At 35.4% G+C, this 136,899-nt stretch overlaps 1 protein-coding gene across 4 annotated transcripts; it reads left to right on the top strand.

Moving 5' to 3' along the window:
• Positions 1-8,026: 8,026 nt before the first annotated feature.
• On the top strand, positions 8,027-120,563 carry Phip (pleckstrin homology domain interacting protein). Of its 4 annotated transcripts, none has more exons than XM_052187736.1 (41): positions 8,110-8,378; positions 8,484-8,542; positions 8,672-8,701; positions 8,893-8,952; positions 24,734-24,884; positions 24,973-25,071; positions 38,328-38,488; positions 50,575-50,796; positions 51,048-51,148; positions 53,182-53,252; positions 54,239-54,339; positions 54,431-54,471; positions 55,124-55,222; positions 56,113-56,266; positions 56,830-56,964; positions 67,631-67,759; positions 69,199-69,424; positions 72,155-72,292; positions 72,997-73,180; positions 75,672-75,789; positions 78,734-78,874; positions 81,384-81,460; positions 83,736-83,967; positions 89,630-89,749; positions 91,560-91,667; positions 92,069-92,193; positions 92,314-92,396; positions 95,383-95,494; positions 95,681-95,742; positions 98,085-98,240; positions 99,000-99,120; positions 100,947-101,072; positions 105,050-105,119; positions 105,419-105,469; positions 106,498-106,647; positions 109,483-109,635; positions 109,943-110,106; positions 110,564-110,823; positions 111,301-111,498; positions 114,849-115,478; positions 120,067-120,563. In XM_052187736.1, exons 1-41 carry the CDS (start codon positions 8,339-8,341, stop codon positions 120,108-120,110), a joined length of 5,502 nt encoding a protein of 1,833 aa, XP_052043696.1. In that variant the 5' UTR covers positions 8,110-8,338; the 3' UTR covers positions 120,111-120,563. The 4 variants fall into 4 exon arrangements, with proteins under 4 accessions (XP_052043700.1, XP_052043696.1, XP_052043698.1 ...); XM_052187738.1 differs by having other exon boundaries at positions 75,675-75,789; XM_052187739.1 differs by having other exon boundaries at positions 8,111-8,378; positions 114,849-120,563.
• Positions 120,564-136,899: the final 16,336 nt, after the last annotated feature.

Genomic DNA, 136,899 nt, shown 5'->3' on the forward strand with positions numbered 1-136,899 from the left:
TAGTAAAAAACAAGACAAAACAACAAAACCCAAAAAACAAAAAATGAATAACAAAAACATATTTTGGTATACTTGAATGCTTTGTGACTATAGAGACTTACAAAGTTTGTCTGGAAGCGCAGAGGATGGAAGCTCATCGTTTGTTTGCCAGTAGCTCTTTACTTTTTCTTTCTTTGGAAAATAAGGTTTCCCAAACAGGCAAATTGTTGTGCTACGCATCTTAAAAACTGCATAGAATTGGCCTAGTTTGGAGCTGGAGGCCCCAAAAAGAGATACTAATATTCACAAAAAGTTAATATGTCATCATTGAAGAACTAAATGTCTTTCTGGAGGGTAGTAAAGAGATCACAGTCCATAGGTTACAGTTGAGCATTGAGATTTGGGGGGCAATAAAATAAATAAAATTATTTTATTTATTTTTGAGTATTGGAAAGTTTTTCACAATGAACTATTTTTAAAATGAAATTTTTAAGACCTCTCAATTTCTAGAAGAATACATATCCTGGTTTAAGAAAGAATTAATGCTCCCCCACCCCTTCCAGGATTAGGCACTGAAGTCAGGGCCTTGCACATACTAGACAATAGTTCTTCTACTGATCTGTATTCCTCAGTTCAAGAATTAATCTTTTAAAAAGTGAGAGTATAGGTTTGCAACTTTGAAAACTAGAAGGTAAGGAAAACCCTGCATGTGATAAACATTTTTGTAGTCAATTCAACTTAAAACATTATTACATTTATATTTAATATGTACTTGTGTGTATGCGTGTTGGGGGAGGGGAATCAGTGAATAACTTGCAGGTGTCAGTTCTCTCTCTCTCTCCACCAGATAGGTCCTGGGGAAGGCAGGTGTCCTTATTTACTGAATCATCTCATCTACCTGTCAATGCAGAAGAGACATTGACTGCAGCTTATAAGTTTCAATTTCATTGTGGCTACAGGATCTTTTGACTCCAAACCTCTCCACATCCAGTTTGCATGACTAACACACTAGAAATTAGTTGTTACTTTTCAAACATGGGAACCCTACCCTCACTACCAAAAGTCTTGTAAAGCTGTCCAGGGGTCTGGGTTGTACTTAGGTGATTATTTCACAGAATTTGTCAAAAATACCTTTTCATGTATTTGTGAAAGTTATATTTTTGAAGTATTCGAAACTAGGGTAAGATGCAAAAACAGAGTCTACATGTAATAAGTACACCCATTGTTTCTATTTCAGGTTTCTGAATTCTCTAAAACTATATTGGTGAGGTATATATAGCCATCGATTCATATATCTTGCAGGCCATGCAATAAATTGAGTTATGGCTGCTAAATAAAGTCCGATTTTAATAATTGATCATTTATGGAGATGGGCCAGACCATCGATGAAACCTTTGCTTTCCAGGTCTAGCCCTCAGGAGGTGATTTTCAGGTTCACACAGCCTCTGGACCACCTGTGCTGATGTGTGCACCTTGAGTATTAGGATGAAGCCCATAAGAAAGGCCCACACTGCAAACTATCAGTTAAATAATGGTTCCTTTGCTAACACACAGACCGTAAGATTTTACAATGAGAACACTATCATATGAAGCAAGACGGATAGGAGCAAGGGCCAGATGCTAGAGATGGACTTGGGGTTTCCATGTCAACTCACTCTTGTCCAGAAAAAGAGATACAGCTTCACAGAAGGAGTATACAATACCAGAACTGCAATAGATAGTCCTATCTGTAATTTAAAAAAAATTTTTTTAAAAAGTAAAGTTCTATTGAAACAGTTTATTAGTAACATAGGCAGAGAACTAAACAAGCAACAGAAAAGGAAAAGAATTGGATGCCAAAGGAAGACACAAACTATAATAATTATTCTAAGAAAAGTAACTAGGAATCATTAATGCAGGAAGATATCTTCACTACTGACCCCGGCTCATTTCCCAAATTTGTATCACAAATTACTTAAAAAGAAAAAAAAAAGTTAGTATGGAATCTGGACCTAATAATAAAATTTTCCTAATTTAAGTCTTGTATAGAGGTGAAGTTAGGCAACATTAGTCATAAAGAAAGTCAAGCCTATGTAAGTTCTAGAAGCATCACAATCTAGGAAAGAGAGAAGCCAACACTCAGTAATTCCTCTAAGTGAAATCTAACATCGGAAGAGGCCTGGTTTGTCTTGACTTGGTCAAACACGTTGGAAAAGAAAAACAAACAAAGAAACAGACTAATATGGCAATGCACACACACTTGCATAAAAGAAAACACTGTGCTTTAGACCGTACTGGTTTATGTCTATGTAAAATCGAGAAAGTAAAAGGAAGAGGGAGAAGAGGGATGGAAGGGCAGAGGAGAAGGCCTTGCTTGCCTGATTTTATTTTTTCTTTTTGCAAAAATTGTTTCCTTTAACAACAGAACAGTTGAAAGTTAGAGATATGGAAGATTTTAATGTATGATGCCTCAGTTTTAAAACTTGGGGGTCAGATTCATCTTTATATAATTTTAGAGTTCTTCAGGTAGAAGAAGTTCTTCAGAATCTGAAGGTAGAGTTCTTCAGATCCAAACGGGTCACATCAAGTGGAAGTCAGGTCTTTGTTCTCATACTGGATTTACCATGAGAAACCAAAGACTAGGTGATGGAAGAGGAGGACAATTTAGCTACTTTGAAAATGACCGGAAGTGTAGGAGTGTCAGGGGAAGATGGAAACCGGAGGCATGAGCTTACCCAGAAACCCAAGACTGAAGGATTAGATAAAAAGCACACTGCGGGACAGCACGTGCACAGCCACAGGACAAAGGGGAAGGGGGAGAGCTTTCAAGAACAGGAATTTTCATTTTGATTTTTTTTTAAAATTATTTTTAAAACCTAAGATGTGCTGAGTCAGGATGAGGGTAGTAGAAAGAGGCAAAGTAGTTCTTCCTTCTCACATGATACTACTTTCTTAAGATTCTTAAGATAGTCCCTCAGGGACGCCCAGAGATGTGACGTGCAGTCAGGAGACAGCAAGGTTGTGCTTACAGCAACGCTCTGCTCTGCGGAAAGGCTGTTCGTCTATGAATGGTTCTCGTTCGGTATGGGTTTCCCACACCTGAATGTAAGCATGAGAATTATAGAAGGTAATAGGATTTGTAATCCCAGAATCTAATTATAAGCTTTTCATAAACTTCAGCACACATATCTCAATAGGATAATGTTGGTATTATTCTGTAAGTGCACGATGGACAGTCTGGTGCTAGCTAGCCAGGAACGTTTCAGTAGGAGAGAGCAACGAGAGTCAGGCGAGGAGGCCTTGCGAGACAGGCGCATGCGCATGCGTGAAAGCAAAAGCACTCTGCAAACACTCTATCGACGGGCCTGGTTTCTAATTCTGAAATTGGAAAGAACACTTTTGATTAACTGAATGGGTTAAATCTAATGTCATCTCTTTACACTTCACTAAAAACTAAAATTAATTCTCAATTTTAAGTTAGACTTGACTTCTACTGGCAATCTGAAAGTTTAGGTCTTATTCCTATGAATAGTTGTCTTTCCGCACCAACAGGCCGACTTTGGTGTCTTTGGCTCCTAGTATTTTTCTTATGAAGAAATTTCTCAATATTTGTTAGATAAACCTCCCTCCCTTCTCCCCAACTAAGTTGATTTCATTACTTGGGGGAGGGGGGTCTTGAAGTTTATGAATTAACTATATATAAATGCAAGAGGTGTCTTAACTCTGGTCCTGAAGTCCTGTCTTAAAAAACACTAATAGTATTATATTTTATTTAAAAGACCACCAGCAGCAACTTCCCGGAGGCTGGGCATCCTCCTCTAGATTTACCTTTCTTTTCAGGTGTTCTCTGTGAGTCCAGCCCCCTCCCTGCCCACCAAACACCTGCTAGGATAATACACACCTGTAGACTCCTTAATATGTTCTCCCCTCTAGAACAGCCTTTTTCTAAGCCATCTACTGCGCAGCTCCGAATCTTAGAGAAATATGTTCTAAAGCTGTTTTTCGTCTGTAATATCTAACTGTACTGTTAAAGTCATAAAGTGGTTTTAAAAAATGTATATGAATTTATCCATGAAGGTATGTATTTCTTTTACAAACTAACATGTAACAATTGTAAACTACAAGGATTATTTAATTTGGAGGGGGGGGGAAAGCTTGAATAAATCACTAACATTAAAATAAGGAAGGGAATATATGATTATTAGAATTTAGGTAATATTTGTTATAGGTTATAAGAAAATTTACTACAATTTATGGGACAAGCTTTCAGTGATCTGGTAAAGGGAAATCATTAAGTAAAATTAAATACCAAGACCAAACAAACCCCCCCCAAAACCAACCAAACCAACAACAAATACTTTATTAAATGATGGAGTGGTTTACTAAAGTAAATTAAGCCCATTTTTTTCTAAAGGTATCAAAACACTATAGTTGCTCATGAGATTCGGGTTTGATAGTCACAGGTTGTGGAGACAATAGAGTATGGGAAGAAACAGGTGTGGCAGAAGACACAGAGGCGGAGTGCGCAAGCCACTGCAGTGTGGATTATCAGAAAATGCCCCCAAATTGCTCTTCTAGTGCATTTTGTTCTTCAGGGCAAAGAAGTAGGGTTTTTGTTTTTGTTTTCTTTGGAGAATTTTTTTTTCATTGAGTGAAACTTTTTCCTATAAAAGCAGCATTTGGACAGAGAATATATAGCTGAATGGTGGATAGCCTGCATAGCATAGCATAGCATAGCATAGCATAGCATAGCATAGCATAGCATAGCATGGGTAAGACCCTGGGTTCACTGCCCAGCCTTATAAACAAAACAATGTAATCGCTCACCCAAACCTGACAAGGTTAATATAATACCAGTACAGAGACATGACTTACATATAAGGTAAGGTGCAGAGTCCCTAAGTTTTAGTTTTGTGTCAGACACCATACTATAGGAGACAAATCGAATTTCATAAAGGTAGGAGAACTTTAAAGTTTGTAATTAGTGTCCATCTTATTCTAGAGAAGACTTAAATGGCAGAGTTTATTATTATTGGTTTTCTTTAAGAGTTATTGCAGGTGAAGACCAATACAAAATTTCTATTAAATGCTTAGCTTGTTTCATGTAATGCCAAGGATCCAGTATGGAATTTCATAGACACTCGGGAAAAGTTTATAATTCTTCTAAAGAGACCGGCAGGTAAAAATTAGTTTTTGCTTCCAAAGAGTTCTTTTATTTTGTTTGTTTGTTTTTCTGGTTTTTTTTTTTTTTTTACCTTCTTAATTAAAATGCACTGAGAGGTATTTTTTTAATGGTATTTTTAGAAGTACATAGAAAACATAGAGGGCTGGGGGTATGGAGTGAATTTAAACCACCTTGTGGAAACAAATCTCCTGTGGAAAGAACGGTGCACACCTCTGCTTTGGGAACGAAACACAAGATTTCTAAACAGAACTTGTGTTTGATAAGCACAGACATTTTGCATCCATATGCACAATAAATGACTTAGCAATCTCCAGTTAGCTGAAATGTTTTATGCTTGATGCTAAAGGATGTGAAGTGATCTTGGTTTTGTTTTTTTCAAAAGAACATTTGATGGACTTAGAAAGATGCAATTTAACAACTAGAACTAAAAACAATGCTTTTTTGGACTGAAAGAATGAGAGAAATCCTAATTTTTCTCAAGCACTCTGTATATTTTACACAAAATATTGATAGGAATTATTTTAAAAGCCAGCTTACAACTGTTTCCAAACTAAGCATTTCCAAAAGAAACTAAAAACATTGTCAAAGTTAGCCGAAATGTTAGCAATTACATGTTTAGAAGGAAGCAGGCTTTCCTTAAACAGATTTTTATTTTTGTTTTTCAGTCTCACATAAAAGCTTCCATGGTTTCTGCATGGAAAACATACATGACATCATGTTAGCTTTGCATGGAAAACATATATGATATCATGCTAGCTTTGCATGTCTCCTAACACCTACAAAACTTGATCCAGATAAATTTTACATTACATGACAAAATTTGATTTTACCTCACAAGGACAAAACATCTAAGAGGAAGAATTAGATTAATGCTACGTGCAGAATTAGCAAACCTCAAGTAGAATTTTTAGTTCTCAAAATCTGTTCATTTAAAGATCTTCTCAATGAAATACCTAGTTTATTTGAAGGACATAATGCATTTTAAAAAGATAAAACAACATCAGTCATATAAATAAATATAATCGCAAAGGCATATAAAATGTTTTATATCTAATTATTCAGAAACAGGCTACTTTACCTATCATTGTAAGAATAGGATTACATGTTTTAAAAATGCAAACATGTCCACATTCTGAGGCTAGCCACGCCAGTTTAGGGGCAGTTCTGATAATACGGTAGCAATAGGACCAATCAGGGTAGCCTCTTATTTTTATTTTATTGAGTTACAAAAGGCAATTTTACATTCATTATTCCAAAAGGGGTTGAGATAGTTTCCTCTTGCTTATATGTGTGAGGATTTCTGGTGTTTTAGTACCTTTGTAGATCAGCCCAAGGCGGCTGCAGCATTTCCCACTAGGAAGGCAAGGAGCTAGGAGGGTGCGAGGCTTGGGGAAACAATCCCGGAAAACCACAATACAGCTTCTTGGTCCTTACCTCACAAATTACCTTTTAAAATCAGACCCATAAAATGCAGCTTATTATCTAAAAAATTCAAAGAGGATCTTTTGTTAAGGATTAACAAAAGAATGACTATTCTAATTCTCTTTAAAATGCCAACCTTTAAAAAAATTGAACTCTCAAAGTCTTTTTGGAAAGTGCTTAATTCATCTGGAGATAAATATCACTCGGTGTCCTTGTTTTCTAACAAACGGCCTTTTCCATTGTTTCCATTAATTTCACCCATATTCGTTTTAAAAATAACAAGGCCCCTATCCTCATCAGCAAGACACAGATGAACGATGTATCATATAAAACCAGTAATTACATTAGGATTTACGAAAGATTTTTGTTTCTGCTTTTCGCCAGTTTTTAAGAAGTCCTCCCGTGATTAACTGTAAACAGGAATGGTTTACACTGTAAATTAGAAGCCATTAATTAGCATGACGAAGTCAACTGCAAGATACACAGATAATTTAAATTATTTAATCACTAATCACCTTTGCTAAACTGTAATATACTCTTCCAATAACCTTCCGTAGGTTATCGACCGGTCAGTAATTTACCTCCATATCAGTTAGAGATAAGTATTAGCTAGCGCCCTTTCCTTTCCTTCAGGTTTATATTATCCCTTCTTGTAAACACTTTAAAAAGCTTTAAGGTTCTTCACTTCCAAATCCCTAATTAGCCATCACTAGCCTTTTTGTAATAAGGAGGGGAAAGGATGGCTGAAGTACAAATCTGGAGTTCCTCTTGCCCGTTTATCAAAACAAAACCATTTTTTAAAAAACAAAAAACAAAAAACGAACGCTTCAGGCGATGGTAGTAATAAAAGAAATATGCAGAGGTGGCTTTGGGGAATAACGGGTTTGCAGAACGTAAGTGGCTCACAAAAAAAAGCAGCCCGAACCTCTATTGCAACCCACGGCACTCCAATAAATTACACAACACTTGCCCAGGCTGCAGAAATATCGCAGGACCAGACTTACACGGATGCCAATCCGCAGCATTTATACACATGCACATGGCAAGGCAGAAAGCAAACACTAGCGTTCAAGTCGGGCAGGGCAGCGCGATCCCGACTTGGCCCAGCTTGAGAGTGCTCCCTGAGTGTCTCTGTGCGTGCGTGAGAGTGAGCCCGGTCCTCCCGGCATTTCCCCTCTTTGGGCAGTTTTGCTTCATTTGTTTCCTATTTCTGCTACATAGAAACTAACTTCCATCTCAACCCAGCCAGCGCCGCTGAATAGAGCCTGTGCTGCGGCTCCGTGTGCGTCAGATCCCTCCGCGCAGCCGTGCCGGCCCCCTCCTTCCCTCCCTCCCTTTCTCCCTCCCGCGGGCGGCCTCCTTAGTGAAAGCGCCTGCCAGGCGGCCCGCCGCTCCGGCTCCGGCATTTTCTCGGGCTGGAAATAAATAAATAAGTCGCGGCCCGGGCCACGCGGAGCGACGACCGCGCGGGCGCAGGCCTAGGCCGAGGCACTCCTTTTCCCGCGGGGGGCGGGGGCGGCGAGTGCGGGCCGCGAAGGCGCGGACTCCTTTCTGTGGCGGAGGGATCCCGGCGGAGGCGGCCGCAGCCGGGGCCGCTGCCTGAGAGTTGTTGTTTCCTCCTCCTCCTCCGCCTCCGCCGCCGTTGCTTGAATGGTGGAGCCGAGGCTCGGCTCGTGAGCACACACTGACAGCTACAGGGCAGGCGGCGGCACCGTCCCCGCTTCCCCTCGGCGGCGGGGTGTCCCGCCAGCGGCCCCGAAGTGACCCGCAAACATGTCTCGTGAGAGGAAAGGCCTCTCGGAGCTGCGATCGGGTAAGTCGGGCGCTGCGGGGCCGCCGCGCCGGGCGGACTCGCCCGCGGGCCCCCGCCCCCCGCGGCCGCTCAGCCCGTGTCTCCCCGTCCTTCTCTCCCGCGCAGAGCTCTACTTCCTCATCGCCCGGTTCCTAGAAGATGGACCCTGTCAGCAGGCGGCTCAGGTAGGCGGCGCGCGGCGCGGGCCGGGCGGGCGCTCGCGGTGGCCGCCCGCGGGCGTGGGGGAGGGCGGCGGCGGCGGCGGGGCCGCGGCCCGGGGCGCGGGGCTCAGCGTCCCCGCTTTGTTGTTGCAGGTGCTGATCCGCGAAGTGGCCGAGAAGGAGGTAAGGGCGCGGCGGCCGGGCGCCGTCCCGCCGCCGCACGGCCTCCCCGGGCCGCTGTGCGAGCTCGGGCGTCCGGCGGGGCGCGGGACGCGGGGCGCGGGGGTCCCCGGAGGGGCGCGGGGCGGGCTGGGGAGGGGAGCGGCGGCGGTCCGGGCCGGGGGCCGCGCTCACCGGGCGTCCTGTCCCCGCAGCTGCTGCCCCGGCGCACCGACTGGACCGGGAAGGAGCACCCCAGGACCTACCAGAATCTGGTGAGACATTCACAGCGCACTGCAAAGAAACTTTTCCCTGAGTCGAATAAAAATTGAATTTCCCGCAATTTTTTACCGAGACAAAAACTTGGCCCCAGAATGGGAAAGCTGCAAAGGCCACGGGGAGGGTTGGGAGGCCGGAGCGGGGGCTGCGGGGGGCGGCGGCCGGGGGTGCGCACGTCCCGGGGCCGCAGGGGCCGCGGACAATTTATTTGTGATATTTTGTTAATGTGCTAGAAATAAAGATACGTCATGAGTGGTGTGCAGTGCAAGGCCAGAGGAGGAGGGGCCGGCGCGCGTGTCCGCGCAGGCGCGGGCGCGCGCGCGAGGCGGCGGCAGCGGGAGCGGCGTAAGCCTGGAGAGCGCGCTCGCCAGCTCTTTGCTCGCTCTGCACGCGGGGCCGGCTCAGCTTTCTCCAGACACACACAATAGCTGGTGACTAACTGCTCCGAAGTGGCATTAGCATTTCACAAGAAGGCCTTTGAGCCACGGAGGAACCTTGGCAAGATTTTTTTTTTTCCCTTTTTCTGTTTTCCACCCCCCATTCTCCTCTGTCTTTTGTTTTCTGTAGAATCAGGCCTTGATTTTTAATTTTTTTATTTTATCTTTTTTCACTTGGAGGCCTTCAGATAGATATGTGTGATGGTAGTCACCCAGCGGCACACTGTGCGCTGTACAAACCGATCTGCCCAAGTAGAAACCTGAAAGTTTTAATTGGCGTTTTCTAATTTTGCTGATTCTTGGGGTATATTACCTTTTTTTATTAAAAGCCATTTATAGAGGCCATTGAAGAGTTGTGCTTTTTATCTGCATAGTTGCCGTGGCTTTTAAGTTTTTGTTTATATTGAGATGTTTTTGTTTAATTGATGGAAAAATAACGTTTTATAGTTGGTGAGTTTTCAAAGGCACTAATTTACAAACAGTTGCTTTCCAAAAATGGAGCTATCACAAGAATTGTGAATGGTAAGGTACTGTTAGTTTACTTCAGTGAAGGAGCTGCAGTTTCTGCAGCCTCTTCTTTGCCTAAGATGTAGGTTGATTTAGTTGTATGAATGTGCTGAATAGTCAGTCATACCAGGGCCCATTGAGCAGTCGAAAATGCATTGAAAAAAATTTTTTGAGAGGTTTGTGACTCTTAGAGGTAGTTGTAATTACTAATGCTATTAGGGCTGTAGTGATTAGGCAGTTTTAGTAGTTGAGAATGAATGTCTCTGAAGTGACAGCATGGCATGATTTTGATAGCTTTTGCTTGGTTTTGGGTAAGAATCATCTAGCTTTTGTGTGTATGTCTTATAATTTAATATAAACTACTTGTTATGGTGTGGTTGTTTAGGCTTTAGAAACCTAGTGGAGAATGTTTTCATTTCCATGCTTCAAAGTTAATTTTCAAATACTAGTTCAGTTACTTGGTCCAAAGTGATTGAGATTTGAAGTAAACTCCTGACTTTTCTATTTGCAATATTGAAAATTTTATATTTATGATTTTTACAAAAATCTTAAGTGTATTCCATGCCTTCTGACTGTTTAAGAAAAAACAACTATAAAAATTACAATGATACAGCATTTTTTTTAAACCAAACTCTTAACAATTTTTCTTTAATAATCCCACAAATTCCAAGTCATTGAAAATGGCTGTCTTATTAACTTAGGAGTCTTTAAGTAATGCTATATGTTTTGAACTAAGCAACTAATAGTGTTTTTGACCAAATGCTGTGAATGGTTAATCTATGTAGAAATAACACTTTGTTTACTGAAATGTAATTTCAGATGTAATTCTTAGGCTCAAATAGTAGTAAAATGAAATATTTGTAGCCAGTTTTTCAAACTTCATAAATTATTGTCAGTATGTTATTTATCAAAAGCCACCTGTTTTGCTTGAAGGTGGTTTTTCTTGCTTGAGATTTTTTTACCTCAGCAGTTAACGATGGCTTTACTCTAATTCAATCTCATGACTTAAAGTTTTTCTTTTTGTATATCAAATTTAACTAACAAGAATTGATTTAAAATTATTTGAGTAAAAATGGAGTTTCAACTTGTACTTGAAAATGGTTTGGAGTATTAACTGATAAACTAAATACTAATTTAAGGAGAAAGATTCATGTGAAACTGGAATTTTCTAGAAAATCTTTAGGAAAGAGAAATATGTTTGTATTTAATGAGTTTAAAAATAAGTATTTATCAACATTGATAGCCTCTAAATAGAATTTCAGTGCCACTCAGTTTTGGCCTAGAGGAAAATGGAGTGTTAAATGTAGTTTTGAAAGTTTTGTAAGTTAGAAAAGTAAAATTGACATATTTAATATATGATTAAAAAGGGGAATCTTACAAGCTGAGAATTTTGTCTTTGGTATTAAGAATGTGGTGGATTATTAGCTATGGGAACACGTAAAACATTCTTGTAAAAGTGAATGGAATTTGATGGGATAATTGTTTTTGGCACCATTTAAGTTTATTCAGACTTTAATATTTGTTAACCTGGATTTTTTTTAAAGTAAAGGACAATTTTCAGACATTTGCCAGAGCTCTTGTAGATGAAGCCATGTATTAGGCAAAAAAAGTTTCTTGTTTTTATATATTTTATTTTTAGATAGCCTGGCCTTCAACCGTGCGTAGCTGAGATTGACCTTGATTTTTCTGGTGTTCGTGGGTCCACCCCCAGAGTGCAGGATTCCAGAATGTTTATGATGTGTTGGGATGTGAACCAAGCAGTTTTGTGCATGCTTGATAAGAACTTAACAATTGTACATGTTCAGTCCAACCCAGTTGTTACAGATTAGGAAGGTTTTGGACACTACTTTCAGTTTTTTAAAATGGGATTTCACTCATCCTGGGGTGGTCTGGAACCTGCTGCAGCCTGTGTTAGCTTTTAGTTCTCTGTCTTCCTGCCTCAGCTTCCCTAGCTGGGATTATAGACATTAGCCACTCGAATTCTTGTGTATTCGAATTGTTAGTTTTTCAGTTCCGCTTCCCAGTTGTCTCTTTAATTAGTTCTGACTGTTATTTTATTAAATCTTTAAGCAAATTATTAAAACATTTTAACCAGTCTTGGGAGGCATTGATTACATTTTTATTTATGTTATTCTTTTCAGTTGAGTTAATATTTTGCTAATTTGTTTATATGATATACTTTTGCCTTTTTAAAAATAACCGTATTTCATTTTCTTAAACTGATTGCATGTTATTAGAAATCTTCTTGTCAGAGTGAAAGAATTAGAAGTCAGGAGATGTGGACTGCTGCCTTAAAGCTGGGTGACAATTGGCTTGCAGGTGATATAGGCAAATTCTATAATTTATTACTCTTGTCTTGGTTATTTCTAACAGTATATAAAAACATGTTTGGAAAGTTATCTGGAAATATAATTTTGAGTTAGAAATAGCAGTGCATTGTTTTTTAAGTTCTCAACATTTATTTTGGAGTTTAGTTTTCCAAAATGGAAAGTTAAATCTGTAGAAATCATGCCAGTTTGGAAGTTGAATAAAATGCTTTTTATAGTACCATTCTTTGGTGGTTGTCCTACTTTGGTTTCTAGTCATGAAAAACAACTTGGGGGAGAGAGGGTTTCTTTTCACCTAGAACTCCCGAGTCACAATTGATCACTGTGGGAATTCAGAGGAACTGAAATCAGAAATTTGGAGGCAGGAACTGAATCAGAGCGGAAGCCAAGGAAGACCTCAGTTTATTGATTTACCTCCCCACCCTCTTGCTCAGCTTCTTTTCTTCTGCGGCTTAGGCTGACCACCACCCACTCTGAGCTAGACCTCATCAATCTGCAGTAAAGGTGCCTCGAATATTTAGCCACAGGCTTCTCTGGTTGAGGAAAGTTCCTTCAATGAGGTTCCCTTTTCCCAGATGTCAAGTTGACAACTGAGTTTCTATACTATTTCTTCTTGTAAAGATGAAGATATTTGAGATAGTATCCACATTGTAGAATACCTCTTTATTGCTATATTGCTATTGTATAATTGTTTTTTACTTTGTAAGTAAATGAGTTACTGGTAACTTCAAATTCAGAGATGAGTAGAGGAACCATGACTAGAATTCACTAGAGTATATGTCTTAGGTGTACATACATTTAGAGTATGCTGATTAAAGCGAAAGTCATTGAATAAAACGTAGAGGTAAGCTTAAGAAAAGTGGTAAGATATTAGATGTCTTTAAACTAGGAATTTCCAGTCTGTATGAGGGTATTTCGAAGACTTGAGTATAAGTCTTTTCCAGATTGGGAGAGAGCATTTGAGAAGGTAGTTATGTAATGTTAGCATTTTAAGGTAGGTTGGTTGGTCGGTCTTTGTTTTTTGTTTTTTTTGTGCATGTGTCTGGTTTTTTTTCTTTCGTTTCTAAATGCTTTGAAAATTTTATACATGTGCGTGATGAATTTTAGCTATTTATTGAAGTTGTAATGTAAGAGTTTCAATTAAATAGCAAGCTTGGCTTGGTAGTTTATAAAATTGAGCTTTTAAAATGACTTAGAATTATAATGAGGGATAAAATGTGTTAGTAAGTATAAAGGAAATTGTATGTGCTAAGGACTGAAACTTCATCTTTTTATGCAGTTACTCTGTTAGTGCTTAGTATTCATATTTTAAAAAATTAGATGTATTTATAAAATTTATATGTATACGTATTATGTGGTTATTCATAAATGTGTGATTGTGGTGGTCAGAACAACCTAGGGGTGTTCCTCAGGTATCATACACTTTTCTTCCCCCCAGATAATTTCACTGGCCTACAACTCTCCCAGTAGGTTTCAAGTACCAGGGATCCACCCACATGTTTGTCCTTCTAGAGCTAGAATTTATCATGCATGCTTTTAACATGAGTTCTGAGGATCAAACTCAGTTCTTTTAAAACTATGGAGTTTTTAAATGAAACAAACCACATGAGATTCTTAATCCTTACATTGCAAAATGATGTGGACATACAGGGGCAGTGGAGTTGTATCTTTACTTACTGCATGGTGATGGTTTAGATGACAGATTGACCTTGAAAGTCTGGGAGGAGTAGGTGGTATAGGGTTTGGGTTTGCTCTTGGCAACCTTAGTAACAGTAGTAAAGATAGAACTGTGTGGTAGTGTAAAGTTTTCCATAGGGAAACCAAAGTGTATCTATTTGAGATACATGTACTTAAAATTTTTTCAGTGTAGCTAGTACTTTATTTTAAAAAAAGCTACTTTGAAACTTTAGAAAGTATTGCTCATGTACTTTTTAGACTTGAAGGTGAAAAAAAATGTAAGACAAAAAAAAGGTCAGTGACTGTAAAGCAATAAATAATTTCTTAAGTGTTGTAAATAGGTCTGTAGAAATATTTTGCTGTTAATTTTGCTGACTTTATGTGAACAGCAAACTTTAAATATTTGGGTGTTTGAGTTATCTTGAACTAGCCTGGAGTTAGAGCTCCTGTGGTTAAGGACTTGCTCAGTGTGAATGAGGTCCTGGGTTCAATTCCCTGTACCAAGAGAAGGAAAAACAATAAAAAAGCAGAGGAGAGAATTACTACCCTGAACATTAGAGACCAAATGAAGCCTTTTCTTTTTCTGGTAAAGAAAGACTGAGAATTAACATTGGCTCTTTCTATTTACAAATTTGTTGCATTTAAAGCCATAGTAGTTTGGTCTTAGCCTAAAGAGAATGTGTTCCAGACAGTTTAGTAATTCAAAAATTGTATTAATTCTTAGGTTAGTTTTAGGTTAAATATTGTAAGGTTTTTACCAATTTAGAGGTTCTTTTTAAAGATAGGCTGCAGGTTTTGGTTCTTGTTGATTAAATCTGGAATTTTTTTTATCTGAGGGCGGTTTTTTTTTTTTCCTGTCTTAAATTTTGTTATTATCTATGTATTTTGTGGCACTTCAGCATATGAACAATTTATTTTGAGCAGTACCTAATCTAATGGGTAAATTCATTCTTAGGAATTGTTTTCTTATGTGTATTTCAGGATTCTCAGAACAATAGGCTTAATATTGACTCACGTGGCCTTGAATAGCAGACAATTTCCTAGTTGTTTTTTATTGGCTTCAGGAAGATATGAGCACATTGGGCATAAAAAAGTATCATTAGAGTAGGAATTTCAAGTTAACTTTTGTAATTACATCTAAAAGTGGTAAAGACTTAATTTAGGAAATCTGAAAATTACAGTGTTCTAAGTTTCATATTTTCTTTGAGAGGATATTTTGGTGACATAAGCCTTTTCGAAAAATTCTTTTGAGAAGTCATTTTAAATTAATATGTGAAAACAAAAGTTTATAAATTACTTTGTAATTAATAAGTTATTGAGCATATGGATTATAAAAGGGTGTAACTATTCTATGATATGGAGAAAATTAAACTTTTATTTGTGGAATTTGAGAATATAAGGTATTATAAGTCCAAAGTAATGATAGAGAACAGTCATTTATACAAATGTACGAAGTTTTGGCTACTGCTTAAGAGGCAGTCGTTTGTCTGTAGGCACGTTTGCCTTTAGTTACTCAGTCAGTATACATGCATGTGCAGCCTCTGAGCTCTCACAGGTGGTTGCATGAGAAGTTCTGATAGTAAGGAAATCTAAGCAGTAACATAGTCTGGTACATCCTCTGCTTAGTTTAAAATGAAATTCTAATGTGATTTGTCATAACATTTCCATTGATAGAAGCATGTTAAAGACACAGTGCCAAAGAAAGTGTGGGTTCTGTTCCACAGAAGTGTGGCATGGCATACTGGGTTTCTGTCATGGGCAGCGAGGAGAGAAAGGTTATAACAATGCAAGCAGTCACCACTGTGAGTCAAGTCAGTTTGCTTCCCTTTACTCTTGAAGTGGGGAGCTGGATTGTAAGCAGCCTGTGAATGTAAGGCTTGCCTGTCTCTGTGACTGAGACACATCTAAGAACGAAGCTGGATGCACTGTCTTTACATGGACTTTTAAGAGTAAGCAGTTGAAGGGCTTTTCCTGTCCATCAGAAAGTAACTTCATCAGACTCATAAAGTTGAGTTTTAAATTATATTCTTAACATGTTTGAGACATAATTTTTTTTTTAGCAAACACGATTTGAATTTAAAAACTCATTGTGTCATTTTGTGGTGTTTTAAATTAATTCGAATAGAGTACTCCAGCTTTGTTGTATGGAGGAACCTTTAAGACTGTTTTACTAAAACAATCAGATTTTAAATGAATTAAAGTTTGAAATATTTGTATTGTCTTATTCTTTAACTGACACTGTTACTGATAAGACCAGCTGAATTACCTAAATGTGTTCTTATGGTTGACTGATAGCTTGAAATCATTCATGTTGTGTTTCTTTCCAAGTACTTCGTAAGTAGACTTCTGAGATTGATTTTAATGTTTGGCAAGGTTCTGCATTTATTGTTAAGCATTTTATAAGGAAATCATGAAAATCTAGGAATTCTCAATACTATTTTGTAAATGGTAATCTAATTTAGGAGATTTGATTTTACTTATAGATTGTAAGTTTTTAATGCTCAAGCTTTTGTGATTAGGGGAGAGGGAGACTAAAATTTTGAGAAGGAAACAGTACTGTAAACACTACTGGAATCTGGAGACCTGAACTTGATTAGTTCATTTCCTGTTTTCTGAAGATAGATTTCTTAAAACAGGTTTGCTACTTTTTCTTTACATATGGCATAGGTGAAGTTTCCTTGCATTTCTTTGCAATTCTATAATCTTTACAGTTAAATTGTGAAAAATGACACAAAGATTTTTTTTTCCTGTGGAGAAACTGGTAAAGGTTGTTTCGGAAATGGACACCAGCTTTAAAGATAATCAATGAGATTTAACTCATTCCAACTTCAACAGCTTCTAAGTCTGGAAGTTTTGAGGCTTTTAGTTTTAAAAATTTGGGGTTTTTATGATAAAGCTTCAGGCTTATAAGCAATGATACGGTTTGTTATTTGTATTTTAAAAAACTATTATAGAATATCCAGATTTTATTTGTAATGGCTGTTCCTATTCTATTCAACTAGCCATTTATAATACAAAATAGAGAGAGCAGAAGTAACCAGCCCTTTAATCTGACAAAGTTATTGGTGTAATTACGGGAAGGAAGGAATATGAAGTGAATACTTTAATTAAAACGTTGTGTTAATGCCAGACACTGAACTTCGCTTATGTAAATACCAATTTGCTAAAGGAAAGGACATTTGTAGGCCAACATAGGCAAATGAAGTAATTGGAATGACCCTGTGTAGCTAATCTCACAATAAAACTTCACTGGAAAGATTTTTACTATTGATATGTAATATTACTCATGTATATGTATTTTGAAAGTAGAAGAGAAATTGGCAAGGGAACAAAGGGGAAAGGGCAAGTAGGGGCCTAGGGAGAAATATGCCCACTGTATATTGTAAACTTGTATGGAATTAAAAAAATAAAGAGACACAAAACAATTTCTCAGGTCAGGTAAGTTTTCTCCCCAATATGAGGGTCAATATGTAATATTTTCTTGGAGTATAATTAAAGTAGCAGTTGACTCTTCTGGTTGCAGTGCTAAGGACACCAGATGATTTAAATAAGTTAGTGATGTGTTGTGTGGTGATGAGGATCTGGATTTAACATGCTTTCTCTATTCTCATTGCAAGCAAGTCTGATGCCAGGTTGTTTGGATTTGGTGTTTTCTAAGCTACTGACCTGTTCTTTAAAAGTTGAATAAGAGTTGTCCTTTTAGCTTTTTGAGTTTGAATTTTTCTGTAGCCTTGTATGTCTCAGATTTTGCTCTGTAGACCAGGCCGGCCTCAGATATGCCTGCCTCTGTCTCCCAAGTGCAAAGGATAAAGGTACACCATATCTCAGACCCAGCTCAGTAAGAATCATAGTATGTCTAATGGAAATCTGTGGCTTTGAGTTTCCTCATAGTTACGTATTGACTGATAACATTTTTTTCCCACTACCTTCTAATAGTTGCCAACCTTTTTGTCTAGAATGGATAGCTGCTTATATTGGATAGCACGTGTCTTAGTTTAGTTTGCTTTTTTTTTGTTTTTGTTTTTGTTTTTGTTATAAACACCATGACCAAAAGCAGCTTGGGAGAGGAAAGGGTTATTTCATCTTACAAGATGAAATACTTACTTAAGATTATAGTAGTTCACTGGAAAGAAAAGAGTTAAAGCAGGAATCTGGAGGCAAGAACAAAAAAGCCGGGGAGGAACACACCTCACTGGTCTGTTCTCCATGGCTTGCTTAGACCACTTTCTTACACAACACTGGACACCTGCTCAGGGTCACACCACCCACAGTAAGCTCTTGGGACGCCCCACATCAACCATTATTTAAGAAAATGTTCTGTAGACAGTTGAGTTACTTTTCAGATACCATTAGCTTCTGTCCAGTTGACAAACTGACCAGGACAGTGTGCTGCCCAGAAAGAGATTGATTTACCCAAAGATGAGTATTAACAACCAACCAGCTTAAGTTTTTTCCTGTGTTTTTTTCTTTCTAATATACTGCAATTCACATTTTCAGATGATTGTATTCAAATTGCAGCTAATTCTAGAAGTACTTCTTATATGTGTTTTGAGAAAGAAGGGATAAGTGTGATTTTTGACTAAAGTGGAAAAGATAGAAGAGCTGCATTTCTCTCAGAAATTTTTTGATCCTGATGTGGGAAACATTGCTGGATTTTGGATCATTCTTTGGGGAAAGGGTCAGTAAATGTTGACTGCCTCGGTAAAGTTTCTGACTTAAGGATGAATGCCTATTTTTGACTGGAAGATTCGTGGTTGTGGTTGTAATTTTGCAAATGAGTTCTAATAGAGACTACTAAGATTCCTGGTATCCTGAATGACCTAGGCTAAGATTAGATGTAAATTTTTAATTAGCATAACAAAGGGAATGTAATGAGGAAATCACTAGTGGATTTGGCCTCTTGACCACTTAGGAAGGACCTTAAGGAACTTACTTTGTGGCCAGGTAGAGGAGGATAACCCTGTAATAGGGTAAATGGTTTCACAGATAGAGAAAAGCTAGAGAATAGCTTGGGAATTAAGGAGGAAGTAAGTATTGAGCTGGCCTAGTTGATGGCAGAGACATTAAGATAAAGATTAATTAAAAAGACCATCAAGTCTTTTGTTTCTCTAGTGCTTTTGTATTTACTTCAAAAATAAACTTGGGATCCTACTGTCAATATTATGTTTTTTAATAAAATTATATTAAGATTCTTGTAGGCTCTCTGGGTAAGAGAAAGCAGAGGGAGCCTATGTACACTGACGTCCACTGAGAATATTTTGCAAAATCATGGTGATGATACTGACTTTGATTGAGTGTAAGGATCTCATTTAGATCCCAGTTGTTCCCACCCTTGCTTACTTGTGTGTGTGTGTGTGTGTGTGTATGTATGTATGTTACATTCTATGTGATTAACTTTCTTTTTCCCCTAATATATGAAGTATATGTAATATGTAACTCGGAGTATAGTTCAAGTAACAGTTGACTCTTACACAACAGGTGCAGTACTAAGGACATTTCATTTATCTGAGACCATAGCCAAGTATAGGGGTCTTGTACATTATCCTTTTATAACTACTCTCACTCTAACAATGCCTTGTCTTCCTTTTATTTCTAAAATTGTATCTCAAAAAGTAATATAACTTGAATCAGATTTATGTAAATGCAGTTGTTTTAGACTGAGTCAAAGTGAGGCTAAAAATGAGAGGTAGTAAACATACACTTAAGGAGGCAAGCAGTGGAAACATCTGGATAATTAAAACTGAAAGGAAATAGAGACAGGTCAGGCAGGATTTGAGGTTTCACTAAGAAGGAACAAGAGGATGTCTAATGTAGGTATGAATAGGAAGGAGGTGGTTGAGAAGAACTTGAACTATAAGGAGGACTAGCTTATCATTTGGGGTTTCTCCGAAGTCAGGACTCAAAGCATAGGTAGAGGACTTAGATCTTATGTTTTAAAGGGAACAATTGTGCTCAGAAACAGAATAGATTCTGTTGTGGCTTTAAGGATTTGATGGGGATGACGACCTCCCCCCCTCCAGTAAGTGAGAAAGGGACTATGGAAAAGAAGAGCTTATGCCTTGGGAAATTGTCTCAAGCAAGAAGGTAGTATACACAATATAACAAAAGCTGCATTTTATTATACAAAGTTTGCACTCTATAAATTCCTAACAAAGGTCCTAAGCCTTAGTCAGGCTTCCCCAAGGCTGCTACCTGGGGCACAGATCTTAGCTGAATGTCAGGTTCAGTTTCTAATAGAAATCTGTGATTTGAGGATCAGGACCCTGGGAGACTGTCCGGCTGCAGGGCAGATGAAGATGTGCAGAACAGAGCATCGCTTATGGCCTCTGCTTATATACTCTCCAGTGGCCATCATGTAGCTCTAGGTTATCTTGAGTGAGTCATGGCATTGAATTCTGTTTCTCAGATATAGCCTTGGGTACAGTGGAGATCCTAAGCTCTTTTTATATGTGTAAAAGGCATTTTTTTTTACTATAGTCATTATAGAAACAGTTTGTCTTTATCCCACCCCTACCTCTGAATACATACTTTTTAGTGATAACAGTTTACAGACTGCTAAAGAGAAGCAGTGACAAATGAAAACACTGAGGTATGCATTCTCCAGGGTTACTTATGTAAGAAGACTTTGATAGTACTAGTACTTTACTTTTTCATTTAGAATTTGGTTTGGGGAAATCTTCTGTGACAAAAATGTTTGAAACCATTAGATAAAGCATTAAAATGTATAAAGTGAATTATTACTTTGTTTCTTCTATTTTATACATTAGGATAGGTGCTAATAAAATGTTTTCAGATTGAATAGTGGCAAAGTCAGTGATTTTTGTTGTTGTTAATCTGTTCATTTACTTAAATAATCATTTAGCCCCTTAAAGTACTGTTAGGTACCTTATAGATAGATAGTCAAACAGCTCCAATCCTGTGTCTTACGTGGGACACTGACAAGTTGGTTGATGATTCCAATGTGGTATATGGTCTTCTGGAGTTCCAGGTATGGAGATGTGCAATGGAGTTCTGATGAGGAGTATAGTTACTATTAGATTATCATTGAGGATAAAGTATCAAAATATGTACGTGCTACAAAGTGTTAAGGCCAATGAAGGGAGACTTGAAACTGAAAATGAAACTTCAAAAGAAAACATGTGCAAAGAGAAGAGGGTAGGGTGGTTTGAACAGCTCATGGAAAGCAGAGAAGTTCAGGAGGAAAGTAAGGTGTGGAAGTGGGCGGGTAAAGAAAAGATATTCAGTAGGCAAGTCAGTTTCTATATTTAATACCTCAAAGCTGGAGAAAGCATAGCATCTAAGAACTGAATATGTCTTTTCTAACTTGAAAGTGGAAGTTCAGTTTGAAAAATTAGAATATTCTATATTATCAGAGAAAGCTTTAAAAGTCCATTATAAACTAAAGTTAACAAATAATGAACTACATCTGGCTAAGATGGAAAGTTGGAACTGAATTTTGAGCAGTTTTAGAAGTCACATTAAAATGCTTAACATGTGGGCTCAGTGTTTGAGAACATTTGTAGATCTTGTTGAGGACCTGAGTTGAGATTTCAGTAACTGTGCATGCAGCTTATAACCACATGTAACTCCAGTTCTTGGGGATCAAATACTTTTCTTGCCTTTGTAGGCACACACACACACAAAATTGAAAAAAGACAATAATTATGTACTTTTGATCCAAAAGGGACCTTATAAATACTCCAGGCCTTTTCATCTAAAATTTAGTTCTTTTTGTAATTTAGGGTGGGTATGTGTGTCCGTCCATCTGTCTGTCCATCCTCTCGTCCTCTCCTTCCATGAGTGCATGCAGAGGATAAGGATTTTTGTGGGTGTTCAGCTCTAGCATCACTGTTAGTCCTTTGAAATGGTCTTTGCTGATTTGGCACTAGATTGGCCATCAGAAAGCTCCTCTTCCTATCCCTGTTCTCAGTGCTGAGATTATAGGCATGTGTGAGTGACCCCCACATTTTTATTTGGTCTCTAGGGATTTGAAGTCTGCTCCTCATCCCTTGCTTGCAGCAAGTACTATTACCTGCTGAACCAAATTCCTATGCGTAATTTTAGTTTTAGTCAACACAGTAGTTCTTTATGAGGTAAAGTGCAATGATAGATGCATATATATTATATAGTTATAAATGTTTAGGACATCTATCACCTGATACATTTATCATACAATTGTGGTAAGAACATTCAGAATCTTTTGAACTATTGAAGTAACTTTGCTAACTGTACTTGTACCTTGTATGCAGAATCCAGAATTTTCTCGGACCAAGCCAAGAAAAGTATAATTATAATTTTAAAAATCTCTTATTTTTTTGGTTTTCTTCTAAACACTAAAGATAACTCATTAGTGTTTCCTAAAGTATATTCTGAGTATGACAGATACTAGGGAGAAAATAGTGCTGCAGCTAAGCAAGTTAGGGAAATTTTGGGCTAAACAACATTAAAAACAGGTTTATCTAGTTTCTCAGAAGTGTTATCGACACTGTCCAGAAGGGTATATTGTACATAATTTGTAATGAATATTTTATTAAGGTTCTTTTTTTCTAAAGGTATTTATTCTGCCAAGCCTTTTTGAACACTATCCATCCATCCATCCATCCATCCATCCATCCATCCATCCATCCTAGATTCTGATATTCTGATGTTTTTAATTATCAGTGTGACATTACCATATTATCTTCACAGCAGGAATATTTCTAGAGTAAGATTTGTTTCTCTTAAGCATTCCAAGTTAGAAGGATCTTTATTAGCCAACATTGAAAAATATTTACACTAGTCCTCAGAGTGTAATAAAGCCTAGAGATGCATTTCAGGAGTAGTGCTTGCTGAGTGTGCTCAAGGCACTGAGTTCTATCTCCAGCATCAAGGAAGGGAATATAAAAGATAATATGAGATTTCAATAAAAAATTTATCTTTTACATTCCCCCAATATGAATTAAGAAATTCGTATTTGGATTACCCAATGGATGAAATACTTTCAGACTAGGGCGCAAGGCCTTTTCACACCATGCAAATCATGGCAGCTCATTTGTTTATGTGCATTGTACTCCACTGGTGTTTGTCACGAATTAATATGTAATATACTGGAGACCTATTAAATACCAGTAATGTTAATTTCATGTTATCACAAGTAACATCATGTTATCACAAGTAACATCATTGCAATACTCTTTCTTTCTTTCTTTCTTTCTTTCCTTCCTTCCTTCCTTCCTTCCTTCCTTCCTTCCTTCCTTCCTTCCTTCCTTCCTTCCTTCCTTCCTTCCCTTTCTTTCCTTTCTTTCCTTTCTTTCTTTCTTTCATTCCTTCTCTCTCTCTCTCTCTCTCTCTCTCTCTCTCTCTCTCTCTCTTTTGGTTTTTGGTTTTTAGTTTTTCAAGATAGGGTTTCTCTGTGTAGCCCTGGCTGTCCTGGAACTCGCTCTGTAGACCAGGCCGGCCTCGAACTCAGAAATCCGCCTGCCTCTGCCTCCCAACTGTTGGTATTACAGGCATGCGCCACCATGCCTGGCTTGCAATACTTTTTCAAAGTAAATTTGTGTGGGAAATTGCTTTTTTATTTACCTTTTTCTGTATCTTTAACAACTGGCTACTTAAGACTATTTTTTGATTCTGTTGTGAAATCGTAAATTATGTGTGTGGCTTATGGAAACCACAACCACACACTAAAGAAATGGCAGTAAAAGGCAAACTAAGTTTTACTATTAGTCACAGTTTTTATCTGAAGAATCATCATGGTTCTCAGGACATGTTCTAAGAGTACCACTTCTACAATGGGACATATTTTATAACTTTGATAGGTAAAAGCAATTGTAACATAGTATATATTTGGTCTAATTTAATTCAGTTTGGATTTTGAGACTTAATTGAAAGATGAAATAATAAAAAGTATGAGCTATTATGATTTCAAATGCTGCTGAAACATGTTACGTGATGCAACAGCTAGAACTTTACCCCCACTTTTTGAAAGGATTTTTGGTAAATTAAAAATTTAGCATGGTTGGGGCATGGTGGTGCACATCTTTAATTCCAGCACTCGGGAGGCAAAGGCAAATGATCTCTTTAAGGCCAACATGGTCTACATAGTAAGTTCTAGAACAGCTGGGCATAAGTGGAGAAACCTGGCTCCAAAAACAACAACAAAAGTTAGCATAGATAGCATATTAAAAAATCCCCCAAATTTGTATAACGAGAACCTAAAAATATTAATTGTCTTTAATTTTTAATTAATTTAGAGATATAATAGTTTTAAAGCATTGACTTTTTTTGAGTTTTGTTGTTGCTGCTTAAGTTTATATATTTTCTTTTTTGTTCTTTTTCTTTTCTTTCTTTTTTTTTTTTTGTTTTTTTGTTTTTTTGTTTTTTTTTGTTCTTGGGGGTTATTCCAAGTTTCCATCCCAGGCTGGCCTTAACTTTACACAGTAAAGGATCTGCATGTCCATACTACTGGGGTTATAGGTGTGAACTACTAGATCCCAGGTATATGTTAGAGATAAAAACCCAGCGCCTCCTGCATCCTAAGCAAGCTCTGTCAACCAGTGTATATCCTCAGCCCTGAAACTGTACATTTACCATTGCTTTGTATTGGGCATCATGTTAATTTTTGGAATCTTTTACATTAGTTTACATTAATTTATAGTACCTTTTTTTTTCTTGGTGTACTAAATGATACTGTGAAATAAGTAGTTTAACAAAATCTGAACAGTGTCTTAGAGTGTTGACTGACCTAAACAGATTGTAATTTTAAAAACTGTTTTACTTAACATTACAGAGCAAATATTTTTGTTTGTGTGGGACATAATAGGTACCTGTGTCTGTTTTTAACAAAATAGGTGAAGTATTATAGACACCTTGCACCTGATCACTTGCTGCAAATCTGTCATCGACTAGGACCTCTTCTTGAACAAGAAATTCCTCAGAGTGTTCCTGGAGTACAAACTTTATTAGGAGCTGGAAGACAGTCTTTGCTACGTACAAATAAAAGTATGAGTGTTTTCTATTACAGTTGGATCTTCTTTTTCTCACTTTTTTGTGTTTTGTCTTTATATTCATGGAATGTATGTTTTAATAGGCTGCAAGCATGTGGTATGGAAAGGATCTGCTCTGGCTGCACTGCACTGTGGGAGGCCACCAGAGTCTCCAGTTAACTATGGTAGCCCACCTAGCATTGGTGAGTTGAATTTACTATGTTGTCATATCCTCTGGGTAAAGAATTCTTGAAAATAATGTTTTTAGTGACTGTGCTGTCAGAGAACTTTTTATCTGTACATTATATATATTATATATATGTATGTATCAGTATTCAACGATGAAAACCTCTCAGATTTTCTTAGGTAAATAGTTTTAATAATAAAGTCTTGATGTATAATTGTAAATTATCTTATGAAGACTGATTATCTCACTAAGGTTTTAGTTTTCCTAAAATTTCCTTACTAAAAATTAAATGTTGAGTTAATTAGTTTAAATTAAGCTATAATGTTAGCAAACAACTAGTTTGGTTTTCTTTTGATAGCAAGGCATATTTTTGTCTAAAGTTTCAAAGGAACAAATAACTTTTACTTGCAAATAACTTTTACTCTTGGGTTACTTTATAGACATGGCCTAATGCCTCTTAGAACCACATTTTGTCTTTGAGTTAACAGGGCATCCTCAGGACAGAACTTCTTGATCTTGTCACCTGCCTGTCTCTCTTCCAGTATATTGTCTAATACTGTAATATTAATTTGTATGACTTAACCTTTGCTCTTCTCAAAGAAATACACAAAGGTAAATTCTTAGGTGTTAGAGACTTCTTGTACCAGGCCTGGTGTTGGGGATTGCTGTGTCTAACCTAGCTTCTTCCCTCAGGTGCACTCGCTCTCCTGCTTGCTGTCCTTTATTGGAGGTGAAAACTGCTCAGGATTTTAAAATACTGTCTGTTTCAGTAATTTTCCTCTGTAGAACTTCAAACAAATGCAGGACTTTTTTGATGTAGTCTGTTACTCTTGTTTGTTTACTTTTTTTTTCCTGTGGTAATATCCTGATAGTTGTATGATCATAATCTAGTTGATCATATTTCATTTATCTTCCTGGTGAGATTTAACACAATTTTAATATTAATCAAAAATTTTAATATTAATCTAAAAGAATTCCATCTTGATTATATATCCTGCTTTTTCATATTCATCATTTCTCCTTCAGTTGTCTATGTTCATTGCTCCTTTCTTCCCTGCGCCTACACTGTGCACTCACGTCTCCTCAGGAAGCATGGTCACGCCAGCCTGCTTTCTCAGTGCTGCTTTCGTCCATAGTTTACTTTCTTGTGTAGTTTGTCATCGCTTTCATAGAATGGTTTACAACTTGTGTCTAGTCACTTCAAACTTAACTATTTTCTTTTTGTATTGCCATTTGTTTCTTAATTTGTTTTTCTTTAAATATATTTTCATTTGGCACAATGTTAACATTAAATTTTTTTCATTTTTCTATCTTCTGTAAGTAGGAAGGGACATTGTCCCTTTGGTTATTTCTTCTTCTCTTCTCTTCTCTTCTCTTCTCTTCTCTTCTCTTCTCTTCTCTTCTCTTCTCTTCTCTTCTCTTCTCTTCTCTTCTCTTCTCTTCTCTAAGCAGGAAGTTAGCTCTCAGACTCCTAAGATGTGTTTGCATTATAGAAAAGTTCCAATGCTTAAATTTCTATTTCAGATTCCAGGTGACAAGACATAGGGGAAATTTTTAAAAAAAATAACCATTTCATAGGCGTTCAGTGCTTTTAGAGTTGTGTTTTCATTTTTTTAAGTAAATAATTGATCAGATTTACTTGTGAGCTATAGCTACTGCGACCGACTCTCCGTCCCCGATGTATGTGGCAGGTGACTTAGATTCTGACTCTGATGCACTCAGGATCTCAGTCCCACTGCTGCTTTCCACGGCGAGTCCTGAGTTGATGTTGGGTTTTCAACTTTAGAAGTGACAAAGATCTTTCTTTTGTCATCTTTTCATAAGGTCTTAGCCTTTTTCAGTTTCTTTAAGGATCATTTGAATTTAATATTTGAACATTTCCTGAGAGAATTTTTTGGAAAGTAGGAAGTTCATAGTCAGGCTGAGTAGATTTTATATAGATAGTAGTGATTTGTTCAACTCCTCAAATATCACTCACTGAAATAAATAATCTCCTACAAAATAACTTTTATAACATATAATGCTTTGATTGCTTAGGAACAGCCAATATAAATAAATGTTAGAATAAACTAGCTTTTGAGTTTGCAGAATGCAAGTGTCCTTTGCATTCCATAGCGGCTCTGTAAGAGGAGAGAAACCAGATCGTAGATGAGTGTTAACAAAGTCAGTGCATTCTCTGGTATTGATTTGCAGCTTCTGCATTCAATTCATATCATATTATATATCACACATTTACTTTTGTGCAATTTTTTATGCATTCATGTACAATGTGTCTATTATTTGAAAATAGTAATCTTTGGATTACTTTCTCTTAGTATAGGAACTGTGGAAATAATGTAACATAGTATGTTCTTTTAAGTTAAGTACTTGAATTTGAAATCAGGTACTCAGTTTTTTTTTTTTTTTTTTAAGAAACTTACAGGAATCTGTACATTTGACTTGTGGCTAAGGATGACTTTGAACTGTGATTCTTTTCCTCTACCTCTTTGAGAGCTGAGACTGTAGGTACTTCACCACACCTGCTTTATCCTGGGCTAGTGCTCGAACTCAGTGTTGTGTATAAAGCACAAGAATTCTGCCAACTAAGCTCTATCCTCAACCTCAAGTTTTGTTGTTTGAATAGTTGGATCTGTTTCATTAAAGTAGCTTTGCTTTTAATTAGATCATTTCCAGTTTTATTATCATTGTAGCCAAGCAAGAAAGCTACAGTAAATTTTCTTAAAGAAAATCTTATATTATTTCATCCATGTCTCTATAAAGACCTCAAACCATAGTTTCACTGGAATTCAGTTAAAATGCATCCGTCACATCTAAATTTTTCTCTCTTGACAATTGTTCTTTTGTATTTTGTGTGCCAGTCATAATTATTAGACTTACTGTGTTTGGAGGTTTTTGTTCTTTCTTTTTACTTTTTTATTGAGGTAGGCTCTCACTGTGTTTCAGACTGACTTGTTAGATTTTCCCATTGTGTTTACGTTGTTTGTATTTTGCATGTGCATGCATGCTACATATTTGTATGGAGGTTCGAGAACAAGTTGTGGGAGTTGGTTTTCTCTACCATGTGGGTCCTGAGGATTGATCTTAAAGTTTTTGGCTCATGGAAAATCCTGTAACCCTCTGACCCATCTCCTGGCATTATCTTTTTAATGCTGTTTTATGGTCCCAGGCCATTGTACATGCTGTTCCCTTAACCTGGGAATATATTCCCTCCTGTCAGTATTTTTTGGCTATTTTTCAGTTTTCTCGATTTCTAGAGAAATTACTTAAAACTACTGCCCCAAATGCTTAGAACCTTTGCTATATGTTCCAAAATTTCCTTTATTTGATAATATTTTCCATTGTTGTAAGTAAGTCCTTATTTCCTGTCTTTTCTTCCTTGCTAGACTCAGTCTCCATAAGGGTAAGTACCATGTCTTCTTTTTTTCTCTGTTAACATCCAGTTGACTACACTTGCATCATACATGCTCTATAAATATTACCTGGCTCAAAGTTAAATGACTGAGATGTTTGACATGGAAAAAAAGCTACCTAAAATTTTAAGGGTAGACATTTGAGGTCCTAGGTATGATCCAAAAGTTAAAACATTTAAGGAATTCTTATTTAAATAAGCTTTTTACCAATAGTTAAAATTTAAAACTATTATTATACTACAGTATCTTCTAGAAGCAGCAGATTGATTCCTAGGAAAGAACAGGGAAAATAAATACTATTTTAATGATAGTCACTATCTTTTTGTTTCCCCTTATTCTTTAATATGTCCTTGGCTTATGAAACTTTTTGTGTAATTCTTGGGATTATCATTTCTTCCTGTCTGAAATTTCAGCTGCCTTGCTTCTCTTTTTTAGTTAATATTCATCTCTTGTAGTATTTACTAAATCTGTTGGTTTTAAGTAGAACAACTAAACACCAAAACTGTACATGTGAGGATTTCCTGGTAGCTCTTGAGTATACTAATTCTTTTACTCACATAAGTAAATCGAGAAAATCTTTCCTGCTTGTTTTGTTGCACAAGAAATTATTTCCATCTTCTAGTCCCCATTACTTCTCTTCATTATTATTAAGCTGATTATGGGATTGTCCTTCTAATACTGTTGGAGCTGCTGTTCATTATGTGATTTATCTTGTTCAGCTCTAGGTGGTGCTGTAGAAATGAACCAGGTTATGTTGAAATGTTTTCCATATGCTTTCTGGCCTTAATGTCTTTATTAACAGTAACCTTAGAATAATTTGTATGTGTATAGTGATTTAGATGTTTCCTTTTAAGTCTTCCTTAACAGAACTATCTTTGATACATTTTTTTCCTTTAAAAGTTCACTGAATTGTTTGTGTGTGGGGGGTGATCTGTGTGAATGTATGTTTGTGCAGGTACAAACCCATGCATGCACATGGAGAGTCACGTATCATAGTGCTGCTCTTCACCTCATTTTTTGAGTTAGGATCTCATTGAACTTCAGAGCTCATTGATTCCGCTGGGCTGACCGGCCAGCAGGTCCCTAGATAGTGCTGTCGCGGCCGTTCAGCACTAAGACCATCATGTCCTAGCTTTGTGTGGGTGCTGCGGTCTAAACTCAGGTCCTTCTGCATACATAGCAAACACTTTACTCACTGAGCCAGCTCCTCAGAGAGTTTTTATAACGTTGAAGGCCTGCTAGTTTATCTTCTGGCTTACAAATCAGACTCTGTGGTGGGTGAAATTCTTTTGTTGTTGATTTTCTTTTTGAGACATGGTCTCCTCATGGAATCCTATGCTAGCCTTAATGTTTGAACTCCTCTGCCTTAGTCTCATGAACACTGGAATTACAGGTATACTCCACTTTGACCAACAATTTGTGAATTCTTTATATCAGTTTTTAGTCTATTTAAAATTGGCAGTGGGCATTTTCTGTAGAATAATATACTTTCATATTCTTAAAGATGCTTATTTTTATGCTTTTTGTAATTAAATGAAGTTACATTTCTTGAGTCTAAAGTCTTACTGTCTATCAAGCTTTAAATTTAAGCTAATAAAATGAATATAATTGGTTTAGTATTGTTTCCTAATGTATACTGTTGGGCTCATTACTGGTTGATGAGCACAATACTGTTGGGATCATTAAATTTTACTTTCAATTTTCTTACTGATAAGGTATTTTGTCTCCTACGATAAAGATGACAAAAATGTATACCAAGAGCACTGCGTAGTGTCTAGATGGTGGCGAGCACTCAGTATATATTAGCCTGTGACCCATTTATTACAGATATGCTGCATTGACATTTTTCAGCATTATTGAACTTCGTCTGCTAATATTTTACTTTTTAAAAATGTATTTGTTTTTGTTTGTGTACTTGTGCTACAGTGCATATATATATGTGTGTGTGTTATATTGTGTATATATATTTTTTATTAGAACCTTTTTTGTGGTCCTTTGAAATAAATATTTTATGTAACTATGCCATTAAATACTTTGTCATATAGTATATTTGTATGATAGAAATGCTGAAATTGCTATCATCCTATAAAGACAAGCATTTGCTTAAACTTAAAATCATAAGAAATTGTTTTCTGAATATTTGGTCACAGAGAGTTATTCTACTAAAATTAAACATGGTATGCTTGATAATTTGTTTTCTTGTGCTCATTTCTTTTTATCAATTTGTCGTAAATAAAATTTAGCTTTATAGATTTCCTGAGTCTTTAATTTACAGATATTGATTCTAAGTCTTATATTTAGAAAGCCTTTTTTTACATTGAGATTAAAATGAAACCTAGTTACAGATTATTTAGTTTATTCTTTTGTGCTTTAGTTTTTGGAAACATTTTGGTAGTTATTATTCTTAATCCTACTAACATTAGCTTTTGACTCAGAGGGTACCAAGAAACTCTTTTAAGTTTGAAACTACAGTTGAAGAGTTAAATTAGAAAAGGTAGGGTAATAAAAGTAATTTAATAAACATCACTTAAAATGATTTTCTGCTAGAGTACCCCAGTGCTTCTTTTCTGAGTTACAGATTTTGCTCTTCATTTTGTCCGCATCTAATTGTCCTGTCACAGAAATTGTTGCCCTGGGTTTGGAATCTGCAGCTATATTTCTTAAGACAGACAGGCTTTGCTTTGATAAATTTGTAGTTCTGGGCCTCTCTAGTGCTAATGTTAAGGGAGAAACTGCTTTCCTACACTAGAGTAGATATTAAACCAAATGTTATGTTCATCTTAAAGGCCTTTTAAATTATGGTTAATTTTGATCTTTGAACTTGGGTAATTTATTACAGTTTTACTGGAATGCTTGTTTGTTTATTGAGTACTTTACAAATAGAGAAAACGTAAACATGGGAGGGGAAAACAGTATTTCTGCTTTGGTACTTAATTACTGATTTTTGACATATGTATTTTTACTATCCTTAAAAATGTAGTTGCCTAAATTGTTGTCGATGCTCTTCTGTGGCAACTGTAGTTGTGTGCTTATGCATGTGCATAAGTGTGTGTGCTTTCCCCCCTTCCTTAGATAAACTTGGTACAACTAATACCTGTATTATGAAAGAAACTGCCGTAACTTTGCTGAAGTTCTCTAAAATCGTCAGCCTTGAAAATTTGTCCCAGCTATAGAAACTTGATAATAAAAGATTTTGGTGTCAATTTTGACTGTCAATGTCAGTTTATCAGCAAACAATTCTAGATTTAGACTAGCAGAAAATATTTTTATTTCATACGTTCTTCAAAATTAGTTTTAAACAATCGGAGACTTCACTTGATCCTAGCCAAAAACCCAGAAATATTAAAATGCCATTAATTATGAAACTAAAATACTTAGTAATGGCATAGATTAGCCTCTCACAGTTGTTAGTTACAGTTTAATATAAAAGAGGAGTGAGTAAAATAGAAAGGCTAGATACACTGGTTGGTTATTGGGGATGAATACTCATTACAAGCTGTTTCAGTCACATTCCATTGCTGTGAAGAGATATTGTGAAAAGACCACTCTTGTAACAAGAGAAAGCATTTAATTGCGAACTCAACTGTTTCAGAAGTTCAGTCTGCTATCCTAGTGGCAGTTAGCATGGGGTATGCAGGCAGCCCTGTTGCTGGAGAAGCAGTTGAACTATATCCTGATCTACAGGCAGAGGGAGACAGAGACACAGATAGTGCCTAGCATGGGCTTTTAATACATCAGAGCCAACTACATCATCCTCCAAGGCTCCACCTACTAACCCTTTTAATCCTTGCAAAGAATTTTGTTCCCTAATAATCAGGAATTTGAATACATGCACCTATAGGGATGGGGCACAACCTTTTACTCCCTTGTGCCCGTTCATTTATGGCTCTGTCATGATGCAAAGTCCAGTTTTAAATCCCCATAGTTTTTCACAGACTCAACACTATTTAAAAGTCCAGAGTCTCTTCTGAGACTCAGGCAATCTCTTAATTGTAACACCCCCGTAAAGTCAAAATCTAAAAGCAGATCATATATTTTCAACATATAATGGCATAGAATATACATTAACATTCCAAAAGAGAGGAAGAGGAGCATAGTGAAGAAATACTGGACCAAACAAGGCCGAGAGCCAACAGGACAAACTCCACATTCTGTATCTTCATATTTAAGATAGTACTCCAGATTTCCAACTCCTTTCAGCATTGTTAACTTCAACATACTTCTCTCTTGGGCTGGTTCTGCACCTGGTCTACAGCTTTCCTCAGCAAGTATCCCACAACTCTGGCATCTCCACATCTTGGGGTATCTAATACTATCCTATCCTGGCTTTACAAGTTAGTTGGAAACTTAGTTGGGAGGAGTCTTGCACTGACCTTTATTCAACTTAGCATCAAACTTTGCTTTAGGCTTTTTATCTCCTTGAGCACAGGACTTAGCTCTGTTAAACTTACTGATGCTTCTTTTTCTCCTCAAATTGTACATTTTGTATTTTTCCTTGCTTACATAAGAGTGACCACTAATAACCACATGGCACAGTCAGTAGTAGGCTATCTTGAAATTTCTTCTGCCAACACCATTAAACCTATACTCTTAGATTTATCTTCAGGCAGATATTTAGAACAAGGGCAGAAGGCATCCATATCACAAGAATGGTCTTTAGGCTACTTTCTAATATTCTTCCCCTCTGCAACTTCTTGAGCTGGGTCCCCACACTTCAAATCACCCTCTGCAGTATCTTCTATGTTCCTGTAAAGATGGCACATTAAGCCCCATTTAAAGTATTCAACTGTTTTTCTAGTCCTCCAACTCCAGCATGGTCAGGCCTGTTACAGCAGTACCTTACTCCTGGTACCAACCTCTCTTAGGCACTGTTCTGTTACTGTTAAGAGACACCATGACATGGCAACTTAAAAGAGAAAGAATTTAATCGGAGGCAAGCTTACAGTTTCAGATGTTAGTTTATTATCATCGTGGTGGGGAACATGGCAAAGGTGTGCAGGTGCTGGAGAAGCAGTTGAGAGTTACCTCTTAAACTTCAGGCAGAGATGCAGAGACTAGGCCTGGTATGGAATCTTGATATTTCAAAGTCCACCCCCAGTGACATACTTCCTCCAACAAAGGCATACCTCCTAATCCTTTTACTGCTTTCAAAGACTTCTAGTCCCTGGTTACTAAGCATTTAACTATATGAACCTATGGGTGTACCTGTCAGAAACTCACTTTATAATGTATAATGCATATGGAAGTTAGAGGTGTATTAAAAGCCTAACTGTGGAATGTAAACCAAAAGTTAAACAAGTAGGTGACTTATTTTACTGTTGAACTAGGAGAAAGTGAGACAGGAAAATTTGATATTAGTGATTATGTTAAATATGCATTACTTAAAAGCCAAGTATGTTGTGAAAAATGAAAATTATTTCTCATACCATAACTGGAAATACTTGCTTAAGCTCATAAGAACTCACAGAGACTAAAGCAGCATGCACATGGCCCACACAGGTTCTTAGCATACATATAATGGATCGTTTCCAGGTTAGTGCTCTTACCGGAGCCCAGGATGGGCAGTGTTTCTGATTCCTGTGCCTTTTGTTAGGCTTTTTCCTTCTGTGGTTTGTCTTGTTTGTCTTGTCCAACTTCAATGTGATAGTTTTTATGTATTTTATTATATTTTATTTTGCTATATTTTTATCTGTTAGCCTTTTTTCCCCTGATGAACAGAAAGGGAATGGATCAGGATTGGATGGAGAGATGGGGAAGAACTGGAAGGAGTAAGGGAGGGGATGGATTGTAATGAGAAAAGAATCTGTCAGTAAAAGGAAAAGCAGAGTAACATGTTTATATCTCCATTGTCAGATTTGAATACAAATACAGCATAGCTGCTAAGTACTGTTTATGAAGAAAACTTGTTCAATTGATGAAATTGCTTTGGGTGGGGACTGAACATTGTACTTTTACAATTTTATGTTATTTTCTAAATTGACTGCACCAATATTGTAGCTACATAAATAAATCAATTCTTGAGAAATAACTAGAACAGATTTGTTTGAAAAGTTTTGTCATTCTGGGACAGAAATCAAAGGTTTTGAACTCTAATGTTTGATACCTTACATACTCATATTTTATATCTTACAGGTAACATTTATAATGTTGTGGCTTTTCATCTGTAGTAGTTTTATAGTGTTGTGCATACAGATTTTGATTGAAAGACTTCTGGATGATTTACTACAAAGGACTTTTTTTTTTCACTCCTTTCTCCCCCTTTATACATAATTTAAAGGGATTGATATTCCAAATAGCTAAAAATAATTTCCAAACTTTTTAGTTTATTACTGATTTATTTTCAAAAAAATGATTAAATATATTTAGTTATGCTCTTATCTGCAAATTAAGTCAATTTAGCAGAGTAGTTAAAAAATACAAAGCAGTATTTGAGAATAATTAAAATACAAAGCAGTGTTAAATACAAAACCAAATATATTACCTATGGAGTTATGCATGTTATGGGAGAAGGCTGAAGATAAATATGATACATAAAAATATGTGGTTTTATCTGAAAATTGTAAAAATAACCAAATACATGACTATATAAAGAATTACTGGTGGTGGGTTTCAATTTTCAATGGGTAAATGGGACATGATTTCATTAAAAATGTGACAGACACTGAAGGAAGGATTGAAAAAACAAACAAAACCACTTCAGCATGGCAGGCAGAACATATAGCATGTCTGATGTGTTGGAAGATGGAGCCAGATTATTAACTGGAGGTGACAAAAGAGAAAGAAGTAGCAAATGAAGTCAGTCAGGTCATGGAAGTCTCTTAGGTAGCTTCCTGTTGCTGTGATGAAATACCCTGACAGAAGCAGCTAGAGGGAAAAGGGTGTACTTGGCTCACGTTCCAGGTTACAGTACCTCACTAGAACGGAGGTCAAGGCATCAGGAATTTAAATAGCTAGTTACAATTCATTCTCAGTCTAAAGCACAGCAGTGAATTCATTCATGCATTCAGTGCACAGCTTGCCCTCTTCATTTTATAGAGTCCAGTATGACCTGCTCAGGGAATGGTCCCACCCACAATCAAAATGGGTTTTCCCACATTAATTAATCAAGATAGTCTCAGACATTCTCAGAGGTTAGCTTTAACATAGTAAATCCTTTATAGATTGTTAAGTCCGTATCAAAGGACATTTGTGAATAAAGTGAAAATATTGTAGATTTGAGTAGAGAAGGTGGTGATCATGGGACTTGAAATTGGGATACATTTGAAATTCACCAGTCTGCCTATAAGAGAAGCCACTTGCCTAGGAGGATGAGAAAGAATTCCCAAGGGAAAATGATTTAGTGTTATTTGGTAGGGTTTAGAACTATTTCTTAGCACCTTAATTAGGAAAATAAATCTACTTTTAAACCACAGTTATATTTAATTCAAAAGTTAAAGCTACAAATCAGCTCATATAAAGGAGGAGTTGCTTTGTATCCTCTTACATTTGTTCAACCATGCTCATTTAAAAATTGATATTCTACTTTAATAAAATTTTTAAAATTTCTATAATTTGAGACATTTTCTTTTTATTCAAAAACGTAATTAGCCCATTTTTAGAATGTGAATAATTGCCATTTATCTTTCTTCCCTATGTAACTAAATTACATTGAACAGCCATTTATTAACCAAGCTTCACCTATATTTCTTTTGTTTAAAATGTTCTACATTTGCTTGTGAATGAAATACACATTCTGTTTTTCAGTGAAATAGTTAAGATATAGTAAGATAGATGTTGCAGTAATAGTATAATAAAGGAAAAATGTAAGGTCACTGAGTCCTGGATTGTCTTTTCTGTTGTAGAAATGACCTACCTTGTTACAGTCTTGATACAGTCAAAAATTTTTTCAGATTTGGCTTCCTCAGCTGTATTTCAATATATTTTCTTTAATTCTCATAATTATAAGGTTTGAATCACCAACTCAATTACCTGATAGCGCTCTATATTTTTATCTTACTATTGCATATCTTTGGTGCTGATGAAATAAGTTAGTTGACAGCATACCTACAGGATAGAATGCTAAGTAGTTAATTGCTTGTTAAGTGTCATTAAGTATAGTGAAAGATAGTTTCTTGTGTTTCTAGAACGTATTAGTTGAAGACTTCACTGTTCTAGTGGGTTTCTTTTTTTTCTCCACTTGACTCAAATTTAATTCTGGCTATCTTGAAGATCGAGTAAACCCTGTTTTTAATGCAGTAACACTTTCTTATGTATAAAATGTTTTATATATTATCAAGTCTGATTTTTTTCAAGTTATGTCTCAAAATTTTGCTGCTTATCATTGTGAAATAATAGTTTTATTATTTTAGTTGTCTCTAACAATAGTGTCTTTATACTTGAACAGTGTTAAGTATTTTTATAAAAATTGAATTCCAAGAATTTTGTAAGTTTTGGATAGAAGGAATTAAAGTACATCTTAACAGCTATCATCATTTCGGTTGCATGTCATTAATTGCTTTCTTACAGTACAGGAAGGTGAGTCTGAGATGTCAGTGGTCTGTGGTATTTGAAAAAGATAGTTAGACTTTGCTTCTAAAGGATAGTTGATAACTGGTTTTGTGTGCACAAAATAAGATTGAAGCCAAGCATCAGGTGGTTTATTACCAGGTTACTTCTGTGTGAGAGGAAAGCCTGTCAGAGGGTAAACTACCATGGAAACCTAATTGAGTTTCCTATAACTGAATTATTGTGTAAATTTAACTTAAACTGCTTAAACTTAACTAAGTTAATTCATAGCTCTCAGACTTCTCAGGTGTTAGATTATTGAATAGTATTCGTAAGCTAACAGCAGCCATTTGGTGTATTCAGTTCTGTAATTCTGTAGTAGTAGGACATACAAACATAAGATTATTTTACTTTGAAATAGTATTATTTTAAAACCTGTGATGCATGCATTTTTGATTTTTTTTTTTCAGCAGGACTCACACAAATATAGTGTTAGCCAAAAACTGCATGTGAAAAAGTTGCTGAGATTCTTTACAATATATCTGAGATACTTAGGCTTCATAAACTCTAAGGTATAACTGCTAGACTCTCATCTAGTTTGCAAAAGCATATTATTGGTGCGTGTTAAGGAAATTTCCTGAATAGATTTAAGTGAGAAACTATAGTGCTAATTCTCTAATAGAGTTGGCAGTCTTTGGGGAGGATTAACCTGTTAAAATCAAACTCAGAGTTGTTGAGTACCTTCTCTGTCCATAAGTTATGTATAGAAAGTAAGTCCAGTAGTTATTTAGTTAGATCAGAATATTTTTTGTTGGAGTCAGTATATAAAGCAGAAGATCAGCCTCAGGTCATCAGGTCAGGATCCCTAAGTGCCTTCCTTCTGTTTTCACTCATGGAAAGGTTTTTGTTTTGTTTTGTTTTCTCCTTAAAAAACATTCTGTAAGACATGTTTAAAGTATTTGAATATTATTAGAAGAAAAATCACTACTATGCAAATTTAACTGCTTTTTGTAAATAAATCTTTAAAAAGAACAGAATGTGTTGTTTTTAAAACACTCTGGCTAAAGAGTAAAGAAGTTTGAGTTTTAATTCTAGTTTCATACCTTATTTTGACTTTGGACATAGCATTTAGCTGCATTTGGTTATTTATAAGAACAATGAATTATTGTTATCCAGTTATTTCAAGGAACTTAATTATTTGTATTGTTTATTTTGAAGACTTTAAAACTAGGAGCCATATAGAAGTCATCTTTTTTTTTTTTCTTCTCTTTTTTAAAACCAGCATGTGATAAATGAAATAAATGAGTTCTAGAAGTGTGAATTTAAGAAACCTATTTTGTTTCTGGAGTACATTTATATTCCCCCATTTTCTTGGTAGCGGATACTCTGTTTTCAAGGAAGCTGAATGGGAAATACAGACTTGAGCGCCTTGTTCCAACTGCAGTGTATCAGCATATGAAGATGCATAAGCGGATTCTTGGACACTTATCATCGGTGTACTGTGTAACTTTTGATCGAACTGGCAGGCGGATATTTACTGTAAGTCGTTTTTAAAGTCTTATCTTTACTGGTAGATAGAATTGAAGAAACAATGTATGAGAACTCGAAGTAAAACTTTTGTTTTTTTTTAATAACAAAATGGAAATTTGGGTAATTTTAAAAACCATGCTCTAACAAGTTTCTACTTAAATTTGAACTTTCTCTAAGTTCAGAAGTTCTTAAATTTAGTCCTGTTATAGTGTAATCACAATAGTATTATATCCTATGTTCTGTATATATGATTTCCTCAATATTATATCAAATAGGCTGGGCTTTCATAAAACATCATGTAGTATTTTTAAGTCTAGGCTGAGCATGGGCAAATTGTAGAACAATATTATATGCAGAGAGCCACTTGCTATACTGAGACAATTCTCTTTAAGTGGTGTTGGAAATTTTGTGCATATCTGACCTTCTTTGCTCAGGATTTTGTTATCCTTAACACCTAATTTTTAAAATACACTTTGGGAGGTGTTTGGAATTTGGTTTCTCCTAACCTACAGGGAAAAGGAGCAGGGCTTTTCAGCTTTAAGTGAGAAAAATATTTTGGAAGTATTTCGAGTCATTTATTCAGGTGCCTTAACTATTATACTTAGTAAGGATAATATATCAAACTACTATGGTTGTACTTATTAAACATTGTCCTTTGGACTGAAAGTATGCATTTATACAGCCCTTAATTGCCTTTGAAACAGGAAATTGGGAGCTAGAAGTTCTGATAGAAATACCGATTTCTCAGCAACCAATGGAAACAGGTGCATATACCCACAGCTAGACATGAGGGGATGCTTGGGGAATTCTGTGAAAGAGGGGAGGAAGGATTGTAGGAGAGAGAGTGGTCAAGGACACCACTAGAAAACCCACAGCATCAAGTAACTTGGGCTCATGGGGGGACTGAACTGACAACCAGGAGCCTGCATAGGACTGACCTAGTCCATCTATGTATATGCTAAGGTTGTATAACTTGGTCTTAAGGGATTCCTAACAGTGGGAGCAGGGATTGACTCTTGACCACTTCTGGGGCCCTTTTCCTTATACTGAGTTGCCTTGTCCAGCCTTATTGCAATTTGAATTGCCAAGTTTGGTTGATGTCCATGGGAAATCTACTCTTTCCTGAAGAGAAACGGAGGAGGAATGGATGGTTTAAGGCAGGAGTGGGGTGAGTGTTTAGAGGAAGAATGTGTGTATGGAGCACCACAATTGAGTTGTAAAGAAATAACAATAATGATACAAAATTTAAAAAAAAAAAAAGAAATTCCCATTTCTAACCTTGGAGAGCTGCTGCTAACTTTAAGGATTTATTTATTTATTTATTTTGTGCATAGGAGTGTGTTTTGCCTTCATGTATATGTGTATATACCATGTGCATGCCTCATACCCATGTAGTTCAGAAGAAGGCATCAGAGTTCTTGAAGTCCAGAAGGCACACACAGAAGGGAAGAGAAATAACATAGTAATGATTATATGGTCTTACCTAGACTCTAAAAGGTATTTGTAAGATGTGATGTAATTTGTTAATTTTGCCAAATTCATAGTTTCATTCATATGGTGATTTAATAATAAACTCTAAACTAGTACTTTGCAGTAGAAATGCTAAGAGAGCCTAGTTTTTGTTTTTTAAAATTCACTTTCTATTTTTATACATTTTTGTCAGGTGTTAGCTTTCCTGGAACCTAGAGTTAGAGGCAGGTGTGAATATCCTCATGGGTGATGGGAACCAACTGGGTTTTTGAGTATATGATTCTTAACCCCCTGAGCTATCTCTTTGAGACATGTTTTTACAGTTAACTTTTTTGTATTATCACTTCAGTTGGTAACAGGGTACATTTATATCTACTGCTCATATTACCTTGTAAAGTTGAACTTATGATGGGTATTTTCTCATGGAACTAGAAGCACACTACATGTTGAACTGACTGGTGCTTGCTTTAAAATTTGATCTTTAAAATTGATTAAGGATCGGTAAAGCTTATGATAGTAGTTCATGGTCAACAGGAAATTCATGTGCCAACATGTTGATATAATTTATTAGAATGGCATTTTAGTAAAGGACTAACCAATGTTTTCTTATCATGTATTTGGTATTTTAAGACTTTAAGTTTTAATACTAAGTTGCTAGTGCTAGCTTTTTCAAAGGATAAGGGCATTAGCTTTGTCATTAGAGTGCTTTTAGTCACAGCTTTACCATGTCTAGAGAGGGAAGGGATATAATAGCAGTGGTGGCTTTCTGAGGGAAACGTGCAACAGTACAGTGATTACTACCTAGCTAGGGCTATGGAAACAGCCATTACGTCTTACCTACTGCCGTTGATTTCTAGACAAACTTAAAACAAACACTCGTGTGATGTTAGAGTTTGATTCAAGTCCTAAGCCACTGAGCTATGTTCCAACCTCCAGCTAAACTCTTGTTTATAAATGCTGTGAAGGGTTTTAAAGGAGATCCTTGTAATTGGTAAGTGAAGTTTTATGTTATTTGTGCTAGTGCTTTTTAATAATTAATATTTTCCTAGTAATATTTTAAGTGGAAGGAGGTAGAACAATTACCAAGTTAGATTTTACTTTCTAATTTTCACTTAATATTGTAATCTTTTTACTTGGTTTCAGAATCACTGAAATTGTCTTTTTGAAGGAAAAGCAGACTTGATGAATTCTCATGACTAAGGCAACAATACTAACATACATTGAGCATGTTAAAAACAGATCCCAGTTGGGTGTGGTGATAGCATGCCTTTAATCCCAGTATAAGGTAGGCCTGGCTCTTTTAGGGTGTTCAGGCCAGCCAAGCACATAAAGTGAGACACATATAGTCTCTCCAAGGAAAGGGGCAGGGGAGAAGAGGGAGACAGAGAGAGCCTTTATCTCCTTTTCAGAAAGGTGAAATGTATTTCTCTTCCTTTGAGATTAAGGAAAAGGAACATAAAATACTACCTTTATTAGAAGTTATAGAAAAGAATATGGGGTAGTGTATTTCTTTAATAAATTGGAATTTTTTTACCAATCACTATTTTAAGAATTAGAAGTATAAAATTTTAAAACATCTATTTACAAATAATAAACCAACAGTTATTATACTAAATGAATTTTTTGATAGATGATACCTAAATTAATGAAGTATATTAAAATAGGTCTGTAATTCATCCTCAGCATAGAAATGGTAAGGGTATTTACTGGAGAAGCAACATCTTAGCTGAATTGAGTGGATATTGCAGAGTTAGAGGGAAGTGTTTATGTAAGGAACTATAATATATAATTTTTTTTTTATTTTTGAACATAGCACAGAATTATATATGGCTTATCATTGAGCATGAAATAGAAATACTGTTGGCAACAAATTCATCAAGTTCCTGTACAGTCTGCTAAAGAGTCAATCAGTATAAATCTTCATCAAAGGCAGGGAGAGCAAATGATGTATTTAAAGGTTTCTTGTTAAGATAGAGCTACAGAAAACAGCTCTCTGGAATTCACCATCTTTCTGTCTCATGCTCAGCCAGAATTCTGGAATTGTGGGTGTATACTACCAGGCCTGGCAGAATATCTCTTTTATGGATCCTATTGTGGTATATATGGATTAAAAAGTGATGTTGGGTGGTATAAACTGAGAAAGTTCTGGCACTTAGCCCTGAAACAAAGCAGAGCTTGGAACAGTCACAGGGAAATGAGAATTAGATCAGCACATTGAAAATAGATTTATAGGATTCAAAAGACTGATGTATATACATGAGGACAAGTATGAGAGGACATGCATTTAATTTGTTAACAGAAAGTCATCTAACTTCTGTGTCAGGCATTTCAGCAGAAAAGGCTGCCAAGGTGGAACATGCTCTCGTGTCTTTGAGAAGGGTGTGTGGGAAGCCAAGTAGACATTCTCAACAACAATGGGAATCTAAGAGTGAGATCTTGTCTACAAGATTCAACTTAAAAATAATTTATATGGAAAATAACGTTACAGATGAAGGGAGCTTAATCTTCAACTTTTGAGGCATAGCAGTTACCTCTGATTCTGGCTAGTATTGTGTAGGTAGGCAGAGTAGGAGTGTCAGTCTTAAAAACCAAGAGGTGAGATTGTCATGGAAGACACAAGAATAAGGCAAAATGAGACTGAAGCTTTCTTACCAGCTTACCAAAGTTATTAATGATTGCCTTGATTTTTATGTTTGTAGTCCCTACTCTTAAAAAGTATCCTGAAACCAAACCCCTATGTTAAGAGGTATGCCTTTTGGTAATGGTTAAGTTATGCCTTTGTGGAAAGAGACCCACGGAGACTTGTTTGCCTCCTGTCATGTCTGTTAAAAGTTGCCACCTAGGAAGTAGATAAACAGACTTTTTTACTAGACACTGAATCTCTTAGTCTCTGCATTTTAGACTCACTACCAACCTCCAGAACTCTGAGCACTGAGTGTTGTTTATAAATTACCCACCCAAAGGTATTATTACAGTAGCTCCAATAGATTAAAACAGGCAACTCTGACAAATGCTAAATGTCACCATGTCTGTGTTTTAATTACATTGTTAGTTTCCCTATATAGCAGATGCAAAACTTGCTTATTATTGTTCACAACCTTTCTCCTACTTATTCCCTTTGCTAGTGATTGTATTGTTTTCTCAAACCATTCATGTGGTTAATTTCTTTATTAGCAGATTGAGGCTGGTAGAAAGGATCTTTGTTTGAAGATATTGACATAATCTTGCAGTATGCCCCAAAAGATACCAATTGTTTAAGAGGAGAAATTGGAGGTGAGGAAAACAGGACATAAGAAATAAGATGACCAAATTAACTTTACTAGTTGTAGGATATATGAGGAAAATGTTGCATCTTTGTGATGACATCTGTGCATCTGGTCATAAAGATACATTCTGCAGAGCCAGGCTCTGAGGTATTATGTGGACCATATTTATAAACTTTGAAGACATAAATAAGAAAGGATTCTAGGTAGCAGAGTTTAAAGAAATATGACAAGTGAAATGTCTATAAGGAGTCCAGTGAAAAAAAAGAAAAGAATTCATCATGACTAGTATTGACAGATTGAATGGATCCTACAGATTGAAATAAATGCTATTTATATTATCTTACTTGCTAATTCAGAAAAGGTCCATGTCTTAGGAGGAGATAGAGTTTTAGGTCTGCAACCTGCTCTTAAATAGTTCAGAAAGACAGTTCTCTCTGTTTCTGTGTCTCTCTCTGTCTCTGTGTGTCTCTCTGTCTCTGTGTCTGTGTCTGTGTCTATCAGAGCATGTAAGTATGTAATGGTTATTGGGGAAAGAAATGGTCCTGAAGCACATGCAGGGAAAAATTTTCAGAGATTAATGGACCTGGGTAATTGAGATATGACAGGCATTTTATGATTCTTGTAGTTTATCTCAAATTGGAAAAAATATATCTCTGGGAAGCTGCAACTGAAGTGGCCTTATGTATGTCAGGCAAGTGCTTTACAGCTGAGATATATCCGTGGGGTAAAAATGCTTTATGAAGAAAGATTTAAAGGTTCTTTTATATAGACGCAATAATATTCTATTTGGTATGTTTTGTTAGTGTTGTCAAGGAAAGATGGTATGAAATTTAGGGAAATGAATGTTAATTATGAAAAAACTGTGACTGGGAAGGACCTAAAGGAGGAAACCCAAAGAGATGACTTGATACACAGAAGTTCTGAAGGAAGAAAGGTTGAAGTGCTTAAATAGGAATGTTTGGACTGGTTTGTTTGCATTGGTTAGAACAATATTGATGTAGGCCTACAATTAACAGACTACTTAAAATGTAAAGTATCTGGTTAAAATCCTGAATAGGGAATGGTACTGAGTTCTAGAGGTTAGTGATAAACCTTGGCAGCCAGAAAGACAAGAATGGAGAGTAGAAGCCACGTGAAAGGAAAACCTTGCTGAATATGCTTAGCCTTTCAAATAAATGGGGATTTTTAATTTCTAGTATTGCAAATGTAGCATGCTTATATTGGTCTAGGTTTTTAGAGCCTATTAGACCCTTTCTCAGAAAAGCATAGCCAGATGTCTTCTCGGCTATGTGTTGCCTAGACCTCTGTCTAAAAGAATGCAAGCAGTTCTCCCTGCCATAGTTTTTTTTTTTGTTGTTGTTGTTGTTTTGTTTTGTTTTAATACAGTCATTTACAGGGGGCTTCATTAATTGATGAGTTTTTAGATAGTTACCTTGCTGATAGTAAAAGACCTAGCTGCATGCTAAAAGGGAGAAATTATTAATGCCAACACTTTTATGTAATACTTAAAAGAATTAGATAAATAACAGTGATTCCAGAATAAATAAAGACCTGATTTAAAGGTATCTTTCTTTCGTATATGTGTGGTCTTTTCAAGTTTATCAGTAGAAAAAGTGAACTTACAGACTACATTAAGCCAAATCCTTTGATTTAGGCAAACCTAAATTTTGTTGAAATCTCATTTTTTTTAATCAAGTTTTTGTACTCTTGTGTATTTTAACTTCTTTGCCTCTATCCTTTGTTGACAAGATATCTTGAGATGAAATAATATCTTGAAATAATTCTTTAAAAACCCAAAGTTCGATGCCTTGTTTGTAAAGGTTAACGTAAGCTAAAGTCTGTACAAAAATTTTGTTGTACAATTATTCAGCTTATACTAGGTATAGTGACAATAGGACAAGCAAAAATATTTCAATGAGCACTTTTCACAGTAATTATGAATATATTGTTAAGTAAAATAGCTATTTATTGCTCCTACATGTTATTTTGAGATTAACACTATTTATAAAATAATTGGTTTTAAAGAGAACTCCCAAATAAAATTTCATCCTCATTCTTTTGTAGTAACATTCCCTATAATTATGAACTCCTAATGCCATCTCTTTGTAATTATGGCTGCTTCATTGCCACTTATAAATTAATAACTAAGTTTTGTGCTACCAGACCTTCTGTTGTAGTTTCAGTTCTACTCAGAAACAGCAGAAACTAGCAGTGTCACACTAAAGACAGCGACAGTCCTGTCACTTGAAATTCTCTGGCAGCTACTTACTAGGTTACTAGCCTTTAACACCCTCGCTAGTCTTCCTTAGGCTAAGCCTTTTCAGATTAGTGGTTAGATTTATAGTGTGTGGGCGTGTAATGTTCCTGTAGCTGATGGCTAGTGTTTTCTCCTAGGCATTGAGGCTTTAGTGAAGAAAACAATGCCAGTAAAGGTGTTTGTACTACCTGCTGTCTCACTGTTGATGTTGGAAAATTTTCCTTCCTAACTCCCTTTATTCCACTGTTTCTATGTTCACTTTTCACTTTTTTTTTTTTTGGTTTGTTCTTTTTTTCCTCTTTCTGGAAATAACCGTCTGTTTGTTTGCTGAGGTTAGTTACATAATATTTACAGATTTGCTTTAAAAATTGTTCCTGATGATCCTTAATGCATACATTTTAAGTGTTATTTTCTTTTAATATTTAAGTATAGTAGAGAATAGCGGAGTTTGGGTGTGGCATTTTCGTGAATACGCATCATTATGTTTTGTTCTGATTTGCCGCCCTCCCAGTGTTCTCTCCTATGTTCCCATCATTTGACTTCTTCCCTTAACTGAGACACTCTCCGCCCTCTCTATGGTCCCTCTGGGTTTTCACCTCAGAGGTATTTGTTACTCTCTCCTCCCTTCATCCTTTCTTAGGAAATAAAGGAAGGCCAGAGTATGGAGAAATGGAGAATAAAATTAAATATAAAAATGGGAAAGAATGACAAGGGAAGAATATTATTGGGAGGCGGGGGAAGAATAAGAGATTACAATTAAAAAAACAGCAAGATACTGCTCAGGAATGAAAACAGTATAAATAAATCAAGTGATACATGAAGGGGAATTAAGCAAACAAACTTTAAAAAAAGTTTAAAAGAAGTCTACCAAACAGAAATACATCTAAAAGTGTTGACAAAAAATAGAGCTTATTTGGTGGCATACACCTTGGTCTATGTATGTAGTAAGAGAAAAAGAATGAAACTTATGAAACATGTTCTTCCTACGAGTGTTGGGAGTGTTTCTTGAGCTAGCAGACTCTTGTGTTTCTTATAGTTTGTACTGCATCTATATTAGACAAGTACCTAGTGTTTACCTGCTTTGTCTTTATCTAGGCAACTTTCCTCCTTTACGTACCAGGGGCTATGCTTTGCAGTCTGAGAGCTGGCCTTGTTCCCCGACTCAGTATTGTTTTATCTGGCAAATACCTTCCAAGTCTTATCAGGATGGAAAAAGGGACAGACCTACCTTCATGCTTTTTCAAGGACCCCTGCCTGTTTGTCATCTCCCTGGAGCCATGAAACAGTTGATAGGCTCTGTAGCAGTTGGGTATAGATGAATGGATGCAGGGGTTGATCTTCACTGTCCACAGACTCAGGCCTCTTAAACTCTAGGGTTGCTCAATTGGTGAGATCTGCTTTTAGCTAAGGGCAGGATATCTTTGCTGACATACTTCTTGTCCTTTGCCCAGCCTCCTGCCATTTATACCCTTTGGTTTGTCACTGTCACCATCCTGACCTCCATATCCACTTCCTGTAGCCCTTTACTCAGTGGCTGAAGGAAACCACATTGTGACTTTCCAACTGTAGCTGAGGTTTTAGTGATAGGCTCTTTCTCAAGATGGTACCCAGTTGCTGCATAACACATCTAGGGAAACATGAGCCTTCTTTCCACTAGAGGAATCACTGTCTCACCAAAGTTGGCCGGTGAGTTTGAAGTATGTGAGGGTTGTGAGCTTGCCCTTGAATAAACTCTTGGGAAGAGTCCAGTCTTTCTTGTTCTGATTCTCCTTCATATATCTTCATATATGCCATGTTGATTCTATGCCTTTCACCATTTATTTAATATTATTCTTACTTAATACCCAGTGTGGTTTTAACATTTTTCCTTTTATAAGAGTCTAATGTCTTGCTCTGATTTATAGATAACCTCAGTATTATTTGTGGTGCTGGAATTAGGTTTAAGGAAAGAAAGTTTGTTTAAATTTTAGTCAGTTTTCAACTCAGCCTCTCACAGTCTTATAAAGCACGTATAAGGTACTGAAGCAGTGGAACACTTTTCTAGGACTTGATGCATTGGGTTTTAATTCATATCGAGCATCACTGAATGAATAACACACTATTTACAGTGCATTATTTACACTTTCATTTTGTGTGTGTGTGTTTACTGTAATTGTGTTTCTGCTTGCTTGTATGTATGTACATGGGGTGTCCAGGTACCATGGCTAAGAAGGGTGTCAGTCAAATCCCTTAGATCTGGAGTTAGAGGGAGTTGAGAGCCACCATGTGGATGCTGGGTCCCAAACCCTACCCTCTACCAAAGTTCCAACTGCTGAGTCATATCTTCAGCTCCCTGTGCTTTTTTCATCCCCCTAGTTTTCATTTTGTTTTTTCAGATAGCGTTTTGGGTAGCCTGAGCTAGCCTCAGATTTAATGTGTAGCCATACTTAATGTACCTTGAGCGCATTTTCTGTCTTCCACATGTTGAGAAGTGTCATCACACAGTTTATTGTTCTATAAAAAATATCTGGGAGCCAGAGAGATGATTCAGTGGTTAAAAGCATTGGTTGCTCTTCTAGAGGATCTCAGTTTGATTTGCAGCACCCACGTGGTGTCTAGCAGCTGCCAGCTCCGGGAAAATGGGTGTCGTTTTCTAGCCTCTGTTGACACTGCATGGATATGGTGCACAGCCATACATATTGCAGCACCAGCACATGCTCAACAAAAGTTTTCTCAATATTCTTTGTTCTTTTCTGGTTAATTATTTTCTGTGCTTGTATTTCTTATAGTCATTTTATCAGAGCTTAGTTGATTTTTTTTCTATTAAATTTCCTTTAAAATAAAATAATAATCAGAAGTAATATGAGGTACAATTTTCTCAGGATACTTAGTGTTCTGTTTGAAATTCTGTCAGGAGTTCTTTGCGGGTAAGAATAGGTCTTCGAGAGTATAGTAGAGATTATTTTATGTCAATGATTAAAATTTCTCTTCTGTAATTTGAAAGGAGAAAAGAAACGTTAATTTGAATAATAAATACTTATATAATGAGAAATATACATTAGTTTTATTGTTGGTACTTGTTTGAACTGGACAGAACAATAAACTCAGGAGTATATGTTAAGACTTGTTAGATTTAATTTATAAGAAGATTCTGGAGGGAATACAAGTTGCCACTTATTTTTGTTAAAGCTGACATTTTTGTCAGAAAACTAGAATTGATTATAGTTCATTAACATGGAAAGCTTGTGAAACAATTGTAATATAGTTTAAATCAAACTTTTACTCAGATCTGTATGAACATAGTGAGCAATACCAATATTTGGAAGCAGATTTACACACATTTTGCTTGTGCCTTATGTTGTACATATGTATATTTAACTTACAATTCCATTTTTGTAATAAATACAAGTCAAAACCAAATACAGATTTCAGTAAGTGGTCTTGATATTTTGGAGAAGATTTTTCATATTCTTTCTGGACATCCAAGTTTAGGTTGTTCAACTTTCTTATATAAATTTGCATATAATTTCTGTATAGTCTGTATTTCCATTTCCATGTACTTTAAATCATCTCTGCATTACTTAACAATAGTTACTGCAGTAATTAGTTCTTACATCTTGTTTATGGTAAAGAGCCTGGACATGTTTATATACATGTATTATTCTGAATATGCTTTTCTGTTGAAATAGATAACATTGGAATAGTGACATTGTTTTGAATAAATGAATGGAGTGAATGAGTCTGCCCAGGTTTTAGATTTAAGAGAACTTACATAAGTCTTGTGAAGCATTTTTATTTTAGCCAGTACTTGCTGTTTTCTCCTTGTGGTATGTGGTGGGATAGACTTTGTTGCTGGACCTGCCAGATGTGCAGGTTTAGAATTCCTATCCTGGTTACTCCTCCTTGATCCTTTGTAATCTTTATCTTCTGCTGTAGTAACAACTTACTGTTCTACTTTTTTACTGTCTTTATTCTAGTAACAAGCTAATTTTACTACTAACTTTTACCGACTCTGACCTGATTTTCTGTTTTCTAGCTTCATTCACTCTGATGACAAAGTACTCTTTGAAAAGTGTATTTGTTTCTGGTACTCACTTGCTTTATGTCCATTATAGATCATTTCTTCATTTTCGTATCATTACTTCATATTCTATATTAGCATGCAAACAGCTTGCTACTTGGTAACTTTTCTAGTTTGCTACAGGATTCAACTACCCAACTAACTTGTATTCAACCAGGGAATGTTTTAGGTAGTGTTGGTAGAGTTTGAATTAATAAGCATCTAACAAACTTCTAGTACTGTGTATCCTAACCCCTAACCCTATGACCCAGAAAATTTGTGTTATTTTATGCTTCGTACATTCTCTTCAGATATAAAGGTTTGGGTTTGTTTTCTTTTGCGCTGTTTTTAGCATTAGATTGGGAGATCTTGGAAGAATGAGCACATGAAAGTAGAATAAAACTAGATCCTGCTAGACATTAACTTTGCAAGTATCTGTTTTCTATTTTAACTAAAAGTGGCAGAAATATTTTTGTTGTGAACTTCTATGATCATTATATGATGATTAATGATACAATTTAATAATTCTTACTGAATTTAAGATAAGCACATAATTTATATGTTTACTGGTTTCAAAAACCAAGTCTTTTTCTCTGAATAGTGATGTTTAGTTGATGTCATAATTTTAGCAAAAATCAGTGATTGTAAATTTGTTTGTTACATCTTTTGTTTCTAATAGTTCCTCCAGATTAACATGTACTATTGCAAAATAACGTATTAGGAACCATATTTGTTTTAAAATTAAGTTATATATTATTATTACAGTAATTCATATTCCTTTATAAGATTGGAGGTAGTGGTAATTGTAGATGGTATGTGTAGACCACTGATGAATCTGATTTACTACCTACATTTATTTTTCTAGTCTGTTAGTAGCTACACAGTTCTTAATTAGTGAATGACTTAATAAAATAAGGAATTTCAGAAGAAGAATGGTACTTAAGGTTTACTAGTTTTCAATGTCTAAAATGTAACTGTTGATATGTAGAGGTAACACTTTTTATATTACAGTTTGAATTATTATTTATAGGATTAATTCTATCAATTTTATTCTAATTTTAAGGGTTCTGATGATTGTCTTGTGAAAATCTGGGCCACAGACGATGGAAGATTGCTAGCTACTTTAAGAGGACATGCTGCTGAAATATCAGACATGGCCGTAAACTATGAAAATACTATGATAGCAGCTGGAAGTTGTGATAAAATGATTCGTGTCTGGTGTCTTCGAACCTGTGCACCTTTGGCTGTTCTTCAGGGACATAGTGCATCCATTACATCACTACAGGTATTTGTTTTAAATTGAATTAAACCTTTTTTTTTCTTTTAAAGAATTTAATTAGATTTTATGATGTCACTTTTGTGGTGTAATATCTAAGGTTTAAAACAGTAAAGTATTTTTTATGGAATTGTATGAACTTGCAATGACATGTTTCTGGCTACGATTAGCTTCTATTAGTTTGACTTTTAAAAGACGGTTTTTTAATTTGGACTGTCTCTGTTCTTGTAAAGAATGTTTCCCCTGTGATTGCTTTTCAGTTCTCACCATTGTGCAGTGGCTCAAAGCGATACCTGTCTTCTACTGGGGCGGATGGCACTATTTGCTTTTGGCTTTGGGATGCTGGAACCCTTAAAATAAAGTCAGTTGCTTTTCTACTTCATAAAATCCATGTTTAAAGGTTGAAAGTGTAAAGGATATCAAATCAACACAGAGAAATATTTAATTTTTTTCCTTGAGTAAATAACAGAAATAAACATTGAATTTTTTAATCTCTTTCATTTTTAACGTCTCACCTTCTTTATGTAGCAATTTTTTTCTCATACTTTGATTTTAATTATCTTTCTCTGAAGTCCAGTTGTTTCCTTAAAAGATGTATGTTTTATTACCATGTCTTTCTGTATGCTGTATAATTTTGTCTTAGCTTAATTTTGTACTGAGAATATATTAGCATTGCAAATGCTTTTTTTAGAATAATTTAAATTATATTACCGAGTCTGTAAGTATTAGGTTTTTGTTTTTGGAAAACAGTCAAAGTTTTCATTATGATGCTGCATTAAGATACACAGACTCCACAGCAGCACTTCACAGATCTGTTAAAGTCTTGGTTTGTAGAGGTAGAGAGATGAGAACACTTGATTAATCATACATTATATCATAGTCTCGTTGCGGGGGATCTGATGCCCAGTTCTGACCTTCACAAGCATGAGGCACACACATGACATAGGGCACATACATACTTATAGGAAGAACACAAATGAAATAAATATATTTAAACAATATTTTTTTAAATTTGGCTTATCAAACCAGGGTGGCAGAGAATTTATTGATAAAGGACATTGACGTAAAGGCAAAATGGTTTTCCCATAAAAATATGGTTCCAGGTAGTATTTTGCTTTATGTGCATTTATTTGAAAAATAATGCACATTATTTTTCATGCTCATGTTGACTAATTTATTCAAAATTGAACTAATTTTGTAATGCAGGCTTTCCTGAGCTTTGAGTAGTCAGCCTGTTTCAGCCTCCCAAGGACTGGGATTAAGGATCATTTATTTATATTTTTTATTTAATCACAGACTGAAAAATGCTCTAACTTTAGTGCTATGGACTGTTAAAGTTTTCTTCTCTTATTAAAAAAAAGTAGGTAAAAGTATGTTTTTAAATATAATTGTCACAGATTTATTTGTACATTGTCACATGCTTGAGAACTCATACTTAAGATCTATAATTTTATTTTTCAACGTAGTTAAAACATTAAACATGTCAAACATACTAATCTAAAACATGTGTAGCATAGCTATGACTAGAAAGAAGCCGAGTATGTTTTAACGCGTATCATGCTATTTTTGAGGAATTTTGTTGTTGACATGATTCACATTGAGATTTGCTTTATATAAAGGATAAATTGTGTTTTAGAAGAATATTTTATCTTGTTGCTATATTAGAAGATGAGCAAGAGCTGGGGTGATGTGCTTGCTATCCAGGTATGGGGTCCTTAGTTTAGTGCCCCCATCACCCTCTGAAAGCTAGACATAGAGGCACATCTGTTACCTAAGGGTCTGGGAATAAGTATGGGACAGCCACAGGTGGGACTTGCTGGCCATCAAGTAAACTAAGTGATTTAGTGGAGGCAGTCATTGTCAGCTTCTGGCTTCTACACACATGCATTCATGGTTTCACACATATTCATAGGCCTCACCCCCCCCCCCCACCTTCCTAAAACAAACACACTACTTAAAACAGAAAGGAAAAGCTTAATTAACTGTACTATATACTGCTAACATACAAACCACAGATCTAACACCTGTTTTGCCAATGGGTTCATTTTTATAGTTGATTTATTATATATTTGTATGTTGCTCGTCTAGTATATGAAACTTGTTAAATTGGATTAAAGGTGGCTATTCATTTCTAGACTGACAATGACTTTAGAATTGTTCTATGTAATGATACATACACACACACACACACACACACATATCAGAATGTACTTTAGAATTTATCTCTAGAATTTTAGAAGGACTGGAGATAGAGTTTTGATTTTGATTTTGATGTTGTTTTTAGGAATATAGCCAGCTTTTACTCACTCATTTTAAGATCAGTTTGTTGAAGGGATTATTTCTTATAGCTCATTAGGATATTTTAAAATGATTATTCATTTGATTTCATTATAGTCCAAGACCCACAAAATTTACAGAGCGCCCTCGGCCTGGAGTTCAGATGATCTGCTCTTCGTTCAGTGCTGGTATGATTATTTACCATTTTAATTTTCAACTTAAAATTGCTCATTAGAAAGTGCATCTCAAAGATAGAATTAGGAAAATATTTTCTTCTGGATTATATATCACTATATATGTTAGAGCTAATAAGCAAGTAAAACTGAAAATCAAATTCGAGAACTTTACTCTTATGGAATTCAGTGTATAAAATCACAAGAATGCCACATTCAAGGAGGATGGCATAAATGGTTTCAAAATTAATGAATGAATCTTTATACTTTCTCATTGCAAATAAAATATTTTAAATTCGTTTGTTTCATGTAATTTGGCGACATTCCATAAAAATCAGTAAAAAAAAAAAAAAAGATCTAAGTATTTAAAGTAAATTGACACAAGAAAATTTGGCTCACTAGATCTGTTATATATAATGTTCCCAGTATCTGTTTTTATTGACCTTTGCTCAATTATAATTGTAGGTAGCAGTATTAGCTGAGGGTAAAGGACAGTAAACACCTGTGAATCTGCTGCTGCTAAAATTTTTCAATTTTCTAGTTTGAAATATTCAATACTGTTGCCAGTAGACCGCATTTGTTCCAGTTATAATACAGACATAGGTTCTTCATATGTATTTTTATCATACTGTCCATTTATGTTGTTTTCCTCAAAATGCATTATTGTTTTTAAGGGTCTATGGAATGGGTCATTAAGCAAAAGTGCTTAAAATATTTCAGTATATATAACAACTTCATGCTTATTACTCATAGTGTGAATAAATTGTCATACGAATTGTATATTTAAAAAAGAATATGCATGCTCTATAGTACAGTGACATAAGTGAACGTTGAGTACTTTGTTATGGCAGAGTTTGTAGAGGCAAGTCAAAGGGAGTTGGAACTTAAAAGTAGGATAGGACCTTCATAGGTTTGAGAGAGGATAAAAGAAGACTCAACAAAGTTAGTAGTATGTAGAAGTTGTGTTTTTTTATAAAAACTGGTCCTCTTATTCTTCATAGGTGGGATGTTTTTGGCCACTGGAAGCACTGACCATATTATCAGAGTTTATTTTTTTGGATCAGGTCAGCCAGAGAAAATATCAGAATTGGAGTTTCATACTGTGAGTATTCGTGAAAGCACTGTATGGGTACTGTCTCGAGTGCAACCGACAGTTACGTATTTAACTTGTTGTGTGTTTTTCTGTTGAACAGGACAAAGTTGACAGTATCCAGTTTTCCAACACTAGTAACAGGTAAAATATGTTTTTCTAACTTGTTTGGAACTTGATAAAAGTAACTGTGTAGTAGTCAGATTTTTAGGTTGTATAGAAGCTACTCAATATATTGAAGACTATATTCTTGAAATAGAATATAGTCTTCTTCCCCAGTGAGTTATACATAATATTAGGTATTTGGGTATTTTTCTAAAATAGAAAAAAATATCTATACCTTTATTTTTGTATCAAAAGAGAAGCCTTTGATAAAAACTGAAATATATCACATTTACTATTTAAGACATTACTAGATGTTAAAAGATGACTTTCTGTTATTCTCTCCTGTTCTTGTTATAAAAGAAAATAAAGTTACTTCCTGACTTTTTGAATAGAACAAATCAAGGTCTTTGATACTGGGGTGTAATGTTTTTCCATTGGAAAATATTAATTCTGTTTGTCAAGTGATCTTGAAGCATTTTGAGAGTTATTTTTATCAGCTTATTCATGACCTATTAAAATGGTCTTACAAGCTCATATGTATGGTTTTAGGACTTCTTAGATTTATAGAGACTTAGGAAACTATTTCTACTGTTAGAATACTTTGTAAATAAAGATGTTTTTTAAAAAAGAGAAATTTGGGGAAAGTTTTTGATAGAGTCTCTGATCTCCCCACTTTTTTTCTTTTTCACAGGTTTGTGAGTGGTAGTCGTGATGGGACAGCACGAATTTGGCAGTTTAAACGAAGGGAATGGAAAAGCATTTTGTTAGATATGGCTACTCGTCCAGCAGGGTAAGAGATCAAGCTTGAGATATTTTTATCGATTATATAATATTATAATGTTGCAGATGGGAATAGCCTTTGCTTACAGAGTTTTGTTTCATGTTAAAAGGATTAATTTTCTTCATTAACTAGAGGTGCTTTTGAAGGTGAACAGAGGTGATTTTTGTAAACTATTTCATTGCCCTCACTAATAAAACCTGCTGAGTTAAAATTTTAGTTTGTTTTATATTAAGGGGATGAAAATGTTTGCAGCCTGAGTTTCTTATTGTATTCCATGCTTTTTTTCCCCATGGTTTTTGTTTTTGCTGTTGAGACAAATTGGGTTGGTTTGAACTTGCTTTTTGTAAAAAATAGCTTTGGTCTCCATTCCTTCATCTTCTTGTGTTAGAATTACAGGCATGTGGCCCTGCCCCTGGTTTTTTGAAATGCTGGGATTCTGTCCCAAGCTTTTATGCAGGGAAGCAGCCTACCAACTAAGGCCCCGCAAAAGGGTGAAGTCATTCCCTGTGACTTCCTCAGCCAAGAAAGATTGTATTTTGTAACTATTGTTTTAGTTTTACTTGTGTTTATATATAGTTCTGTCAGTGAATGGGAGACAGTGCAATCAGGATTGTATAACAATAACAGGTGGGGCATGAGCTACTACTGAACCATAGATAAGTTATTGCTGAGGACTTTCCTCCAGAGATCTCTTCATAATGGCTTATGGAAACAATAACCCTGGAAACCTTGGATTTTCTGAGTCCATGCCATAGCTTCTGCTATTGTGTCATTTCAACTGTTTTCAATTACAATGATAACTATTCATGTTGACAAATAAAAACAGATGAAAGCAATTTTTAATTTTTGTCTTGTATTTTAATAATTTTGGCATAAACAAATAAACTTGTCCTTTTCAGCCAAAATCTTCAAGGCATAGAAGACAAAATCACAAAAATGAAAGTAACTATGGTAGCTTGGGATCGACATGACAACACAGTCATAACTGCAGTTAATAATATGACTCTGAAAGTTTGGAATTCTTATACTGGTCAACTGATTCATGTTCTAATGGTGAGAAACAAAACCCAAACTATTAGTACTGCTGAGGCTGACAGTAGAGTGTAGTCTGAATAAGTATGGTTAAAACCTTGATTCCTTTTAATATTACTGAGGCTGAATTATAGTCAAAATAAAATTGTAGAATGTAGTCTAAAATAATATAAAGCCAGTATGTCTGAAACCCCTTGCTTCCATGGATATCCAGACTTGATAGGTAACTGGGGATAACTTAAAAATGCAAATAGGATTGGCTTGGAAATGCATCCTAAATGCTTGCTATGTTTGTTGTATAAGAATGCAATAATTGTGGGGAGGTGGGATGCAAGTCTAAGGCGTGAGCACAGGCAAAAAAAAAAAAAAAAAAAAAAAGGAATGCAATAATTGTATTCTTGAGTATTACTAATATTACCTAAGTAACGGACAGTGTTATTAACAGTCTGTTATTGTTTAGACATTGGTAAAATTGAAATTTTTGCCAGTTTAATAATTCTTACTACTTGATTTCTAGAGCCATTGCTATTCTCTTGTATAATTTTAAGTATTTATAAATGCTTTGTTACTTCAAAATATTTCAGGGTCATGAAGATGAGGTGTTTGTTCTTGAGCCACACCCATTTGATCCTAGAGTTCTCTTCTCTGCTGGTCATGATGGAAATGTGATAGTGTGGGATCTAGCAAGAGGAGTCAAAGTTCGATCTTATTTCAATATGGTAATTACATTTTTTGTTTAATACCTGTTAATTTGGGATATTTTTGATAGAAAGGCTCTGCATATCACAAGCGAAATCCATTTTAACTTCATGCCTTATGACTTTAAATGTATCATTAAGGAATTATTTGTTCTGGGTATAACTAGCTTCATGTTGTGTTTTGTTGGTGCTCTTTTGTTTTTGTAGAACACGTTTTGAGTACATCAGTTTTAAAATTGAAGTCAAGGAATTAGGTAGTTCCTAACTTTGTTGAAACTGATAGCACATTAGATGTTTATTTTGACTCAGTGACTTTTGCCATGCTTGTGTTCCTACATTCCTTTAGCATATTTTTGTTGAGCATTTGAGTTAGCATTGGTTTGATTACATGTACAGCTTACTAAGCAGTATCTGCCCTCTTCTTTGATCAGTGTATGAAATTAAAGGGCCCTTAAATACTCCACTTTATTGTCACATTAAAGTGTTCTCAATCCACAAGAGGAAAGAAAAAAACATGTTTTTATCTTTTCTAGTTTACTTTTATAAAACAGAAGTCTTCAATAAGTCATTAGATGGTATAATTAGCAAAGTAACACAAAAATTAGAATTATTTTGTAAGTTCAGTCATTTTCAAGATGAGAATATATATAGTCTGGTGGTAGTACTTGCTCAGTGTATGCAAGGCCTGTCTGTAGTTTTTGTTTTTTGAGGCCACACATACATACCCCTGGAGCAATTTGTGAGATGAAATGCTTATAAAGAGATTGATTGACACTGAGTGCTGTTTTTGATTGATTATAAAAAATAAAATGAAGTTTTGTTAGTGAAGTGATTAACTTTGGCCTTTGTCATGGATGTGGGTTAATGTACATAAGGTAAGAAGTGAGAATTGTACAATTCCCATTTTTATGAAAAATTATTACATGAGTTAGATGTTAGTGATGAATGGATTTCCTTTGTGATGATGTAGAGTTGTTTTTTTTTTAAGCAAATTTATGAATGCAGTAAGGTTTTCTCTTTTCTAAACATCTCTGTTGAATATGGAAGTTGGTCATTTCCCAGTTGGTACTTAATTGTGACTGTGCATTAGTGGTTTCACTTAGCAATTTACATTTCAAAAGAACATTCTTATACTGATATAGAAATGAAGAGTAATCTTTAGTCAGTTAAACACTGATTCTGAATTTTCTCTCATCAGGTAAGTTTGGAACATCAATATTTTACCTTTTCTGCAAATCAAAATTATAGCACTTTTAGCTTTATTGATTTTTCTGGCTTTGCCATTATAAATTAGGTATATAACCAGAAATCTCAGTGTGCAAATTCCTTAATGCTATGAAAATTATTTCTGAGTCAGTGTGTGGTACCCACATTTTGAAGATAGAATCAGGAGGATCAAGAGTTGAAGGTCATTTTGGCTACATTGTGAATTGCAGGCCAGCCTGGGTTATTTGAGACCACAATTTTTAACAGGAAAGAAAAGAAAATATTTAAGATTATTCTGTTCTTTTATGTACAATAAATAGTAAAACCTCTAAAGACTGACTTATTTTTTGGTAATCGTTAGTATCTTCAAATTGAGATAAACTAAAATAAAACAATTTTTCTTGATAACTTTGTCTCATTAAAAACAAGGTATAACCTTTATTTTTTTAAATGGTTTTAGTGGTTTCTAATTTTAAATGACTTTTAATAGATTTCAATGTACTTACCAAACTGTAAAATCTTTATGAATATCTTCTATAATAAGGGTAATTTTTATTGCGGGTTTCAAGGAGAAAGTGTTCATTACAAAACTGAAGTGCTTTGGCCAGCTTGGCTTTGGTCACAGAGTATAACATTTCATGGTTTGTTTTTTTTAAATAAGGCTATTACTAATATATTCTTAATGCTAAATGTATTCAGGGTGGTAGCTGAGAAATGTTTAGTAACATTGTATAGTAGCTACCAGTTAGATCCAGATAGTGATGTGTCTAGGAGTAACAACTTAACTGTGATATAATTCTGAGTGGCTCTTCTGTGATCTTTATGACTGCCATACTTTCCCCCCTGTTCACTACATTGCCTTATTTAAAAAAAAAAAAAAAAAAAAAAAAAAAAAGGGCATATGGCAGAAAAAGCATCCAGCACTGCTACTAAGACATTTAAAACAACTTTAGGATGAAATAGAAGCTGATGGTCTCTCTTACTGGTCATTGTTCAGCTGTGGCTTCAGGTTAGCTATTTGGTTTCGTGTAACTAATGAGAGCTGTTAAATACCACAAAGCTTTGATGAATCCAAATGCAATCTCTGATATTATGTTGTGCTTATCCTAATTCAAAATTAAATTTAGTAAATGTTTTCGAGCATTATTTAGCCTGTCAAGTCATCCTTTGTAGAATTTAAGAATGTTGAATAATCCTCAATATTTTAATTTAGCCTTATAAGTATTATTTTGAGGAATTCTAAAAATTGAAGCTTATAAAATGTTTAAGTAAATTGGGCTGACAGCCAGAAAATAGGAAAGAAAGTATGCTTTCAATTGAGTGAATTCTTAAAATATACTAGAACTTAAAAATACGTGTTGAGGGCCGAGGATATATTCTCAGGTGCTGGAGAGAATGCTTATCTAGCACACAAAAGGTCCTGGGCTCAGTCCTTCAGTGCAGTGCCCTGCCCACCCCAGCCCATTAGTCTGTTTCTGAGTAATCAGATTCATGCCTAAACTTACAGCTTTGAAAGATAATAGAGTTAATCTGTAATTTATGATGGGTTACTCAGCATTTTCTCTTTCTTTCCAATCAGGAAAGTTATAACTCTGTTCTTAAAATCTTAAGTAATTAAAATCCTATATTAAGTTTATTCCTGTGAAAAGTTGAATTTTTAAATGCATGTGTTTGTGACATAGTCACTATATTATAATAGATTTTAAATAGATATATAGAGACAGAATTTTAATAAACACCAATAGTCAGCATTCCAGTAAATGTTCTTTTCTGTATTAAAATAAGACCTTTTTAAAAAAATTTCTTTTTGTTTTCTGATTTAGATTTGTAAACAAAGCAAAAGGTTTGCTTTACCTTTATCAAAAGAAAGATAATTCACTTTCTTTTATGCTTAAGTTACAATTTCTAGTTGATTTCATTACAAAGTCCTCTAACTGAATTTTCAGTTTGCTAATAGTATTTCAGAAAAAAATAATGAGGTAACTTGCCTTGTTTTTATGGCCTCTCCTCTTTGCAGAGGACCTGAATGATGTGAGCATTTAGGAGGCAGGCTCTGAGTGTGTTTCTGTTAATTATGAGATTTACAGGATCTTAGTACATGATTTGTTGGGAAAGGTTTAACACAGTCTTCTCAGGTCCTGCACTGTAGCTCCTGCACTGTCCACTCATTGCATTTGGGGAAACAACCTCGATTCCTCCTCTCCCCTCACTGCTCTCCCCATTTCCTTTGTCTCTTCCTCTTCTAGGGAAGAATGAAACTAAAGAGATTATTGTAGAGAAATTATTAACACAGGAAGACATTATTCTTTAAAAGAATACTGAGTTTCTAGGCCTTGTACTTTATTCTTTTCTAGTAAGTTTTGAGACCATGTAAGTTCGTAAGGTTTCAAGTTGAATAGTCCTTGTATAACCTCAGTAATCAAAGAAAGTGCTAAGTATTTGGCTAGTATGAAGCACATAGTGTATAATATGAATACTCCAAACTAATTGTGTATAGCTTAGCAAGCCGATTTTGCTTGACATTGACATGAAGAAAGCATCATTATAGCTTTGTTTTAGTGAAAATTTATGAAACTATAGTATATAAATGCCAATTAAATGCTGAAGGCATTTAGATTGTTTATAGAAATAGAAAATATACTCAGTATACTAAAATTTATGGCATTATGTCACTCCCAATCCTAGAAAAAATAAAGTAGGTTTGAAGTTCTCTTAAAGTTTTAAATATTCGTTTAAATGTTTTGTCCCCCTTTCCCCCCATTAAATTGCCGTAGAGTATAACTAGAATTAGTAAATTTATTAATGGATTTTAATTTTAAAGATTAAAATTTCTTCACTTCCATATTTCTTAGTACTAGTATACATTAGAAATATGGGATATCCAAGTAGTGCATATACTAAGTACTAAGCTAACAGTGTTCACAGTGGTGCCTGCAGGCCCTGTGTTAGATTTTCTTGTATCTTTGCTGCTTTTGCTTTATCTCTTTTGCTGTTCATGCCTTTGTAGTCCTCACTGTTCTTCCTCTTTTTCTTTTTTTGTCAGGATATTCAAAGCTATACTTTGTTGCTTCTTACCTGGTTTTGCTTTTAATTGGAAAACAATACAGTATGTCTCATTAGCAAATGTTTTTTTGTTTTTTACTGAGTTTGATAATCTGCTTTGCTTTTGTTGTTTCATGGGTAAATTCCAAATAAGAGTTTTTATTTAATAAAGTTTTCTTTATTTTTATAATTGTTCTCTTAACTTTTCTTTACTTAAGAGGTTTTTAAAAATGTTCCAGTGTCCACTAATCCAGAACAATGTATTTCTCCTTGCAACATTTCAAATGAGTAGAGGCTGCCAATAAACCACTCAGAATTTTTGCCAATGCATACTTCTGACATTAGTATGTTCTCAGTGTGACCTTGTTTTAGGTAATTGTAGTTGTATGTATTTAGGAAAGAGAAAGACTGAAAATAGCTAGCTGTAGCTTTCCATGTGACCACTTGGGAATTGGGAATTCAAGTTTGCTTACTTCCCCCCTCACTCTCTGTTTCTTCTTACTGTCTAATAAGATAATATCATATATCTACAGTCTCTTTGTTTAAATATCTTGAATACTTAGAGTCTTTGTTTCAGTGTCTCTGAATAAAGAGTTGCCTTCACTTTTCTTAGTGTATATAAATTTTATTATTTTCATGTTTCCCACGTTCTTTAGATTCTCTTTCATCTTTATCTCGTACAAAAATTGAATCTTTTTGTTGGGGTAAATACTAGTAGCTAACCATTACTTCAAGGCATTTGAAATTTGATAATTTATAAGGAAAAGTATATATAATTTATGTGTCAGAAATAACAATGAAATTGAAGTCATTATGATTACCAAATATTTATTTGGTTGTGCATTTTGTGGTTATAAAACATCAGCATCCAAAAATGAGGAAGATATGACTCTTAAGCAACTTAACTGTTAACTTGAAGAACTAAAACATGCTTGAAATCACAAATATTGTAATCAAATAGAAGCATAACAAAATAGAACAAACAGTTCCTATATTTGAATCCACAATTGTCAGCTCAGCTGGATCACCCACCTTTTTTTTTGTTTGTTTTTGTTTGTTTGTTTGTTTTAAGAAATTATATTGAAATTATTCATGAAATGGTAAATAGAGTCAGTCAGAAAAAAATCATATTAAGAGGAACAATATAAACCAAATAAATGTTGATAAAATAATTAGGAAGTTTTTAATAGACTGTACTATATAGTGAGGTAAAAACAGAAGCTGAGAGAGATTCACAGTAGTCTTATGTGATCTTGTGAATGGAAATAGTGAAATATTGTGGTGTTTTCTTTATAGCCTAACAGCCAAGCAATAATAGTTTTGTTGCTTAAAGGTTGTATTTCAAGTATAAAATTTAGTAGGCTTAGGAAGGACTACTTTAGTTATTTAAAGATGAAAAATTATGGGTAGGTAGTAGGGAATTTATAAATGAAAAAAATGTGTATGTAACACTTGTTTTCTGTCTGACAGAGGGCTGAGGAATGATAGTAGAAAGTCATTACATGTATTCAGAGAGTTAAGCCTGAGTTACTCTGACAATAAAGGCATTATTAATTGAAGTTCAAGAGGGTAAAGAGAACAGATTTTTTAAGTTCGTGTTTAATTCCTGTGGTGGACTTCCTGATATGGAAATGTCCAGCCAGCATTTGGAGATACTGACTTGAGGTTCTAGGCGTTCAGAACAGAAAAGCTAGAGTTGTGCCATCCGGAATTGTTTCTTCATTGAGGTAAAGGGTTTAGAAGTAAACTTTGAAAAACTCTCAGTTTGGGAGAGTGGAAAAGAAAAGAAATCAAAATCCCTGTGGTGTTTTTGACAGCCACTAGTTCATTTTTAGAGAGTTGGGAGAATAAGTTCCACAGAATTATATTTGGCATTCCATTATATTTGGAGCTGACTTAATTTATTTTTATAATATTTTTATTTTGATAAAAATCTAAGCTGATTCTTTAAAAATCATTCATATTTAACTTCTATTTTATGTAGTAGTTTGACTCACTAGTTTATCCCATAGCCCAGCAGCAGTGTTGTCTTAGATATAGAATTTCTTTTAAATTGCCATGTTTTGTTCATGAGTAGTGATCTGAACATAAATTAAGGACATTTTAATATTAAAATCAGTAACAATCTTTTAAGGTGCTTTGAAGGTTACTAGATGACTAGAATATGAAGAATGTTAACAGATAACCTTTGTTTAGGCCATAGGAATGATTGGAAGGTATTGTGTGTTCAGTAGATTGGATAATTTTTTTTTTTTTTTTTTAAAAACTGGTCTTTATTGTGGAGAGTATGTGTGTGTGTGTGGGGGGGTCTAGTGTAAGTGTAGCTTTGTGAAGTTGATTCTTAATCTCCCACAATGCTGATCTCAGGGATTGAACTCTGGTCATCTGGCTTGACATCAAGCCCCTTTCCCATTGGTTCATCTCACCCATATAGTATGCATCCTTTTTTTATTTGTCCTAGTGTTAGCTAACTCCACTGGAGCTTTATACACCAAGGTGGTTTTCTATGTATAAATATTCTCTGCTATTTGATTCATTTGGAATGTTTTCTACCTCAGTACTCGCTTCCAACTTAGTGGGATATTTAAAGAATAAAAAAATTATAGATGGGAAAAACAAAGTAGCCTTGGATATAAAACTTCTTTAACACAGTGATTTTGCATAATCTACTTCCCATCCCTCATCTTTGCTTTTTCTCTTGAGGTCTTCTACAAGTATCTGTTTTTTCATTTCAGTCAGTCTAGCCAATTGATGTAATTAGATGATATAATTTTAGGCTCTATTTTGGTTCTTTGGATAAATCAAATTCACATTTATCTAGATATATGAATAATTCTTCAGGAGCATCATGATTTTAGAACTGAGGAGAATTGTAAATGGCTGTTTCAGTGCTCTCCATTCTTACACGGCCATGAGATGTTTATGTGCTTAGCTGAGTTCTTGGTCTTCACCTCTTCTAACAAGAGTTTGACACTCATTTCCTAAAAACACCTCCAGGACTTAGACACATAGAATTTTCTAATAAGAGACACTGTTATAATATCTTCATCTTCTACCTATATAGCACAATATAGTAATTGCTAAATATTACCTATTTTTATTGACTCCTTTTGCAATTTTTGCCATTCTTTGCTAGTACTATTTCATGAATTATTTTAGCTATTCTTTATTTAGTTTCATTTAGAAGAATTCTTACTTATTTTAAAAGGTGAACACCTTTAATCCCAGCACTTAGGAGGCAGAGGCAGGCGGATTTCTGAGTTCGAGTCCAGCCTGGTCTACAGAGTGAGTTCCAGGGCAGCCAGGGCTACACAGAGAAACCCTGTCTCAAAAAAAAAAAAACAAACCAAAACAAAACAAAAACAAAAACCCCAAAACCAACAAACAAAAAAAATGTTGTCATGATTACTTTGTTTTGGTGACTGTTTTATTAAAACATGAAATAAATTCATTCATTATTAAATTTCATGTTGACTTGGTTTTTTTAGGTATAATATAGACCTCATATTTTTTATACATGTATGTTTTTATACAAATATAGTGTTTTGCTTTCCTTAGGTAAGATTCATTGCTTTCTAATTACACATGTATATTTAAAGTCTTATAAATCCCTTTACTGGTTTAAAAGACAATTCTTTTCAGAGAGAATTACTTTTTTTCTGGTTGAGTTTGTCATTCATAGCATACCTTATAAAAAGAAGCAGCTAGGGTAGTAGTCAGTCTCTTAGTTACTTTTTCTTTTGCTGTGATTAAAGACCAAGATCTAGGCAACTAGTGGTTAGTGGATTGTGGTTAATGGTGGCTTGGAGTATCAGGAGCTGCGTTAATGACCATCCTGGCAGGAGCTTGGCAGCAGGTAGGAATGATGCTAGGACAGAAGGTGAAAGCGTACATATGATCTACAAGCACAAGGCAGGAGGGAGCATTCAGATTAGCTCATTCCCTTTTCTGGCCACTATAGACCTGTTTCCACATCATAATACAAAATGAATTTTGTCCAACTTGAGAACCCCAGTGGCTTTCAGTTTCAAGGCAGTTTAAAAGTCCAAAGTCTCTTGAAACTCAAGATGCACTGTAAAATAAAAAAGCATACTGTATACTTCCAACATAAAATGGTACAAAATATACATTACCATCCCAAAAGAACAAGTCAGGGCATAGTGAGGTAATACTGGACCAAATTAAGACTCAAACCAAGTGGGGCAAATTCCAAATTTTATAGCTCCATGTCTCATATTGAAGGGCTTAGATGGCTCTGTTCTTTCAGCTTTGCTAACTATAATACACTTCTCCCTCTTAGGCTAGTACAAACTCTGTGTTTGTAGTTCCCCTTGGCAGATAACACTGCTCTGTCATCTCTAACCCAGTTCATATTACAGCTTCTTACATTAGGCTGTACACAGGCCTTCGTGCAGTAACCTTTTTGCCAAGTGCCTGGTCTCAAAGGCTTTTCAGATTCTGTTATGTAGTACACAGGGATAATGTATGATTGTTGTTTTAGAGTTTTATTGTTTCCATTTCAACAAAAAAATTCTTTTGGAAATCTCCTAACTGTATACGTGAACACACTGATAGTGTGCGTGAGCATTTGAATACCCCCACCTCACTCCTTTGACCCAGTTAAATGCAGTGCAGGATTTCTCAGAGAGGGCGCCATGCTCAGGAAGCTCTAGCAGGGTTCCTTTGTCATTGTTGAGTGTGTGTAACTATACACCATTTCCTCAACACTGCTTTAGCTTAAAATTAAATGTGAACTTCTAGAAGCATTTATAAAGTCTTTGTTTTTTTTCTTTTCTTTTTATAGAAATTTTGAGTAACTGAGGACTAAAACATTTTATTCATGGTCCAGACAATTTCCTAAAGTTTTGATGTCAAATTCTCTTAGTGTTAATTTTTTTTTTTGTTTGTTCATGTGGTTAGTTACTTCTAAGTTTATGTAGCATTTATTTCCTTATAAAAGTACTGAACATTTAAAATATAAATCCTGACATTTGTACTTAAGATCTTTTAGTTCTGGCCTATTCTATTTGGTTTATATCCTAAACTTCTATGGAGAACGTGGTTCTGACCTTTGATTTTTGAACTATTTCAAAGTGATCCCTTCCTCTACTATCTTACTTTCAAGTTTCTTTATAACCAAGAAATTATCCTAACTCATTAATGAATCATTTTACCTGGTAAGTTATTAGAAAAGCTTCCTAGTTTTCTTTAATAATTTTGAGGAAAGCTGCTTTTTTTCTCTGTTAAATCAGCATCTGGGATATTGTATTTATTATGTTTTTTTTTTTAACTTCAATCATCCAAAAGCAAGGGTAGTTGTCTTTTTTAGGTCATCCTATGTGCCAAATTTTAGAGTGGCGTTTCTCTTTTGACTGAAGTGCTTATTTTCCTTGAGAGATCATTGAGACTCTTCTGCATTTTAATTCCTGTGTTTCATGAACATCTTCTGCCTTCTGCCTAATTTTTTAATACTCAAAAATTACTTCTTTCTTTCCAAGCATTTACTAGGATGTAACCAACTAAGTTCAGTTTGTTCTAGATCAGTGGATACCGGAACAGAAAGGAGGTGTTTCTTACCTGATAATGTGTGTGTTCCGATTCTGCTAATCCAGAAATCCAGTCACAGTTGTTGAAAATCATCCTTAGTTATTATTGTTTGGGAGTCAACTCCCTATTTTAGATGTTTCTGAAATTCAGTCCCTAGATGTGCTTTAGATAGGGTAGAATTTTTACCTCTTTCAGAATACTGCTAAAGAAGTTTTCAACTGGAACATAGTCTGAAGAAGCACTGAGAGCAAAAAAAATCAGAGTGGTGATTGGCCACCTCTGTTTGATTGACAGGTTGCAGGGAGAAACCCATTCGTTCTGGATTAATGGAACTGGAAAACAGAAAACAATTATCAGGTAAAAAAACCCTTTTCTTTAACCTTTAAAATTCACCATTAAAAGATGATTCAGACCACCAGGGAATTTTTTTTAACCAAAAAATAAAATTTAGTGTCTTGTAAGGAATGACCCCTTGCTGCAACTTCTGAGTGTTACCAAAAAAAGAGAAAGAAAAAGAAAAAGAATGCTACCTTTGCTCTATGTTCTTAGCTTTTACAGAAAGGGCAGGTATGAATGGAAAGAGATAGAATGTATGATTCAGTTAGGTTTTCATCTGGGTAGATTCTTTGGGTGGGAGGAAAAAATCTGTGTATTTTATTTTCTGAATTGTGTCTGGTCTGTGACTGGGTTCTTGGTTTTTTAATGTTGTTAATTTGGCATTTTTCATGAATTTTCACAAATCATTTTGTGCTCTGCTTATTATACTTAATCTTCCCTTTATCAGGATGTTTGTATACTTTTAAATCTTTCCATTATAAAATTCTAGTAACAGTAGTACCATTTCTTTGTATTTTAAGGGCAGTTTTCTGATTTTTGGTTAAATGTGTTTCAGATTGAAGGACAAGGACATGGTGCAGTGTTTGACTGCAAGTGCTCCCCTGACGGTCAGCACTTTGCATGCACAGACTCTCATGGACATCTTTTAATTTTTGGTTTTGGGTCCAGTAGCAAGTATGACAAGGTAGTGTATGATATATGTGCATATTTTCCTGTTTCTTAAATATAGGGGTGTCTGGGGTTATGTTTTTCCTTAGAAGTGGGTAAGTATGCATATTATTTAAAAGTAGAAAGCCTGGGGCTGGAGGGGCTCAGTGGTTAGGAGTACTTGCTGTTCTTTGAGAGGACCAGAGTTTGGTTTCCAGCACCCATGGCAGGCGAGTCAAAACTATACGTAATTCCTGCTCCAGGGGATTTGATGAAATCACATGTACATATCCTTATGCAGATAAACACACATACACCTACACATAATTAAAAATATTTTTAATATCAGCTCAAGGAGTCCTATCTTAAACACTCTGGAGAGTGTTCTTAGAAAGCAGTGTAAGGAAAACATGTATAAAGTCTTTTCTGTAACTAAATTGTAATTGGTTCAAAAGGAGCAACTTTTTACATTTTCTGTTAGAACAATCTAGATTTGAGTGTGTAACTTGTGATAAATTACCTGAATATAAGTTGATTTCCATAAATGATATTTCAATTATGTGAAATGTTATATTTACACAGATAATATACATTTATGTAGCATAAAATAGCCTTAGTTTTCATGTGATTCTTGAAATGTGTGACCCACTAAAGTTTTGCTACTAAAGATTCTTTAGGACTAGTGTTTAAAATACTTAAATATTTTATTTGTAGTAGGATGAATAATTAATTTATAATTTAACGTATTGAAAATTATCCAATGAAAATTTGAAGTTATTAAATGTAGATCAGATGCTAAGGTCCTGTTCCCAATTGGTTTGTGATCAATCAATAAAGATGCCAAGGAGCAATGGCTGTGCCCCTCCCCCCCCCCCAAAAAAAAAAGAAAATTTGAAGTTAATTAGAGATCAATCCTAATAATTTTACATTATCACAAATACTCTAGAGACATTGCTTTCTTCTATCACTTTAATTTTTTGTAGTTAATATTTCATAAATCTTGAGCATAGCTCAGTGTTTGGAGTGCTTGTTATTCTGTGTTCAGTCCCTCTGAAATACAAGCAATACAAATATAATCATTTGAAATGCGGCGCACCACCTGAAAGTGAAAGGACCTTTGAATATTTTATGCCTAGATGCAATTTTACTTCACATTTACATTGAAATTTGTAGAAAATGTGTATGACTTGTTACCCTTGTTTACAGATAAAACAAAAGCAGCAGGTTTTCAGTGAAGATAGTAGAATGATATGCTTAAAATTAATTGAATAGAAATTCTTTGGTTCCTTGAATCCTTCCTTTTAATTCTAGAAATTAAACATAATACATGTTCAAACTAAATCCTAGTCTCATACTGTTCTTAAAGTAAGTGTACCATAATTTGTGGGACAGTGTTTGGCTTTTGTTAGAAATTTAAGCAATTTTTTCATGATAGATTTTATTTTTCCAGTATTTTATGGACCTTTCTTTTTACAGATAGCAGATCAGATGTTTTTTCATAGTGATTATCGGCCTCTTATCCGTGATGCCAACAACTTCGTATTAGATGAGCAGACACAGCAGGCACCTCATCTCATGCCTCCCCCCTTCCTGGTTGATGTTGATGGGAACCCTCATCCATCGCGGTACCAGAGATTGGTCCCTGGCCGTGAGAACTGCCGGGAGGAGCAGCTCATCCCGCAAATGGGCGTGACTTCCTCCGGTATGCCTTGATTTTCTTGGGAGTCAAGTTCCTCACAGATTTTAAAACTTGTTTACATATTTATTTTGAGCAATTGGAAAGTTTTCCAATAAATACATATGCATTGCAATTGGAAATTTGAATTAACAGTTATAAACAAATACATAGTTGTGATTGTGATTGATGTTAGTAAAGTTAATAATAGTGAAAAACTCTAAGCTAGATTAACTTCATGCTGGAGTATATTTCAAGAAAAGATCAACTGGGTGGCGCATGCCTTTAATCCCAGCACTTGGGAGGTAGAGGCAGGTGAACTTCTGAGTGCGAGGCCAGCCAGATCTACAGAGTATATTTCAGGACAGCTGGATTATACAGAGAAACCACAAACAAAAAGAAAGAAAGAAAAGATCAACTTTTACTTTTTAAGTTTGAGACAAGATCTTACTACATAGGGCCATCTCGCCTGGAACTCAATCTGATTGTCAAATTGCTCTCAGATTCACAGAGATCTGTCTCCTCTGCTTCCTGAGTGCTATGTTTAAAGCATGTACTAGCACGCTTGGAAAGAAGCAATCAACTTTTAAAGATTTTTGAGAAGATAGGAAAGAAGCAAATATAGTAGTCTGTTTCTATGAAGTCTTGGAATATTGAAATCAAATAAGTTCAAATATTGAATGGTTGTTAAAATGGGAACAAGGTGTGTAGACTCTTCCCATATCCAAAAAGTATAGCGCTGACTGACCTATTACTATTAAAGTGAAGATAATAAAAAGCCTGTAAAGATTAAACCAGTTTTGTCATTAGGGATGATATTTTAGAGTATTTTAGAACTTCTGAGTAGATTGTATGCTGAGTGAACAAAGAGTTTAATGTCCTATAAAACCAAAGATTCAAATGTGGAGAATGCTTATACAATTAGATGTAAAATTGGAATAAAGATGGACATATAGATAAAAAGTGCTGGTCCTTAAATTAGACATGTCCAGCATGCATGGATGGTAACTATTGTCTCCACTGCCACATATAGTATAATCTAATATGTAAAGCTAATATTTCTTAGCATAATCACAAGAGTGAAGGATAGTACCAGTTGGCAAGTAGTCATATATTCTAGAAGTTTCACTTCTTGAGAAGTACCATTCATAGAATTTAAATTTAAATTATACTCTTGGGGTACAACTGGCAAAATCAGATTTTTTCCAGGTCTCAAAATAGTTTCCTCTCCAGGGATTTTAGGCACAGAAAATTAAGGAAAAGACTCTTTGTATCTTCAATGTTACTGTAGTTGTTACTTTTCTTCCATTCTATAGCTTATATGAAGCTTTCATAGATTTTTAATCATTGCATTCTAAACATTTAGGAAACATAAATTTTATAGTTGTGTCATATAGAGAGATATTTACTATGTTCCTGACTTTGTTCCTGCTTTTAGAGTTAGTGCTAGATACCTTTATACTCCCTGAAAAATACCCAGCAATAGCAATTTAAACAGGAAATAATTACTTTAAGGCTTCTAATTTCTGAGGGTTGCATCCATGATAACCTGGTGAGTAAAGCAGAGCAATGGCGTGTGGGTGCGCGTTCCTGTGGGTGCGCGTTCCTGTGGGTGCGCGTTCCTGTGGGTGCGCGTTCCTGTGGGTGCGCGTTCCTGTGGGTGCGCGTTCCTGTGGGTGCGCGTTCCTGTGGGTGCGCGTTCCTGTGGCTCAGAAGGAAGCAGAACTAGCTGGCTGTACTCAAAGGTGCCCATCACCTTCAGCAGTCATTCACCTTCTTAGTACTAGTTCTTAAAATTGTCACTAGTTTAGATTTCTCAAGTACAAAAGTACCAAACAGAACAAAATCTAAAAGATAAACATTAGCATTGTTGCAAACTGTATTTGTTTGTAAATTTAGACTTAATAAAAATTATTTGATAAATGTGGCAAAGCTAAGGTAAAACTAAATGTAGCTATTATAATAATAAATTGATTTAAATTGAGTTTTGTTACATTGATACCTAAATGCACTTCTTTAATTGTAAATTTAAGCTATAACAAATTATTAGTCAGGGCTTGAGAGATGGATGGCTTAGCGGTTATGAGCACTGACTGTTCTTCAGAAGGTCCTGAGTTCAAATCCCAGCAGCTACATGGTGGCTCACAACCATCCATAATAAGATCTAATGCCCTCTTCTGGAGTGCCTGAAGACAGCTACAGTGTACTTACATATAATTAATAAATCTTTTTTAAAAAACAAAGTATTAGTCAAAGGTCAACTATGATCTAGCAATGAGTTAGGAAATTAATTGTAGACATGTGACTTTAGCTCTGTCTTTCTCTACTTTTTAGCTTTGTGACCTAGTCACGTTACTTACCTTTTTAATTACAGTTTTATCTAAAAATTACTCACATAATACATGTGTTTTTTTTTTTTTTTAACTTTCTTTTTTATGGGGAAAGGAGAGGTTTGAAACAAGAGTTTTTCTGTGTAGCCCTAGCGTTGTAGGCCAGACTAGCCTTGAGCCCACAGAGATCCACCTGCCTCTTCCTTCTGAGTGCTGGGGCTGAAGATGTGCGTTACCATGGCCTGGCTTTTTCTTTATTACTATTTTATTTCAGGATATTCTTTGAGTATTATCTTTACATTTCATGTCTACCTTACATACATATATACCTATCACATATAGATAATCATTTTAAGATTATCAAAGGAAAATTCATGCTTAATTATGGACTTTTGTGAGAATAACTAGTATTTTCTGTATTACATAGGATTGAACCAAGTTTTAAGCCAGCAAGCACACCAGGATATCAGTCCTCTAGACAGCATGATTCAGAGACTGCAGCAGGAGCAAGACCTGAGGCGCTCTGGTGAAGCAGGTGTCAGTAATGCTAGCCGTGTTAACAGAGGTAAGCTGAGATTGTCCTTTTAAATAAAACTCAGGTCATCTTCATCACCAGCAGTTGAGAAGTGACTAAACAAATGGTACATCCATAAAATGATTGCTTTTGAATAATAACTACAGAGTTCTATATTACAGATCAATTTTAAAAGACTTCTGCATTTTCTTATGTAAATGTTAGAAATAGGATTCTCTCAGTACTGGGGATGAAGACCACTGTTTTATTTATATAGGAAAAGTTATCGTACAGTAAATATGAAAAAAATATGAAAAATCAGCTTACTATGTCATTTTCAAATCATAAAGTCAAAGTTTTAGTTAGTACATCACTCTTACTTATTGTATATTTAATGTTTAAAGTTAAATTTATGAGCCGTAAATGTTTTTGTGTTTGTTTTTCTTAACTCTTGAAAGACTTAGCAAGTTATTTTTTTAAGTCATGATTTCATATTTGTAGAACATGAACTTAACACTCTGTAATTATGGATGATTGCTTTTACCCAATCAATTGAATAATCACATTGTTGTTTTCATTAACCTTTTGCCTGTGCTTTTGTTGCCAATAGTGATAATTGAATTATTTGATGTAAAAGCTTCGTGTGGAATAAAATGTGGGGTTTTTGTTTTGTTTTTTGTTTTTGTTTTTTTTGTTATAAGCAAAGTGAGGCAAGTGTCTAAGTAGACCGTAACCCCTGATTTTTCCCCATTTAGGCTCAATAAGTTCTACCTCTGAAGTTCATTCACCACCAAATATAGGACTAAGGCGCAGTGGGCAAATCGAGGGTGTGCGGCAGATGCACAGCAATGCTCCAAGAAGTGAAATCGCCACCGAGCGGGATCTTGTGGCTTGGAGTCGGAGGGTAGTAGTGCCTGAGCTCTCGGCCGGTGTAGCTAGGTAAGGGGAGTTATCACTTTCCTTCGTTTTAACTAATACTGTTGAAAATACCTTTTCAGCCTTGTGATTTCTTTTCTTAAGCAAGTATTTTTAGCTAGTTATTATTGCCAAAAATGAATTTTAAAATTTTTTTCTATAACAATCTGTGTAAATGGTATGAGATGGGGGTATGTTATAATTTGAGAAAGTCACCAATTAGGTTCACTAAATATTTAATTGCAGACCAATTCAAATTTTACATGGTTGTTTTATCTGTGTGAACATGAATGTGCCTATGTGTGCATGTGTGGAGTTTAGTTGTTGATGTCAGGTGTCTTTCTCTGATTTTGCACTTTATGTTTAGCACAGGGTCACTGACCAAACCTGAAACTCACTGATATTGATTGACCAGACTGTCCAGTGAGTTCTAGGGCTCCACTAGTGTGGTATGTGATCTCCTGTAAGTCCTAGCACTGGGCATAAGGATGCACTCAGGCTGTGGCAACTGCTCTGTAGGCAGGTGCAAAAGATCCAAGTTCAGGTTCTCATGTTTATCCTCCAGTCCTTCCTTTATCTAGGTGCCACAAGGAAACACCACCATGTGCCTAGCAAACCATGTTGAATGGTAACTGGAGCACGAAATGATGGGTGTCTACAGAGAAAGTTGCTATGCTTGTGCATTATTTTTTTTTTTTTTTTTGTGGCAGCATAGCACGACACAGGCACTCTAGAATACTGTTTTGTGTTTTATTAGGCAACTGTCATATATGACTTCAACAATTATAAGTCGGGAATTAATTTTAATGAACATAAAAAGTAGTGGCTCATTATGCCAGTTCCATATGTATGTGATTATTTATTTTCACCCAATCCCCCTTTGTCCTCTCATGCCTCTCCCTAGGTTTTTCATTATTTGTCCAATCGTTTCTCCTTATCCTTTTGGTATTAGTTTGTTTTTACGGCCCAGTAAGTTTAATTACACCTGCTCAAGTGAGCATAGGTGAGAGGTAACTTAGTGGAGTCTTGGCAACTTTCCAGTGGCTATCCTACTGAGTAAAGTATCTCCTCCTCAGCAGCCATTAACTACCAGGAGCTTCTCGGGGAGGTGTGAAAACTTGGCCTCCTACCCTAAAAGCATTACCATTAATTGCCTATAAATTTTCATAGAGGTTTGTGACCTTGTGGATCCTCCCGATCAACCATCACAAAATTTGAGGGAGCCAGTCTTGTAAAAGTAGTCAGAATTGCTGAGTTCATGAGTGTAGGTGCTGAAAAGTAGGGGAACAAACGCAAATTTCCTTGTATTTGGCTAAGCAGATGGTGGTATAATCTATTTTATAGAGGAACAGCTTAGTGATAACTTAGATACATCTGTTTTGATGGACAGATGCTTAATTAAAATCATTCCGAAGTTGTGTAATGTTTGATTCCACTTGTGAACATTATTGAAATGTAAATGTTACAGGGTTGGAGAGCAAATTAGTAGCCAGTAAGAATTAGGAGGAGGGAGATTTGAGGTGGAAGAAAGTGTTGGTATGATAATAAAAAAGGAACACTAAACCTATTTTTATTGATGAAATGCACTTTTATTGATGGAATGCTCTCTATATTGATGTAGTGCGTGTACAAGACTACACATAATATATTTGCAGAGAACTACCATGGCTAAATGAGTAGCAGTAGAAACGGAGACCAGAAGGTGATGAGTGGTTTGCATCAATGTCAGCTCCTTAGTGTTGACACTGTACTTTACTTAGGCAAGATTTTACCAGTGAAAAATACAAGAGTTCCTGTTCTCTTTCTCACATCTACATATGAATTTAAGATTATTTCAGTAGAAAGATATTTAAAACTCAAAAACTTAAAATTTGAGGTTGACCCTTTTTTGATGATTTAAATTTTACTTTCCTTCCTGTTACAGAATATGTTGGAGGAAAAAAAAAGCTTAGAGGTTCAGTTTTCATACAGGTCAACAAAATTTCCAAGTCAGTGTAAAAATAAAATTTTGTGGTTTTAAGGAGTTGGAATTAATGAAATTAAAATTTAGAGCTAATACTTTTCTTTTTCTGTTAATTAGTTTCATCTTAATGTCTGGAATAGAACATGGTTTTGTGTTTTTTTTCATAGTAGGGTCTGATCTATGTCACTGGAAAAATTATGGGTGCTTCAGTAATTGGTGGTTTTACTTTTAAGGCTCTGCTGTTAAATAGATTGCATGTTTGACATGGAAGATTGTGTTAGCACAAGCCACAAGGTGACTTGCTATAACTTTGCAGAATTTAAAACTTGATTCGATTTATAATTACCAGAGCAGAAACAATTTGAAATGAGAGGAACAGCAAAACAAGTCTCTTCCTCAAATTTTAGTTATATTCTGAGCCACATGTTCCATTCAGAAAGAAAATACCAGAACTAACTTCACATTATTAGTGTAAGAGCTAACATTCATTTTTAAGGAAATCATTAATAAAGTTGTTGATTAATGCTTATGGTTTTTAATATTCTCTTTTAGTAGACAAGAAGAATGGAGAACTGCAAAGGGAGAGGAGGAAATAAAAAGTTATAGATCAGAAGAGAAAAGGAAACACTTAACTGTTGCAAAAGAGAATAAAATACTTACTGTCTCAAAGGTAAATATTAATTTGATTTATAATAGTATGGTGGTAAGTATAATGATCATTTAAAAGATTCCTCTTAAAAGTATAAGTATTAATATTGTAAGCAAATAATAAAGAACAGTCAGTGCTCTTAACCATCAAGCCATCTCTCCACTCCCTAAATGCCAACTTTTATGTATATTTTATATTCAATAAACTATAGTCAACATACAGAAAAGTATTTTTCAATTCTTTTACTAGTTGTACATTCTAAAACTTTTATTTTCCTTTACTTTTTGCTTTTATCCTTTTCTGTTACTTGAGTCAGCTGATACATGCTTAAAAGAATAGCCCTTTTTTCTCTTAAGGTGGGTAGGACCTGGGTTTAGTCACTCAGAATTGTCCTCAGTGTCAGGGGACTTGAGTAGCCTCTTCTGGCTTCTGCTGGCACCAGGATAGCATGTGACATGTGCTGTTCCCCTCATTTCAAATATACTCTCAAAAATAAAGACTGGTAGACTGCCCCTAATATTTTGTCTTGGCATCTCAGTGGTCCTCCCCTGCAAGACTTGTGTCTTCCTTTCGCTAGCTAGGCTGGAAAGTTTCTGAGCTTTTAGTTATTAGGTTTAGAATCACTATGTGAAATAGCTTCTTAAGCACACCTTTATTATCAGTGAGCAATGAGCCAAACAAATTAAAAATTACTGGTTTCTGACTAATTTATAGTGGATTAAACAAGTTGAAATATATTTTTTGTGTAAAAAATCTTTGTGGCTTGGTTGTTAAAGGTTGGGGTTTCAACCAAAACTATAAAAATTCTTGATAGAGATTGACAAGATTGACTCAGCTGGTTAGACATGTGCTGCAAAGGCTGGAAAGCTAGGCTAGATCCCAGAACCATCATGGTAGAAGAGAACTGACTGCACAGTATTGTCCTGACCTCTATATGTGTGCCACATATACACAAACATACAAATAAGTAAAGGTTATTTAAATTCAAAAATTAAAAAGCATTTGTAATCTAGGGTTGAGAATGAATGCCTTTTGTTTTTTCATTCCTCCAGGATTTGACCACACACCTGAAGGTAGTCTGACTTCACAGTAAGGTTATAGGATTAAGGGTCAGTCAAGAGAAAGGTACAAAGAGCATACATGCTTGTCCTGTACAAGGCTTTTGATACTGCCTTTTAATAACAGTGTGCTGGATTTATCATTGGCCCAAGCACTATCTCGTGATACCCTAATAAAATAGTTTTTATTTTTTGTTCAGGGTGGGGGGAGGGGCAAATGTTATTTAACAATCAGCCTGCTTTCTTGTTCACATCAAGGCCTTTAAAATAGGCAGGTGAGCCGGGCAGTGGTGGCACACGCCTTTAATCCCAGCACTTGGGAGGCAGAGGCAGGTGGATTTCTGAGTTCGAGGCCAACCTGGTCTACAGAGAGAGGTCCAGGACAGCCAGGGCCACACAGAGAAACCCTGTCTTGAAAAACCAAAACCAAAACCAAAAGAAAAACAAATAACAAAAAAAAAATACTCAGGTGTGATGACTAACTTCTCTAAGCATATGGGATGCTGGGGTAGGAAAATCTCATAAGCTTGAGTCCAGATCCTGTCTTAAAGAGAAACAAAACAATATGCATTTAAAATGTTTATGTTTTTCTATTTGAAATTTCATTTACCAGAATTATGAAGTTGTGAGGCTTTCCATAGTAATTTAATGACATGAATTTGAGTAGTTAGAAATTTTTATGCCAAGTGAAAGAATGATAAATTCTTAATAGTGGATTAATCAGTGTTTGACAAGGTACAATATTATTTCCTTTTTTGCCTTTATATGCTTTCTAAGATTTCTATAAAATTTATGACAGATATGTTTGGAGTGGGTTTGTATGTGACCATTTTACTTTGATTAGTGGGAATATAATTTCGGTTCAGAGTTACTTTGTGTCAGTTTTTTCTGCTCTCCTTAGTGTCTGATGTCAGGTTAACTTTTTACAAAAGATTTGTTTCTGTGAATGGTTGCTCGCTTGTATGTATGTGTACTCTGTGCATTCTGTGCCAGTGGAATCCAGAAGTGTCCCACAGAAGCCCTGAAGCATGAACAGATTGTTAGGAGCCACTTGTGGCTGTGTGGGTACTGGGATCTGAGCTCAGGTCCTCTGCGGACCACCGCTGGTCCTAGCTGACCAGTTCTCTAGCTTCCAAGTTCATTGTTCATGGTGGTCCTCTTGGCGTTCTTCATTTGTTCAACTCAAGTTCTAAAACCTTAAAACATTGTTTGGGGTGTTGTTTTCTTTTATTGTTGAATCAAGGTTTTAACTCTGATCCTCCTGTCCTAGCATAACTTTTGAGGACTGTGTTGTGTAGGCATTTGCATCGCTCAGATTTGTTTTTATTTGAAACTTTGAGCAGTAATTAGCATGTTTCATATTCTCACTCACATATATTTCAGTCTGTATGGTTAGCCTGATAACCTTTCCCCATTGCTAATTAAATGATTAGTTTTTTATTTAAAGATCTTTAGTTGGTTCTTTTTACTTATGCATATGATGTTTTTCACTTAACTTTTCTGGGAGCATGTTAAGTTTGAATATCTTTCTTACTGTTTGATTTTGCCTTTTTCTTGAATATTTGCACTTGCTATCTGTAACTTTTTAAAAAAATAACCTCAGGGTTGAAATAGGGTCTGTCTTACATAGCCCTTGCTGCCATGGACCTCTTTATAGGCAAGCCTGGCCTTGAACTCAGAAATATACTTGCCTCTGCCTCTTGTGTGCTGGGATTAAAGGAGTGAGCTACTATGTCTAGTTTGTAGATGACTTTTTGAGATTCATTTCAGAAAGAATTTCAGTTGGTAATATTAGTCCATTTCAGTGATATTTTAAATATGTGAGTTTTCCATAATAACAACTTTTAAACAAGAAGGCCTATTTCTTAGAGCCTATTGAGAAAAAATTTTATTTTTATTTATTCCAGAATCATGCTCATGAGCATTTCCTGGATCTTGGGGATTCAAAAAAGCAACAAGCAAATCAACACAATTACCGTACAAGATCTGCACTGGAAGAAACACCTAGGCCCTTGGAGGAGCTAGAAAACGGGACTAGTTCTTCAGATGTAAGATCTAAGGACATTCACAAATCTCTGTATCTCTTCAACTTGTTTTTTAAATATGACTTTCAGTTTTTGCATTCACTGTAAATACAATTTTGATATGGCATTTTACGTTTTATTCTTTCTTCTAAAAAGACCTACTTCTAAAGATGTCATATAGTCGGTCTCAAGTTTATAAAGTATAGTCCATATGGATTATTCTTAGTTTTCTTTGATAGAATTTTAGAATACTTTGTGAATAGAGTATGTTAAGTACTAAGTACTAAGTACTAGTTAATGAAAATCCTGTAAGAGTTCTGAGGTTCAAGATGTTTGAAGTTTATATCTATAAAACTTAAATATTGACTAATCATTAAATGCAGGTTCCTTTTACATTAAAACTGAGTTATTAAATTGTTCCTATGATGGTCTGGCTTAGTGCCACTCTCACAGTAAGTAGAAACAGTTTGGTTGGGCTATTTTTTATCCTCATTTGCTCTAGCTTTTTACTTTCTTATGTACAGATTTCTCTATAAATGTTTTTACTAATTTGTATATTTTTAAAGTAAAAGTCAGCACTCAATCACCATTTTATTCAGGACTTTAATTTTTAAGATATTTATAATTCTCTTTCAAATATAAAATTTTATAAAGTACTCTTACAGTTCAGTGTTTTAGGAATGTTGGTATGTTAACAATTAACAACAGTGGCATGAACGTTTCGGTCCAGTTTAGTATCCTTGTAAAGCAGTTAAGTAATTGTTTTAAGAGACACTAGAGTCTACTAATAGAAAATAATTAACATGGATAAGAAGTATGGATCTTTTGGTTAAATATTTTGTCTTTTTATGTTTTGAATTTAGAAATTAAAAGTAATTCTGTTTCTTTTCATTCTCTTTAAGGAAAAAAATGAAATGCAAAAACAACTATCAGTTACAGATTTCACTTAATTCATTATACAAACACTTGAATAGTTCTATAGTCCACATTCTTCACTAAGACACCAAAATAGGAATACTGCTTCCTTAAAAACCTGTACATACAAACAGCACTGATCAGACTCAGCAGGTGTCATTTATGTTTATTTGTAATAAATATATAAGTAAATAAACAGTAATGAAAAGAGGCCGATGAGAGGAATCTGGGGGTTGAGCATGAGGGGTATAAAATCATATTTAATTAAAATGTAAATAGTAAACTATTATTTTGTTGCTGGAAAGATGACTCAGTAATTAAAAGCACCTTTTCTTCTCAAGGACCCGGGTTTGGGTCCCAGAATCCACATGGAGGCTCACAAACAACTGTAACTCCAGTTAATTCCATGATTCTGACCTCCTGGCAGCAGACATATGAGACAGACACGTAAAATAAATTATTTTTTAAAAATTAGTTACTTAAATTGTAAAGAGCACTATGCTCTTTACATTGCTTTAGTGTGCTTAGAAAGCAGTAAAACTGAATCATACTTACTGAAAATTGCCTAGGCTTTGGACTGCAATGACTTAGGTTCAAATTAAGCCTTTTGTCTTAATAGTTATGGTGCTTCAAAAAAGTTTCTCTATGTTTTTAACTTGTACTTCTTGTATTCAGATCAATAATGCATGGCACATACAAATAAGTGTTTAGTAAGGGTGGGGACTGTTAATGTTGAAGCATGGTATTAATATAAAGAAGATACATGGGGGCTCAGCGGGCCAGAGCACTGACTGCTTTTCCAGAGGTCTGAGTTCAATTCCCAGCTATCAGGTGGTGGCTCACAACCATCTGTAATGGGATCCAATGCCCTCTTCTGGTGTGTCTGGTGTACTCACATACATGAAATAAATAAATGAATGAATGAATGAATAAATAAATGAATCTTTAAAAAAAAGAAGATACAAAAGAATTGTCTCAAATATTATAGCCTCATGAAAAAAATACCTGCACTCTGTGTTCTCTGAACTTTGAATTGTTACTAAGAGAAAAACAGTTTGTAGCTTTATTATTGTTTTTAAATCGTCTCTTATTGGATAAAATAAGGCTAAAGATAGAATATCCTGAACTGTAACGTTGTTTTATAGTAAGTAAAATAAAAATGTACCTAATTTTAAGATCCTGAAACCATCTACAAAGAGCTTAGCTTTTAAAAATGTTCAATAAGCTTCAGATGTTAACTATAGAGTTTGTTGTCCATCATTAATTTGTTCTTTTTTTAAACAATAAAGCCCTTTGCTTTGATATAAAACTGTAATTCTAGGACTAGGGTAAGTGAAAAAGAATCATAAGGCAGCAGATAAAGTTCAGAACTGTCATGTCCAGAATCCTGCATTCATTTCTTAGCTATGAAAAATTAAATAAAAATTAAATAAGAATGAGACCTGGCAAATATCTCAGAAGTCTTCTGAATCTGGTATTAACAGATATTTATAAACATTTGTTTTAACTTTTTTGAATAAAAATACAAAAGTTGTGGTTTTTTTCTACTCCTAAGTCAGAGGTTTGATATCCTACTGTTGCTAGGTGGTAGCTCATGGAATGTGTCTCCCTGTCACAGGAAGGTGAAGTACTTGCTGTCAGTGGTGGGACTTCTGAGGAAGAGGAGCGAGCCTGGCACAGTGACGGCAGCTCCAGGTACAAGTGTCCAGAGTTCACTTGTCCACGTTTTCTGTGTCTGTCACCCAAACACGGGTACAGTTATTTGAAGAGTCTCAGTGTTAGCAAGATTTTAGGTTTTAGATTCCTGACAAGTCTTTATAGAAAAATTTGAACTAGATCTATAAAGTAATGATTTTAACTCTTCTGCCTACTTGTTACTACATTTCTGAAAGACGTATTTCACAAGCAGCATTATAAACTAGCTTCACTGCTGGTTTTGAGGAATGTGTAAGCATCAGATTTTGAAAGTAAAGAAGTTTTATTCTTATATGACTGCATTTACAGGACATTACTGATTTTCTCTACCAGTAATGAAAACGAATTTCTACTCCTTGTTTTGATATGCAAGCAAGAAAATCTTCAAATACTAATGTTGGAATTTCATATGTTTAAAGGCCTAATAGCATCAGCTACATAACAAGGTTTTAATGGTCCATGGAGATATACCCTTGGGGAAGGAAGTTATTAGTTGTCCCTTGTATTTTTTTCCTGCTTCAATTCCTAAAAATAGATTTTTCAAAAAAAACATTAAATGTGTACTGTAAGCTTAATACAAGATTCTGATCAGTTCTAGGATCAAAGTCTTTCTTGACCCTCAGTAAAGATTCCTAATAATGGCATACAAATATCCATAGATAGTATTTAATATGTTTCTGTTTTCAAAGAGTAAAATGTTTGTTCATAAATTGAGGAGAACTTATACTAGAACAGAGAGAGTGCTTGTAAACATTTTTTATTAGGTCTTTAAACAATTTTAAAGATCGTGTATGGTGACATATAGGCTGAATTCTAGTACTTGGGAAGTAGAACTTATATTCCTTTAAGACATTTCTAATTATAAATCTATGCAAAATAAGCAAATACTCTAATATACTAACAAAAAACGACAATATAATTAGATATATGGAGGGAGCCATATCAGGACTACATATTTGTGTAAAGGTGTACAGTAAAGATATGGCAGATAGTAAGATAGTTTGTGTCTTTTATTTGTCTCCTTAATGGAAAAGTAGATAAAACAGTCTTGGTTGAATGTAATTATTGTGGTCCTACCACTGAGCCATACTTGTACTCTGAAGTTATTTCATTTTTCATCCTAAGGTCTTACATGTGTCAGTCTCTTTGTGTTTCTGAGTTCAGCCTTCAGCTGTGTAGGCACACCTTTCACCTGCCAGCTCAGTGTTTGCCTACTGTGAGAATTCCTGCTGGGTTAAGTTCATCCTTGCCGAGTGTTGGTGTTGTACCTCTTTAATTCCAGCCCTCGGGAGATAGAGACAGGTAGATAAAAGAACTTTATCCTTAGGCCATGGATGCTACAGCATGCCTTCAGTCCAGTACTCTGGAGGCAGTCAGGTGGGTCTCTGTGAGTTAGAGGCCAGCCAGATAGAGCGAGGTCCCATCTTATAAATTGAAAAGAACTTTCAGTACTTACAAGGCTTCAATCATCAGCACTTCAAAATAAGTCCTGAAAAGAAGGAGCTGAAGGAGATTGCAACCCCATAGGAAGAACAGCAACCCCATAGGAAGAACAACAATATCAACCAACTAGACCCCCTGCCCCGCAGAGTTCCCAGGGATTTTATCACCAACCAAAGAGAACACATGGAGGGATCTGTGGCTCCAGCTGCATATATAGCAGGGGGATGGCCTTTTGGGGCATTAGTGGGAGGAGCGGCCCTTGGTCCGGGGAAGGCTCCATGCCCCAGTGTAAGGGTAGGCCAGGACGGGGAGGCTAGAGTGGGTAGGTGGGTGGGTGGGGGAGTACTCTTATAGAAGCAATGGGAGGGGGGATGGGATGGGGGCTTCTTAAGGGAAACCCAGAAAGGGGATAACATTTGAAATATCAGTAAATAAAATATCCAAAAAAAAATGTCAAAGTTCCCCTCATAAAAGAAATCCCTATGCTTGGTTGTTGTGGTGCATGCATGCTGACTCTAGGGCTCTTTCTTCTTCTGCTTCAGCTGAAAAAGCTGGTGCTCCGTTCCTCAGTTCTTGTATGCAGAGGACTAATGACATGTGCAAGCAGCATGCGTCCTAAAATTATTTTAAGTTCCTACGTTTATTTTTCCATGAAATTTACAAAATTGTTTTTAGATATGAAGATCGGTGGAGTTGAGCATAAGGAAATAATACCTTTTAGTTCATGAGTGCTTGTATCTAACTGACTGTCTATCTAATCTGTCTGTCTGTCTAAAAAAATGGTCTAAAATTACCCTACTGTGAGGCTTAAAAGTCGCTTTTCTTCTTTTAGTGACTATTCCAGTGATTATTCTGATTGGACAGCAGACGCTGGAATTAATTTGCAGCCACCAAAGAAAGTTCCTAAGCATAAAACCAAGAAACCAGAAAGTAGTTCAGATGAAGAAGAAGAATCTGAAAATCAGAAGCAAAAACATATTAAAAAGGAAAGAAAAAAAGCAAATGAAGAAAAAGATGGACCAACATCACCAAAGAAAAAAAAGCCCAAAGAAAGAAAGCAAAAGGTTGGTTCACAATTTTTATATCAAATGTTTTATTCTTGGGAAGTGATTCAAAGCATAAATGTGAAAAATCCAACACAGTGAGGTTTATTTATAAATACTAATAGAAAAAATTCAGAGGTGTATATATAGTAAGCAGTAGTGAGGTACATGGAGATATGTTGACAGAAGTGTTTGGATGCTTGACGCTGAAGAATGTTTACTCAGAACATTGCCATAGTTTATAAATAGTTGAACCTTTACAAACATTTTTGAATCCACTGAGATTTATTTACATAAGGAAAATAATAGTATACGAAATTTTGTCTACTTATGGTCTTATATTAACTATTCTAATTATTAGTCCTATAAATACAAAAAAGTTCCAGGGGTGCATCACATGAAATACAAATGACAAAACTTGTCATAGTTAACCATAAAGCAAATACAAATCAATTATTGGGTAAAATATACTTTTATAGCAAGTTTTTATTAAATACAGTATACAAACTACATGTTTTCATTTTTTTGAGTTAGTAATGTGTTTGGTTAATTAATGAGTCTGGACAGTTTGAAAGTAGAGAAGAAACAAGGCAATGGTAGAGGAAATCTATCCTTATAAAGCTGAAATTTGTAATCCAGCAAATGAGAGTATGGCAGCTCAGAACTTTATTCCTCTGAAATAAATGCATGTTTGTCTCTGTTGTATGAACTGCTGTAATAAGGATCAGGGAGGGAGGGGGCTCATGGAGATATTCAGGAGGAGAGTAGCTGGTGAAGATACTTGCTACCAATCAAGGCTGGCCACTTAAGTTTGATCCCTGCCTCTGACATGGTAGAACGTGAAAATTTATTACTGCCAATACACCATGGCACATGCACAGACTAACTTTTTTTTTTTAATTTAAAGAAAATAATACTATAGTAAATAGACATTTTGGTAAATAGAAAAATTTTAGAAAATACATGTTTACGTTTTCTTAGTTCAGTGGGTTGATACATGTTTTTAATTCAGCTTTTGGCAGGCAAGTTTGAGTCCAGCCTGGTGTACCTACCAAATACCACGGTAACCAAGACTACATAGAAACACTCTGCTGTCCCCAACTCCCATCAACACCACCCCTTGCCAAAAATTAATTTTTTAATTTTAATTTCTTTAGAAGTAAATATGTTATCATTTGTAGAATTAAATACTACTATGCTCCAGCTCTTTATTTTCAAGAAGCTTTGAAAATTATAAGAATATATGCAGGTTAAGTATTTGTTTGATTTTTACTGGTTGAATTTATATTTATTTCAACTCTACTATAAATTGCTGTAATTTGGTTTATAATGAAATGATGGTTCTTTTTACCTACCTTCCTTGCATTTTGTGAGGAAAATTTCCCAAAGACAATCCCACATTTGTCCTTAGTTTCTGCCTAATGAAGGATTATAAATGAACCAATGCTGTATTTGAATCTCCCGTTAGGAATATTTTAATTCTGCTGTTTGGCCATGTCAGAATATTGTAGCAGGATCTGTTTATGGGACATCCTTTAATGAGATTAAGGTATGAATCATGCCCTTCGACTAGACTTTTGTTCCCATGTTTACTATTTGATCAACATAATAGGGTAATAAATTCATTTTTTACATAGTCTTCAAGTTTTATCCGGCAACTCAATAGTGGTTCCTGTGTATGTATAGAGTTGTAGTGAAAAACATTTAGCAAACAAATCATAAGTAGATGACTAAATGTGTGAGAAAATGAGAACATTTTCCATATTACTGACTTTTAGTTAAGCAAAGTGCAAGTTATATATAGAAAATGGTAGCAAAAGAATTTTTTTAAAGATTTATTTATTATATATTAGTACACTGTAGCTGTCTTCAGACACACCAGAAGTGGACATCAGATCTCATTACAGATGGTTGTGAGCCACCATGGGGTTGCTGGGATTTGAACTCAGGAAGAGTTCTGATTTGAACCTCTGGAAGAGCAGTCAGTGCTCTTAACCGCTAAGCCATCTCTCCAGCCCCAGCAAAAGAATTCTTAAGCAAACTCAATAAACTGTTCAGGACTCAAAGTTTATAAAATATGTGATCAATAAAAATAAATGTAAGCGAGTGTTCTTATTCTGTGTTCTTATTCTTATAATGTGTTAATAATATGTTCTAATGCCCCAAGATAACAGTAAAAGAAACGTCACATTTTTTAGAGATAATTCAGAAATTAAATAGGAAAAATACTTGATCAGTGTAGAGTCATGCCTAGAGATCTGTGGGAGGGAGCTATTGACTGCACCTCCAAAGTAGGAAACCTGAAGTCACAGAGCAGGAAACTTGAAAAATATTCAATACATTTTTAACTTTTTAATACTAGGTGACAAAAGTCTGCTTTAACCAAGTATTTAAGGTTCCCCTAGTATCAGTGGGTATTGAAATGTGTTCTTAGGATTCTGTGTAATACTAGAATCTTAGTGACATGTTTAGTTATTCCTATTTAATGTACAATTATACTTTCTGAAAGACTTATTACCGATTCCTGTCAACATTGACACTTTCTGTATTGGGAGATATAATTGCCTGGTACAATTAATATGCCACATTTGAGTTAAAATTAAGATTTAAACATATTTCCTCTTTATCAAAATAATCTTTATAAGCCAACCCTTTGCTTACAACCTCAGTGTATAAAACTGGTAAAATAAGAGCAAAAGAATTTCTAGAAGACGTTCTTTGGTGGTCTGTATTTGTAAGATTCTTGTTACCTGAATACAACAATAGATAATCAAAAGGAGATTTGGTTTATTTGGGCTCTAAAGATCCTAGGTTTTAGGTTGAGTTCAGGTGGCTCTGGTGTTTTGAGGCCAGAACATCATGATGGGGAAGGTATGTGCTTACCTCATTGTGAGTGGGAAGGAGAACTGCCATCCCTGTGTCCTGTCTCTGCCTCACCCAGTGCAAGTCCTTAGCCATGCAGTATTTGTCTATGAGGCACTGCCTCCTGAAAGTTTTAGCACCCCCGATGTCACCACAGACTAGCAGTCAGGCTTTCAGCATTTAACATGGCAGGGAGGAATAATATTTAAGACCCCAAACAGTTACTGGGTCTAACTTAGTCATAAATACTTGTGATTTACATAACTACTTAGGCATCGCCTGCTTAATAATGGGTCTCGAATCTTACAAATCCTTTTTTCCTCCTCTTTCCTGAGACAGTGTTTCTCTTTGTATCCCTGGTTGTCCTGGAACCAACTCTGTAGACCAAACTAGCCTGGAACTCACAGGGATCAGCCTGTTTCTGCCTTCTGAGTGGGATGTGCGTCCGCACTGCCCAGTGTAGCTCTTCACAAAATTGATTTTCCAAGTACTACTTGAACTTTGCTCTTCCTCAGCTTTCCTCACTAGAGTGGCCATAACTCCGTCTCTTACTCTTAAGGAATATTGAGTATTTTCTGTTACTTGGCATTATTTAATCTGCCAGGGAACTATGACCCTGCCTTCAAAACATATCTAGCATTTGACTGTTGCTTGACCAGGTCAGTTCTCATAGAATTGTTTTACTCTACCCCGTCCTTTCGTTTTGACCCACTTTAATCCAGAGGACCGGTCTCTCTTCTTCTGTTGTTAAACCAACCTGTGTCCCCCCATCTCAAATTCATTGTCTCTTTGTGTGAATGCATGCGTGCGTGTGTGTATGTGTTTGTGTGTGTGCATGTGTGCTCATGTAAACAAAAAATGCATAAACAAAACCAAAGGATGCCGTTTAGTGTTTGCTTATATGTATACGAATTCGGGACTTGGTACTGGATAATAAGTTAGGAGTCTCATTACTTGGGATAACTTAATTGTCATGCTCTCAACATTCCTTAGTTGCCAATAGTTCTCTGCCAGAATTGCTGATGTATCATTATTTAACTTCTCTGTTAAAGACAGCAGGCAGGCCTCCTATTGAGTATACCTGGAGTCTGATTCGACAGCTGTTGGCTACTACTAAGATATGAGCACCACTGTAGTACCTTTAGGGGTATTGGGAGATGTTGGTTGTGTGGTCCATAGGTGTCACAGCTCAGTAGGAATTTTGGTTGCTTCAGTGGGTTGGCAGCTTGCATAGCACTTTTCAATGCTGTGAAGATAATTGCATTTTCTAAAAGAAGAGAATAGCTATTCTACCATTATAGCTAGAAAGTAGTCATGTATGATAAACAAAACAAATATGGGTGGCTACGTTTCAGTAAAACTTAATAAAACACTCAGCAAATTGTATTCTTTGACTGTGAGCCATTTGCTGCTCAGATGTACATGTATATTTTTTTTCAGCCATCCTAGTACTTTTCAGCCTAACATTTCAGTGAAATCATTTCCAAGGCTTTTGCTTCTCCCATGTTCTCAAGGTGTGAGAGCTCTCCTGAGACATTAAATTAAAAATACCAGGTGAGCGATAGGAATATATAGGAAACTGTATGTTGTGAAGTAACTCTTAGGAGCATCTCCTGCAAATGGTGGTCTTTGCTGTCATGGTGCTGCTGCTTTTGTATGACAGCAAACCCATTCAAAGCGATTAAGCTGTAGGGGAGGGTGCAGCTTAATTTTTATTGGTTCAGAGGTAATTTGCTTACAAAAAAAAAAAAAAACCCAACAGCAACAAAACCGTCAATAAATACACTTCAGTCCCATTTTAAATCTCTTGCATAAATAATGTTAGATTTTTCTTTTTAAGTTCATTTTCCATTCAAGTAAGGTAATACTATAAAGGCTATTGTCATCAGATTACTTGTTGGTGACCAGGTGACTAGTAAAACTTAAAATATTTACTCAGAAGCATAGGTTTGTTTTATTGTTGTTTCTTTAATCCATAGGAGTTAAAGTAAAAGACCTGTTTTTAGTATTCCTTTCAGAAAAGATGAGAGAGAGAGAGAGAGAGAGAGAGAGAGAGAGAGAGAGAGAGAGAGAGAGAGAGAGAGAGAGAAGGAGAGAGTGAGTGAGTGTGTTTTGTTTGGGAACAGCATAAATGACTCTAAGAATGCAATGACTACTTTTAGTAAGAGATGATGCTCTGTATCCCAGCAGTTAATGAAGTGGAAGGAAGGATGGATACGAGTCCAAGATCAGCCTCCACTATATAATGACTTTGAAGCCAACCTGGGCTACATGTCTAAAACAAATAGAGTGAGTGGCAGCGACAAAGTGAGAGAAAGAATAAATGTGAGTGAATGAATGAGACTGTTCTTAGGTTGTTCAAAAGTGTAATGTCCAGTTTATAGATTTTAAGACAATACAGCACATTTTAATTTGCTGTGTGGACTTTTTATTAGATGATGTGTTTTGCATGGGGGAACTAGAAGAGTTTATAGTTTTGCCTTTCAGGATAGGATGTCTTTTGAGAGTTTTGAGAAGAAGAGTGCACATGTTGCTTTTGTCCTAGCTCTGTGTCAGTGATTAGGAAAAGCTGAATAGCTTTTGTCACTTCTACGGCTTTTCTAGAATAAGGTTTTAGTACTGGAGAGTAAAAATTTTTCTACAGATTCATTTCCTTTTGTTTGAAGATACTAATGCTGTTGCATGCTTTCTCAGATAATAACTTTTGTCACTTCTATGACTTTTCTAGAATAAGGTTTTAATACTGGAGGATAAAAATTTTTGTAAAGATTCATTTCCTTGTGTTTGAAGATACTACTAATGCTATTGCATGCTTTCTCAGAGATTGGCCGTAGGAGAACTAACTGAAAATGGTCTAACGTTAGAAGAATGGTTGCCTTCGGCATGGATTACAGATACAATTCCCAGAAGATGTCCATTTGTGCCACAGATGGGTGATGAGGTACTGTTAAACTTTACATTTTAAAAGTTAAAGTTTTTTTTTCAAGTAGTAACCTAAATATCTTATAGGTTTGAAACTTTATTTGTAGAAGATTGCATCAAGTTCCTTAAAAAATGTATCATTCTAAATACCTCTAACAGAATATGGAAAAGGGTAATCAAAGATCTAGTAATAATATTCCTCAGTACAACTATAAATATGTGATAATATTAAATATAATTTGTAATATTAAGTATTTTGAAAAGACTTCCCCCCCCCTTTCTGGTTTTCCAAGACAAGGTTTTTCTTTGTAGCACTGGCTGACCTGGAACTCACTCTGTAAAACAGGCTGTCCTAAAACTAAAGTGAACTTGAAATTTATTTAAGACTTTCTATCAGAATTTCTCAGACCTATATCTCTTTATTTTATAATGTAAATTTAAGAAGTTTTACCTAGTAGTATCAAACATAGTGACTATAAAAATACCTTAAATAGAAGCTTCCTTTTTAAAAACTTAGTAATTAGTATTATTATAAATTAGGAACTAACAAGTATGATTTATTTATTTAAAGGGCCTCATAAGCTTTAGGAGCTTAGAACATACCTTTGGAATGGCAGTTCTTAACAGTCTGTAGCAGTAAATGATAATAGTACTTTCTTTTTTTTTTTTTTTTCTTTCTTTCTTCTTTTTCAAGACGTTTGTCTGTATATGGCCCTGGCTGTTCTGGAACTCACTCTATAGACCAGGCTGGCCTCGAACTCAGAAATTCACCTGCTTTTGCCTCTCAAGTGCTGAGATTAAAGGCCTGAGCTACCACTGCCTGGCCGAAAACAGTACTTTCAAGATGGTCAAATATGTTTCGTTTCTGTGTGGATTGTCTTTAGATGCTGGCTGGTGCTTGACCCTTCACCTTGTCAAATATTGAACTTGGGGAATTGCACTGCATTCCTCCAGTGAAACTCAGCAACAGGAGAATTAATGACTAGGATGAAAATATAAGGATAGGGACCATACAAAATATTACTGATCATTTTTAAACACATTTTTAAATAATGTTCTTTGGCCTGGAAAGTTGGTTCAGAAGTTAAAAATACATGTTGCTCTTACAGAGAACCTATGTTCAATTTACAGCACCTACGCGGCTGCTCACATCCTTTTGTAAATCCAGTCCCGAGGAATCTGATGGGCTTTTCTGACCTCTGCAGGCCCTAGGCATGCACACGGTGCACACAATCCATGCCAAGCCTCAAAACCCCCAACATTTAAATAAGCGTATTTTAAATAATGAGGTGCATATGTAGTGGCAGATTATTCAAATACCTTTTCCACAGGACACCAACTAGGAGTTTCATCTTGAAATAGCAATGCATACATCCACACATCCACTTAAGATTTACAGATTATAAGAATCAAGCTAGATAAAAAAATAAGTATAAAAGTTCATTTGATTTCAAAGTTCGTTGTATATGTATACACAGATGATTTAAAATGATTGTGACCATAAATTAAAAAACCCCTGGTTATAATTGTGTGTGTGTGTGTGTGTGTGTGTGTGTGTGTGTATAGATTAACATACTTTAAATTCAAAAATAAAATAATAAAGTAAAAACAAAACATCTGCACATTTAATTTTCTGTGTATATATGCAGGGGAGTTTTCAATTAGATCCCTTCAGTTTTGTTTAAGTACAGTTTGGAATAATATTTAAAATTTCCATTGTAAGAATTTCTGTGTAATCTCTAAATTAGATTTTCTCTTCAGTGTAATTTGTGTCTTCCACCTTTATTTTTTATTCATTTTTATTTTATTTATTTTATTTTATTTTCTAGGTTTATTATTTCCGACAAGGGCATGAAGCATATGTTGAAATGGCCCGGAAAAATAAAATTTATAGTATCAATCCTAAAAAGCAGCCATGGCATAAGATGGAACTAAGGGTAAATATTGGCAGATTTCCTGATGCAAAATGTTTTTTGAATTACTAAAGAAGTTGTATGAAGGTTTACTCTTTGACTGTAAGAAACTGAATGATAGTTCAGTGGGTAATGTGCTTCCATGAAAGTGAAAGGCCAGAGTTCAAGTCCTGAGGACCCCTGTAATACAGGATGGGTGGTGGTGGTTGTGCTCCTCCATACTCTGAGTTCAGCACTTGGGAGACACAGAGAAGGCTAGTGCAGTCTGGTCAGACTAGCCAAACTGGCAAGTACAGGTTTGGTAAGAAGCTCTTATTTCAGTAAATAAAACAGACAGTGATAAAGAAGAGACCAAGGCATCTACCTCTGGCCTCAGAAGCACACACTTTGTTCTGCAGAGATAATGTCTTGTTTTTCTATTGTAGGAACAAGAACTAATGAAGATCGTTGGTATAAAGTATGAAGTGGGATTGCCTACCCTCTGCTGCCTTAAACTTGCTTTTCTAGATCCTGATACTGGTAAACTGACTGGCGGATCATTTACCATGAAGTAAGGACTGCTATCGAGGCAGAGCTTTGATAGTATTGGAGTATTTTTCAAGATAAATTTGAACATACCTTCGATACTTGGAGATGTGTGACCTAATTAGTCTCTTTTTGTTTGTAATAGATACCATGATATGCCTGACGTCATAGATTTTCTGGTCTTGAGACAACAATTTGATGATGCAAAATATAGGCGATGGAATATAGGTGGGTAATTAAGAAACCGTAGGAGTTCTGCATATCTTACCTTTTGCTTTATAATGATTTGCTTTTTAGCATAATTGGAAATATTTTTAATCATTTGTAAGTATGCTAATAGAAAAGATATGCCATTTTTAAGTTTTGAGAATAAAAATACTTCTATCTGGTTGATGTTCAAATCTCAAAACGTTTTCTGCTCCATTTGCTTTACCATTACAGAATTATTTTAGAATTTTTTTCTCTGAGCTGTTTTATGTTTTGAACTTAAAACTTACCCAATAATATTAATAATAGGAATCATGTTTGAGGACAAAGGTGATAAAACGAGGTTGAATTTTGAATTTGGGCTATCATTAAAATGATTTTATTATTCATAACTGTCTGAAAGTGTGAAATCATATGCTTTTAAGCTATTTAAAGTATTCAAATGGACATGTATTGATTGAGTAGTTCTTAATTTAAACAAATCCACTATTTGCTATGTTGGAGTGTACTGTAGTAGATGTATAAATGGCATTGCTTAATAAATCATATCAGTTGGTATATTGATCTATTTTTTCCAGAGCTTTTAGCATGCTGTTTTTCTTGATTAATTTTGGCAAAACTTAATTTAAGTGGGGGAAGGGAGCACACAGGAATATACATAATAATGAATTACAATGACATATATGCCTTATATGCCATAATGAAAATGGGTATTTTGTTTGCTTATTTGAAAGAGCCAGGCGGTGGAGGTGCACACCTGTAATCCCAGCACTCTGGGAGGCAAAAGCAGGCAGATTTCTGAGTTCGAGGACAACCAGGGCTATACAGAGAAGCCCTGTCTCAAAACCAAATCCAAACAACCAAAAAAAAAAAAAAAAAGAGTCACTTTAAAAACTTGTTATAATCAGAGGATGTGAAGGAAAACAGATTTATGACATCCTCTTAAAAACAAAAGATTGGGGTGGAGAGATGGCTCAGCGATAAAGAGCACTGACTGCGCTTCCAGAGGTCCTGGGTTCAATTCCCAGCAACCACATCTTAGCTCACAACGATCTGTAATGGGATCTGATGCCCTCTTCTGGTGTGTCTGAAGATAGCTATAGTGTACTCATACAAATATAATAAATAAATAAATCTTTTAAAAAGAAACAAAAGATGAACACTGGAAAAGTATAAAGGAATCTCTAGGAAATAGGAGTGTCCAGAGGTATCATCACAAAGAAGGACGTCTTCAGAAGAGTAGACTTAAATTTATATTATCAAAAAAAGAAATAACATTGTTGGCAATTCTATTGAAACATGCTTTATACAGCTTGTTTTATAGTTATTATAAATACATAAAAACATGAAAATTGAATATGTAAAATTATTTGAGGAAAATAGATTTCAGGAAACAATTATAATCCTATTTGATTTGTAGCAAACTGTATTTACAGTCAGGATAGAAACAAACTAGAATAAAAACAGCACACATTTAAAGTGGTAGGTAAATCAGATATTTTGAATGAACAAATAAACATCAGTACATTTTCCATTTAATTTTTCTATTTAGTACATTATTTCTTCATAGTCTGTTGGTCTTTTATTTTTGTAATAATATGTTTTCATCTATCTTCTGCCACTTAAGATCACCAGGAATATTTGATGGTTGACTCTGACTGGTACTCTGCATTGTTAACTGGCCTGTCCATTGTGGTCAGATGCATTTTCAGTATCTGACTAATATGGAGGAAAGCTTTTGTCAGTCTTGGGAGAGTCCTAAGAAATTGGTCTGTTAATAAGTTCATGCTTTTAGTCATGTCCTGGTAGATTTATTATTTGAATGATGTTTTGTAAAATAGCTTGTCTGTAAGTTCACTATCACTAATGCACATCTGAGGAACAGTGACAGACTTGATGCTTAAATCTAAATTTGGATCCAGCTCAATGCCCAGTCAAAATCAATAATAGTTTACAAAGATTTTTTAATTCTAACTCTAATTCTAATTTAAAAGATATGTTCACTTTGTTTTTCTGACTTAATGCATTTATGTTATTTTATGCATGTCTGTATAAACTTTTAAATTTACTTTTCTTGAAAATAACTGACTAGTTGGCAAAATAATTCATTATTCCTTATTTGTGTGTTAAACATGAAAAAATTACTTAGTATAAGACAATACTTAAATATGCTAATATATATGATACTACTATTATTGAATAGATGAAGACAGTTGAAAACCAACTAATATATTCAGTTACACCCACATCTTACTTTTGACCATGCTATCAGGAGAAGGTTTAGTTAATACTGGGACAGTCATGAAAGGAAAACACTGCACAAAGCAAAAGGTACCTTCCTATGCTCTGGGGAACTGAAAATACTGACATTCCAAACTGTGGTGACTCTTGGAACTTATAAGCGTGTTTATTTATTATAAGCAGTGTTAGTAATGAACCCTAGCATTGGATAAAGAAACAGACCAAAGGCATGCTTTCCTTTTTGACAAAGCTTGGCAGTCTTCAATGTTTCTCTCTGCTGTTGCCCTTTAGAGAGGAAGGCAGGGTGAGTGTTTAGTACAGTGAAGGATGGGGGAGAGGACCCAGAGCTACTCAAGCTTTCATAGTTTTGCTTTTAATTTGAAATCTTGATGATTATTTGTGGGCAGTAATAGTGAAAAATTAAAAATAAACTATAAATATGTATAGTCAGAAATAACCCAAAGTGTATAAAGGGGAAGTTTAGACATACCCTGAATGATGATTTTTAAATGCTGCATTTGCAAAAACAATTAAGACAATAAGGAAAAGTTTCATTGAAATCTAACAAATAATGTAAGTCAAATTTTAGATTTGTGTGCTAATTTTCCTGACTTTTTGTTTTTTTTTTAATAAATGGATTACCTTCTGATTTCTGTGAAATCACTCAGTTTAAGAACCTTAGAGAGGGACACTTTAGGAAAAGGTAGTTAACTAAAGTGACAGCACACGCCAGTGTCATGAGACAGCGGTTCTTGTTATTTTGCAGGTGACCGCTTCAGATCTGTCATAGATGATGCCTGGTGGTTTGGAACAATTGAAAGTCAAGAGCCTCTTCAACCTGAGTACCCCGACAGCTTGTTTCAGTGTTACAATGTTTGGTAAGGAAATAAGTAGTTGTATTTTCAGTTAGACCAGGGTTTGAATTTTTTCTCATCTTTTAGTAAAGAGTTCAAGATACTTTATTTAATAGTGAGTCAATTAATTTGTTTAATGTGATTTTCATAAATGATTTTGGTATTATTGTTTTCTGACCTTTTTAATGGAATAATTTTGCTTTCTTAAAGTTGGGACAATGGAGATACAGAAAAGATGAGTCCTTGGGATATGGAATTAATACCCAATAATGGTAAGTAATGTTAGGCTCGTTGCTTAAACCTTATGGAATTAGTTGGTGTTTTTTGTTTTACATTTTCTATGTATATGTGTTTGTGTGTGATAAGTGTATGGTCATATACATAGTGGGACATTTGTGGAAGCCAGAGGACGGCTTGCAGGAGTTAATCTCCTTCCTTCTTGGGTCCCAAAGTTGTACTTGGGCCTTAGGTTTTGTGGATATAGTTTTGCCCTCTGAGCCATCCCTTCAGTGCTAGAGTTACTTTTTTTTGTTTTTAATAAGAAAGCTAATTTATTGCTTGAGTTGAATCCCAGCATTCAAGACGCAAAGGCATGAAGTTGACATAACCTAGGGTTGCACAGTAAGAACTTGATTCAACAAAATAAAAAACTTGATATCCTTTAAGTTTATTGTAACCAGCAAATAGAAAATGTTTAACAAAAGTATTAATTGTCAACTATTATCGAATATAAAATTAGAGAAGGTTTAGCAGTGAACATTTTGACAGTCCTTGCCTATCTGGAACCTATAGCTTAAAAGGGAGATTGAAATTAATATATTACAACTAAATAGAAAGCTATTTTATTATCATTCTTTACATTGATGGGAGGGCATCCTAAACCATTTTATAGCATCAACAAATGGTCATTGAGGGATAAAGCTTCTAAGTGGAAGTATGGCCTTGTCTTGCCACTTGGTGTGTACTTTCCCAAGTCTCCTCATCCATTACATGTGACACATGTGGAATGTTAATGGCTAGGGGTGGTTAAAATTAGTAATAGTAACTATTACTTTACATGTATCCTAGGGAAATGGGGGTTGGGGAGTTAGCCCTGGGAAAGTGAGTTATGACATATTTCTGATTCTGGTAGAATGAATGTCATTGAAGCATGTGATTACACTTTTTACTTGATTATCGGGCTTTGTTTCGAGTTTTTAAAAGTAGGACATATTTGTTCATTCCCAAAAGATTTGTAAGTGGCATATTGTAGATTATAAATTATTTATATTAGAATCCTTTATATTCTGGGTTGTTTCGATTTTTAAATGATATATACCTGTATCATCACAGAGATTTAAAAAAAAATACAAGAAAAAATCATTTAACATAATAGAAATAAACTTTTATAAATGAGATTTTTTGAGTAATTAATGTAATATAAAAAATTACTAGAGTGATGCCTCAAGTTTAAGGCCAGACTCACCTACATAGTAACCTCCTTGCCAGTCAGGGCTACACAGTGAAACCTTTTCTCAAAAGAAGACAAAACAAACAAAAAGGGGGACTGGAAAAGATGGTTCAGCAGTCAGAATCTTTGGGCCCTCTTCCAGAATTGGTTTTGATTGCCAGCTCCCACATAGCAACTCAGAACCATCTGTAAATCTGACTCCAGGAACAATAGTCCTCTCCTCTGGTCTCTGAAGCACTGGGGATGTACTTGGCACACAGACATACATTCATGCAAAACACCCAGATCCATAAATAAATATGTAATTTTAAAAATGTTCTTAATCTTCTAACTTGCTGCCACATATGGTAATTGTAAATATTAAATAGTGAACTCAGACAAATTTTAAATTAAAACTATTCATGTTGGTGATGTTGGTCATTTAATAGTAATGGTAAACATTTTACTTCATTGCTCAAGTAGAAATACTGGAAAATAGAAAATATTATTATCAACTTGTAATATTTCCTGACTTCTTGTTTTGTCTATCTTTGAATTTAAATCTCATGTTTAAATTTGGTATGATTCAATTGCTATGAGCTCATAATTTGCCTAATAAAAAAATGCAATTGGCTTTATTGTACTGTGACTAGTTTTTTTTTAAGCCTTAATGATACTAATTAACTATTTTAATACCTCTTTGTACGTCCATTGATGGTTCCGATGAATTTTTTGATGGTTGTTTTATTTGAGTACACATACATACATACATAATTATTTTGATTGCATTCAGTATTTGGATTCTGTTGTAGTTAGTTTAAAGGATATAACCTGCTGTATTTGTAGATTCTTTCTTAACACTACTTGAATTTTTTTTTTATATGTACAATGTTAAACATGTAGACATGAAATCATCACTTCAGAAATGGAAGACCTCAAAATTCTCTTGGCATTCTTAATTCTCTGTTAGAAAATTTGAGAATTTGATTAAAATATTACTGAAATTTTCATCAGTTCATTTTAACTGTATAGAAATTTGATTTTTAGGAATGTATTTTATTTGTATTTAAAACATTTTTCCATTATGAAAACTGCAATTTTTTTTAACATCAATTATTTCTGAAGGAAAATTCACCACTAATTACTACATCTATTCATTGATGGGTTTCTCTCTGTGTATTTCAGCTGTGTTTCCGGAAGAACTGGGTACCAGTGTTCCTTTAACTGATGTTGAATGTAGGTCACTAATTTATAAACCTCTTGATGGAGAATGGGGAGCCAATCCCAGGGACGAAGAATGTGAAAGAATTGTTGGAGGAATAAATCAGTTGATGACACTAGGTAAATAAATAGTAACAGAAGTATAGAAAATCCTTCTAAGTTACGTGAACTTTCTGTAACTAAATTTTAGTTGTCTGCCATAGTTTTAGGCTTCTGACACTCAGCAGACATGATATGTTCTGAAGGAGGAATCCAAAGTTGTTTTCAATTACTCAGGTAGCTATCCTTGTTTCCTCAATGACTAACACATGCATAGGTCTTTATAAAGGAAAAGAACTGGAGTATGATTTCATATTCCTGAAAATAATAGGAAACTGAAAATAAAGTTTGCTTATCTGAACTCTGTACTTTCGAGGAAACTGGAGATTGTTAAGGTATTAAAACAGTATAAACTAGCAGTCCAGAATCAACTTAAAATGGCATAGGGTAATATTCAGAAAGTAGGAGTAAGAACTGAAAATGCTAGGCATAATGTTGTATGCAGAAATTTTGTTTCTTATTCTTTTCTTTTCCCTTATGGTGCCAAGGATCAGACTGAAGGCCTTATACATGCAAACACTACCACTGAGCTGTATACCCAACCTCAAGAGTCCGATAAAATGGAAACTAAAAAAAATCATCTTATAAATACTTTCTTAAATAGTTTTATCAATATTTTAGGTTTAAAGTATCTTAAAAAATACAGTGACCTTAACTTACGTTCTTGTTCTTGTCCTGCTTGTATTGATAAATTAATATATTTATCTGTAATTTCTTCATCCTAATGTACCAGTGAATTTTAAAATACAGGAAGCAGATTTATAATCTTATTTATTTTAGATATTGCATCTGCGTTTGTTGCTCCTGTGGATCTTCAAGCTTATCCCATGTATTGCACTGTGGTGGCATATCCAACGGATCTGAGTACAATTAAACAAAGACTGGAAAACAGGTTTTACAGGTTAGAACCATTTGATGTTGCAATAACAAAAGAACACTAATGTTTTGTTTTATTTTATCAGTTACTAAAAGTCTATTGAATGTTTCTCAGTTTTGTCTATACATGGAGGGACATGAATCCATAGGTGTCATTTAAAATACAGAGTTGGAGTAGGTTCCTGAGGCCAGCTTGGTCTACATGGCAAGTTCCAGGATAGCTAAGGCTAGCAAGACCCTGTGTCAAACAAAAACAAAATCTCACTAGCAGTCAAAATGTTACCCTGAAGAAGCAAATTAACCATAATAGCTTAAATAAAAACTATAAAACTTTTATACTTTCTACTCGTTTTTTCATAAGCATTCAAAAATTTCAATAGACAAAATTAAGAAATTTATAGAAAATCTACTAAATATTCTAGTACAGTATCTAAGAGAAATGAACCTTTTGGCTTGATTTATAAAATGCTTATGAAAAAATCAAGTATTCATTCATAATCCTATGGATCAGCAGCATCAACACTGTAGTGAACTCTCGGGAAATAGAGTACAAGGACCTACTCCAGCTCTGTATTTTAACTTGACACCTATGGATTCATGTCCCTCCATGTATAGACAAAGTGCTGGGATCAAAGGCTGGCAGAAATACATTTAAATCTATAGTTTGGAGTGAAATTGTATTTTTAATTTTTCTTAGTGACTGTTGCTTGGTGGGCCAGTACTTTAATGTATATAATAATTGTATTAAATTTTCTTTTACCATCAGTTTTAAATTTTAGAAGTTTTTATACTCTGTATAAAATGTAGGTTTGCTTCTTTTCACTGCTGTGAGTTAGAACCTTGGGTATAGCACCGCAAACACTACTTTGCCTTATTGACTAGCTCGGGCCTTCTCAGCAGCAGTGTTACTGATACATGAGCTAGAAAAGTCTTTCTACCTGCCATATACATTCCCTGGTGGGTGAGACCCATCAGAGCAAAGTAAAATAGAATTCACCTTGATTTGTAAGTTAGTCTTGGTGTTAGGCCCACTTGCTTGTTGTACCATTATCAGTTGTGTTTTCTGATACCATGCATTCTTTGGTTAAACTACTATAAGTTTTGTCTGCTGGTAATTTAATGCTTTATTTTGCATAATTATTATAATCACCATTTTGAAATGTATAAAATTCCTGTTTATGTTTTTCCATAAGTACAATTACATGCTTTTATCCTGTAGAATTATATTTGTTCACAAATCAGTAAGATTAACTCTTATGCAATTGCATTGTGTTCTCAAAAAATGTCTTCAGATCATCTTTGCTTGTAAAAATAAAATTGTGAAACACCAGAAATGTTTGTAGCATTGCCCAGTGTTGAGAAATAATTCCTAGTTAGGTTCCTTGCAGATTCTCTTCATCTATTTTTGTTTATGTTGTTTGCCTTTCATCTTTACATGTTACTTACCAGTAGTGTAATTAAAATTATTTCCTTTTGTTTAGAAATGAGGAGATGAAGTGCTACCATGAATTTCAGTAAAAATAAATAAATAAATAAATAGATAGATAAATAAATAAATAAATAAAACCTATAGCCCTGTCGCTGGTCTGCCACTGTCCATATAGAAACCCTATATAAAGCAGCAGTGTTGGTCATCTGCTGTGTCTTATTCCAGACATTTTCTGTACATTATATAGTTTTCTCTTAATAAAAACTGAGTTTTTTTTATTATTTTAGAGAAGCTTTCAAGATGTTAGTATATGATTGTTTTAAGAGTGAAACTTAAGCGTCAGATGTGATAATGTTAAATTATGTACGCTTATAAAGATGAGGTAAGATTTCTGTTTTCTCTTTTTTTTTTTTTTTTTTAAGGCGCTTTTCATCTCTAATGTGGGAAGTTCGATATATAGAACATAATACACGAACATTTAATGAGCCAGGAAGCCCAATTGTGAAATCTGCTAAATTTGTGACTGATCTTCTCCTGCATTTTATAAAGTGAGTTACACATCCATGCTTTTGTATAATATATAACAATGGCATGACTTTAAAATGTGAACTAATTTAAAGTATAAAGTGCTAAAATGTAAACTGCAACATCTTTTACATAGGTGGTGTTGTCACATAAGTATAGTTCCTCTTTTAAAATGGAAAATCTTAGTGTAAAGAAAAAAATTTAAGTCAGGCTTAATGGCTCATGCCTTTCAGCCTAGCATTAGGGAGGTAGAAAGAGTGAACTGATGTGAGTTTAAGGCCAGTGTGGTCCAGCTATAGAGTTCCAGACCATCTAAGGCTACATAGTAAGGCTCTGATCTGGGAGGGTTGGGGGGAGACTAGCCATACATTCAGACATCTGGTCTTAAAATCATAACTACATTGCATATGCATGTTACCTTTACCTCCACGATGTATATGCACCTCATGCATGCAGTACCCACAGAAGCCAGAAGGGGCTGTCTTATCTTCTGAAATTTTTTTTTATGAATTAATTTATTTACTTTACAACACAGTATTAACCCTTCCTTCCAGGATCCCTGTACGCAAGTCTTCCCCCCATTCCCCTTATTAAAAGAAGGTCCCTTGTACATTCCCCTTGTATCCCACACATCAAGTTGCTGCAGGGCTAGATACATTTCCCACTGAGGCCAGAGGAGACTGTCCATTTTGGGGTGCAGGATTCATAGGTAGGCAGACAGACTCAGGAACAGCCCCTGCTGCAGATGTTTTGGGGACCCACATAAAGACCAAGCAGTAGCTGGCGGAGATTATTATCTGATGTTTTCAGTTGAGGAAATTTAAGGCTTTGGAAGGCTGTCTAAGCTAAGTTCCAAATTAAAATGAGTCTGCCATTTGATTTGAGAACTCTTCATTTTAATATCATACATTGACTCTGTCGGGTTTATTAACAAAACATTAGGCAGTGTAGCAAGGTATTAAATTTGAATTTGCAAGGTTGTTTGTCATCCCAGCTATTTGAGAGGCTGAGACAAGATTGAGAACTGTCTGGGCAACATTAGGAGACACTGTTCTTTCATTCTTAATGTTTTGGGTATTGCTCTCACCTTCTGGCCTTGAACTCATAGATCTGCCTGCCTTTGCCTCCAAAAATTCAGATTAAGATGTGAACTACTGTGCTCACCTGGGAGACATCTCAAAAGGGAGAAAATTCTTTCACAAAGTTTGCTCTCTAACTCATCAGCTCCACAAATTAGCATGGACAGTGACTACCATTTAAGACAGAAACACATTTCTTCCTTTTTTCAGCTGTTATATATCCTAAGAGTGCATTGAGCCTTAGAACTTGAAGTCAGGTGCAGTACTCAACTTTTGCAGTAAAAATTGCTTATTAATGTCACGATTTATGTTGGGGACTTTTTTCCTACTTCTGTTTAAAATGGGTAGTGCACTGTATTTTATAATTACACTCAGCTATGACTACATTTTATTTTTGGATAATAGAAAAATATTCAGATTTTAAACCAATAGTTCTCAATCTGTGGGTTTAGGAGCCTTTGAAGGTCAGTATCAGTATTTACATTACAATTCACAACCATAACAAATTAAAATTAGAAAGTAGCAACAAAATAACTTTATGGTTATGGGTCACCACAGCATGAAGAACATGAAAACTCTATTTTAAACAAATCTTCATGAACATAACCTTAGTATTAGTGTCTTATCCTCAAATCAGGATTTTTTTTTTTTTTTTTTTTTTTTTTTTTTTTTGCTGTTTTACAGGTAGTTTCTGTATAATTAGCAAAATTGAGTAACGTGATAATTATTAAGTAATTTGATTTAGTCACAGTGTAGTGTCATAGCATGTGATCATTTCAAAACATCCTGTGACCTTTCTGTTTTCTTTGTGGTTTGGAGACTTTTTACCACTTAAGGGATACTAGTAGCATTCATTGATTACATGGGAAACTCTTTATCTGTGACAATTCTCTCAAACTGTCTATAAAATTATATAATAAAGTCATATTAAAATGAAAGAAAAAATGTTATTTGGATTAGTCTCTGAAAACTAACATTCCATTCAAATAGTTACTTGGCAGCTGGAGGCAGCTGGAGGCAGCTGGAGACATTAAGCACTGTGCTTGTTTTTAGAAGACCCTGGCGTCCAACACCAATACCACTAAGAAAATAGTTAAGTCATTAACTTGATGTGAAGGTTATGTATCGAGACACAGTTTCTCAAAGTTAGCCCTGGCTGTCCTGGAACTTGTTTTGTAGACTAGGCTGGAACTTAGAGAGATCCACCTGCCTCTGCCTCTAGAGTGCTAGGACTAAAGGCAAGCACCACCACTGCCTGGTAGATTTAAGGAATTTATATTACATATCTCTAAAGTAAACGCCTAAGGTGTTTGTTGTTATGGTGGCTTTTTTGTTTTGTTTTGTTTGGGGGTTTTTGTTATAAATAAAATTGGTAGCTAATAGCTTTTAATATAGCTAGGTTTTGAAATTTTGATGATTTTCTCTTTTTAGTTGGCTATTCAGCAAATATTTTATGGAATAGATACATACAAAGTAATATAATAAGTACTTGGTGATAAAATAATCATACTTTAGTTTTGTTGTAGAGTTTTATAAAATAGATAAAAGTTGTTAGGATTTAATGAACATGGAATAGTAAGATAATTATGAAAATAATAAATATAGCAGATAATCTAGTACATAGTAGAATAATCTTATTGTTTCAAGTGAGGTAGATGCTGATGAATTCAGGAGAAGCTAAGTCAGAGGAAAAGTCTTTTGGAAATAAAAGGGATAGAATTATTTGAGGTGATAAAAATGCTGAAGTCAGTGAGATGTCGTAGCAGGTGAGGATCTCACACCCTAACTTGTGTGAACTCACCCAATCTGAGTTCAATTCCAAGTGCCCACAAGGTGGGAAAGGAGAAATGACAAGGTCCAGTTGTCTTCTGCCCCATTGTGCACACCATAGCATGTGTGCACCCCCTTTCCTTCAATAGAGCAGTTGTATTTTTTTGTTTTGTTTTATTTAAAGAATGAATTGGTGGAGTAGGAATTATAAGCAACATCATAGGACCTTGGTATACGTTTGGGTTGGACCAAATCAATTTGTGGAGTTCCTTGATTGCCAACCTAACGAACTAAACTTTTTAAAAAAAGATTTACCTTTATAGTGTTTTGCTATGTATGTGTGTATGCATGGATATGTTTATGCAAATGTCTATCTCTTCAGAAAGGCATCAGATCCTCTTACAGGGAGTTGTAAACTACCTGATATGTAGTCTTTAATGAACTATCTCTTTAACTTTTAAAAAGTAGACTTCCTAAAATATAAGTTCTAAAAGCAAATAGATATTAAAAGTATTTTTGGTATATTCAGTTTGTTTTATACCGTTCCTCAAAATATTTATTTCAATATAGTATCTTCTAATAAAATCTCAAGACAAGATAAAGAGCATAAATATCTCTTACCATGGACCAAGAATGGATAAGGCTTAATTTATGAAAATGAGAAAAGGGTAGGAGCCAAGAAATGTACAGTTAGAATTCACAGGAACTTAAAAATTGAGTTTTAAAAAGAAAGGTATAGTGAAAATCTAAGATGTCTCATGACTATAAAAGTGGGATGTTGTTGAAAAAAAGAGAAAACAGTAGAGGAGAGTGTGTTGTGAAAGTTAGATCGAGACAGGAAGTTGTAGGGGATGGTGTCAAAAGGTAAAAAACCAAAGACATGGAATAATTCCACTTAATATAGACAGTAACAGGAATTAGAAGACAGTATATATTTTTACCTTAAATCAACGAATAGGCGATACCCACGTAAAGTGAGCAAAAGTGAGAATTGAATCTTCTACACTGAAATCAGTCATAAAAGACATGGATTAAATGTATATGGATAATATAGTCAAGAAATGTCAAAATTGTTTGGCTTAAAATTTTTATCTTGGGAGAAAATAAAAATCACATAGCTGTAATCAAACATCAACATTTCTTTTACTTAGGGATCAGACTTGTTATAACATAATTCCACTTTACAACTCAATGAAGAAGAAAGTTTTGTCTGACTCTGAGGTATGTAACTTATTTCACTGTGATTACTACATTAATTAACACGACATATTATAGAATTCTAAATAAGATTTATATGTAATAGTTTTCAGATTAAAGTATTAGAACACTGCTTTTCCCAATACAAATTGTTAACTATTGCTATTATATTTAGAATTTTGAGGTTGAAAATAAATTTTAATGGGGGAAGACTTTACTAAACCAGTCAAGTGCATTATTCATTTTCTAAAGAGTAAAAGGAAAAACTACCAAGTGATAACGTCTAGGATGTTTCATAAATTGGATCTTTTATTGCCTCAAAGGAAGAAGAGAAAGATGCCGATGTCCCTGGAACTTCTACCAGAAAAAGAAAGGTAACAGAATTTTAGTTTTGATTTTTTTTTTTTAACAGAAGTATCTTTGTTGTATTAAAGTATACTAAAAGCTTATTTATTCTTAGTGATATTGAAGTAACTTAAGTGTTCAAATAATTTTTATGTATAAATATTTTTCTGAGACAGATTTGTATTTTATATGGACTGAACATTCCTAATCTGAAATTCTGACATTCAGAGTACTCAAAAACTCTTAAGTTTTAAACACTGATGCTCAAAAAGTTTCTCATTTTCATTTTGGATCTTGATTTAGTATTCCCTAAACAGTAAATGCTACAGAAATATTGCAGAACAAAAAAACTTCAAATGTCAACCACTTCTGCTAAGGGTTTCAGGTCAGGAATGCTCAGGCTGTGCCTCATTATGTGTGATTGTACTAAAAACACAAACTGGCTAGTGTGACACTTCTGTGAGGACAGTGCTTCCTCTGCAGGCACCAGGACCTGAGTTTAATCCCCATAAAAACCTGCTCAGTTGAAATCCCAGTACCTGGGGTCATGAAGCCTGGAGCTTCCTTGAGGCTTGCTAGCCTATGAACCCAGTGCACTGTGAGATACCCTGAACCAAGATGTTTTCACTGGTTAAGAGTATGTATAGTTTGGTTCCCAGATCCATGTTGGACAGTTAACAACCACTTCAGAGTGTGCTCTGATGCTTCTGACCTTTGCAGGCATGCATGTACCCACTCATATACATATAATAGAAAATAAAATCATTCTATGGGCATGTCACACACACCTTTAATTAGAGACGCAGATTTCTATGAGTCTTAAGCCAGATTGGCGTACAAGTAAGTTCTAGACCTGCCAGGGCCACATAGAGAGAAAGAAATGTAAAATAATACTTTAAATGAAAACAAAGTTGATGGTTCCTGAGGAAAGGTACCAGATGTGTCATATAGGCTTCACATATGGGCGTGAGTATACATGCCCCACCCCACAAATGGATAGATGGACGGACAGACGGACGAATATAAGTTGTGTTGTTATGTATTTTTTTTATTTCAGGATCATCAACCTAGAAGAAGGTTACGCAACAGAGCTCAGTCTTACGATATTCAAGCATGGAAGAAACAATGTCAAGAATTATTGAACCTCATATTTCAATGTGAAGATTCAGAACCCTTTCGACAGCCAGTGGATCTTCTTGAATATCCAGTAAGTATTTCTAAGATTGCTTTTATACAACTTTTTATTACTGTGCTTCATTTCCTCATTAGTTCATTCATGTTTTCATTACCTATTCAGTTACTAAGAACTCTTAAATTGGAAACTGGTAAACTGGAAAGAGGCCTAAACTATGCCCGTAAAGAACTGGCTTATGGTGCTAACTATTCTATTACCTGTTTTGTAATTTAGCGCAAGCTTCTTAGCTTTCTCGCATGACACAGTTTTTAATAACTATGCTAGTTTGCCTTCTGTTACTGTAATAAACACCGTGAACCAAAGCAACATGGGGAGGGGGAGGGAAAGGGTTTCTTCATGGTCCATCACAGTCCTAGGGAAGCTGAGGCAAAAATAGTGGAGGAATGCAACTTCCTGCTTGCTCAGCATGTACGCACACAGCCCAGGACCTGCGCGGCAGCACCAGGGAGGGCTGGCCAGTCCACATCAGTCATCAGTCAAGAAAGTGTCCCCTGGAGACCTAACTTTGCCAATTTGATGGAAGCAATTTCTTATTGACTTATCTCTTCCCAGATAACTCTTATCTTGTGTCAAATTGAGCAAAAACAAACAGACTTTACCAGCACAAACTCTGCTTCTCTATATTAATTCTGAGAGCTTACAGCTATTATCTTGAAAACATAAATGATACCTATTTTTCTCATGGAGTTATGGAGATGAAATGAAAATGAAAATACATGATAAATAGCTTTGTAATGAAACAATTGCTACTTTGAAATATTCATTAAAACTATTATATGTATATTATGGCTGGTTGATATCCATGGGAGACCTGCCCTTTTCTGAAGAGGAACAGAGGAAGGATAGGGGCGGGTGACTCTGGTCAGGTTGTGAAGAAAGATAGATAGATAGATAGATAGATAGATAGATAGATAGATAGATAGATAGATAGACAGACAAATAGATAAATAGATAAATAGATAAATCTTTTGTATGTAAACTACACTGTAAAATTGTATCACTGTAAAAATTATTATATATTTATGTAATTTATTGTATGAACTTTAGGGAATGCTTAGTTAGAAGTGTTGAGATTATATAATCAGATATTTATAATTGCATACAGCCATAGAAGTCTCCATCCAGGTTGAAATGATTTTGTAAAAAATACTTCTAGTTAGGCATTCAAGTTTCTATGGCACCACAGCCTAAATACAGCTCCATCTAGCTCCATCATTTGATTTCTGTATAGGCATTGTAATTTGTATTTGAATATGGACTTATTGATACCATAAAAGTAATTTTTTATGGTTTTTATGTTTTCTGGTTTTGAAAACCAGAAACAGAGTCATTAAATGTGCAAGACTGATGTTTAATTTTAACAGCAGAGTCAGTTGGGGCAATATGACAGTCACCTTGCCTGAATTCCAGAATTGAGTTTGTACTGTATACAGTACAGAGCAAGGTGTCCCGTATTTCATATAAATTCTCTGTAATTTTAAAACAGTGCTTTACTATTTAGTTTGCTAAACATTAATGATTTAATTCTAGAAATATAAATATTAGCCCTGTGCAAAAATAAATGAGGCCTTGCGCCATAGTTAGGAAAGAATTTAGAACTGAGAACCCATTCTTAACCAACTGAGGGAGATTTGCATTCTAATTAAAAATCTAGAATAATTCCACAATAAATGTCATTCATTCTTAGCTCTAGTGTGAGATAGGCATTTCATTTAAGCATATACTATTTATAAACATAGAATCTAAGTTTATACTATTGTGTTGCAGAAAGTGAAATTATAAAGCCTCATATAGCACATAAAAAGATTAGAAAAATTAAAGACTAAAATCAGTAAATTGGGAAATAAAGTAAAAATTAATATTTATTGAAGTTATTAAGTGTTTTTAACCTTAATGGAAACAGAGTGGAAATTATTAACAGAAGCATCTCCAAGGTAGATCAGACTGGTCTGCCTCCCAAGTTGGATTATTAGCACACAGTACTTCCAGATCAGGTGGTGCAATACCCTTGGACACAGTCAGTAGATCAACTAAGTCTATGGTAATTTAAAAAATGACCTCAACGACAATGAATACAAAATGAGTATCAACATTTGTGTTGTTCTTAACAGTAGTAAGATAATTTAAAACTAGTGTAAGCTGCGTTTGTCAGAACTCTTGAAATCAAGTGTATGCTCACTTCTCAGTATAGAAAAGGAAGAGTAAAAACAAAGGACAGGGGTAAAGAAACCGAAAGCTGGCGTCAGTGCACCGAAGAGCTGCAGTGCAGTCTGTGCTGCAACATCACTTGTCTCACTGGAGTCCTCGGTGACTTTTCTCATCTCTGGTTTGTTCCATCTTGTCTTACTTTGTATCCAGATCACTTCCAGAGCACAAGCTTTTTTACATCTATTTATATTTATTATTGTTTATTACAAACTACCTAATTTGTTAAAATCTGAGATGAAATTACTCAGGCGCTATGTAGATGTGGAATGTCTTGAGGAATTTTGGATATACTCTGGTCTTATTTTTAGTGTTTTGCCTTCATGTATGTATGTGTAGCACAGGTTTGCCTGATGCTTACGTAATTCAGAACATGGATCCTCTCCAAGAGCAGCAGGTGCTTATTACCTGCTGAGCCATCTCTCTAGCCCACTTTTGATTGTATTTCTTTATAGTGTTTCAAGTGAGTTGCACATTCATTAGATTTATAATTATAGGTAGGCTGAAGTTATTACTGCTGTTTTGTTTTTAGAAATGATGATTAATAGTACTGTAACTTGTCATAAAAATGCTTTCAATTACTGTGCTGTAAAATGATACTTTGGTAGTAGTAATAATACTATCTGTTTCTTTCTCTCCTAGGACTACAGAGACATCATTGACACTCCAATGGACTTTGCCACTGTTAGAGAAACTCTAGAGGCTGGGAATTATGAATCACCAATGGAGTTATGTAAAGATGTCAGGCTCATTTTTAGTAATTCTAAAGCATATACACCAAGCAAAAGATCAAGGGTATGTCATCAAATTATTTTATTTTGTTAAAAGAATGTCCAGTCTCTAAATGGTTTTACATAAATCTTTGAGCAAAATTAATGGGCTATTATGTTATTGGTATTGATGGTTACCTGTTTTCTATTGTTTAAAATGCTTTGGTTTATTTTCCATCAGAAGAATTTGAAAAAAATACAAGTTTTTAAATTTTAGAACATTTTAGAAATTTTAGAAATTCTAGAAAATATTTAAATTATAATATTTACTAAATAAGTATTTTCTTTTGAAGAATATTTAACCCATTTTGTGGATATTTTTCTCCCCTTAGATTTACAGCATGAGTTTACGCTTATCGGCTTTCTTTGAAGAACATATTAGTTCAGTTTTGTCAGATTATAAATCTGCTCTTCGTTTTCATAAAAGAAACACCATAACCAAAAAGAGGAAGAAACGAAACAGAAGCAGCTCCCTTTCCAGCAGTGCTGCATCAAGGTGCTTAGTTCCTTTTCAATGACTGAGCAGTCTATAACTTTGTCATCTAAATGGGAGAACTTGGTGGTTTTTAATGCTTCCTTTACTATTCCCTATATTGCAGAATGATATATTTGACATGCAAGTTCCTAAGATGTGGAGGATTTTTAATCTTTTAAACTAAAGCTTTACTAGTGTAAGTGCTTAAATTCAAACTGCTAAATCTATTTGGTAAAACAGCATTTTTAGGATAGTGATGGCATCATGCTTTCTGTCATATAACTGTAGCATTTACAATGATCCTTCACTAAATATTCACTTTCCAAAGGCTCACAACCATATGAAATCCACTACAAATCTCATATTTTAACATACTTCATAATAGTACAAATGTTGAATTCAGCAGTATTACAAAACTTTTAACATATATGTAGAGAATTGTTAAGAATGACTAACACTGTGATAATCTTAATTTCAGCCCTGAAAGGAAAAAAAGGATCTTAAAACCCCAGCTAAAGTCAGAAGTATCTACTTCTCCGTTCTCCATACCAACACGATCAGTACTGCCAAGGCATAATGCTGCTCAAATGAATGGTAAACCAGAATCCAGTTCTGTGGTTCGAACTAGGAGCAACCGTGTAGCTGTAGACCCAGTTGTCCCTGAGCAGCCATCTACATCATCAGCCACAAAAGCTCTTGTTTCAAAAACTAATACATCTGCCATGCCAGGAAAAGCAAGTAAGATTTAATCACAACTTATACATCAGGGCGTATTTTCATTTTTAAAATAGCTTTTGATTTTCCATTGGTTTTGATAATTACCTGAAGCTACTGGGTTTTTTTTTCTTTATTGTTTTTGCTCCTTTGAAAAATTTGAGTCATAAAGTGAGAACGAGAAAGTTGAGGCTTAGGAATATTTTTATAGATCACAAGAATAAGAAAGTGATGTAGATTATTCAAATTTAAACCTGACACAATTTGACCAGACTTGCCTTCATAATCCTGAACTGAAAAGAAAGCTAGTCGGGCTGGGCTTGTTAAGATTTTTTTTTTTTTTTTAATTTTATTTATTTATTTATTTATTTTGGTGAGGAAGCTTTTCGTTTCATTCAGGCTTTGTTCTCTGGGCTAACTGAAGCAGCTCAGGTTAGTAGCAATCCCAGACCTTTTGCCTAACAAGTCTCAGTTTCTCATCTTTCTACATTTGTGTTTTAGTACTAGAGAATTCTGTGAAACATTCCAAAGCTTTGAGTACGCTTTCAAGCCCTGATCAGCTCACATTCAGTCATGGTACGAAGAATAATTCTGCAAAAGAAAACATGGAAAAGGAAAAGCCTGTCAAACGTAAAATGAAGTCTTCTGTATTTTCAAAAGCATCTCCTCTTCCAAAGTCATCAGCAGTCATGGATCAAGGTATGTTGACTTCTTACTGACATCTGGTGCTGTGGCCACCACTGTTTAGTGGAGAGGCTGACACCAGAAATTCACAGGTCTAAGGCCAAGCCATTGTTGTGAATACCCTACCTCAAACAAGGTGAAAGTAAGAATATTACTTGTAATATTTTCAGATATAATAAATCATTCTTACAGTTAATTTTTTTTTTATAGGAGTTGGCCTTTTTCCTTTTGGGGGTATCAATTTAAAAGTTGCAGTATGTAAACCGATAAATTTAGTAACACATGGGTGCGCTGGCCAGAAGAAATTGCTGAGAACTGGAGGCCAATATCTGACTATTTGTAGGAACAAGTCAGTTAATACCCCTGTATGTTAGTGCTTTCGTGTACAGTTGGGATAAAGCTGGGTATTGAGGTGGCTCAGCTGATAAGAGCTGATTGCACATGGGCCTTTCAACCTTATTTGGATCCTGTGAGCTGACTGGAGAGAACTGACTCTGCAGAATTGTTCTCTGAGCAAGGCACTTATACATATCATGAGCATACTGTACAAGTTACTATTATCTGTCTGATGTAATTGGCATCTCTGAGGTTTACAGCTGAGTAAACTGACCCTTTCTAGTTCTTTCTGAACTCTGGCTGGCTGGTCAACTCAGCTATCTGGCTTAAACTCCTCTCCATACTGACTGATTCAATTTGGCTTTTCTCAGCTTCTCCTGAATTGCTCTGCTTGGCTTCACACTAACTCTAGCAATGTGTTCTAATTCTCTGGCTACTTATTCTCTGGCTTCAGCTGCCTCTGCTGACCTGTACTGAACTGCATAAACTATCAAATGAACTCAGCTCCACTACACTGTACTCAGTGCACTGACTCCCAGTGGACTTGCCAACTCCACTCCACTTAACTGAACTAAGTAGAACTGACTGAACTGACTCTCTGTCCCTACACTGTTCTAAAATAGCTTTTCTCCTTAGAGTTGGGTATATCTGACCAAGTCTTTCTCTGATTCATCACTTTGTCTTCCCCTCAATTAGATATCATTGTTTGGAATTAAACGTATGTACTAAAGGATTCCAACTAGAGGAATTAAGGGTGTGTGTGCTAAGGACATGTTTCCATTCCATTTGGATCACATTGGTGTTTATATAGGAACAGAATTGCCATGTTGCTGGATTAAAATTATTCCACAATTTGACAGTATGACCACTTAGCAAGCAGAACACCAACAAACAGCCTGTTCACCCTCCTAGGGTGCATAGTCTACCGAAGCCATAGGCTTTTGACTAGCTTTTCAGTAGCAAGCATGAAGTTGCTCCTTTAAAGCAGGCCTCAAGGTAGGGGACACATGTCTGACAGTTGGTGTTGAGCATATAGGCTTCAGCTCTGGATAAGACAGTTGTTTTCTTCTCCTGCAGGCTGCAATGCTCCTTCTGGGATTGTATAAGAATAGGCAGCAGGTAGAGGTTTGGGGATCCACTGACATTTCTATACCCAAAGTGAGGAATGGTTTAATCAATAGGGTCTTGTCATCTAGCTATGGTAGGCAATCAAAATCATTAGGAAATAGCTTGTGTTGTTTGGGGTGCCTTCTGGGCAGCCCTTACCAATAACTCAAAAAAGATGTACCCAGAGCCCAACACTGAGATTGTTTTAATAACCCACATCTTCTGGTAGTAGCCACCTACTAAGAGTTCTTCTATTCAAATTCTTCTTTTTTAAATAAGATCTTTTTTAAAATAAGTTGGCTTATGAAATAGTGTGGGTCCCCCCTTCCTCCATAGATCCTTAGTTTGGACTAACCTATCTCCAACCTCTCCTCAGTCCTTCTATCTCTACTTACACATTTAATTCCAAGTATTCTCCTATCTCTTCTTTTAATATGGCTTGTGTTCTGCTCCCACTAGTTTTCTTTCTTACCTTTTCTGAATAGTTTTAGTTTGAGCTACATTTTGTCAGATATTAGAATACTAAGTACTGTTTCCTATTTATACTTGCCTGGAACACCCTTCTCTGTCCCTTTGCACTAAAATGGAACCTATTTTGTAACCCAGTCTGATACTCTTTTTTTTCTTTTTAATGGGGAGTTGAGGCTATTGATATTCAGAGTTATTCACAATTTTGTTTGCATTCTTATCATTCCATTGTTTCTTTGTTTTTGTCTTCTGTGTTTTCTTGGACTTTTTTGATTAATTGTCCTAGCATTTACTTATCTTCTGTGGCTCCTTAGGTGTGTTAATCTTCCTCTTCATTTTTACATACTCTTTCCATTATCTGTAGTTCTGGCTTAGTGTTCTTATGTTTTTATCCTGGAAAGTTTTGAATTCTCTCTCCATTATTACATTTGCTACACATTATTATACAAGCTGACAGTTTTGGGCTTTCAGAACTTTAAAGATCATTCTGGGTCCTCTAGCTTTAAGTCAGTTGAATAATAATTACTTACAGGTTGTAGGTAAGAGTCGGTAAGGGCTGTCAAAGCCATGGCAGTTTTTATGGAGAGTAGCTGATGTAAATTACTGCAGCAGACCATAGTCCTAACTGTATTGGGTAGGGGATTAAGAGGAAGATTCTTTGTATGTCCAGAGATCAGAAGGAGATTTCTTTTAGGCTCCAAATTATCTTCTTATACATAGAAGTTAATTCACATTCATAGATGAAAGAAAAGCTAGAATTTGTACATTCTTTACTTTGTGAATCTTCCCACTGCTCAAATGACTGAAAGCACGAGATAACAATTAATGTGCCTATTTGTTGAGACAGCCAGATTAAAAAGTCATAAACAGTGTAATAATATTTTTCCATAACTTAACTCCTTAAAAGTGGTGATACCGAAACACCCTGTGTCTAGTGATTTAAACAATATAATCATTTCATCAAACAAAGCTGCTGACACATTGGGATGTGTAATAAGGGGGGTACTAATGGAAGTTCTACTTTTGCCATCAGTGACAGCTTTAGCTTAGGTCTTCTATTGGTACTTGTATGTCTCTTTCTGTCTCCATTAAGAATTTTTTTCCCAGGGACCAATAAGATAGGTGAGCAAGTAACTGTGCTTGTAATTCTGGCAACCTCATTTCTATCCTAAGAACCCATGTTAGAATAGGAAGAAGCTCCCTCAGCATCATCCAAACGGATACATACATACATACATACATACATACATACATACATACATACATACGAAAAAATAAAAAGAATGTCGAGGTAATCGCAGAAATTTATCAAATTTCTTTTTCATTTTAGTAGACATTATTATTATTATTATTATTATATCATTACATAGAGGTATGCTAGTCCCCTTACCAACTAATTGGAGGACTGAACCACAGCCAAAAGCCCAAATAAGTGTACTGTTTTCCTCTTTCAGGAGATTGTAAGAACAATGTTCTTATACCAGGAACCATCCAAGTAAATGGCCATGGAGGACAACCATCAAAACTTGTGAAGAGAGGGCCTGGGAGGAAGCCTAAGGTGGACGTTAACACCAGCAGTGGTGAAGTCATACACAAGAAAAGAGGTAGAAAGCCCAAGAAACTGCAGTGTGCAAAGCAGGAAAACTCTGAGCAAAATAACGTGCATCCCATCAGGGCAGATGTGATTCCTTCTTCAACATGCAACTTCCTTTCTGAAACTAATGTTGTTAAGGAGGATTTGTTACAGAAAAAGAGTCGTGGAGGCAGAAAACCTAAAAGGAAGATGAAAACTCAAAACCTTGATTCAGAACTCATAGTTCCTACAAATGTTAAAGTGTTAAGGAGAAGTAACCGGAAAAAAACAGATGATCCTATAGATGAGGAAGAGGAGTTTGAAGAACTCAAAGGCTCTGAACCTCACATGAGAACTAGAAACCAGGGTCGAAGGACAGCTTTCTATAATGAGGATGACTCAGAAGAAGAACAGAGACAGCTGTTGTTTGAAGACACTTCTTTGACATTTGGAACTTCTAGTAGAGGACGAGTCCGAAAGCTGACTGAAAAAGCAAAGGCTAATTTAATTGGTTGGTAACTTAAAATAGTGTATTTTAGAACTCTGTAAAGCAGGCACAGTTAGGGTATAAGCAGGGCGAAGGCTTCTGCTTCCCTGCTGCTACAGTGGGATAGGGAGTGTCACAGTTTGACTTGGGAAAAAGGAGAAAAACATTTAGAAGATAATTTACATCTTTGAATGAAAAAAATCTATATACATATATATTTCAAATGTTTGCTATTTATTGTCCTTAGGTAGGTTATTCGTTTCCATATTCATTTCATTCACTGTTTGAAATTGAGGACCTATTATAAATTCTGGTTTATTTATGAAAGAGACAGCTCTGCTACACTATCAAGAAACGTAGTATTCCTAGAGATAAGAATGCTTCCTGTTAAATTGAGTTATTTTTGACCAAGTGAGGTACATTTTTACTGAGAGCAGAAGTAATGCCCTAGGAAGAGAGATGTTAAAAGAGTAGCAGTACATTAAGAATGGCTTCCTCTAACAGTTCCCACCATTTGTTATCCTGAAAAGTGTTGTAGGTGTTCAACTACAGAATATCTAGAGGAAGCTTTTGTTTTACTCCATTTCTGCCAAACTTAGGAGAAAATGTATTGATGCAAAGGAAACATATCCACATTGGAAAACATTTGACTGTCTAATTTTTCAGACCTTGACTCTTATATCAGTCACTCTGTCTCTGTTTATTGTGCCAAAGACTGAGAATCAGTGCAGTGGAAGCCTGTTTTTGACTGTCAGGACAGCATACACTTTTCAATACTGGAAAAGCTATATATTCTAAAGAACAAGTTATTACGAAATTATGCTGAGTTGTATCTTTTTTTTTTTGGTACTAATAGAAAAATAATGCACTGGTGGGTCCTTTGACAGAGATATCTTAGAGAAAAATGTTTAAGTGGTTAAAGGATTCAAGGAAAATACAGGAAAAATGTATGGAATTTGATGTTTACTTGATCTGGATTAATGTCATTTTTAAACTTCAGACATATCCAATAGGCTAAAATGACTTAAAAAGAACCATGTCTGTGTGCGTGTGTATATTGATAAATGGATGTGATTGAATATATATATATATATACACAAACGCATTCTTAAGTACTATTACCCAGGTATAAATTCTTTTTTCAGGATTTTTTAGATAGTAGTAGAATAAAAATAATTTTAAAATGTCATACTTTATAGTTTAATTTTAAGGAAAAGATTGGTTATTTTCAATTATTAAAAGTTAAAAATAGGCCAAATCACTTTTTATGCAATCATGTTTTATACAGTGGTCTCATTGCACATTGTGTTTTTTCTGCACTTTTTACGGTATCCTTATCAAGCTGGTATATCAATATACACTCTAAAGAGAAACTCTCATTTAATGATTGTGCCTTGTATTCTATTATTTTTTGCATCATTAGTAAAATTAAGTTGTCTATTGTAAATGATAACTATATGACTTAGGAGAATGTATTACTATATGTACTGCTATGGAAAAAGGAAAGCAGTTATTTATTTGTTTATGGTACATTAGTTATTTTATATCTTGAAAACCAACATAAATGCCATTTCTATTGTTTAAAATTACTTTTTTCTTTAAGTTTTAAGAATGTAGTATTCTCTGAGGATTGATATGGTACAACCATGTAACCAAATCTTTCAGATGCTACATTTTTAAAAGGAAGGCTGGGGAAAATATCTATCAGCATGACCCTGATGTAGAGAATAAAGTCTTAATTGAACCTTGGCAAAATATGTAATTAGATTATACTCGTTTCCTTGTTTCCAATAAGGATAAATGGTAACTGTCATTGAACTGTCTTGAAGAAGAATGAAAAGTGATGCATTTGGGCTTTTTAGATCATTTGTAATGAAATTTCTACAGAAACCCTCCAGTGAAACTAAGTGAACCATTTTCCAGACCTTGACTGGATTGCTGTGATTTTACAGTTAAAAAATAATTTCAAATTTTTTAGGTTTTTTTGTACATTTATTTTTTTCTAACAAATATATTGAACTATATAATTAAAATTAAGTAGTTAACTTCATAATGCAGAAATGGATGATGTGTTATATAGAAAATTGAGTCAATTTCACCATTACTGAAAATGATAGTGTGTACATTGGAAATTTAAGTCATTAAAGTAATTAGTTGCTTTTGAAGGGAATCTATTTGAGAGATGTAATTTCCTGATGTTATCTGCATTGTATTAGAAAATTAGTCTAAAATCCATTTTTATGAATAACTCTAGTTATGTGTTCAATATAAGGAAGTGCGCACAGTCTTAGTGTGGAGGACCTCTAGAATGGTGCACAGAGAGTTCCAACCTCTGAGCGGTGATTTCCATCTTTCTTATAACAAGGAAATATAACATTTCTCTTTTAAAAACACTGTATTTATGACCGTATTTGGACATTTTTAGACACTGGTTTCTTAGTAAAGTAAAAAAATGACTTGGATTGCATTATTTGTAACTGAAAACTAAGATATATTAATACCAGTTAAAGATTTTATATTTTTATAATTTAGCTTCTGTACATTGCAGAAGATAAATTATGAACTTTAAATCATCACGTTTTGGTTTGTTTTACTGCTTAGAAAAGTCTCCTCTTTGAGACAGTAAGGTCCTATATGTACTGTTTATAGAACAGAAGGAATTGTTAGCGCTAGTCTTAGGTAAGCAATAAGAAAAATCTCAAGTTTACTGAAACTTTCAAAAAGGAAATTTATTTATGTACATGGAACATAGATAACCAGTTTTCAAGCTGAGTTCAGTGGTCCATGCCTCTAATCCCAGCATTTAGGAGGTGGAGATAGGAACATCAAGAGTTCAAAGTTACCTTTAGCTGCAAACCAAGTTCAAGACTAGGGCTACAACAGCAGCAATACCAAAAAACCTCAGTTTATATTTCCAATACCCAATATTTCCATATTGTTGTGCTTCCCTTACTTCACAAAGCCCACGTTTAATAGAAGCTTCAGTGTTGTCACAGGGGGAGTTTAAAGACTCAGTTCAGTTGTAATCTACCAGCTTTTGGAAGTAGAAATATAGCATCTTAAAGTTTCACCCCTCACAGTCTTCTCTAGAGCAGTCTTTGTCTTCTGCATACAAATATAAACTGATAATTAAGGGCCTTATTTCCATTTTTGTTTTGCATTGATTGACTACAACTAAAGCTTGGTGGGTTGCTAACAGAATTGTCATACTCTAATTAGATAGCTATGGAACATTTGTCAGGCAGTTAGGCCGCATGGGAGATACAAGATTGATTGACTAAACACAATTTCACTTGGAAATTAATTAAGACAGTGAATGGCAAAGTATTGTCATACCACATACATAGTCGTACAGAACTGTCTCTTAGCTGTAGTGTAATAGACTAACCAGAACCTTCAAAGGCGTATTGAAATAAAGTTCAACTCAACCCTGCGTATTAGCAGCATTTACACAATTAGTTTCAGTTGACAGTGTTTTATTTTGACATTCCATTTTATATCATCAGAGCTATCTGTAAGTTTCTCCCAAATGTAAGTTGAAAGTACATGGTTTTAAGCTTTCTATCTAAAGAAAACAAACTGATTTTTAATATTTTGTTCACCTGAAGTTTATTTTTGAGTAGGTTGAAAGGACCAAGATACTTGAGTTACTAAAGGGCTATTATCAATGTTCATCCTGTATGCAGGAGGGGTGTAATATTTTAAAAGTGAATAGGGCAGAGATTACTTTTATTTAGAATGCATTACCCCCATATTATACAGAAGATATTGCTAACAGTAGTAGCTTGATTAGGCAGCAAGTTGTCTTTATGTTAAAAATTGGGAAAAGTACACCTTTTGTTTCCATCCAAAAAAGAAAGAAATGATTTCTAGATGACTTCAACTAAAATTAATGCATTTACTAAGAAACTATTTTGTTTTTAATTACACTTATCAAAGTGATCCAAATGAAAAGACATTCTGAACTATGTACAGTACTCCAGGAAGAGGTCAAATTGAGTCAGAAGACTGTAAGTACCACTTTGGGCACTCTGGAGATGAAACCACACACAGTACAGTGAGTAGATTATCTGAGCTATAAATATATTTTTTAGTTTCAATAGCTCTGTTTTGAAATACTTTTTTAATGCAGATAAAAAATATCAGGAAATTAACCTTATATGGCACAAACCAAATACATAGTAGTATATGGATGAGTTTCTACATTTAAAGAACTAGGAAGATAGGTTCAGGATTGTATTATAGTACATGCACTTACAAGACAGCACACATGCTGATTACTTTCAAGGATTTATCACAACAAATTAAAAATTAAGATACAATGTTACATTTTTAGACCATACTGAAACAGCAAGAAGAGACAGGTCTTAAAAAGTTATTAAGAAAACTACTAAATCCCGCCATGGGATATTTAGACGTCTAAATATAGCTCACTTTTTAAAAATCAACTGACCTAAAGGGTTAATGTTGTAACTGACACATTTCAAATTAAAATTATGTTTATTTTGTACAGAAAGCAATGTTAAACACAAGCAGATCTGTTGTATGTAATAAGTGACAGAGTTTTTAAAATTATTTAGCTTTATTGATGTTCTTGTTTTATTTCTTCTAGACCTGGAGTATCATGTCATAAACGGCAGTCTTGCACCACGGTAGCAGGCCCTTTCTTTTTGTACATATTGATTGGACCTTTCTTTACTGTTACGTGGACACTTTCTATGTTAGTTTTGATGCATAATTCTTGGAATCCTTTTATACAAACTAGAATGTATGTGTAAGAATTCCTGTTCCTGCAATGTAGTAACTATAAACTTATTTTTAAATAAATAGAAAACTTGTTTTTCTAAGCCATTTTGTAGAGCCTCATGATTTCTTTGCTTTTCTGTTTATTTTTATTAGTTTTGGACAGCGTAAAGCACTTGATACATACTCAATAGGCAGCTTACCAAAGCAATTGTGATATAGAAGCCATTATGTAAATTTTGGTTTGTTAGAGGTTCCATTTTTCTGTCTATTTGTGAAATGTTAAAATCATTATCAATGATTTCAAGCACCTAATGTAATTCCAGAGTGACTAAAGGTTAAGAAATAAAGATGCCTTTGCCTTTCTATGTGTCTACTTAGAACAGATTTATTGGCTTATATCTAAGTTACTGCACTGCTGATAAGTATTATAGTTTTATGAGGGCTACATGTCCAAAAACATTTTGCATAAACATTTACTAAAAGCTAAAGCCTTGTTAAAGCATTTATACAGATCTGTACACCTCTTCAAGGTAAAAGTCTTGGAAAGATCAGGAATTAAGGCCCATACCTAAACATAGTAAAAGCAATATATAATATAGCAAACCAGTAGCCAACATCAAACTAAATGGGGAGACACTTGAACCAATTCCACTAAGATCAGGGACTAGCAAGGCTGCCTATTCTCTCGCTACCTATTCAATATAGTACTTGAAGTCCTAGCCAGAGCAATTATACAACAAAAGGAGGTCAGAGGGATACAAATTGGAAAGGAAGAAGTCAGAATATCACTATTTATAGATGATATGATCGTATACTTAAGTGACCTCAAAAATTCCACCAGAGAACTCCTAAATCTGATAAACAACTTCAGCAAAGTGGCTGGATATATAATTAAATCAGTATCCCAAATGATAGACTGAGAAAGAAATTAGGCAAACAACACCCTTCACAATAGTCACAAATAATATACCTTGGTGTGACGCTAACCAAGCAAGTGAAAGATCTGTATGACAAAAACTTCAAGTCTGAAGAAAGAAATCAAAGATATCAGAGGATCTCCCATGCTCATGGATTGGCAGGATTAATACAATAAAAATGGCCATCGTGCCTAAAGCAATCTACAGATACAATGAAATCCCAACAAAATTCCAACCTAATTCTTCATAGAGTTATTAGGAAGAGCAATTTCCAAATTCATCTGGAATAACAAAAAACCCAGGATAGCAAAAACTATTCTCAACAATAAAAGGATTTCTGGGGGAATCACTATCCCTCACCTCAAGCTGTACTACAGAGCAATTGTGATTAAAAACTGCATGGTATGGGTACAGAGACAGGCAGGAAGATCGATGGAATAGAATTGAAGACACAGAAATGAACCCACACACCTATGGTCACTTGATCTTTGACAAAGAAGCTAAAACCATCTAGTGGAAAACAAAACAAAACAGCATTTTCAACAAATGGTGCTGGTTCAATAGAGGTTAGCATGCAGAAGAATGCAAATCAATCCATTATCACTTTGTACAAAGCTCAAGTCCAAGTTGATGAAGGACCTCCACATAAAGCAGACACACTGAAACTAATAGAAGAGTAAATGGGGAAGAGCCTTGAATGCATGGGCACAAGGGAAATATTTTCCTGAACAGAACAATAGCTTATGCTCTAAGATCAAGAATTGACAAATGAGACCTCATAAAATTGCAAAGCTTCTGTAAGGCAAAGGACACTGTCAATAAGGACAAAATGGCAACCGACAAATTGGGAAAAGATCTTTACCAATTCTACATTCAATAGAGGGCTAATATCCAATATATACAAAGAACTCAAGGAATTAGATTACAGACAACCCTATTAAAAATGGGGTATAGAGCTAAACAATTCTCAACTGAGGAAATTCAAATGGTGGAGAAGCACCTAAAGAAATGTTCAATATCCTCAGTCATCAGGGAAAGGTAAATCAAAACAACCCTGAGATTCTATCTCACACCAGTCATAATGGCTAAAATCAAAAACTCAGATGACAGCAGATGCTGGCAAGGATGTGGAGTAAAAGGAACACTCCTCCATTGTTGGTGGGATTGCAAGCTAGTATAACCATTTTGGAAATCCGTTTGGCGGTTCCTCAGAAAATTGGACATAGTATTATTTGAGGACCCAGCTATACTGCTCCTGGGCATATGCCCAAAAGATGCCCCAACATATAACAAGGACACATGTTCCACTATGTTCATAGCAGCCTTATTTATAAAAGCCAGAAGCTGGAAAGAACCAAGATGTCTCTCAACAGAGGAATGGATACAGAAAATATGGTACATTTACACAATGGAATACTACTCAGCTATTAAAAACATTGACTTCATGAAATTTTTAGGAATATGGATGGAACTAGAAAATATCCTGAGTGAGGTAATGCAATCGCAAAAGAACACACATGCTATGCACCCACTGATAAGTGGATATTAACCCCAAAGCTCAGAATACCCAAGATACAGTTCACAGACCACATGAAGCTCAAGAAGAAGGAAGACCAAAGTGTGGGTGCTTCAGTCCTTATAAGGGACAACAAAATACTCAAAGGAGCAAATATGGAGACAGTGTGGAGCAGAGACTGAGGGAAAGGCCATCCAGAAATTGTTCCACCTGGAGATCCATCCCATATACAGTCACCAAACCTAGACACTATTGTGGATGCCAAGAAGTTGCGTGCTGACAGGAGCCTTATAAAGCTGTCTCTTGAGATGCTCTGCCAGAGCCTAACAAATACAGAGGTGTATGCTCTCAGCCAACCATTGGACTGGGCACAGGGTCTCCAATGGAGGAATTAGAGAAAGGACTGAAGGGGCTGAAGGGATTTGTAACCCCACAGGAAGAACAATATCAACCGACCAGAGCTCCCAGGGTCTAAACTACCAACCAAGGAGTACACATGGAGGGTCCCATGGTTCCAACCACTTATGTAGCAGAGGATGGCCTTGTCGAGCATCAATGGGAGAAGAGACCCTTGATCCTGTGAAGGCTTGATGTCCCAGTGTAGGGGAATGGGAGGGTGGGGAGGCTGGAGGGTGGGGTGAGATAGGTGGGTAAGTGGGGCACACCCTCATAGAAGCAGGAGGAGTCAGGATGACATAGGAAGTTTCTGTGGGGGAAATCAGGAAAGGGGAATCCATTTGAAATGTAAATAAATAAAATATCCAATAATTGAAAAAAATGTTGTTTTATAGCTTGGCATGGTGGTGCATGTTTTAATCTCAAATGATCAAGAGTTCAAAGCCTGTCTTGATTTTATGAGACTCTGTCTCAAAACAGCAACAATTAAAACAACAAAGAAAACATTTTCTGCAAACCTGTTTAGGTTGACAGTTATATTTATGAACCCTAAGAATCTCCAATTTTAGGATGAAGAATATTAGCGTTATATGTAAGACTAAGTTAAGTTTAAACATGAAGGTAATTTATGTTACTGCTACTCATTCACCACAAGAAGTTGCATTTAAATTATTTTGTGTAAGTAAATTTCGAAACAAGGAATGATTTTTCAGATAGACATTTTTCTCAAATATACCTAATGTTTTTTTTTTTAAAAAAATCAGCCAAGGAAAATCAGTTCCAAACTATCAATTTGAACTTATTTGTCTTGGTAAATAACATCCAATTTATGGTTTAGGTATAGTATTTAAGAATAATGATATTAAAAACCAGAGCTCAAAACTACTGACCAAGCTTAATGATAGAACCTTGCAGTTCTAGACTTAACACATTTACCATATAGTAGGTAGAATCCAATTTATTAATACATTTTGGGCCAGTTAGACATGCTGCATGATTAAATCGAAGTCCTGGTCTTCAAATTGGGAAAATGGGAGTTTGGCTTTGCAGATAGGCAAAGACAGTAACTTACAAGGCTGTTTCATGTTTGATCTTTGCTGTCAAAGATTGGATTCAATCTTCAAAGTCTAATCTATCCATACAGCTTATCTCAGTCTTGTCTAATTCTTGGCCTTTGTACTTGGCTCTTAAATTTGCCGTTTGATGTACAGCACCAAGCAAGCTGTCTTCTCAGAACCAAATTGCAGTAGGGGCATTTGCTAAGCCCTGGAAGCTTCGATGTGCTGGTACAATATATTACAATAACAGTTGTTTGCTGTTGATTAAAAAACAGTAAATATGTCCTTTTTCCAAGCTGAAGTCTCAAAGATAGTTTGTCAAACATCCTCAAGTTTTATTTTTTTTTTAATTTAGGGTCTAGCCTTGTGAGAAAGCAAAATTAATCACCTGGAAGAGCCTGCTGAATTCTCAGAGTGTCAAAGAGTTATTTTAATCCATCCACCTACCATCCATAGCTCTCTGCCATAAACATGCCGCCTGCATCCCTGGTGCTAGAGAAAGCCTATGGCTTTAGTTCTCGAAGAATTGTGTTTTGGCCCAACAAATTTGTGTTTTGACCTAACTAATGACTCAGGGGCTTGTCTTTTTTCCCCCCTTCTTAGAATGTCCTCAAGGCTGAATTGCTGTTCCAACCAAGATTCATTAAAAAGCAGACCCATTGTGCTGCAGCAATCCTGGCACAAAGAACAAGTTATGAGAGAAACCAAATGAAATACATACCCTGTGAATACTTTGAAAAGCTCCTATATATTTTAAAGTCTAGAATGTCATATGTGTGACAGGGCTGAATATTTGTTCAGAGAAGACCCTAAGTTCTCACCTCTCGTAAGTATAGTTTCCACAGAAGCAGGAAGTGATGGCCGAGGCAGAGTAGAGTAATTAACTGCCTTCATAATCACTGAAGTAATGATAAGCCAGAACCAGTGTGCACACTGAAGAGTTGGGGGTTGGTAATTTTATTTAAGCCCCAAAGATTTCAAAGAAATCTCAGTTAAGTTACAGTGTATCGCCGGGCAGTGGTGGTGCACACCTGTAATCCCAGCACTCTGGGAGGCAGAGGCGGGCGGATTTCTGAGTTTGAGGCCATCATGGTCTACACAGTGAGTTCCAGGATAGCCAGGGCTACACAGAGAAACCTTGTCTCAAAAAAATCAAATCCAAAAAATCAAAAAAAAAAAAGTTACAGCGTATCATTTAATAGACTAATGAAAAACAGAACTTAGTGGCCTTATATAGCAAAGGATGCAGCTTTTATAAAGAGTTGAGAAACGTTACCCAACAGCTGTGACCTGCAGCAAGTGCTCAGAGGGTAGGATTGCTGAGCTAAGATGGCTTTGTAAAACATTACCATCACTTCATCATCTTTCCACCTGAAACATTTCAGACTGTTGGACATGCAACTTAATATGTAGTACTGCTTACTCTGTGTCTGTTAGCTGTAACCTTATCTGTCATGAGAAGCTCTGCTCAGCGGAAGGAAACCTTCTACCAAATTAAGCATATTTCATCACTTTCTGCTTGCCTTGTGATACTAAGACATCCTAGTAAATGACTCTGCCATGTTGCCAGAGCTGTGTGGTAAAGGCTCTGAGGTCCCTATTTGACTTTTATATGTGAGCCTGGTAGTCAATCCCTGTGGCAATCATTATCACTTAATGAAAACTTTTGCATTTCTGTTATTACTATTTGGGAACTAAACATTCATTAAATTCCCATAGCAGTGAAAAGGAGCTTTTAAAAAAAAAATAATAAAATGAAGTAATGCTAATTATTTTACCGAAAAGTAAAATTAATAATGAATGTTAAATAAAAACAGCAAAATTTGCAGCAAATGATGTAATCCTATTAGCTAAATGAACAGATTTGTTTAATTCTCTAGCCAGTTTATCTTTCCCAGGTTTTTTGTTGTTTTGTTTGTTTCGGTTTTTCAGTTAGATGTGTATTTTCTCTCCTAGATCTCATGCCAAGCTTTTTGCCAGTGCCAAACTCATTGATAATAAGAACGGGGGCTTTTGTTGTTACTAAGAATGATATATTGGGCACTAGTCTGCATTTTTTGAACTTCATTTAGTTTTCACAACTTTAAGAGATCAGTACATTTCATGTTGTGGAAGAGAAAAACACAGATCAAGTAACTTATACTCCTCTGTCAAAGGAATTGGCTAGTAGTGACTGACTTCGACTTGTGTATCACCCTCTACAGTCTTGAGACAGTTCTGATGTTGGGTCTGATTATAGAACACAAAAAAGCATGTGCCATGGTTGTTTTCTAATCTATAATTTAACAAATTTCATGCATCTGGTATGAGTTATACTATATTATGGGTTAATCTGTGATCTTTAAAATGCAGATACCAACCAAATTGTAATGTTCAAAGATTTTTAATAAAGGTTAACAAATGAAGAAACTAAGAAAGACTATGAGATCCATTAGTGTGACTATAAAGTCATCCCCCAAGAAGGAGGAAAGGTTGGGGAGTGTTTTATCTGCCTGTGAAACCTGAGGAAGGTTTGGTAGTGCTGCTGGGACCACTCTTGAGAGGAGTTTCTTGTCTCTTAGATGTACACCTACTTAATGTCATCAGGGATTGCTTACTTCAGGCACACACTAGGGGCCACGTGCCCCTACTCATGTGGGACTCACAATGGGACTCAGGATGCAGCTGCTGGGCTCTGGTCTAATAAGCTCCCTGCAAATGGAGTTCTGCCAGGTACAACATGCTCTCCCATCTTAACAAGTCCCTGACTTGACTTGACTTGACTTGACTTGACTTGAGTCTTGAGGTCCTACTCTTGTTTCTTACAGGATTGCCATCTTCTCAACTTGTCTTGAATCTCTGCTGATTTCAGATGTTTATGATTCAATAGATGGCAACCTGGTATACAGACTTCATGTGATGTGAATAAAACTTTACACTTGATGATAGTTTGATAACAGTTCTGTCTGAATTATCTAGGTTATAACCTAAAATGTTAACTGCTATTATTTAAATTGGAACCTTAAAATTATTAAGTGATAAAATCACCTAAGAAGAAAATGGGCCATTTACTGGAAAATTTACAAGCACTCCTGTATTTCTATGCCATCTTCTATTCCTTTGGAATTTTGTAGTGAATTAATTTTCTACATGAACGAGATCATCAACTAATGAACAGTAGAAATGTAATTATAGGCAAAAGAGCTTCACTGAAGTCAGCACAGAAATGTCAGATCCTTTGTGGAAGGGAATAGATCTTTGCAGTATTGTTTCTTAGGGAGGTATGGCTACCATAGCAAAATATTTTTTAAAACAGAATGTTAAATTAGTTATTTAATATGTTGGATGTCATAATACAAAAACTCAGATAATGACTAATCTTCAAAGTTAAAATTCATCTTCAGACAAAATTTTCTTTGAATTGGGCTTTGTATAATTCTTATTTCTAATTTAACATATTAATTAAAGCAGTTTTTATCATTTATTCCTTTCCTTTCCTCTCTCCAACCCTTCATATGTCTCCTCCCACCATCCCTTCTCATGTTTACACCATCAAAAAAGTTGACCTCTTTTCTTTATTATTATGACATAAATGCATAGATGCACACATACATATAACCTGAGTCCATTTTTGTTTGTGAGTGTATGGTTTCGGACCACTTTGTACTGGATAACCAATTAGGCTAGTCCTTAGGAGAAGCCCATTTTCCCCTCTGCCAGGAGCAAGCCCCTTCTTGTTCTTTCTTGTTTGTTCTTCATGAGGCAGCAAAGCGCTGGGGGTGGGGGCGGGGGGGGGGAGTGGTAAGACTTGGTCTTATGAAATTCTGGGTTAAGACTTTGTCTTATGAGATTCGGGGATAAGACATTGTCTTAAGAGATATTTAGGGTTGCTGAATAATAAAAAGTTTAGTTATCTAAACCTAAGTTACTATACTATTGTAGCTGACCTGCCTTCTGTGTTCCTCTGAAGCCAGAGACTGCAGTCTCAGGCACTTAGCACTTCATCCTAAAACAGCAGGAGATTAAGTAAAGGGTTAATTGCTAGAGCCTTTTCCTTATTGTTCAGATGCCTCTTGCTTGTCTGGCTAGGGGGAAGTTTGGAGCAATAAAATTCTATTGAACCAGGAGAAGAGAATTAACACTCACAGAAGGAAAAACCGTTACATAAGTGAATATGCATAATCTCACATAAGTTCATACACAGCTTCATGCATGCAAAGTTCTCATTTATACATTTCCACACAAATTCAGTTGGGCCTAGCTTGCATGCATTCTCACAATTTCATACTTGCAGACACATGCATACATTCTCACAACTATATACTTACATGCACATCCATACTTACATATGCATATGGAGCAAAAGACCAAGCACCGGAGTAGAAAGAACTCACTCATTCTGGATGAAAAATGAGCTCCAATCTTTATTGCATAGAGAAAGAAAAGGCTCCCACCCTTTTAATGCTAATTAATTAAACCCATGTTTATAAGAACAAAGCTTTGTTCCTTTTAATAAGACTAAACCTGCCTTGTCCTTACCATGAGACAGAATATGTCTTATGGTAAGGAGAAGCCTGCCTGCTCCTTCTGCTCTCCACAGCGTCTTCTTTTTTTCCTCTTTCCCTCTGCACTCTGCACATTGCTCTCTTAGGTTTTTTTTTTTTTTTTTTTTTAATGTTCCTATAGTTTCTAAGTTATTCCACTCTGCATTCTCCTTCTAATCTTGTTCTCTTCTGACTAAAAACTCCTCAGCTCAGTTCTCCTCACCTCTGTTTCTCTCACCTAAGTTCCTCAGCTCTGCCTCCTCTTTGTCCTCAGCCCTTAAACATCTTTCAGAATACATGCTTGCATGTTACAGAGTTCATCACAAGTTCACACAAAAATTCAAATCATAAATTGAAATAGAAGTTTACATCAGAGAATGTTTACATGCATATCCATTAGGAGTAATTATCTAGCTAAACCTCCATCACCGGTCTCAGTTTCCACAGGTTCACTTAAAGTTTAAAACCATAACTAAGTTATAAGTGAAGTTCTATATAGTTAAACCCAGTCAATATTTTATCTTCTGTCCTAGCACCCATAATAAATCATTAGTTGCCTTTTTATGACCTTTGGTTAATTGTTTTACAACCTCTTGGAATGTGCTCTGAGTAAGAGAAAGTCTGGTTGCCATCTAAGAACAATTAACTGGTGACACTTGGGAGACTGGCAGAGTTCTTATTGCAGTTTTGAATATCGGAAAGGACCTAATAACAGTTGCACTATAAAAGAGTTTAATAATCACAGATATAATTTTAGGAATTCTTATAGGATCATCATTAAAACTTAAGTCATCTATTTGTCTACATAGCAGCACTACAAGACAGTACATCTTCGTGGATCTGCAGAGACCTGCTCTAAAGGGGTGTGCTATTACCTATTATTATATATGTTTAATAATAACAGGAAAGCATATTAATTGCAGGAATCTTTCCCAAAATGAGTCCCTCGCAGCCTTGCTTAATAAGGGCTCACCTGTCGCAGATTATATAATAATCCAAAACAGGCCATTTCAGGATGATCACCTGCTCGTATATTAGCTTGTCCCTTTATGGCTCCTGACACCAACCACCCCCTTCCCCATCCCTCTCCCATGCCTCACTCCCACTCTCCCTCTTTCTATTTCTCTCTCCCTTTGCCTTCTCCCTCTCCCACTCTCTGTCTCTACCTATCAGAGATTTTTGTCTAGGAACACTATGGCTTAATGAAATTTTATCTTGTACATTAGTATGTCTGCTGATACTGTCACTTTTCAGATCTTACTTAGGCAACCCTTTTTAGAAGACATGGTTTCTCAACAGACATTCTGTTCTAGTCTTTTGACTGTTACAGTCTCTGAAACTCACTGTCTCTCATTGTTCCCTGGCCTTTAAGTGCAGTTGTATTGAAGATTTATCCCTTGGAGCTGGGCTCCCCTTAATCTTTCTCTGCATTAAATCCAGTTGTGGTTTTCTTTAATAGTTTACATTTGCTGCACAGAGAAGCTACTTTGATGAGGGATGAGCTACCTCTCTCATCCTATACCTGTGGCATAAGTGTAAATTTCATAATGTAGTTAGGAATTGTGCTAGTTTAATAAAAGTGGTCTTAATGGATTTCTACTCTCAGGCATGATTTCCTCCTGTTGAATGGGCTTTAAGTCGAATTAGATAGCTGTTGGATTTCTGTTATAATAAAACACTAACCAAAATCAACTTGGAGGATGAAAGAGTTTGTTAGGCTTATAGGTTAGAGTCTGTCATTGAAAAAAGTCAAGGCAGGAGATTGGAGGTAGAAAATGAATGAGGCTGCGAGGAATCCTGCTGAATAGTTTGCTTGCCTTAACTAGCTCAGGCTGCCCTCTTACACAGCCCAGACCGTGGCCTAGGATGGCACTGCCCACAATGGGCTTGGCTGAACCCTTTCATATCAATCCTTAAACAAGAAAATAAATGCATCTGCCAAAACAGTGCCCACTGACCATTTTAAGGAAGGAATCCCTCAACTGAGCTTCCATCTTCACAGACGACTCTACTTTATTAGGTTGAAAAAAAACCACTTTCCTTAAGGAAGAAGTTTTAGTAAGAAGCATTCTTTCTACACTATTTTTCATGTCCATTTGGCCTTCTAATTACCTCTAAAGACAAATACCAAAAAGCTTTCATGTTTCCTCAAGAGTCTAATTTTCAGACTTTTGATCATCTCAGGTTTTTCCTCTCCTCTAAACAGGTAACTCAGCTGGTTGTCCACTTGTTTCTTCCACAGCAGTGGTTCTCCACCTTTCTAATGATGCAACACTCTAGTACACTTCCTTATGTTGTCCCCCGTCCCCATCAACCATGAAATTATTTTTGTTATTGCTTCATAATTGTAATTTTACTACTGTTATGAATCATGATGTATATTTTTGGAGATAGAGTTTTTCTGGTGTTCTTTTCTGTACTGATCATGGCCATAGCTCTCTGTTCCTCCTCTAATCCCCTGGCCTGGCCCTGGTACATACAGCATATGAAATGGATCACATATGCTCTGTTCTCAGGAGAGCCTTTCATTTTGTTTCTGTCATCTAATACTAAAGATCTGCTAGGTCTGTGGCTGTCTTCCCAAGCCTGATCTGACTTAAAGAGAGAGGTTAGGTGGCATCTTGGGCTTCTTTTTATACGTTCCAGTGTCATAGTCTCCTCTGTTTACTGTCACTTCCATTGTTCATTTGATTCCCGTATTAATGGGCCCGCTGTTATCATTTTGTAAGAAAATGTGCATATGTGAGAATTATTAGCTATTCTTAGCATATTCACTTGCTGATTGAAGACTAAGTTCTAATGAAAAAATTCCAGAAAAAATGTTATGTAAACAGATTGAATAAACTCTTTCTTGGCATGAAATATTCTTAAGCGAGGATGTCTTATTCTAAGGACAACTGCAAATTTCTTGGCCATGATACCATGTCTGCTACGTATTTTAATATTCTTGTCTCACAAGGAGCCTGTTTCTTCTTAGTCATGAAGGAACTACATATTGTATAAACTACACGATTTTCTTAGAAATGACAGCTCTAACCTTTGCCATATTAACATAGATATTATTTTTAAAGTTTTTATTATTTCTTAGTTCTGACTGTTCTAGGGGGAGGATGCTGGCAACTGATCCCAGAACCTCAAGCAGGCTAGCCACACACCCCTGACTATGCGAATGTAAGTATGGATGAGTCATAGAGTTTACTATTACACACAGGAAGAACAAGGCTAGAGTATATTTTGCCTTTGGATTCTTATCAAGTGTGCATGTACCCTTTTAAAAATGTATTTTGAGTTAACTTATAACACTTGTATATGTTGGGTATAAAATAAGGATTAGGAAAGACAGATTTTTTTTTTTTTTTGGTTATTTGTAGGGTTTAACAGGCTTGAGCTAAAGAGATAGCTCAGTTGTTAAAAGCAGGCATTGCTCTCACAGAGGACCAGAATTGGGTTTCTTAGTGCTCACATCAGATGGCTCAAAACCGCCTGCAGCTCTGATCTTGGAGTGATCTGGCTCACTGTTCTCTTGAGAGCAGCTACATACCTGTGCAAATGTCCACACAGAGACATATACACATAATTTAAAAACAATGAGAACAAATCTTTAAAAGGATCACTACTCTATGCTATTATTAGGACATATATGTTATGTCTACATAATCACTCTAGGCTAGGTAATGAAAAGTAGAGGCAAGTTTTTATTTTAAAAGGGAATAGTCATTGTTGGTGCTACTTAGGGGGCTGAGGAGAGAGGGTGACTTGAACTCAGGCAACAGAGTGAGAAGTTGGCTGTTAAAAAAAAAAAAGTGAACCAGGCAGATTCCATTTCTGTAAATCCTCAGTGTCTGCAGTAATGGCACATGTCAGGAAAGTAATCCCTTTCTTTGCTTTGATAGCTTTATATATCTGGGTATTTAGATTCCTCATATATGATCTTAATGTAATCAATCCTTTGTGTAATAGTGCGAGCAATGGATTTAAACCCATCCGTATCTCTTGAGAATGAAACCAGTCTAAGTAATTTCTATATAAGAAAGCTACTGACCAGAGGCAAGAGAGCTTCATGGTATATAAATGTCTATGCAAATCTTTTTTTAAAAAAAGATTTGAGAAAAGAATTCACCTTTGACAATTTAATTTTGGCATGTTTGTTTATTTGCTTTTTTGTTATTCTATGAGAAAACTTCAGGGAGCAATTGGGTAACAGCATGCATTCTAAGTATTTTTTTTTATTTGAAGAGTATAGAAATGGAGCTGCATGATATGAGTAACTTAAATGCCGTAGTTTCTATTATTTTAGGAAATACCACTGTAAGGTTTTAAAATTACAAAATCCATTTCTCCAAATCAGTCATGAAAACTCTGTTATAAAAATTTAACTTCTCATTGGCAAAAATAAGAGATGTCTGGCCTTGGCTATGGTATGGTAGACTCAGTTATGTCTTGTACCATGTGCAAACTTTGGGGCTGTTCACCTTGACTCCAAGTGACTCCAAAAAGAGCACCCATGTGAACAGCAGCTATGTCCTGATTGTGAAGCAGGGAAGAGGAAGGGGATAGGAACTTCAGAATTTTATTTTTACTTTACTAAAGAAAAATGTCGTGGGGGGCTAGAAAAGGGGAAATCATTTGAAATGTAAATAAAAAATTATATCGAATAAAAAAAAAGAAATGTAAATAAAAAAAGAAAAATGTTTTGCTAACGTATCATGTTTTATTAATTCATTTCAAAGTAGTTTAGCATTTGCCATTTCTAAATAAGTGATGCTACTTTCAAGTAAAACTTAACAAGTATATTAAATCCCATGTTTCTGATGATTTAACAATTATTAAGCTTATATATGGTTCTTTCTAGTCTTAACATCCACTTGTCTATGAGTGTTCCAAAACAAGAACCAACAGTCTTTTAAGCAGGAAACCAAAACCTTAGCATCAAAAATATTTCAAAAATCTGGACTTCCATCCAGATTTCTGAAAGTGAAAAGTCCTATAACAGTAACTATTGTATTTCAAGAAGTTTATTATTCGCAACTCCTACATTTCTGTACCTTCCAGAGCGAGAAGTGATTCTGGGCCCTATGGCTGCTGCTGGCATTTAGCTTCCTTTGGCAGGGATGCTGTGGTTGTGTGAAAGCGACCACTGCCCAGCTCTCAGAGAAAGCTGTGGGTGTTCTCACTCAGTCATGTGGTTACTCTAGCATTCATGGTATCACCACCAAACAGTATACAAGTTTTCTCCTGTTAAGAGTCAACATAGACCAGTGAAGTACCTAATCATGTAGGTAAAACGATTGGACATAGACTCAGTTCTTTATTTCTTGTATATTAAAGGAACATTTAAATGGCTGCACATTGTTTAATAAGAGGAGCAACGCTTTGGAATTTTGTGACTTCTTAAATTTCTCCAAAATGAAACAAATACAGTTATCCTTCAAGTATATGCTGACCTTGTGGTTTACACAGAAATTCTTGTTAAAGATTTCAGCTGCATTGGGGGCTGGTGAGATGGTTCCGTGGCACTAGCTGTTCTTCCATACATAGGTCCTGAGTCAATTCCCAGCCACTACCTGGTGGCTCACAAATATCTATACTGAGTTCTGACGCCCTCTTCTGTCATGCAGGTGTACATGAGGATAAAGTACTTGTGCATAAAATAAATATATCTTTTTTTAAGAAAAATCAGCTGCATATTAAAGTTGGCTATTACAAATCATATGTATCTATCACTGAATGTCATTTTAGGAATAGGTACAAAGGAGATGAATAAATCTTGTGTAAACATCGAGGTAAGGGAAGTATTTGATATGTTAAAAAATTATTTGGTTGACATTCAACTCTGAATTAATTATACTGCATTCCCTACTCCATTTGGAATATAGTACCTTGAACTTTACATGATTAATTTAGCATAAACTTAAAAAGTGCCTTTGATAGTTTTTCTTTCCTTGGGCTAGAGTTAATTTATTTGAATCTCTGCACTAATTATTTTAAGATGGAATTGTAATAGATATATATGATTTATTCAGTAGAAGGAAAAAGTAGAACTGTGTGTATGTGCTACACATTCATCATTACTATCAGGTACAAATATGATTTTCCAAATAAGCTTTAAAATGAAATTAATTCTAGTGGAAACAAACTTAATGTAACTACATTTATTAAAAGTTGTAAGTTAACTAAATTTATTAGATGCTCTTTTGCAGTGGCTGCATGAAGATTTCAAAAACATCTTTTTTTTTTTCTCTGTACAAGTTTATGGCTTGTGCTGGAGAGTACAAGGATGTATTATCAGTGGCAACAGGAGATACAGGGAGAAGAGACAGACTTACTGCCAATGCAATAGGCTGTAACAGACACTGTTCTAACACACTGGGAGAGTAGTGCACACATGGAGATGTATGCTTTCCTATAAGTGTAAACATCTTTCTTCCAGACCAGTGCCTTTTGTGTGCTTGGCAGGCACTTCATCACTGAATTATACTCCCTACTTAGATATTCTTGTGAGAAAGATGAGCTTTGGAGAAATTACATGCTCCTTAAAGATAATATGCAAGCACAATCAAACAAACATCTGGATCAGCACTGGATAAACAAGCATGCAGGTACTCGACCGTTGATGGATCCTATCTGAAAGTAAAGTACATTGTCGGATAGATATTTCTTTCTATTAACCAGACACTGAAAAACTATCCAATACAAGGAATTGACAGTCATGTAGAAGGACAGATAAAAAGTAATTAGGTTGTAATTTATGTGAAACTGATGTAAAAACTGATGTATGTGAAATGCTGGAACTACTTCCTGTCCAAAATTGTGAAGGACAAAGAGGATAGGTCATAGAGCCTTATTTCTAAAGGATACTTCTGTTTTGAAGGATAGGCATCCCACACCCCCATCTAGTACACTAGCTGGGAAGCCACAGGGCAGGAAGATTTCCTTAATTGTGTGATCATTAGCTTGTTTTGGGATCAGTCCAGATTAACACATTCTCTTGCCTCCTCAGTTTTCTTATCATATGACCCAAAACTTCCCCTTTGTTTCCCTAGTTCCCACTGAGCATATGAAACGCTAATGTATGTAATAGTCATTGTAAGACTCCATGATTTGAAAAAAAAAAAAAAAGATACCCTGGACTCCGATAGGCTGCAAAGGCAAAGAGCATTTACTCTGCAGAAGTCAGCATGCTGGGTCTGCCATCTTCCAAGATGGAGGCCCGGAAGTGAGCTCACAGGCCCCATTTAAAGCACATTAGGGGAATTCCAGAGAGGAGTAGGTGATCTCTATCTTAATCTGTTGGATCTGTCTCTAGGAACCGTCCAGAACCATTGCTGGGGGTGGGGGAGGGGCTGGAAACTGTTTCTGATCCATTGCCCTTACCTTAGGCCAGGAGGCAGGGCAGCTTCTGAGGCCTGGACTTGCCTAGTTCTTAGAAACAGAGATTTAGGTCTAGTCACCTGAACTGCCAATTTGAAGCCTGTCTCACCATGATAGCCAATAATATACAGTCTTCCTTATTCTCCCCCTCCCACCCCCCTGCTTGGAGTAGTTCATATTTAAAACTAAATTGTGATATGAAATTGGTGGTATATAAGTGGAATATTTATTTAGGAGCAGTTGTTTGGTGTACATGGTGCAAAACAAAACACTCTCCCACTCTCCGTGGAAAGAACTCCAACTACCTGGCTGCCTTTCACAGTGGAGGACAGTGTTCAGCTGCAAAAGATGTTGGGTTTTATATGAATGTATTGTGCCAGGGGGTGGTGGGATATTCAGAAGTTGAAACAGCCAGATGGTTAGTGTGGGAACTTTTTCCGGCAGAGAAGGTATTGACAGGTGCTGCTGGCCTCTAAGGGCTTCTGAGAAATGCTTTAGGTTTTTGTTCCTTTACAAAACCCAGCTAGGGTCCTTGCCACCAGCACTACAACTTTGGTGCCTGACATTTCAGCCTTTTGTTGATAAGGGATGCCAGTATTTCTCTTAAGCTGCTTCCTGCTGAGTAGACATATTGGAAAAGAGAGGGCTTGGGATGATGGTCCACGCAGGGCGCAAGCTGGCAGCTGAGGATACAGGAGACCTGAGGGGACACTGTCAGAAGCATCTGGGTCACTCGGTAAATGTTCTGAAAAATTCTGAAGAGGTGGGACACCCTTTACCATGTGGGAGGGCAGAGGAGAGGAATGAGCTGAGGGCATAACATTGAGAGTCCTGACTGGAGTCAGCTCCCAAAGGTTGACTTCTGCATCCCAGCTCAGGGTTGTTCTAACCCACGTCTTCCCGGGCAGACTGGTTTAC

This window comes from Apodemus sylvaticus, chromosome 7 (assembly GCF_947179515.1).
Source record: "Apodemus sylvaticus chromosome 7, mApoSyl1.1, whole genome shotgun sequence".
NCBI classification, from domain to species: domain Eukaryota; kingdom Metazoa; phylum Chordata; class Mammalia; order Rodentia; family Muridae; genus Apodemus; species Apodemus sylvaticus.

Coding starts and splice junctions, on each gene's coding strand:
- Phip (XM_052187736.1), top strand. CDS start 8,339: ATGTCTCGTGAGAGGAAAGGCCTCTCGGAGCTGCGATCGG. Junction 78,875..81,383: donor ACGGGACTAGTTCTTCAGAT/GTAAGATCTAAG, acceptor TCCCTGTCACAG/GAAGGTGAAGTACTTGCTGT. Junction 106,648..109,482: donor TGGATCTTCTTGAATATCCA/GTAAGTATTTCT, acceptor TTTCTCTCCTAG/GACTACAGAGACATCATTGA.